Source organism: Gopherus evgoodei, chromosome 24 (assembly GCF_007399415.2).
Source record: "Gopherus evgoodei ecotype Sinaloan lineage chromosome 24, rGopEvg1_v1.p, whole genome shotgun sequence".
In the NCBI taxonomy this organism is placed as follows: Eukaryota; Metazoa; Chordata; order Testudines; family Testudinidae; genus Gopherus; species Gopherus evgoodei.
This window is the reverse complement of record NC_044345.1, coordinates 4,033,617-4,148,114: the sequence shown is the minus strand read 5'-3', so window position 1 is coordinate 4,148,114 and position 114,498 is coordinate 4,033,617. Positions and strand designations below refer to the sequence as shown.

General features: G+C 51.1%; 2 protein-coding genes across 5 annotated transcripts; one reads left to right on the top strand and one right to left on the bottom strand.

Moving 5' to 3' along the window:
* Nucleotides 1-5,705: 5,705 nt before the first annotated feature.
* BCAN (brevican) lies at nucleotides 5,706-65,133 on the bottom strand. 4 transcript variants are annotated; one of them, XM_030542463.1, is made up of 15 exons: nucleotides 65,045-65,133; nucleotides 64,470-64,597; nucleotides 43,656-43,742; nucleotides 37,738-38,133; nucleotides 35,376-35,550; nucleotides 34,300-34,427; nucleotides 33,200-33,493; nucleotides 27,157-27,579; nucleotides 24,445-25,755; nucleotides 18,046-18,153; nucleotides 15,165-15,323; nucleotides 10,814-10,896; nucleotides 9,247-9,391; nucleotides 7,406-7,588; nucleotides 5,706-5,948 (listed from the first exon to the last, which is right to left on the bottom strand). In XM_030542463.1, exons 3-15 carry the CDS (start codon nucleotides 43,732-43,734, stop codon nucleotides 5,932-5,934), a joined length of 3,501 nt encoding a protein of 1,166 aa, XP_030398323.1. In that variant the 5' UTR covers nucleotides 43,735-43,742; nucleotides 64,470-64,597; nucleotides 65,045-65,133; the 3' UTR covers nucleotides 5,706-5,931. The 4 variants fall into 4 exon arrangements, with proteins under 4 accessions (XP_030398323.1, XP_030398324.1, XP_030398326.1 ...); XM_030542464.1 differs by having other exon boundaries at nucleotides 65,080-65,097; XM_030542466.1 differs by lacking the exon at nucleotides 65,045-65,133 and having other exon boundaries at nucleotides 37,738-38,130; nucleotides 64,470-64,759.
* Nucleotides 65,134-84,007: 18,874 nt separating this feature from the next.
* Nucleotides 84,008-105,348, top strand: NES (nestin). Its single transcript, XM_030542402.1, has 4 exons — nucleotides 84,008-84,895; nucleotides 92,660-92,784; nucleotides 96,679-96,752; nucleotides 99,075-105,348. The coding sequence occupies exons 1-4, from the start codon at nucleotides 84,092-84,094 to the stop codon at nucleotides 103,337-103,339; spliced, it is 5,268 nt and encodes a 1,755-aa protein (XP_030398262.1). The 5' UTR covers nucleotides 84,008-84,091; the 3' UTR covers nucleotides 103,340-105,348.
* The last annotated feature ends 9,150 nt before the right edge of the window (nucleotides 105,349-114,498 follow it).

Sequence of the window (114,498 nt, the reverse complement as noted above, 5' to 3'; positions counted from 1 at the left end):
GAAGAAGCCATTCAGTGCCAATATGTGAAAGGCTGGAAAGTAATGAGTTTGACTAATTGAGTTTATCCATTTAAATTAATAAAATGATGGTAAACCCACCTGAAAAATAGCACCTTTGGGGAGGGTTTTTTCCCCTGCATATTAGCCATAGGGTGACACAATCCAGCCCTCGAGCCAAGGACTTTCAGAGCTAGAAGGCATAAGCTGCTAATGTGTCAACAGAAGCACTATGTGCCCTTAGCTGGAGCAGACTCACCGACTTTGTATGTGGACTAACCACTAGCAAGAGGACAGACTTTCCCATGCTGTGGATAGCAGATACCTTGTGATATCCAGCTTACGCACTCAATCTGAGGCCTTGTTACGTTTTTAGGAGAAATTACCCTGCAGCACGAGAGGTTGCCCGGACTAAGACTTGCTGAGAGGTCAGTCATGGAGGGTTTGATCCTTCGCCAGCAGCCTACAGCTGAAAGGTTCTGGCATAGCCCTTACCACCAGGCCCGTTAGCCAGCCACTCCCAGCCAGGAACTCCCCCAAGGGCTTGCCTTCATGTACAGAGCTGCCCCCAGGCAGCTGCACCACTGTAGCGCTTTAGTGAAGACCTGCTTCTGTCGGTGTAGTTACTCCACCCCCCCGAGAGGCGGCAGCGCCGTTTACAAGAGCGCTGTCTACGTCACGGGTTAGATCAATATAACTACGCCGCTCGGGGGCGTGGATTTTTCACACCCTAGAAAGACATGGTTACACTGGTTTATGTTTGCAGTGTAGACCCGGCCTCAGAATCTTTTCGTAAGTGTCAGACCGGAGCAGCAGGTGGTGCCAAGTGAGATCAGGGCCCCGTGGCGCTGGCACATGCTTCTGTGCTGAGTCGTTTCACATCCACGGATGAGGAGCACAGAGAATGGACGGTTAGCCCCATTTTGCAGGTGGTTAAACTGAGGCCCAGAGTGATTGTGATCACACAGGGTGAGGGGAAATGGAGGCCATGGCTCTGTCCTTTGTGTGCACCGGGGCTCACATTCCAGATATTCCGGGGCTCAAACACCCACTGAAAAAAAATAGGGGGTGTTCAGCATCCACAGGGCCAGATTAATCCTTTGTGGGTCCTGGCACCCGGGTGGCGGCCTCGCTCCACCTGTGCTCCGCCCCAAGGTCCCACCCCCTTGAATCTCTTCCGGTGAGGCTCCGCCCACTGCTGTGCCCTGAGGCCTTGCCCATAGTTGGCCTCTTTCCCCCCCTGACCCTGCCCCCGCTCTGCCCCAAGGCCCCACCCCTGCTCAGCCTCTTCCCCATGGGTGGGAGGGGGCGGAGAGGAACACCCACCAGCTAAAACAAAAGTCAGCGCCAGTGTGAGCCGCTACCGCGGTGCAAAGGAGGGCTAAGAATACGAAAAGGTATCGTGTGCTATAGCGGGGTGCTGGCATGGGGCCTGAAATGGAAAGTGCCGCAGTCTCCTCCGTTGGGTCATTTGGTTTCACATCAACCGCAATGTAAGAGGCGGCATTGGAAAAATAATCCCCGTTGAGCGGTGTGTGTTGCCCCAGCGGCATTTGCTCTCTCGAGCTCTATGAAAGGTTTTCTGCTGCTGCAGTTGGGGTACGGGCATTACCACCCCTTTCAGAGGCAGGGTCCTGCTCCTCTGTCCCCAGCAAAGAGGAAGTGAAGGTGAAACCCTTGGGAGCCAGGTCTCACTTAAGCTAAGGCTGCAGTGGAAAAGGTGCCCTTCCTGCACCTTGCACCTGTCCTGTTCCCATGTCGGGAGGCAGATTGGGATGTGGCTGGGCGGGTTAGCCACTGGGCCAACGGGGCCCATGTCCAGTGGCCCTGGCCAATGGGGGGGCCCCGGTGCCCTAACCTGCTGGGCCCCCTGCTCCCCGGCAGGAGCACCCAGTGGGTGGAGCGGGGAAAGACTCTCTGCTCTGACCCCATTTCCCTGGCAGGAGGATGGGGTGGGGGCCCCCACTTGCTCTGGCCCAGGGCCCCACAGAGCTGTAATCCACTTCTGGCTGCACTGCACTTCCCAGGGGACATAGGGAAGCAGAATGGAAGCCCTGAGGCTGGAGGCTGAAAAGAATATGGGAAGCACGGCCCCGTACTCCTCACACCCCCGCTCTGAGCCTGCCCCAGGCCTGGGAAGCATTGCCAAGCTCAGGCAATTTTATCAGGAGTCTCATGAGAATTGCTCTGATTTTTCTTAAAGCTCTAGCTCCTGGAGTCAAAGAACCACAGAAATGTTGGGCTGGAAGGGACCTCAACAGGAGTGGCGCCAGGGTGTTTGGCGCCCTAGCCACAGGGCCGGCTTTAGCCATTTTGCCACCCCAAGCACGGCGGCACGCCGCAGGGGGAGCGCTGCTGGTCACCGGTCCCGCGGCTCCGGTGGACCTGTCGCAGGCGTTCCTGCGAAGGGTCTGCTGGTCCTGTGGCTCTGGTGGACCTGCCACAGGCGTGCCTGCAGATGCTCCACCGGAGCCGCGGGACTAGCGGACCCTCCGCAGGCACGTATGTGGGAGTCCACCGAAGCTGCCTGCCACCCTCAAGCGCTCCCCTTCGGAACCGGCCATGCCTAGGCGGGGGTCCTTCCCATGCTCCTGGTCGGCGGCAATTCTGCGGCGGGGGGGGTCCTTCTGCGCTCCCGGTCTTCGGGGCACTTCAGCGGCGGGTCCCAGAGCGAGTGAAGGACCCACCGCAGAATTGCTGCCGAAGACCCAGAGCGCAGAAGGACCCCCCCGCCGCCAAATTGCCGCCGAGGGTGGCAAAACGCCGCCCTTCCAAATCCTGGCACCCTAGGCGACCACAGTCGCCTAAATGGAAGCGCTGGCCCTGGACCTCGAGAGGTCTCTAGTCTAGTCCCCTGTGCAGAGGCAAGGCTAAGTATTATCTAGACCATCCCTGACAGGCATTTGTCCAACCTGCTCTTAAAAATCCGAATGATGGAGATTCCACAACCTTCCTAGGCAATTTATCCCAGTGCTTAAACACCCTGACAAGAAGTTTTTCCTAATGTCCAGCCTAAACCTCCCGTGCTGCAATTGAAACCCATTGCTTCTTGTCCTGTGCTTGGTGGTTAAGAACAATTTATCACCCTCCTCTTTATAAAAACCTCTTATGTACTTGAAGATAGTTCTCATATCCCCCTTCAGTCTTCTCTTCTCCCAACTAACCAAACCAGAACCCAGTGTGGGCGAGACCGAGGACATAGCCGAGCCTAAGGAACAGTGGAGTAACTCTGCAGGGCCTGGGAGCACGGGTGGAGCGCAGGGAACCCCAGCCTAGCAGGGGAGGGGTAGAAGGATCTTTTCTTTGCATATGGGGGTGGATTCTGTACTGGGGCTTTTGTTACCCTGGAAGGGGATGGAGCTGGAAAGAGGGGACCTAACCAGAGGGCTGGGCCGCGGAAGACGCAGCCTTAGACAGGCCATTGAAAACCAAAGGAGTGGTCAAGAGGGATGCTGGAGAAGACGACCTCTGAAACACCCATGTTCCGACACCAAAGGGCATTGGAGAGGAAGATTCATGCAAGGCCCACACCCTACGGCGGTGAGCACAATGGCATATGAGGCTGAAACCCAAATTGCAAACCTGCTCAAACTCCAGGCATATCCCAGGTCATATCTGATTCTGGAGCCCAACATGGGGCCCATCCCTAGTTCAAACCCCCAGAGTTAGGTGAAACCAGGGAATGTCTTTTCCAAGGTGGGGAAAATACAAAGGGGTGCATTTTGGAGAGACGTCAGGTCATTCCTCCTAGATATAGATTTTTTTTCCCCCATGAAATGGGCTGTGGGGTTTTGCGGCAGGAACCTGAGAAGGTTTGGAATTTTGGAGCCACTTTCCATTTGGAAGCAGGCCCCTTCTTCTCTGGAAAAGGGAGCTGGGTTTCAGATGAATGTGGCAAAGTCAGGTCCTAAGCTGAAGGAGATTTGCCTCTTTGTGCAAATATTTCACACACACCCCTCTAAACTCCCTCACATCAGTTCACCCAGAACCTGCATGCAATGGAGATTGGGGCAGGGGTGTGGAGAGGGGTCGGGGCAGTCAAGGGACAGGGAGTGGGAGGGGGGTTGGATGGGTCGCGGGTTCGGGGGGGTCTGTCACGGGGCAGGGAGTGGTTGGATAAGCCTGGGAGTCCCAGGGGTCTGTCCGGGGGCAGGGATGTGGAGAGGGGTCGGGGCAGTCAAGGGACAGGGAGCGGGGGGGGGGGTGGATGGGTCGCAGGTTCGGGGAGGTCTGTCACGGGGCAGGGAGCGGTTGGATAAGCCTGGGAGTCCCAGGGGTCTGTCCAGGGGCAGGGGTGTGGAGAGGGGTCGGGGCAGTCAAGGGACAGGGAGTGGGGGGGTTGGATGGGTCGCGGGTTCGGGGGGGGTCTGTCACGGGACAGGGAGCAGTTGGATAAGCCTGGGAGTCCCAGGGGTCTGTCCAGGGGCAGGGGTGTGGAGAGGGGTCGGGGCAGTCAAGGGACAGGGAGTGGGGGGGTTGGATGGGTCGTGGGTTTTGGGGGGCGGTCTGTCACGAGGCAGGGAGCAGTTGGATAGGCCTGGGAGTCCCAGAGGTCTGTCCGGGGGCAGGGGTGTGGAGAGGGGTCGGGGCAGTCAAGGGACAGGGAGTGGGGGGGTTGGACGGGTCGCGGGTTCGGGGGGGTCTGTCACGGGGCAGGGAGTGGTTGGATAAGCCTGGGAGTCCCAGGGATCTGTCCGGGGGCAGGGGTGTGGAGAGGGGTTGGGGCAGTCAAGGGACAGGGAGTGGGGGGGTTGGACGGGTCGTTGGTTCGGGGGGGTCTGTCACGGGGCAGGGAGCAGTTGGATAAGCCTGGGAGTCCCAGGGGTCTGTCCGGGGACAGGGGTGTGGAGAGGGGTCGGGGCAGTCAAGGGACAGGGAGTGGGGGGGGTTGGATGGGTCGCGGGTTCGGGGGGGTCTGTCACGGGGCAGGGAGCGGTTGGATAAGCCTGGGAGTCCCAGGGGTCTGTCCGGGGGCAGGGGTGTGGATAAGGGCCAGAGCAGTCAGGGGACAGGGAGTGGGGGGGGGTTGGATGGGTTGCGGGTTCGGGGAGGTCTGTCACGGGGCAGGGAGCGGTTGGATAAGCCTGGGAGTCCCAGGGGTCTGTCCGGGGGCAGGGGTGTGGATAAGGGCCGGAGCAGTCAGGGGACAGGTAGGGGGTAGGGTCCTGGGGGGGCAGTTAGGGTCAGGGGGGGTCTCAGGAGGGGGCAGTCAGGGGACAAGGAGCAGGAAGGGACTGGGGATTCTGAGGGGGGCAGTCAGGGGGCGGGAAGTGGGAGGGAGTGGATGGGGCGGGGCTAAGGCAGGGCTCCTCCCATCCTCTTTTTTGATTGTTGAAATATGGTAACCCTAGAAATGAGGTCACTGTTTCATGATGTCACTGTTTCATGATGTCATTTCCTTTTCCAGGCACCTCCCCCTACTTTTCTTCCCACAGTGGCCCCCATTTATTTAAGCATTTTGATTTAGCAGAGCAAAGCAAAAGATTACAAACACAGAGAACAGTTAAGGAACAACTTCCTCCTACAAAGGTGTGGGTGGAGGGCACGAATCCACTGGCCAATGGTAGGAGAGAGGTTCACCACACCCACAGTGACATCATCATGTGGCGCTGCCCATAGGTCAAAGGTCACATGGTCTCTGGCTCTCACGTTGATTTCAATTCGGTTTCGATTTCAATAACAAAATACTCCTTTGCACAAAGTGAAAAGTTACATTTTATGTTGCTCTCAATTTTTTTTTTTAAAGGGAATATTTAGTCATTAGAATTCCTTTATACATACATAGAAAAATGTGATGGAGAGGAAGGCATTGTTGCTTTTCCTGCTGGTTTTCAGACTGTTTTACAAAAAAATATTCCCAGCTCCATTTCCATTCAGAACTAGTCTCAGTGCCCTGGGAAGGGATGTCTTCCATCTTGGGTCCATCCTCAGTCATCAAGGGTTTGGTCCAACTTTTCAGAGAGAAATATACAAGGAGCAAAAACATCAGTCAGATGCCAGCACGGTTGGATTCATAGATTTTAAAGCCAAAAGGAACCGTTAAATCATCCAGTCTGCCCTCCTGTATAGCACAACCCAGAGAATTTCACCCAGTTACCCCGATACTGAACCCAATAACTTGGGTTTGACTCAAGCATCTTCCAGAAAGGCAGCCAGTCTGGATGCGAAGACATCAGGAGCTAGAGAAGTGGTTCTCAATCTGTGACCCACGGGCCGCTTGCAGCCCAATCAGCACACAGCCGCAGCCCATGTGACATCCTCCATGCCATACAGTAGTATTGGACGCGGCCCACTTCCCTTGGTAGTTTATGCCAGTGGTCAGCCACCCTCACTGTTAAAAATATGCACTTTATTTCTAATTTGAACTTTTTTGTCTTCAACTTCCAGCCATTGGTTCTTGTCCTGCCTTTCCCCACCAGATTAAAGACCCCTTCTGTATCTGGTGTTTTTACATGGTATAAGTTATTTAGACATTGGAATCAAATCACCCTTTGGTCATCTTTTTGCCAGCTAAGCAGATTGAGCTCTTTAAAGCTCCCTCCATAAGACGTCTTTTCCAGCCCTCAGATGAATGTTGTGGCTATCCTCTGCATCCTTTCCAATTTTTCAACTTTTTTTAAAATCGTGGATACAGAATTGGGCACAGTATTCCAGGACTGGTCTCACCAATGCTGTATACACCCTCCTGCTCCTACTCACGCGTCTCCTTTACACATCCAAGGATGGCGTTGCCCTTTTGGCCACCCATCGCACTGGGAGTTCATGAGTTTCTTGTCCAGCAGCTCATTAAGGCTCAGCATTATCCCACATCAAGCTCAAGTGCATTTCCTCGGGCTATCTGTCATGAGCTAGGATTTTCGACGACACACGGATGGGATCAATTATTTGCTGTACACCCAGTTCTGTGTCCGGGCTCCAGCCCAGGACAATAGCTGCTGTTTCATCAGGCGGTGGAAAGCTCCCACAATGCATCTAATTGACTTTGAATGACACATGGGAGGCAAATCCCTTCCCGATCCTGAAGGCAATGACATCCCGCTGTAGAACATGGCATCTAATGACCTTTCTTAGAGTCTCACCATGCCCATCTGGAAACAGCTGTCCTGATTCTGCATTGCTTGCGCACCCGTTGAAATCACCTGACCTTTGGGGGCATGAGCAATGCAAAAACCCACCCTCCACCAGCACTGGCGAAAGGAGCCCATGTTTTAGCCTCTGCAGAACTGTCACCTGGCTGCTCTTTAGCCAGCTGAGAGACTAGGGACCACATCCTGAACTTGTGTAAACGGGCATAAATCCATTGGCGTCAAGGGGCCAGATTTCCTGCTGGTGTGACTCAGCATCATTTCATTGAAATCAAAGGCGCGACACAGCTAGGGATTCAGCCCTGCGTTTGCCAAGCACTCACTCGGAATGCAGCTGAGCTGCGGCCGCTCCCACCGGCCATCGTCCTGGCACCGAACCACGGGTGAGTGGCGCTGGGTGAAGCCATCCAGACATCGGTACAGGACAGTGGAGTTGATCTCATAGCGCTGCTTTGGTTTGCCAAACCGGTGAGCGTTTGTTATCTCAGGCGGGGAGGCGCAAGACACTGGGGGACGAGGGAAAGGGAGACAAAGGGTTAAAGGTCATGCAGGAACTGACACTGTCTTGGCTATGGTAGACATGATGTCACCTCCACAAGTACAGCCTAGCAAGATGACCTCCACCCCTTCCTGATAAGTAGCCCCTCTGCAAGACGATTCCCCCCTCCATTGCCTCAGGGAACCCAGAGACATTAGAGGTGGGAGGAGGAACCTTTCAAAATTCAAATTTTCACTGAAACTTTTCACCAACATTTCTCATTTCTATCAAAAAAAAAGGTGGAGGGGCAGGATTTTAGTCTAAATTTTTGGCAATTTTTTCTTATCCCCTTCTATCTTTCAATCTAATTTAGGGTTTGCATCATTTCCACCCAGTTCTCTTGGTGATCTACTTGGGAAAATGCGTCTCGTGCTTTCTTCTCATGGTCAGTCCATAGAGAGGGTAACGGCCAGCAGTCACTCAAGGGGCATAAAGGGATGTGGAAGGTCCATGTTTCAGACCTGTGCGTGGGAGTGTCATTGTACCTTCAAAGGGGCAAAAAAAACGGAAAGGGAAACCCTATGGCCAACTTGCTTTGTACGCAACCTGAGCAGATAGAAAGGGACCCCGTGCAGGTTCAGCAAGTCAAGTCCCTGCTATCACAGGCAACCCCATCATATCATCCCATTCATAAACTGATGGAGCTCCATCTTCCAACTAGTTAGCTTGTCTGCCCCCACTACTGCTCTCTTGGGACGGTGAATCTGTCACCTCAGATGGTTAGGAAGCTTCTGGTTTCCAGCCTAAATTCATTCATGGTCAGTTTATACATCTATTATTTATTAGTATTTATTTAGATGACCAGCTTATGTTTATTATTATTAATGACTTATGTTGCGGTAGAGCCTAGCAGCTTCAGTCATGGCCTAGGACCTCCTGGCTGCACAAACAGAACGAAAAGCCGGTCCCCACCCCAAAGAGACTGGCTTGATTCTCTGCTCCCCTGCACCTTGTGTCATTATCAACCCCAGTACAAAATGGGTGTAAAAAGCTCCCAGGCTGACTCGTAACACGTTGTATGGGTGGAAATACCTACAGAAGAAGGTGCAGCGCAACGGAGAATCAGGCACCTGAATTAGAAGCTGGGTAGTGTTGCTTTTGTAAAGTGCTGCAGGCATGTCTAGGAGAGGTAGTTGAGGATGTATTGTGTAAAAGTTACATGAAAACTTTTTTTGTTTTGTTTTTGTCAAAATGTTTTTACACCATTTGGGGTCTCCCCTCCACCGCCATGCTGAAAAACCCAAATCTGAAAATGTTTGTTTTCAGCAACAAACGTTTTTTGAAAAATGCTGAGTTTTTGGCAACCGAAAATCAAAACCCTCCTGCCATTTGGGCAAAAATGATTGGCAAAATCAAATCGATTGCCCGACTGGCCAAAATGCTTGGTGGTTTTGGTTTTAATTTACCAAAAACCAACGAAACATCTATTTAGGGTTTTTTGATGAAAACTTCAAAAGTTTTTTCCAAAGTGGACAATTCCAATGTCTATTTTGGACACGAGGCCCATTTTCCATTGGGAAAAAAACCTTTCCAATGGCAACTGTCTTTTCCCTGCTCCCATGCTGATGTCTAGGTCTCAGAGCAGAAGCTGGTGCCGGTGGAAGACGTGGTACAACTGAGGCTTACCTAGGCCCATTTTACAGGTGTAGGACAGGTGGTAGTTGCAAGGCACGTCGCTCCACTGCCCCCCGTTATGCCACGCTATGACCACACAATCTTCTCCAGACAGGAAGTAGCTTTCGGGCTGCCCGTGGTACCAGTTCTCATAGAGCTGCCAAGAAAAGGAGCATGAGTGAACTCTACAACAAGGAATACACTGCATACAGGGCTCCAACACAAAAGAGTCACCTGGCTGCCATTAGATGTTGGAGACTGGACCAGGCCTGGGGAGATTCAGAGATTTATTTATTTTTAAGGCCAGAAGTGTCCATTGTGATCAAGACTCACCTCTTATGTTGCACAGGCCAGAGAATTTCATCTTGTGTTGGATGCATAACTTGTCACAGAGCTAAATGGTGTCGTTTAGCAAGAGGCAGCGAGTCTTTTAACTCAAGACCCCAAGGGATGGAGAAGCCACTGTGCCAAAGTCCATCACGCTCGCTGGTTTGGATTTAGCTAGTTGTAGCATCAGTAGCAATTCTAACGGTTGATAACCTCCAGGCCTGCTCTGGAAGGGATAATAGGGCCAACCCAAGATTACCATGGAAAACTTTCAGGATGTCAGACAGTAACCCTGAAAGTCTCGACACCCTCCCCTTAGATGCCATCACCTCTGGGGTGGTGGGTTTAACTGCCCACAGCAACAGAAAGGGAAGAATACTACATCCTCCCCTGAAACTGCACAGCGAACTGAAAAAGGTGCAGCAAAAGGGAATTTAACCTGAATTAGCTCCCCCCTCCCTCTGCTTTGGAAAATATACCATGAGGGCTTAAGACCAAGAATTCTTGCAAGGTTTCAGCACCTGTAATTGAGAGCAGGCTTTCAACTGGTCTTAGCTCCCACACTCTCTCCTTCCCCCTTCCCCCCAACCATAGGTTGAATCTGATCCCAAGTGTGGGTGCTGAGCGCTTGACCGTCCAGGCCCAGATACTTTGACAGTCAGTGGGATTAAGGCTCATAAGGTGTCGGTTCCTAAATCAGTGAAGTGCTCCACTTCTGAATGCAGCGATGCCTAAGTGCCTATTCATATCCTGGGCCTGGCCCTTAACAATAAGGAGTGGGGGGGGCCTTCCTGCAAAGATCCCTGAAGTAGCCCAATGCCTCGGCAGTAGCCCAGCACTGACTCAGAGTAGAAAAATGCCTATGGCTGAATCACTGAAACCAGTGCTTAGGTTTTCATCAGCGGCATCCCAGCCAAATCAGGCTTAGCTTGTTCAAGCTCAAAGTGGTTTGGCACGAGTTTACAGCCTGCCTTCCAGGGTAGCGATACCACGTACCCAGGAGACTATCAATGCAAAGTATGATTTAGTGCCTCATTCATTCTCACAGCTGCAGAATATTTTCCGAGTGATTGTGAAGAACAAAGGGCCACTGACAGAGTTTTTCCCCCCTCTTTACTGTGTCTGATTTGAAATGGCCATGCCAAGCCAGTGTCTGTTTGCTGGTAACGCTGTGCCTAGTTAACTGAGCTCTCACGCTGACTTAAAGGGGCCTTTGCACTGAAGAGTAGCACACGGACCCCTTGTGACTTACCACGGGGCTCCCATCAGACCACTGAAAATCTCCTTCGATGGTTCGATCATTCAGGCCAATCCACTGATATTCCTTGTACTGATCTGGAATTCAAAGGGGGTTTGTGGTTAGTGCAGAGCAAATTAAACCAACAGGAATCCCCAGACTGGATCAGAACCATGGCCCATCTGGGTCAGTATCCTGGCTCACGTCAGCGGAAGGGGCAACAATCCCCCCGTGGTAAAGAGGGAACTACCTGGACACAGGGCCCCTGACTCTCATCCTTCAGGGGCTGGTCCCTGATGCAGGAGACCTGACTTCCCTGCCAAGACGGCTGGTTATATATTTAGCCTGGGACACGTGTGGGAGGCTGACTGACTTCCCGTGGGATTTAGACGAAACAGGAAAACTCCCAAGCAACTGCGACCAGCTCTACGGTCCGAGGCGGTCGTTGTGATTTGGCAGCGTCGGGTGACCACTGTGCATTGAGGTAAATGCACAAAGTGAAGGGCGGCCCAGAGTCGAGCTCAAGGTATTTCGTTTAAACGGGGCTCGTTCTTGGGTCTTTCCAGGAGAGGGCAGCAGAGTCCATCCATTTCCCCATCCTCTCACCCCGCACTCCAAGCTGCAGCCACTCTCCAGCTTCTCTGTGCAAGCAACAGCCCTGCCAGGTAGGGCGGCAGCCTTTGGCACATAACCCCCTTTCTCCTCCCCTGTCTCACTCCTTCCCTTCCTCCGGCCCTGGACTGCTTCTTTGCCCCATTACAGCATCTCTCTGATCCTCTGTCCCTTTCTCATCATGTCCCACTGTATGTCTTTCTTTCCCTCTTGGGTTTTCATGATTGCTCATTGCTTTTCTTTAAACCTTAGTTTCTACCTATCCGTCTATCCCCATACATCCTATCTAGCTAGCCTTGAGTTTTCCATGATCATTTACCTCTGTGTCTTTCACTGAGACAAGCCTCTTTCACACATGTGCATACACACATGTGCATGTTCGTACACATCTCAGACACGTGTGCACACGTGCTGCACATCCACACACAGCAGCACGCTCTAATCTGCAGGTTGTTGCTGCCGTCACCATGGCTTAGCTAATGCATCAGGGGAGGAAGGCAAGGGAACTGCACTCCCAGCTGCAACAAAAAGCAGGGAATGCTGCCCTGGGGAGGGAAGAAGAGCTCACAGGCTGCAGAGGGAGTTCCCAGCTTTGAAACAGGAGTAGATTAAAGTGTGCTAGAGAATTTTCAGTGCACAGCAGCAGGATCCAGATAGACATGGTGTGCGGCAGACAAGTGCGATGCAGATTTATACCCCATTTTATCATGAACTAACTTGTTCATCTAGACAAGCCCTCAGCTTTCACTGAAAAACAGAAGTAAGTTTCTAACCATCGTGGTTGCAGAGAAAAGCTCAAAAATGTGTAGGGCCTGTCTACACTGCACGCCAAGGCTGGGCTCTGACTCAGGTTTGAACCCAGCCCCTTCTGTCCACACACAAATCAGTTGACTCAGGTCAGTGAACCCTCGGGGCCCGAGTCCTAGGATCCTGCTAGGGGGTGGGTCAGAGCCTGAGTCTCACTGTGACTTAGGGCCAAGGCCTATCAGTGTGGATGCAGCTCAAGCAACAGATCTGAGTCAGAAGGTCGGTGTAGTGCAGTGTGGACGCATTAGCCCAGCTGTGAGACCCAGGGCCAGCAATTGTACACCCAGATTTACAATGCAGTGAGGACGCCCAAGCATGGTCTTGGAAACACCGAGTATACAAACCCAGGTCCCACAGACGTCGGTTTATTTTGTACGTGAGCCCCTGGGAGGAAGACTTGGAAAGCTAGAGAACAGCAAAGGTAAGTTTTATTCCCTCACTCCTTCACAGCGCTCAAATGCTTGACCAGAGTTGGTCGACCAGAAGCTGGTGTGGTGAATAGAATCGAAAGAGGCTTGTGGTCCGATCTCAAGATAAATCTCCTACTCACAGGTAGGTTCTGAAGTGTCTTAGAAACATGCCAGACCTTTCTCAAGGACATAATCAGTTTTTTCTGGAGCACTCAGAGCTCTGAAGGCACGTGCAATAGTGACTTCTTGTCCATTTTTTAGCTGAGTCAAGACAGCACCAAGACCATACTCGCAAGCATCTGTGGTGACAATCATTTGCATCGCAGACGCAGAAGAGCTAAGAGTCGGGCTGATAGAAATTGCATGTTTTATGTTGTTAAAGCTGTTCTTGCATCCCATTCAAGCCGCACGTTCCTTTTTTAGGAGATGGCACAAAGGAACTACTTTCAGAGCAAACCGCTATACAAACGTTGAATAGTATTCTCACAGTCCCAAGCGCAGTGTTTCTCAAACTTTCGTGCTGACGACCCCTTTAACATAGCAAGCCTCTGAGTGTGACCCCCTTCTTATCAATTAAAAACACTTTTTTGTGTATTTCACACCATTACTAATGCTGGAGGAACAGCGGGGTTTGGGAAGGAGGCTAACAGCTCATGATTCCCCATGTAACAACCTTGTGATCCCCTGCCCAAGAAGGATCAAAGTTTGACTTTATTGTCCAGCGCTGGTGCTTCGCAAATGGCTTTCACTAGGTCTGGTTTTGGTTGTATGCCATTCCAAGAGCTAATATGACCTATATGTCACTGAGTCAGTACAGAATAGCCTTTTTTTTTTCCTCTGAGAGTAAGTCTATGTTGCTGGAGTTTTTCTAGAACCCTTTTTAGGATGACATCATGTTCAGAATCATCTTTGCCATACACCAGACTGGCCTCTTGAAAGGAAGCCATTATCTCTCTAAAGATCACATGCATCATTCTCTGGAATACAGATGCTGCAGAGGCTAACCCAAATGGCATCTGTTTGAATAGGAACAAGCATCCTGGAGTGATGAAAGTTGTGTACATGTGGGATACTTCCATTACGAGTATCTGGTGGTACACTGAGGATAAATCAAGGGTGATAAGAATTTTTGCTTCCTAAAAGATGAGCAACTTTTCACTGGTGTTGGTTAGAGAATGACAATCCACCACTATGTTGGAATTTAGAGTTCTCAAGTCCACACGTGCAGAGGGCACCATTAGGCTTCCCTGCGAGAATGACAGGAGAAACCCGTTCAGATGAGTCAACTGGTTCAATGAGGTCTACTTAGCATAGTTTCAGACAGTCTTGGAACTGTCTGTCTTCATGACAATTTGATCCCTCATCATTTCATCTGTGAAAATAGCAAATACACAGGTTGCACTCCACTCACGTAAGGCAGCCATGTAGTGGTCAATGGGCTCAGGAGGCATCTATACATGGGAACAGAACTTGAAGCATCCAGCAATAACATTGAGTAAAGGATTAAAATGATCTTCCAGGGCTGAGAGAGTCACATTTTGCAGTATGTCAGGACAAGGAGGAAGATGTTTGAAGATTCGTTGTCCTTCGGGACCAAGGCAATGAAGCAATAAGTCTTTCTGCTTTTCTGGAGTATATGGAGAAGTATCTATAGCAAGCACATAGTTGCTGAAGAAAGACCTCCACTGTTCCCATGGGAGTGGCCGATCTCCTGGGGGAGGCATGAAGAACAGTGGAAGCAGGACATGCATCATGGTAATAAGTGTGGAAACAAGTTGGAGGCATCAGCAAGAAAGGTAGAGAACAATCAGCCGGGAAGATTTTCTGGTCACAGAATTGCTGACTGGCCCTGTAAAACTCTGTTCGCACTGCAGCTGGGTACTCAGAACTGCAGGGGAACATGCCAGCTGGGGAAAAGGAACACTTTGAAAAATAGATACTGCTCCTTCAAATTTCTCTTCTCGGCAAGCTGCAGTTGCCGGCAGCAGCAGGCTTTTAGGCTGCAGTTTCCCTGGGAGCAGGTAACAGCAGGAGGATTATGAGGTACTTGGTTAACCCTAAAACAGATTTCGGTTTCACTGGGGTTTTTTAGTGCTCGTCACCAATTACCTCAACCGCTGTGAGGAAGACTCGGGAAGCTGGATAACCGCAAGGGTAAGGTTTATTCCCCTCGCTCCTTCACGCAGCTCGTATTCTCATTTCTCCTGCTCTTCCTCTCTCTCTCTCTCCCTTTCCCTAATGCCCTCACACTCTCTGCAGTGCATCCTGGGAATTCTAGTTCCTGGACCCAAAGCTACAGAAACTACCTAGGAACAAACTTACAAACACAAACATGTGCTGCTATCTGCACACAGCTGGAGACAACCATTTGCAATACAGTGTAGGCATATTCCTCAGCCTCTGGAACCTGAAGGCAAATAAAAAGGAAGCTCAAATGTTTTTGGGTTTGTTTTTTTTTAACTCTCATGATTTTGAAGCCCCCAGCTCATGATTCCAGAGAGGCCTTGCTCCCGATATTTGAAGGCAATGCTGCTTACTGTTGATGAAGTTCTGCTCTTCGGGGGTCATGATGTTGGCCAAGTGACCACCATAACGCCGGCACTGAGTTTCTGCATCCTCCCAGCTCCTTCTGATGGCGAAATGTTTATAGCAGGACCCCTGGAAGCTGTTCCAGCCTGGCCTGCACTTCTCCAGATCTGGAGGGAGGAAAGAGGACAAACAAGAGAGCCAATGAGGGGAGAAAGACAAGATGCCTGGAGAAGCAAGAGAAACAAGCGTGTCTGCACAGAGATGGATCAGCTACTCCCAGCAACTGTTCAAAAGAAACATTAAGAGAGAACCGTGTTCCGCACAAATCCTCGTCCCGTAACATGCTTTGGTAGAGACTGGCTTTGCATAGGGTGACCAGATGTCCCAATTTTATAGAGACAGTCCTGATATTTGGGGCTTTCTTATATAGGTCCCAATTTTCCCCACCCCCATCCTGATTTTTCACCCTTGCTATCTGGTTACCATATTATAAATCCTGGGCCAAATGCTCAGCTGATGTAAACTGGATGAAGTCAATGGAGCCAGTTTATACAGCTGAGAATCTGGCCCAATATTTTGGTTAGAGTCAGATTCGTGACTCTGGATCCTCCAGACATACACCCAGGAGGGTATGGTGGATCATCCATCTCCATCAATGGCTATTTTACAGCTCCCCTCGAGTCCAAAGACCTGGATCTCTCAGTTGCACTATGCATCCTTTACCCTGCTGGGGCAGTGTAAAGAGGATTTAAAGTGAGCACAACTGTACTTCTCTGCCAGAACAGGGCAAAGGGATGTTAATGTAAATGCGCGTGAATTCCAGAGTCGTCTCTGAACAGAACAATTCTCCTAGCAGCCCAATTTTCTATTGCATTTTATAGGTCTGATTCTCCATTGCTTTGTGCCTAGCTCAGTCATTTACACCAGGTCAGAATGTTTTGCACTCACATTGCACTGGTTTAAATGACCGCCCAAGGTAGAAAGCAATGGCGATGCGGGCATTATAGCGCTTACTCGTTCATTGTCTTTCCGTCTTGCTTCCCTCCAACCATGGGTCTTTCATGATTTATTTATTGGATTTTTCTTTAACCTTTTAACTGGTCTGGCGAGCCTTAATTATTCGACTAGCCTATTCCATCCTGTCATTTCTGGGTAAGTTTTGCCCTGGGGCATAGACACCTTAACATTCTTTTAACAGGCCTGCTCCACTTTGTTTGTCACTAGGATTGTGGTTATGAAATGCGGGTCCGATGTAGAGTTCACTGGAGAAACTCTGATGGGTCCATAGTCCATTGGACGATGTCAGTGATACTCAGATTAACGCTCGTGAGCCTCAAGTGGTCTCCTGTGGCTCATTGCAGCATGTGATAATAAAACATTGTGTGATTTAATTTATTAACCAATCAGGATGCTTTTACCATTATTAACCAATTGTAGTTGGTAAAATAATACTTGATCAGTCATTTTGCTGTGAGAATATTTTATAGGTGTATAAAATCTGTACATGAAACAATGAATTCACACGACTGGGGCTCTTTTGGCTAATGTTGAGCACTAACTTGGGTCCTGAAGCGCTAAGATTTCAGTATCACTGAACTGTGCAGTTCTGTCACAAGGCCAGCACTTTGCAAGACTGGGTCTGTTTCACTGGAATTTCGTTTAGGAAGAAAACTGGAGGGAAAAGGTTCTGATATTGTCAGAACATCCCATTTAGACATTTGTGGAACAAAATGTTTCAGTTTTTTCCTTTTAAATTTTTTAAACTTTGTATTATATATATTGTAATAGTATTATAATACGTGTGTGTGTGTGTGTGTGTGTGTGTGTGTGTGTGTGTGTGTGTGTGTGTGTGTGTGTGTACCCCTCTACCCCGATAGAACGCTATCCTCAGGAACCAAAAAATCTTACTGTGTTATAGGTGAAACTGCGCTATATTGAACTTGCTTTGATCAGCTGGAGTGCGCAGCCTCGCCCCCCTGGAGCGCAACTTTACTGCGTTATATCCGAATTCGGTGGACCCAAAAGAAAATTTATGCTGGACTTTTTTTGTTGTGGAGACTTCTGAAATGTTCAGGTTTTGCTCCAATTCAGAACAAAGCCGCATTTCAAAATCTTGGAATCCTTGGCAAAACGGAACTTCTGTCCGTCCCACAGCGCTAATCATTTGTCCCAGGGGGTGAGCTCAGAACACTTTTTATCCTGATTATTCTCTAGCTGTGTTATTCAGCAGTGAAGCCCTGTAGTCGGCAGGAGGGCTTAGGGGGCTGTATGCAGCCAGGCATCTTTAGATCTTTGAGTTGAAGCCCCACAAGACGGGTGGAGGCTCATGTGAATTGAATTGTTGGGTCATGATCCAATTGAAGAGGTGTCCACATAACAAAAGCACCTTCTTGGTTGGCATTAAATTTGCCCCCTTCTTGGCTATCTTAGTAGAGAGGCCATGGAGAGATGGGGTCAGGGAGACCGGAGGTCCTCTCTCACTGCTAGCATGGGGTTCCTGCAGCTCTGGGGCTATACAAGGGCTATGTTTTATGCACTGCAGAGTTAGTGTCCACCAGTTTGCCACTGAACTCCCTTGAAATTAAAAACCAGCATGGTCGGTTTGAAGACCAGGTTGGTTTGAAGACCAGGGATGACTTTTTATTGAACTGGTATGTGCGTGCCACTGCCTTCTCCTGGACAGAATCAGAACTGCATCGTGGACCCCTCTACCACTTGCGCTCAGATGGCTGTTGGAGCTGAAGGATCTGGGTTCTATCCCGGCTGCTGCCCTGAAATTGCCCGTGACACGCAGCACAACTAGCAGCCCAAGCGGGCTGTGGGTTTGTTTTATTTGCTCAAAACACAGCAGCATTTCAGCCCATGTCTGTAGTGCACCCCCAGACTCACCTGTTTCACAGGTATCTCCTCCATAGCCTGGCAGACATATACAGCTGATGCGGTCTCCTCCTTCGCTGCAGGTCCCTCCGTTCATACAAGGGTTTGGGATGCAGTCATCTGAAAGCACATGCAAAGAGTGAAGCAGGCAGCTGAGCCCTGGGATCCCAAGTGACATTAATACTGGGAGCAAATCTGAGCTGAGCAGCACCCCGAGAGATCGGGCTTGGCTGCAACTGTTCCAGACTTCTCCAGGAGCCAGCGATGGGGTCTCAGGCCTCTCTCCTGCTGATGCCGAATCTTTGGAGACGGGATGCTCAGAATGCATTGTAAAACGAGGTGGACTCCAAGCCTCCGATCTGCCACCCCCCAGTTCCCTCTCAAGTGTTGGGAGAGGACAGGATTCAACCCCCCCCCACACACACACTCTCCCGCAAGACCCGAGCATGCCCCCTAAAGTTCTGGCTCTGTGTCAGATCTTAAACCAGAAGGAGGCCTATTTTGTCTAGGCCTAAGGCTCGCAAGAGATGCAGAGCAATGAGCCAGCCTCGTGGCATCGTGAAGAACCGAATGCTCCAATCCTCTTGGAGAGCCGGGTGTGACCGGACACCCCCATGTCAGGGGCTCCGCTGCGGGTAAAGAGGCAGCACTGGTGTTTAAGTTTCCATCTGCTGGGAACCTCAGTCATGTTGGGAGATCCGCGTAGAGCAGCCCGTCCCCAGACATGGCGAGCGCTCTTGGACACTGTTACAAACATGGTTCCATCCTGCAGAATCAATGGGACAGACCTGAGTGGTGGGGGCCATTTGACCTTTCAAATGATCCGTAGAGAAGGTAAGTGCTGGGCAGGGGGTGAGGAGGGACATTCAATAACTCTATAACCAAACATAAAACATTGTCTTTGTGTGAGCTCAGTGGCGGCCGTTGGATTGGCGGGCACCGGGGATGGAGTGGACTCCAGGGAGAAGGTGGATTCTTTCAGAGCAAGAGGATCTACCGCCCATTCTGTTTGCACCCGGAGGATTGTCTGAGAAGCTATGAGGGGGCGTGGGTGGAGCCGTGCATCTCAAGAAGGGATTGCTGTCACCCCAGGAATAGGAATGAATTCTGGTGGTGGGTCCCCTCCTGCTAGATTGGACTGAGCTAAAAGTCAGACTCAACCGGGGATAGAGAATCATGTTGGCTGGGAAATACTCTCAGGGGATGACGGCCTGGGCTAACGATCCAAGCACTCGGCCCCCGTCAATCCGAGTCCCATTCTTGGCTCTGCCATTCCCAGGCTCTGTTGCCTTGTATTAATTAAAGTATTATGTGCGTCAGTTTCCCCATTTATAAAACGGAAGAATTACAGTGATTTCACTAAGGGACTTGGAAGGATGCGATTTTTATTGGCAAATGTCGATAAGCGTCAGTTGTGCCAAATGCACACACAAACCCATGAAAAAATACTTCCATCAATTACAATTGAAATGTACAGGTAGACAAAGGAAGCAAACTGCGGCTTGAGAACTTCTTAGAGCTGGTTTATGGATATGCCCATTGTATACTGTGGCATGTGATGGTGACAATTGGTGTTCTAATGGTTATAAAGCATTAACTTTCTGAATCTGAACTTCTGTGGCCTGATCTCTCCCATCCCCCACATTGCCTGACCTTCCCATAATTTCCTGCAACTGTGAAAATGTAAATTGATAAAAATTGGGGGGGGGGAAATGCACAAAATTATGGGGCTTAAGCCACCGTGAAAATTTAAATCGATTAAAAATTGAAAAAAATGCTTAAAAATAAACATCAATATTATAAAAAAATTATCACGTTTCTCCAAGGCTACTGACCGGGGTGTCTTCTGAGGGTTACTTAGAGTGTGGCATCTGAAGAAGTGGGTGTTTTACCCATGAAAGCTTATGCCCAAAGAAATCTGTTAGTCTTTAAGGTGTCACCAGACTCCTCGTTGTTTTTGTGGATACAGACTAACATGGCGACCCTGTGATATTAGTGGTCACAGCATTCTGAACATGCAGGCTAAGATTTTAATTTGAGTGGCAAATGGGCGTCCAAATCTTTTATTTGGCTTTGAAAATTTCACACCCTAATGAACATCAGCAGGCGGCAGTGTCCCAGAGTCACATTCCTGAGCTCCAGTACTGAGCTTTTCATTTGCAGATCTGTCCTCATCCCTGCTTCATGGATGATGAAACTGTCATAGAAGGAAAGAGAGAGACAGGAGCTTGAGCAATGTCCCCACTATCCACTAGGCAAAACTGCCTCCCATTGCTGCTACCTACAGGAAATTCTTTAGCTTGAATATATTTGAACCTCAACGCTCAGCTGTCCTGATGCCTAAAGTTTTGTTCTACCCACTAGACCCCACTTCCTGCCAGATGCAAGCGTTGAACCAAATAGTTCCTGCCCCTCAGCCCATCCTTAGTTCACTAATTTAACTTCTTTATTTGTAGCTGTGCTCACTTTGTTTTTACTGCGGGTCACTCCCAGCGTTGGGAATGGATCTACTGGTGCTCACTGGGTCTTAGAGGGCAAACGCCTCCTTTAGACAATGCATCCGAAGAGCGTTCCAGCCATTAAGGCTTTGCAAACCGGTTGGATGCTTCCACCCTCTTCTGACCCATTCAGCAGAGCAAGAATCTGGACACTAGGTAAGCGAATGGCCTCTGTTAACTGCCTTCGCAAGGCAAGGCCAGATGCTTGCAATTAGATCGACTGGATGAGCTGCCCTGCAGGTGACTTAGCTTCAGCATATTGTCCTGTAGCTTTTCTCCAGCCGGGACTCTGACGCCCCTGTGATCTCCAAGTTATTGCTATCTGCTTAAATTACGAGACACGATTCTCTCTCTTGGTTAGGCTGAAAGTAACCTGAGACCTGTCGTGCTGACAACTCTTGGCAGCTTCCTATACGCTCCCCCACGTCCCCATCTGTTGTCTCAGGACTGTATTTTTGGTCTGTGTTTGCACAACACCCAGCACCACAGGGTGCTGGTCCATGATACAAATAAGTACCTATCTGTCTCCCATCCCCATAGCATCCAAGCATCTCGCTAATCTTTAATGTACTTATCCTCACTGCTGTTTTCTCCCTGAGACAGCCTCTCTAGGGTCCAGTCCCCCCTCTAAGCGAGATGCCCAAGCTCCCAGTGGAAGTCCGTGGCAGAGCAGGGACTTGAAGACAGGTCTACCGAGTGATAGGCGAGGGCCCTTACCACGGCACCACAGGAAGGCATTGAGGCTGAGAACTGAGCAGGAATCAAAGAGCTTTGGGAGGTTGATGTGGGTAACAAGAAGAGCCAGACGTAGAATAGTAAATGCTAAATGCCCAGAGGCTAGCAACAGATGTAACTAAAAACCTCCTCTAGGCTTAAGAGCGTCTCTGCTAGGCAGGGCCGGCCGCCTATCCCGAATCTAGCTACTGCACGGAGTTCTTTTGTGTCTTCCTCTGAAGCACCTCTAGGGCCACGATGCTGCATGAAGTATTGAACGACGGCCCCGTGGTTATAGGCTGCTAGGTGGGGACCCAGGAGTCCTGAGTTTCATCCTCTGCTGCAGACTTGATGTGTGATTTTAGGCTCAGATCCTCCAAGGGATTTTGGTGCCTAGCTCCCACTAAAATCAGTGTGCTCTGCTTTTGACCTTGGGTTAGGGATTAAAAGGGGGAATGCGCAGTGCATACAGTATTTAGAATCACAGCAGTGTTTGCTTTAATCAGACCAAGAACGGACGCAGGGCTTGTGGAGACCAGACTGGTTCACGTCGGAGTCAGCCCATGCTTTCTGCTGGGAGCATTGCAAGGTTTTGGATTAGTGGGAGTTTCTGAGTGAGGAGATCAGGACCCCTGTGAGCTTCTTAAAGAGGGAAAGGACCCAGGAGGTCATCCGGTCCCATCCTACCACAGACCATGTCTCAAGATCATTTCCCCATTCTAATCTCAAAGTACTTTGTCTGGTCCCACCCAAGGTGACCAGACAGCAAGTGTGACAAATTGGGACAGGGGTGGGGGTCAATAGGAGCCTCTGTAAGAAAAAGACCCAAAAATTGGGACTGTCCCTATAAAATCGGGACACCTGGTCCCGCCTAAAATGCCCCCATGTGATGGATACGTCCCTTAGAGAGACTGTTCTGCTCTGAGCAACAGGAAACATGTCTTGAGCTGCAGCCCAAATTTTTCTTTGTGCCTGGTGAGGCTTCCTTAAAGTCACCCTAAACAATCCCTCTCTCCAGCTGGTCCTGAGCTAACGTCGTCCGGGGAGATGGTATTCCTACGTCGGCAGAAGATCCCCTTCTCTCGGGGTACACAGCATCTGCACCTGGGGCCTATGCACAATTGACCGGACCCTGGAAACCCAGGTCAGCTACCCCAATACAGAGTGCGTTGCACGGCTTACATTGTGCGTAAAACTCTACCGCAGCTCCACCAGCAGCTACAATCCTAAAATCGGCACGCCTAAGGGATAAGGACAAATCCTTCTCCTTAGAAGCACAGCGCTGACTCCTTATTTCCCTCACTCCACCTGCGATCTGAATGAACTGGGCTGTATGAGCTGGGCTGGGTCAGGCTAGGTCGGTGAGTAGATGGGAGACGTCTGACGTGGCTGCAGGAGGTTGTGTTTCTGTGACAGCAAAGGGCGCTCTTCCCTGTGATTCAGCACTAACCCAGAATGCCATGAGGCCAGAGGCATTCTCTTTCCTATGAAATGTGACATGGTGATTGGTGATCATAATTACATTTAGTTCTTAATTCACTACTACGATGGTTTGGGCCGTTATTTTCAATATACTCGACTTTTGTTGGTTTAATTAACAGTTGCCCTCTGTGTTGGATTGGAAGCTCTCTGGTAAGGGACTGTGTCTTTTCTGTGAGTTTGTACAGCTCCTAGCACCAGAGGCCCGATCAGAGTTGGGCGAATGATATTTTTTGGTTCTCTGGCAATTCAGAAAAATCGAGGAAAAAGTTGTTTCGAATTCAACTGAACGTGAAATTTTTCAAAATGTTGGGCAAATTGAAAAGTTTGAAAAAACTTAGTTTTGGGTCACATGAAACACTTGGTTCAACCTGGAGCAAAATGACTCGCTTGAATTTTGAGCATTTTTTTTAAAAAAAATTTTAATTGAAATATATTTACAAATTTAAATAATTTAAACAAAAAGTCATTTTTAACCAAAATATCAAAACGTTTCATTTTGAAACTCTCCAAACAGAACACTGGGATTTTTGCAATTTTGGTTTTGGTTTTCTTTTTTACATGAAGTCGCCAGGGTTTTGGTGTTGCTGAACCTGCACTCTTCAGCGAAAAAAAGTTTTGGATGAAAATTTTCACTCTGTTTGTTCCTGATCCCTGACTGGGGCCTCCCAGACACAACAGAAACCCTCTGGTAAGCATAGGCTCCAGGTCCCCCTCTTTGCCAGTTCATAGAGGAGATGAATCTGTTACAGCCCCAGCTAGACAACCTTAGCCCAAGCAATAGCAGCTAGAACTAGTCAGGAATTTTTTGACTAAACTTTTTTTCACCAAAACATGCTGATTTCATCAAAACTGAAACTGTTCATGAGAAAGGGTCACTTTCAGTGAATTTCCTGGCCCAAACAAAAGTGGAAAAAGAAAGGTTCTGTTTCAGCATTTTCTAAATGAAAAGTGTTTTGGGTTGTTTTTTTTTCAGTTCAAACAAATTTTTGTTTCAAAATGTAATTTAATTTATACTTAAAAAAAAAAGGTTGAAAAGGGGGTGGTATATGGTCAAAATCCAAATGGAATATTTCAAAATGCTCAAAAAGTTTCCATTTACCCAAGCTGATTTGGTTTGTCCGTTTGCAGAAATTTTCAAGACACGATCACAATGCAAACAATAACACGTTACACCGGCAGAGCTGTGCAAAGGGGCCTCAGGATAAATGAGAATCAGGCCCACTATACAAAAGGGGTTTATAATCTGGCCCATAGTTCTTAGGCCAGATGTAAAGAGAATTAGTTCATCAGTGGGAGAGACACACACACACATATGAGGAAAATTGCAATAAGACACAAGGCAGTGGACCAATAAGTACAAAGGGAAGCACAGATCTAGCCAAGGTGGTTTTGTTCTAGAAAGCTTTTAATTCCCTTTATTAGTACCGTGTTTAGTCATAGTACTTTTTTTTCATTGAAACAGTCGTTAAAAACACTTCATAGAAGTAGCAAGAGATTTAAAGTGCATGCGCGGTTGAGACCAATTTGTTTGACAAATATGTGCTTCTCCGGAACGTTAAACTTCCCTGATCCAGCTGAATGAGGGGGAAGAGAAAGACAGACAGACAGACAGATGGACAGACAGAGGAAAGCATAGTGTGAAAGGGAGGTTTTTAGTGCGAGAGGCCAGTGTATATGGCTGCCCAGAGGGCCAAGGCAGCACAGCCGTATGGGTTACCTGAAATGTTCACCCCTGCTCCCAGGCTGGCGCTGTCTGTTGGCAGGACGGGGAGAGGGTGGGTGGCGGTCAAAGGGGCGTCTGTGAAAGGGATCCCCTCCAACGCTGGGCCTGATGCTTCTTTGGAGATGTCTGCAGTGGTGGAGGTGAGGCCGTGCTTGGTGGTGGATAAGCATCTGTCCACTTCTGGTTCTCCAGGAGTACCCGTGGGGGAGATGGCCGCTGGTGCCAGGGTAGCAGAGAGAACAGTTTGCTCTTCAATGACCTTCTCCTCCTCAGATGATTCACCTATCAATGGGCCGCTCGTGTCGGAGTCAGGCGGTCCCACCCGTTTGCGTCCCACCATCTGGCTGTCACTCTCTGCTGGAGATTTTCTAATGGGCGGCAGCACGGTATGGACCTGGCCTACTTCCATGTTCGAAACAGTGAGGGCAACCATCGTCACCTCCGGTCGGGAGGCAGAGTGGACGTCCTCCACCTGGGAGCGGGTGGCAGCAGGCAGCAGAAGCCAGGTAGAACTTGAGTGCTCCTCATTCTCCTGGAGGCTGGACTTTCCCATACCAGGGGATACGGACAGCAGGATATCCTGAATCGCTGGGGTGCCTTCTGGCCACACTGTGCCAAGTGCCCCGTCTCCAGATAGCTCTGCCTCTTCAGAAGCACCTGGGTGTCTGCCCGGGTCAGGGAAGCGTGTGCTGCTCAACCCGGAAACAAGACCACTTGGCGGGGTGGCATAGGTCTGGGCACGTTCCATAGAGAGCACCCGACCTGGATCTTTGAGATCTTCTGCCTTCCACCCCGCAGTTGGGGCAGCAGAAGCAGCGATGGAAGGAGAGTGCTCTTGCACCCCAGAGTCCTTCTCGATGCCCCTGGAGCTGGTGTTCTGAGCATCTGCCTTCTTCGTGGCAATGACCTCTAGGTGATTGGAACCATTGATGAAATCTGCCTCTAAGACATCAGCAGAGCTGCCTTCTGCTGTGGGGTCCTCTCCATGTTCTTGGTGGGAACTGATGGGAACGTGAGACATGTTTGGTTTGATTGCATCACCGGGTCCGGCTAGTTTCGGTGAGATTTCTGCTGTCACATTTGTAGGGCTGGTGGTCATGTCTCCATCAGTCATTTCTACCTCTGCATGGGGGACCATGGTTTGGGGCTCTCCTGGAGCCATCTCAGTGGGATGAATTGGGTTCTGCACCCCATCTGATCCCTGGTGGCTGCTGCCCGGTGGCTGCGTCTCTTTAGTAATCCTCACGTTCTCTCCCTCCAACGAAGACCTCAAGGTTTGTTCCGGGTCAGTTCCGTGTTCTTCCTCTGCAAAATTCAAATGAAAAAGACAGCAATAAAACTACAGGACGAACAACCAGAGTTGCTCAGAAAAGGGGGTTTTCATTCCCTGGGGAAAACGCTGACCTTTCAAATTAAGTTCTTGTTCCGCAAAAGTTGAAATATCGAAACTTCTCGTGAAACGAAAAGTTTCTAAGCGGAAATGTCAGAGCTAAATATTTCAGCATTTTCAATCAAAATGAAATGATTCCACATGATGAAACTACATTTTTCATTTCAAACCAACATTTCAGAACAAAAATATTGTCATTGATCCTCACAACATCTCTCTAACATTTGCCCTTAAGTTGATCATCCATATTATATCTATCTTAGGTATTTATATGGCCCTATTACCATTATATCCTAAGCACCTCACAATCTTCAATGTATTTATCCTTACAACAATCCTGTGAGATAGGGCAATGCTATTATCCCCAGTTTACAGATGGGAAACTGAGGCACAAGAGGCTAACTGACTTGGCCAAGTTTACACAGGAAGTCTGTGCAGAAAAGAGAATTGAATGCAGGTCTCCTGTATCCCAGGCTAGTGCCCTAACCACTAGACTATCCATCCTCCTTGTTTTGCAAACTTAACATCAACCTTAACTCCATTTTAACAGTGTTTTGTCTGGGAACTATAAACCAGATTGCTCAGCTGGTGTGAACTCCCATTTAAACGAAACTGAGTGAGATCATTTACTCCAGGCAAAGAGCTGGTTCCAAGTCCTTCGTTGCCAGAACTACAAAATGAACTGGTTCTGTGCATGTTTTACTTTCCATAAATACGTGTATTCCCCTTTCTTTTCACCCCTTTTATTAAAAGTGGAAGGAAGGAGCCAGCAGCCAAACTGGGTTCTGGATCCAGGTTCTGAAGTTGCCATGAATTCCAGGGGATTTCAGCACCAAGCCCAACACTAGTTTGAGCTAATGGGACTTTTGCAAATTTTGATTTTCAGCTGGGGCAAAAAGAAGCTGAATGTTTCTGACAAATGTTTTTCAGTTTTTTGATCCCTTGGATAGAAAATTTTTGAAAATTTTTGTCAAGGTTTCAAAGAAACAGTTAAAATAATTCACTATGTTTTGTTTTACTGGTTCTTCAACCAGCTCTCCCCATAAATATTGCCAGTGAAAGTATTTGGAGAGATCCTGACAATGGGGCCAACTGACATGAGCCACTTGTAGGAGAGACTGGATTAGCTTGCAATTGTCAAAGTGCCCAACTCCCATTGTAACATGGGCATCTAAATCCCTTTGGCTTCTTTGAAAATACCAGTCCTATGGACTCTGGAGCTTTGGAGACATGCCTTCAAAGCTGCGTTCGTGACCCCATTCTAGCCATCGCCTTAAAAACGTTCCCTGATGACACTAAGAGGATTCTCTACCTACCATTCCTGGGTGTGTCTGTGCAATTTCCAATTCTCCCCATTTCCCCTTCCTCAGCTGGAAGTGCAGGGCTCCCTGGTTTTACATCACTGCTAGTCAGACCTGCCTCGGGACTGGCTGGGCTCTCAGGGGAACGTGATGGCGGGTGAAGTCCTAGATCTGAGGATACGGAGTTATCTAGAGGGGGTTCCCAGGAGACAGGAATTTTGTCCTCTTCGGGGGCACTGCTTGGCTTTTGCTGCTCAGCGTCTCTCATGTCCTGAAAAAGAGGGACGGTGTATATAGCCCCTCTCGACTCATTCTCCACTTCCGCTTTGGACAGCTGAAGCTCCTCCAGCTTTTCTGTCACTGTAACAATCTCCTTGGTCCCCTCGGGCTCAGTGGCTCGGTATTTTTCTGGAGACTCCGTGAAAGCATCTGTCTCTTCTGTGGGCAAAAAGAAAGCGGGAGATTACTGCCTCGGCCTGTCCCCGGGGCGTCAGGCAGTGACACCTTCCAATCAATAGCCTTCCAAAGCAGGACCACCCTCGCTCTTCGTCTGAGGTTCAGGCGGGTCAGAGAAGATGAGCTGGATTCATCCTGGTGAACTCCAGTGACTCCCGTGGAGTTTCCTCAGGGATAAATCCAGCCCATGTCAAGCTTTGGGGCTTGATTCTCATTGACACCGAGGTTCCTTGCAGGGCAAAAGGACTTCAAAATGGGTGTCATGGCATCCAGATTAAGGGTCCCTTCACACCATCGGAGCAGGGTGTAGATGGGACCTAGTGTAACTGAGAATCAGGCCCTTTGAGTTTATATCTGAGCAAGGCCTGAACCCAGCTCAGAGAACGCCCTGGCAATTGCCATCTAGTCCCAGCTCCAGAGCTGAACAGTGAAGCTAAATCTTGGCCCTGACGCTCAGCTGGGCCTCGCTCCATTAAAGCTCCCCGGATTCACGCCCACTGGGGAGCTGGGCCTCCGAGCTTTACAATAAACCAAAGCAAAACTCCCTACCTCTGACCCATCCCCCACCCCCATAACTTCGAGTGAGTTTGGTTCCACTTCTCAGTCCAAACCTTGCAGCTGAGACGGGTCTCCAGTTGGCATCGATTTTTACACTTGCATCATGTTAGCTCTTCTTTTCTCTGCCCTGAGCCTATTTTATCACCTTTTTATTTGTGAGATCCTAAACCAAACATAAAAGCACGGGGAATCTGTAACCCACCAGGGAAATGTTATGGAATCAGCTCTGCAGAAATCCAGAGGATATGAGTCTGCTACAGCCCCATCTACACCAGCTTAGTGCTGTAGCAGCATATGCTTTTAGCTCCACCAGGCACCGGTTTGATCCCCGATGGGTCAGCCAAGATGGCAGCCATCACAAGGGGCTTTATGGGTAGCTTCAGAAACTGAAGCCCTGGAATTAGCCACAGCAGAGTGTGTAGGTGGTAAAAGCTTCTTCCATCTCCCCCCCCAAAGGGGAACTGAGGCCTCTCTGAACACTGCCAACGAGGGGGCTGAATGGGCCAAGATTCTCAGATTTGGGAGGGGGCCACCTTGAGACCCCTTAAGGCCTATGAAAACCAGGTCCTTTTTGAAGGCCTCTCCTGTTGGGCACCCAAAGGAAGTAATTTCTTTTGAAACTTGTGGCCTCTTTCATGATGTGGGGAGCTCCTCCTCCAGTGGGACATGGACTGAGATGGGAGCTGGTCAACACGCTTTCTTCAAAGCGTTTTTCCTACTCAAAATGGGCTTTTTAGTCAAAAAGAGAGAGAGAGAGAGACAGAGAAATTCTCATGGGACCTTAGTTTTTCACTAAACATTTTGAGTTTTCATGAAAAACAACTTCTTAACCCCCAAAAAACTTTGGAAGAAAAATATTAACGGAAATGACAACATTAATTTTGGTCAAAATTTGTCACCAGAATGAAAAAAATCCAGATCTGGACTGAGCACTTCGGAGTTATCACAGCAAGAGGCTCAGAGCCATCGGTGTGTTACAAGGAGCTTTGGCCATCGCTAATCAATTGCTGAACCAGCAGCCAAGAGGGGAAAGGATCCATACTACCCATTCCCAATTCCCTGAGAAATCCATTCCCAATCCTGCCTATTTTGTCTCAGAATATTGTCACTCTGGCCCCATGGCCAGTACAAGGAAAGACCCTGCAGCATTTTGCAGTGTTGTTATTTTGAATAATAATTAATAAAATGCAAACAGGCCAGATCCCTATCTGGGGGTTTCAGTTTAGCTCCGATGAGGCCAATAGATCTATGTCAAATGATGCCAGTTGGGGGTCTGGCCCATTGACTTCAGTGGAGTGATACCCATTTACACCAGTTGTGATTCCAAAGGAGTGACACTGATTTATATATAGATCAAAAGCCAGGATTAGTATCACTGCCTTGAAGGATGCCTGCCAGAATCCAGAGGCTCGCCCACTCCCCGAGACCTCGGCACCATGCCCAACAACCAACATAAAATAGCCAGCAAGATACGTTTTGGGCAACCTCCTTGGCTAAGTCTCAGCGGTCGCACAAAGCCGTGTTGTGTCCTATGCTGTCATGCAGAGGAAAGTCACGCAGCCCTTGTTACGCAGCACAAGGAAGGACATGAGATAGGAAAAGGAGACCAACGGCAGTTCTGTGGCTCTGAGGAAGGTTAGGTTTGCAGAAAAGGCACTAACCTGGACCCTAAGAAGTCAGAGTCTGATTCCCAACTCTCCCACAGGCTTGCATTAAAAAAAACCAATTTCTGTGCCTCAGTTTCTTTCCTGTAAAGTGAGGGCAATAGCCCTTTGTTTCTCCCACCCATGTTCAGCTAGACTGAGAGTGCTTTGGGGCAGAGACCGTCTCTGACTACGTGTATGTACAGCACCCAGCACAGTGGCACTCTGAGCTCAGCGAGGGGTACAAATAAGTATCATACAGTATCCTTGCAGGAAAGCTGGCATTTTAAGACTGTGGGAGTAGATGTAAAAATGGCAACAATTACTCCATCGGGCTGCACCCCGTGGGTCAGTTACACTAGTGCAAAGTGTCTGATTAGCCCAGGAAGCAGATCTGAGCTCAAATCAATCTTTCCACCACCCTCACCTTTTTTTTCTTTAGACGTGGGCTGGGGTTTCGTTAAGGGGAAGGCTGCAAGCTCGGCAAGGGTTAAAATGAGACCGTCTCAGTGCAGTGACCGAAATGGCTTTTCCCTGCGCTTTCCGGCCTTTCTCGCTTGATTTATGAAGCTCTTTGATGCCGCCCCAGGACCATCCATCCATTCAGCCCTCTCAGAGCACTTGAATGAATGACCCCTCCCAAAGGCCCTGCAAGGCTGGTATCATCTTCCCTGTCTTAAACATGGAGAAACTGAGGCCCAGAGAGGGGGAGCAACTTCCCCATAGCCACTCAGCGAGGGAACCAAAACTAGAACCCAGGTCAACTGGCTATTCAGGTTCTGTTTTAATGCCTAGCTCACCCTCCTGTCCAGGCAGCGCTACCAGAATAATTCGTGGCGACACACAAAGGTGTTTGTGCTGCTAATGTCCATTGAATTAGTGCACTGACCAGTAGATCTCAGTTGTTATTACTATACAAAGTTCATTGCTGCTGTTCACAGGTCTTTATCCCTACACCCAGAAGAACGGCGAACAGTAGTGCCGACTATCGGTCGTTATTGCCTATATAGAGGTTTTCATTGCTAAAAATGGATCTGGAAAGCTGGTTATCGCACTGACAGACCACACCCCCGTCAATGCAGGCTGTGGTCAGCTTTGGAGTATCAGTTCTGAAACTGGACTAGAAGTGTCCCCTTTTTAGCAAGGCAGGAACTAAATCAGCTCGACTCCAGCTGGAAGTGGGGGTCCATGAGGAGCTCCGGGGCCCATGAGAGGCCACGCACAGGATGGGCGATGCGAGACCAGAGTTCATCAGTGGCCCTGAGCAGGAGAGGGAGATGAAGGCCTTGGTGGCCATGAGAGGCCTGCAGGAGGGAGCCAGGAACGGCGTTGGTTAGAGATGACCCGGAGGGAGCCAGTAAAACTGGAGAGCTCGCAGTGGGGACTGAGCCCCTTTGCAGGGCGCCTGGGTCAGCTGCTGCAAAGAAGGGGCGATCCTGGGAAAACCGGGACAGGTGGCACGTCTAGAGCCAGGGACGTGTCTCTTCTATCAGACCTAGCGACCACACAGATGAGCAATCGGGATTCCTTTGCAGGGCAGCAAGCTCCCCTGAAGAACAGGGCAGGGACGGGCCAGAGCCAGAACCATATACGACCCAGGCCCCATTGCACTCTGGGGCTTCTCAGAAAAGGGAGCCAGCCACAAAACCATTCCCAGGTTTGCAAGCCTAAACAAAAAGCTCCCCCCTGCTCCCCCCAGCATGGCAGGGAGGTCACCCAAAACACTGCCTAACTCAGGGGACCCAATCCTGATGTCTGGTGAGCTCACGTCAATGCCAGCACCCTCCACAGCGGCTGATCAGGGTCAGGCCACATGGCCTATATTTTTAATCTGGCCGGCTGACACGAGGTGCTCGATTTGAGATGGTTTTCAGGGGCACGGCACTTCTGTAACTTCAGTGCAGGTGCCCAGGGCTGATCACCAGGCTGCAGCTGTCTCTGGTCAGGTCAGAACAGGAGACACCCAGAACAAAGGGGTATTTGAGAAAACTGAGGCCTATTTGGGGAAAAGCCCACTGTGCACTCCTCTTTCAAGGGTGACGGGAACCAGGATTACACCCCAAGGGTTTGCTATCTGGCTACAAGCCCACAAAAGTAACTGTAAGGTCCAACAACGGCTCTTAGCCAAGTCGGTCAGGGATGTAACCCCATGCTCCAGGTGTCCCTAAACCTCGACCAGAAGCTGGAACTGGACAATAGGGGATGGATCACTCACTAATTTGCCCTGTTCTGTTCATTCCCTCGGAAGCAGCTGGCGCCGGAAGACAGGATTCTGAGCGAAACGGACCATTGGTCTGACCTAGTCTGCCCGTTCTTACATCAGGTTGTAATCTGCAGAAGTGCTCAGCGCCCAAAACTTCAGCTGGAGGCAGAGGCAGCTGTGAGAGCTCAATACCTCTGAAAAATCAGGCCCTCGGCGGTGTGACGAAGTGGGACTGTTCTTAATGTTTCCTCTGAATACTGTGTGGGTGCCTCAGTTTCTGGCTGACACTGTCTCCTGGCAACTAATGGCCCAGGCCCTTCCTCCCTGCAAAGGGATGCTAAAGGTGTGGGAGAACAAAGAGTTCAGGTGACCTCCTGGCCCGGGAAAGGAACTCAGCAGAGAAGGAGGGGCTGGAGAGGGTTTTCAGTTTGGAGATGGCTGGGGACAGGAGGTGAGGGCAGACGGGGTTGTCTTTCTTGCTGGGCCCCAGAATGGACCTGGCTGAGGGGTCCTGTTCTCTATACCTATAAGCTCTGTTTTAGACCATGTTCCTGTCATCGAATAAACCTCTGTGTTACTGGCTGGCTAAGACTGCGAAGTGGGGGTGCAGAACCCTGTGGCTTCCCCAGGACCCCGCCTGGGTGGGCTCGCTGTGGGAAGTGCACGGAGGGGCAGAGGATGCTGAATGCTCCAAGGTCAGACCCAGGAAGCTGGTAGCCGTGCGAGCTTCTTGCCCTGCAGACAGTCTGCTCACAGAGAGGAGGGTCCCCCAGAGTCCTGACTGGCTTCGTAGGGAGCAGTTCCAGAGCATCGCCCGGGGACTCCGTGACAGGTGGCTAAGGAAATGTCTGCCCAGATACTTTTAGCAACGTACACAGGATCTGTACCTTCGTGAGCCATCTTCCAAGCAGACTGCTTAAAAAAAAAAAAAGCAATAGATATGGGCATGTGTACCAGGCAGGGCATCCCTACTTTAGCCTGGTGCATTGGCATCTAGCATTGGCAGCCTACAGGCTGCCTGCACGATGGGATTAAATTCTCCTCTTCTCCAAGGAACAGCACAAGGCCCCTCTTGCACCAAGGCCTAACGCTGGCTCCTCGGCATGGGGAAGCATTTCACCCTATGGTGCATCAACATGGGCTCCTGGCGGCAGCCTGCAGGCAATTCTGTCTGCGACCCCTGAGCCGGGTCCTTTACCTCGAAAGCAGTACACATCGTATCTGCTCTGGGCATCAGGGAATCCAGTCTGGTTGCGGAACTGGAAGATGGTTTTGACTCCCGGCTGGCTCCCGCCGCACCGTTCCCGCGGGATGACAATGGGGTAGCGGACGCTGCCGTCAGCCAGCCAGCCCGAGCTGCACTGGTCCAGCCCTTCGTTCCATGCCGCGTACAGCTGGCCTGGTGTCGCTATCTCCTCTCCCAGCACCTCACAATAAGCCTTGGCCTCCTCCAGGGTGAATTTGTCTGGGGCAGTCCTCAAAAAGAGTTCTCCTGCAAACGCAGATGGAGGGGGGAGGAATCAGATCCACAAGGGTCTCGGCCAGTCCAAGAGAGAGGGCTCTTTTAGCCTCCCCCCACCCTTTCTTACTGCTTCCTACTGCTGCGTGACCCACCCCACCCTTCTAATTACAATACTGAACAAATTCCCAGTGGATCCACTAGCTGCCATCGATCTCCAAGCACTATCCAAGACAGGGGTGGGAAAACTATGTCCCGCGGGCCGCACCACGCGGTACGGCCCTGCTCCGGTCCCCCTCTGGCCAGGGCATTGGGTCAGGGCCGCACCCCATGGCTCCCAGAAGCCACGGCATGGCCCCCTCAGGTGCTCCAATGGGAGCTGCAGGGGCGGTGCCTGCAGATGGGGCAGCGTGCAGAGCCGACTGGCTGTGCCTCCGTGTAGGAGCCGGAGAAGGGACATACCACTGCTTCCAGGAGCCACTTGAGGTAAGCGCCACTTGGAGCCTGCACCCCTGAGCCTCTCCCCACGCCCCAACCCTCTGCCCCAGCCCCGATCCCCCTCCCACTCTCCAAACTCCTCAATCCCAGCCCGGAGCATCCTCCTGCACCCTAAACCTCTCATCCTCACCCCCACCCCAGAGCCCGCACCCCCAGCCGGAACCTGAACTCCTTCCTGCACTGGGGCCAAAGCCAAGCCATGTGGGTAGTTTGTTCCTCTGTTGCCCTTTATGGGGTTTACTGGACCTGTACTGGCAGCTGTCAATGACAGGAAACTGGACTGATCCAGCATGGGTCATGAAGGCAGCTAAGGACACAATGCACTTGGGCGTCATAATTACCATGCAGATCTTCAACGTAACAGTAGACATCGTACATGTCTTCTGGGTCCACGACTCCATAGTTACGGACCCCTGGCAACCCATCCATGTCTCCATAACAGCCCTCACGAGGGGTATGGATTGGGTACCTGGAACGAGGAAACACAAGTATTGATTTTCCACAGAGAGAAAAGGACTGCTGGAACCAGCTGGTCAGATGCTGCTGCTAAACCCTTGGGGTAAGGCTACTTTGCCAGGGTCACCTAAGTCCTCAGCTGGGAGCCACCCAAGTGGCCACTGATTTTTGGATGCCACTGTTTTTTGGGACACCTCCTTCAAGACCACCCTGGGGGCCTGATTTCCAGAAGCACTTGCAGCTCCAGCTGACGTTGTGAGGAGCCAGCACTTTGTAAAAATCCAAGGTGAGGCAACCCAAATCCCTGCATCCAAGGTCAGTGGCCACATCTGGAAATCTTAGCCCATTTAGGGCCCATTGATTAGGTGATCAGCAACTCTGCTCTGAAGTTCACTGAAATCAATGGGAGCCTTTCTTTTGACAACCATGGGGTTTCAATCAGGCTCCTAGAGCAATGGTTTTCAACGTTTCCCTTTCCAGGAGTCTTCTCCAAGCCAACCAGATGTCCCATTTAGCTACTTGGGAAGGGCAAGGTGGTCATGACCTCCTGGTGCTTGCTTGCAGTCTCCACGTTAAGGAGATTGCAAACTGTGCCCAAAAGCTACAGTTTGCAATCTCCTTCAGAATTGTTGCAGGTGGAAAATTTCTCTAATTAGTGTTTAATCTGGAGCAAAGTTCACCAAAGCCATGTACAATGTCTTAGACGACAAGTTCTTTGGCGTGTGGGCCATCTTTTCGTTATGGGCGTGTGGAGTGCCTAGCACTGTTGTAATACATATCATCATCACTATCCAATGGCATAGGAAGAATTTCTTTTGGTCCTGGGGAATTGGACTGCCCTATATTGGAACTCATCATTATTCATCTCCTTAACATCCAGTGGTGATGAGTTCCACAGATAAACAATGTGTCATGCGAGTTCCACAACCACCTGAATCTAGCCTCTGCACGAGTTGCCCACCTGACCGTCTGGTCCGCGATCCAGCCCGCGTCACATTGCTCGTAGCCACTGAAGTAGGCGGCGTACAGCTGTTCGGGGGTGGCGATCTGTGCCCCTATCCTGGTGCAGGCCTCCCGAGCCTTGGCAAAGCTGAAGGCGTAGCGTGTGGAGCCCTCCCGATAAAGGAACACCACCCCTAGAGAACAGAGTGTGAAACAGCATCTAAATCTCCTTGCAAACGCAGGTCTGGCAGGCCATTAAGCAGTGGTATTGGGGAGGTGCAGTATGGTACACTCGCCATCAGCCAGCTATGACGCTGTCTCAATACATAATGGGGTCACAAGGGATGGCGTTAGACTTGCTGGGGCACAGGGCCGAAGCTCGAGCCCCATCACCCAGGGCGGAAGCCAAAGCCTGAGACCCAGCGCCCAGGAATGAAGCCTGAGCCCAAGGGCGTCAGCCCTGGATGACCGGGCTCAGGCTTTTGGTTTCGGCCCCCCTTCCCGCAGTGGTGGAGCTCGGGTGGGGTCAGGCTTCATGTAGTAGTTTTTGTTGTCAGAAGGGAGGTCGTGGTGCAATGAAGTTTGAGAACCCCGGCCTCAGCCCTGTACACCCTGAGTTCGGGCCCCGGTGGTCCATTCGCTTGCTGCATGTATCAGTAGCCTGCTATGACCCATCATAGGATCCTATGCAAAATCTTAAGGCCAGAAAGGACCTTTTTGATCATCTGGTCTGGTCTTCTGCATAACACAGGCCTGAGAACTTTGTCCTGGGATGCTGTCACCACGCGCAAACCTTCTTGTTGAACGAGAGTGCGGCTTTTAGCCAGTCTTGATTTAAAGACTTCAAGTGACGGACAGCCCACCTCCCCGGAGGTCAGTTGTTCCAATGGCTGATTGCCCCTCGCTGATAAACCTGTGCACCTTATTTCTAGCCTGAATCCCTTCATTTTCCGGCGGTTGGGTCCTGACTATTCTGAAAACACGACCATCCATTCAGTGTGGGATGGGGGTTAGAGTAAAGAAATCGGAGAGGCAGGTTCTACGTCCAGTTCTGCCCACCGACTTCCTTTGTGGCCTCGGCCATGTTATTTCCTGTCTTTACGTGCCTCAGTTTCCCTGTCTGTCAAATGGAGATGAAAATAGCCATCTTTAGGAAGTCCGAGATATATACATGCTATATAAGTGCTAACTCCTAGTCAGAGTTTTGCACTTTTGTGCAATGATCGTGACGTAACCTGGCACTCTGTTTCTCTCTGAGCTGGACAAGAATCATTAGTGTCCCGTCCCCCCTTACAGATAGGGAAACTGAGGCACGACGAAGGGACATGGTTTGCTCTGAGTCTCACAGCAAGTTAGTAACAGAACACAAGAGTCCTGATGCCTGCTTCTAAGCTTTAACCACAAGACCATGCTTTCCCGCCACTAAAGAGCCACAGCTAAACTGCAGAGGAAATCATCCTTTAAACCAGGCGACCCATCATGCCGGTATAAATTGCGTGCCTGGCAATGTCGAGCGAGGAATCAGAGCAGCCGGAAATTTTTCTTACATGAATGGGCGAACTTGGGCTTCTTGCCGGGTTTGAAGAAAGGCAGAAAACAAAGAGCAGGGTAGGAAGGCAGGAGAGGAGAGGGTGCGCTGCCAGCTGGACTTTTGCAGGGCGGGGGGGAGAAATGGGGAATCTTATGAGATTAACACTTAAATATTAGAAGAGTGCAAAGTTAATTGAAACTGGGAGAAATAGCATCCAGCGTGCATTAAGGAAATTGTTTGGTATTGCCAGGGAAATCAATCACAGTGAAATAAATAGCAACTTCTCCGCAGTCCTGGCAATAAATAAAAGCATTCATTTAATGCCACACCACGGTAGGAGCAGTGTGAGCCATCAGCCAGTATTGAACGCTGGACCTTCTGCAAGCACTAGCTGTCAGTGCTGTGTTGAACAAAAAGAGCAACTCCAAAAAGTGATAGCTGTAGTAGGCTGTTATCCTTTAGGAGATCAGCCGCTAGAGGACGACAGGGTACACGCTGTGTTACTGGTGGGGAATAACAAAATGTAGTAATACAATGATAATACAATATATTAACGCTATTATAGCATTAGCCAATACAGAGAGGCCTTTTAGCTCAGGCATTAGAGGCTCGTGCACTTAGAGCCAGATGTCCCCAGTTCAGTCACCGCTATTGACCGTTCACCCAGGGGTGTGGCATGACACATCCAGCCCTGAGTTAAAAGATCCAAGGCTGTCAGCTTCTGTATGGCCCAGCCACTGATAGAGGGAGTCAACCCCACGCAGTGGATGTGGCTTATACATGCGTCAGACAATTATGATCCCTCCCATCCCCATCCCCGCCACAGATGCTAGGGTTACGGGGTTGTTACCTTTGACCTTCACCTCCAGCTGGTCATGCCCATCCTCAATGCCATGTTGCACATTGCAGCGGTAGATCCCAGAGTCGTTGGACCGGAGCTCGGTCAGCACCAAAGTGGCGTCGGTGGGCAAGGCCGGGTAGAAGGGCAAGGAGACGCGGTCGCAGTAGCCTTTGCTCACCTTCACCTTCTGTCCCCGGGCCACCAGGATCTCGGCCTCCTTCCCCTCGGAGATGAAGGTCCATTTGATCCGGGGTGCCCCCAGCACCGCCCGGCGCCCCCCTGCGGTAGTGGTGGCCAGGGAACGCAGGTAGGTGACGTGGCAGGGAATGGTGAGGGTGCCCGACAGCACTGCCCGGACAGGCGTGTGTTTGGCAATAGAGACTCTCAGAGCCTTGAGGTCATCTGCTAGGGAGAGAGAGGAAACAAAAAGTCAGCAGTCGCCCAGGAGAAGCCCCATTAGCTTTGTGCGGTATAGGGCCCATGACACACAATTGAGCAGTAATGATTCCATCCATCAGAAGTCATGAGTAACATACACGCACGCGGACACAAACACACTTACACCACCCAGTGCATGGCACTTTCAGTCCGTTTGTCCTTCAATTGCTGCTTTGCTGTCTTTTCTCCCCTCTGATCCCTCAGTCATTTTAACTGCCTGTGATTCCCTCTCCAGACCTGGATTTCAGTGTGACTCTGTCTGCTTGGACCTTGCTCCATTTAAAGTCACACTGACAAGAGGGCTGAGCCCACAGCCTTGATCGGAACGCCCTGTGTGTATGCGGGGCGCTGGGTTAGCTCCCAGGTAGGGTTAAACTAGCAATGAAAACATGGACAGTCGGGTTAGCAGCTCCAAGTTCAACCTGAGGTTCCCTTATATTATTATTTGTGTTACCTTAGCACATAGTCATTGACCAGAACGCCATGTGCTCGGAGCTGTACAAACCCACGTTGGGAGCTGAGTAGTTGTGTCTCCGCTGCTGTTTTAACCCGAGTTAACTAACCCACGTTAAGACCAGAGGCTGCAGTAGAGGTATCCGTAGAGACCTCACTAAAACATGCCCAGGGACTGCTCAGGAAACCTCCCTCTGGGGCAAATTCACCCTGGGGGTAACCCTACAGACTTCAGGCGTGGGTCTAGCACCCCTCCCACCAGGACCCCTGCTTTATTCAATGCCAGGGCTCACTCAGCCAGCCGCTAGGCAATGCATTGCTTTCTGCTTCTTGTTCACTGCATGGCCCCAGGCCTTAATTTAGTGAATGCTGCTCAGGCCCTGCTCTGAAGACAGAAGGACTAATTGCCCTGTGCTGGGAGTACAGAGCTCAGGCTGTGGCAGCCAGGAAGGGGTTAATAGATGGGCCAGTTACCTCCCCAGCTGGTACTCACTGGCCTGTTAACCACAGCTGCTGGTGGGGGAAGGCTGCAGCTCTGGCAGAGGAGCCTGGGTGCCAGAGACACTAGTGTTGTTCTGAGAAAGCTCCTCAGCAACAGAGGAAATTGCACAAACCTGAAGCACCAAGGAAAGAAAGATTTGGAGAATGCAGCGCTGGGGGAGTGATGCTGCAGACAGGCCAAGGTAGGATGCAGTCCAGGTGAGGGATTGTAAGAAATAACAGACCCTAGCTGCTTACTGCAGGGGCTGTGGGCTGGCACCCTGAGGGAGGGGGATTCCCTTTTTACCCTTCCCCATGCATACACCCCCTTGTAGGATGGGCCATTTAAAGCTTTGGCACTAAAGGGGAAGGGGGGAAGAGAGAGAGAGAGAGAGAGAGCTCAGTGGTTTGAGCATTGGCCTGCTAAACCCAGGGTTGTGAGTTCAATCCCTGAGGGGGCCACTTCAGGATCTGGAGCAAAATCAGTACTTGGTCCTGCTGGTGAAGGCAGGGGGCTGGACTCAATGACCTCTCAGGGTCCCTTCCAGTTCTATGAGGTAGGTATAGGATCAGTATCCAGACTGAAGACCCAGTATCCAGCTCTATGAGGTAGGTATAGGATCGGTATCCAGACTGAAGACCCAGTATCCAGCTCTATGAGGTAGGTATAGGATCGGTATCCAGACTGAAGACCCAGTATCCAGCTCTATGAGGTAGGTATAGGATCGGTATCCAGACTGAAGACCCAGTATCCAGCTCTATGAGGTAGGTATAGGATCGGTATCCAGACTGAAGACCCAGTATCCAGCTCTATGAGGTAGGTATAGGATCGGTATCTAGACTGAAGACCCAGTATCCAGCTCTATGAGGTAGGTATAGGGTCGGTATCCAGACTGAAGACCCAGTATCCAGCTCTATGAGGTAGGTATAGGATCGGTATCCAGACTGAAGACCCAGTATCCAGCTCTATGAGGTAGGTATAGGGTCGGTATCCAGACTGAAGACCCAGTATCCAGCTCTATGAGGTAGGTATAGGATCGGTATCCAGACTGAAGACCCAGTATCCTGTTCTATGAGGTAGGTATAGGATCGGTATCCAGACTGAAGACCCAGTATCCAGCTCTATGAGGTAGGTATAGGATCGGTATCCAGACTGAAGACCCAGTATCCAGCTCTATGAGGTAGGTATAGGATCGGTATCCAGACTGAAGACCCAGTATCCAGTTCTATGAGGTAGGTATAGGATCGGTATCCAGACTGAAGACCCAGTTCTATGAGGTAGGTATAGGATCGGTATCCAGACTGAAGACCCAGTTCTATGAGGTAGGTATAGGATCGGTATCCAGACTGAAGACCCAGCTCTATGAGGTAGGTATAGGATCGGTATCCAGACTGAAGACCCAGCTCTATGAGGTTGGTATAGGATCAGTATCCAGACTGAAGACCCAGTATCCAGCTCTATGAGGTAGGTATAGGGTCGGTATCCAGACTGAAGACCCAGTATCCAGCTCTATGAGGTTGGTATAGGATCAGTATCCAGACTGAAGACCCAGTATCCAGCTCTATGAGGTAGGTATAGGGTCGGTATCCAGACTGAAGACCCAGTATCCAGCTCTATGAGGTTGGTATAGGATCGGTATCCAGACTGAAGACCCAGTATCCAGCTCTATGAGGTAGGTATAGGGTCGGTATCCAGACTGAAGACCCAGTATCCAGCTCTATGAGGTAGGTATAGTATCGGTATCCAGACTGAAGACCCAGTATCCTGTTCTATGAGGTAGGTATAGGATCGGTATCCAGACTGAAGTCCCAGTATCCAGCTCTATGAGGTAGGTATAGGATCGGTATCCAGACTGAAGACCCAGCTCTATGAGGTAGGTATAGGATCGGTATCCAGACTGAAGACCCAGCTCTATGAGGTAGGTATAGGATCAGTATCCAGACTGAAGACCCAGCTCTATGAGGTAGGTATAGGATCAGTATCCAGACTGAAGACCCGGTATAAGACATTGAACCACAGGGTTTGTATCTGGACTCTTCTGTTCACCTGGATTGGGGTTTGGCCGGTTGGAGGACTGGGCGGCAAGCTGGAACAGACCCCACCCACTCCAAGTGACTGGGAGGTGATGGAGACAGAGGAGCTGTGCCCAGCCCAGAGGTGGCCTGCCAAGCCCTGAAGGAACCTGTGACATTCCTTAGGGTCTTTTCCCTGGTGCTCCATCACTGTGGTATCAGACACTTGGCTCAATTACTTTATTTTCACAAGACCCCCATGTGGGGGCAGAGTGTGATTACCCCTGTTTTACAGAGGGGGAACTGAGGCACACAGAGATGAAGCTCAGCAGCAGCTGCTAATGTTGGGTGCCCGATTTGCAGCACCTGGTGGTTTGTTTTTCATGTGACCTAGCATTGTGTAGCACTTCATAGGCTCAAGACTAGCTCCCACTGACGCCCGCTGTGGCTGTGAGCACCCGGCACTTCTGCCTGTCACGCCCTAGGGCCTTGAGTCAGGCATCCAGAAAATGAGCAACACCAACTAGCGACCTTTGGTTGAAGCCAGCTTTGCACCAACAGGGGTCCTACAGACCCCCTGGTACATCCCCAGAGCACCCTCTATCGAGGCAGGGGCCCTGGGATGGGGGGAATCATAGACTATCAGGGTTGGAAGGGACCTCAGGAGGTATCTAGTCCCATTCCCTGCTCAAAGCAGGACCAACGCCAACTAAATCATCCCAGCCAGGGCTTTGTCAAGCCTGACCTTAAAAACCTCTAAGGAAGGAGATTCCACCACCTCCCTCGGTAACCCATTCCAGTGCTTCACCCCCGCTCCTAGTGAAAAAGTCTTTCCTAATATCCAGCCTAGACCTCCCTCGCTGCAACTTGAGACCATTACTCCTTGTTCTGTCATATATCTAATGATATATGATAATGGAGTATATGATCATGTAATTAAAGATTTGTCCCCTAATGAAGATGACCAAGGGGGACATTTCTGGCACTTCCTAACTCTTGAGGGCTTGACTTTGCAAGCTTTGCGTGGGCCCAGCAGGGAGGTCTTGGAGAGCACAACCTTGCCTGCTCTCAGTTCAGCGGTCTGCCCCGCTGTGGCAGCCCAGCGCTGTAATGGCAGGAAAATTCCTGCTCAGCTCCAAGGTCTCGTCGGTACAGCAGAATCTTCAGGGAATTTAATGCTAAAATCGAAGACCACCTACGAAAGGGACTACGGGGCATGCCGCTGGAAAGAAGCAGAGGATTCTAGCGGATCGCTAACTGAATGAGCGGAGAATGAGACAGAGTCCTGGAAAAGGCAAATATCATTTTGGGGGCTGTACGAATGGGTGTCGTACATAAGGCAGCGGCGGTACCTGTCCTGCTCTATTCAGCACGGGCATGCTGTGTGTACTTAGGAAAGATGTGGACAGAGTCCAGAGGAGAGCAGCCCAAGTGATGAAAGGTTTAGAAAACCTAAGAGGAAAGACTGAAGAAAGCTCTGGGCGTGTTTAGTCTTGAGAAAAGCAGACTGGGAAGGGGGGCGGATAAGTCTTCAGATAAATGAAGGGCTGTTAGAAAGAGGACAGGGATCAATTGTTCTCTGGGACCATGGAAGGCCAGGCAAGAAGTAAGGGGCTTAATCTGTAGCAAGGGAGATTTAGGTGAGATCTTAGGAAGAGCTTTCAAACTCTAGGGGAGGTAAGCGCAGGAGCAGGCTTGTGGAATCTCCCCTCACTGGAGGTTTTTAACAACAGGTTGGGCAAACCCCTGTCAGAGCTGGTCTGGGCTTATTTGGTCCTGCCTCAGTGCAGGGGCTGGGCTTGGTGACCTCTTGAGGTCACTTCCAGACCATCTTTTCCAAATCTCTGTGGCATGTGCAAACTTCCCCTCCTCTCCCACCAAAGACTTGGTCAAATTTGAGTGGATTTTCACAGGGGCTGCAAAAGGCAGTTCCCGGATACAGAGGCCACCCCACTACCAAATTTCAAGTCCCTGCTCCAAAGCGGGGGTGGGAACAAGGGGGGTGTTAAAGCTTGTCAAAGAAAGGTCACCTGACTTCTGTAAGATGGGCCAAAGAACGTCTCTATTCCTAGCCTTGCTTTCAGAACTGGTTGATCTATTTAATCAAAAATCCCTCCCTGCCACCACCCCACCCTACCCCCCAAAAATTCAGCCTAAGACAAACACCTGGCATGGAAAATTTGCAGCCCAAGTGGTTTAAGTTTGGCAAACTTAAAAGCAACTGAAAACAGGGCCTTATAATGGAAAGTGTTGGGCAACCTTAATAAGAGGCAGTACTATAGCATTACAATAAGACCTAGAGGCCCAAGCCAGGATCAAGGCTTCATTCTGCATGTGCTCATAGCAGGAAACAGTCCCTGCCTTGGACCCAGCTAGATAAGACAGACCCAGGAGAAGTTACTGGCCCAAAGTCAGAGGCAGAACCAGGACTAGACCTCGGGTCTCTGGAGGGGCAGCCCAGTGCCCTAATGCACTCGACTCAGCTTTGAATGGATCTTGGCTGAAGCCATCGCAAAGCTGCCTGTTGACCGGCTCGGACTTACCTGCACCGTCCCCAAAGATAAATGCGTTTGTAAAAGCAAGGTGGGCAACTATCCAGAGCAGCAGCAGCATGTTCATCATTGGTACACCTGGGCGGGAGGAAATATACAGGATGAGCAACCCCCTTTGTTTTCAGTTTAAACCAATTTGTACCGAAAAATTCCCAGGTTTTGCAAAAAGTAGTAGCCCGTTTTTTTCAGATTTTTCACCCTAGTTTTGTATAATTCAAATATGTAAAAAATAACTTGTTTTATTAGGAAAATACAATACATTGCATGAGATATCTGTATTCTGGTCATACATTAGTCCGTGTGGATATACAGAGCTCCCTGTTTATGAAGTAGGGGTGTACGTATTTAATCTAGAAGCTACACACAGTAAACACAGACACACACACGAGCTCTGAGGTGCGGGCGCATCTGAACGAACTGATGAATCTCATGCTCACCACGTGCACATTTCAAGCTGTTAGCAGAGAACAGTTTAAAGAGCTGACGTGCTAAAATTGGAAGAAAACAAAACTCTGTATCAGGATACATTTCAGAACACAAGGAGGTATCCGAAAGTTGAAAAAACAAAAAATAAAGAGATGAAACTGAATGTATGTAAATGGTGTGGCCTGATTATTACATGTCAATATTTATAGGCTAATAGTTCTGAGTCTACAACAGTAAACTCTTTATTCAGATGAAAAGTTTTACTTGGGGATTAGAGAGAGAGTGTTTTCTTAAACTCAGCAGTGGCCTTGTGTTCTGTGTTAGTTCTGCAACAATCCACATCGATGAACGGAATTCAAACCATTAATCTGCTGAATACTTTTTTCCACTGTCTTTCCACCCAACAAAATAAACTCTGATATTTACCCAGAAAAATTATTAATCGTTTTTTGCACTGATTTCCCCCTGTTTTTATTGTGGTGGTAATAAACACTAATAAATTCCCAGGGGGAAATTGAGTAAACTGAAGCTGAAGGGCCATAAAGATGAGTTAAAGCTGTGCAGTAGGGTTAAAGAAAACCCACTCCCTTCCACTCCCCCCATTCGAAAAACCCCAAAGGGGCCTGAAAAGACTTCCATTTACCCATGACGGGGGTTTAGTGCTAGCGGCGCAGGACAAAGAGGAGTGAGAGAGATTGTGGATGCAATGAGTGCGAGAGACAATACCAGCCGCAAGGACAGAGAAAGACGGATAGATTGAGGAGGTTAAATAGATAAGGGTCTGTCTATGGACAGAGACCAGTGTAGGCAGGAAAATCAAGCCGGCTAGAGACAGAGGAAGGAGAGGAGAGAGAGAAAGATAGCTAGTTAGATCCCATCTGACACTTCCCCTGCCCTCTCTGATAGCTCTTATGGCTGGAAAGAGATGCAGAGAGAGATTTCTGCCCCTCATTCGCATATCCAAACGCCCCTCCCTCCTTGCTTGTGGCAGTAACATGCATCCCATCACACCAACTAACAGCGCCCAGCGCTCCTGGAGAGGAGTCGCAATCAGTTTCTGTATTTTTTTCATAGCATGCGCTAGCTGCCAAGGGGTAACCGCAGCGTCCCTGCAAATCACCCGCGGTGGGGAGAAATGTCGCCCCTGAAAGAAACCCAGGGTTGGTCGGGTTTTTCTTTCTCTCTGCTTGTGTGATATTGTTCTGCAGAACTGAGGCTGTTCAGTTCGGTTACCTTCCTTCCATATCTGTCTAAAGAGTCTCAGAGCGGCTAAGAAACTCACTGCTCAGGGTCGTAGTTACAAAGAGCCTCCTTTGCTACTCAGCCCCAATTCATTCCCAGAGAACCGGCCTTCCTGGAGGCTGAATGAAGCGAGGTTCTTGTAGGGAAATAAATGGGTTCTAATTTGCACCAAGAACCTCTTTACCCAACTCTGGAAAAGTAGAGGGGCCTAAAGGGGACATCAGTTGGAGTTTAAGGGTCCATGGGGCAAATGAGAATCCGGGTCTATTGGCATGAACCAAATCTTAAGGGAGAAATTCTTATCCCCGCATAAAACTGACGATGCTTTCGTAGAACTGGCACTGGCGCTTGCCAAGTTCTGAAACTGTCCCGAAGCTGGTGGGCATGGCGGGGGGGGGAATTTGGATCCAGGGATTTGGTTCTGGCCCAAGCCTCGTGCACCCCTGCCCCAGGATGCCTGGCCTTTGGCGACAATCGGAAAGCTCCCGGCTCCGTGGGACGCTGAAGAAAAGCCCTAATGTAGTGAGACCGGGGCAGCCGGGCGTTAATTTGGGCAGCAGTGTAGTTATGAACCCAAGATGCGTGTTAATAATGTGTGTTTTGCAAGGTCCTGTTTGCCCCAGACGGTCTACTGGAACCACCGGGGTGGGTGCTGGGGCAGGAGAGGTCATTGATTAGTTAGAGGAGCCGCAAACGGATTTCTTGGTGATGTGGGAGGCCCAAGATGGCCTTTCTTTGAAATTCTGCTCACGCTGGAGGTTCACTGCTGACAGGCTGTGAATGCCGAGCGCAGACCAAAGAGCTTATTATATCCCCAGCCTTTTCTCAATGCTGCTTGGCACAAAGAGACTTCCCCATCTCCCCCACTGCTCCCAATGAATAAATCTCCAAGAAGTTTTCCGAGGGCTGACGCTGGCTGTGCCGGGTGATTTTTTCCCCTCTCTGCTGACCGCCAGTGTGAGTCTAGCTGCATCTCTCTCTGCAGCCAGCAGGGAGAGGGAGCCTGGTGCAGTGGTTAGAGCGCTAGCCTTGGATTCCATTCCCTGCTTGGCCATGGACTCTCTTTGTGACCTTGGGTAGGTTACTTAGTCTCCCCTAGGAAACTGAGGCACGCTGTGCCACAGGAATAACAGCCTTGCCCTACCTCACAGCACTGTTGTAAGGATAAATACACTGCAGATTGGGAGGTGCTCAGAGAAGTTTCTTAGAGGTGGGGCACATGTTGAAAGGCTAACGCAGGGCTGCCTCTTCCCCGCTGAACAATGTTCAGGGCAGTTTAAAGCTGCAGTATCTTAGATCAGTGGAGAGTTCACATGGCTTCATGTCGAGGGTAGGAGTCACCTATTCTATGGCTGTACAGCACCTAGCACTGTGACTGGATCTCCTAGGAGTTACTGCAATACCAATTATTATTAACAACCCTAGCCATGCCCTGATATTGGTATGTGAGCTAGCTAGGGCCACCTGGGGGGGGGTAAGTGGGGCAGTTTGCCCAAGGCCCCGAGCCCCGCAGGGGCCTCGCGAGCCCTGGCCCAGTGGCAGTGCAGGTCTTCAGTGGCATTTCGGCAGCAGGGGGCCCTTCACTACGCCAAAGACGTGCAACGACTGAAGGGCCCCTCGCCACCAAAATGCCGCCGAAGACCCGGACCGCCACCAGGTGAGTACAAGCCTCGCAGCTCCCCTGCTTTGCCCCAGGCCCCCTGAATCCTCTGGGCGGCCCTGGCACTAGCTAGCTTAAAGCTACCTCAGGTACATCTACACATGCTGCAGCTGCATTTCCAATTGCAGTGTAGACGTACCCTAAGAGCTGAAGGGAAGAGCCCCCCATGAAATCACCAACACTTCTACTTTTAGCATCCAATCGGATACAAAGGAAGAAGTCCACCTTTGCCTGTGAAGTATATAGGGTAACCAGATGTCCCAATTTTATGGGGACAGTCCTGATTGTTGGGTCTTTTTCTTATATAAGTTCCTATCACCCCCCAACCCTTGTCCTGGTTTTTCACACTGGCTGTCTGGTCACCCTAGAACAGGGGTTGCAGCCTTTCAGAAGTGCTGTGCTGAGTCTTCATTTATTCACTCCGATTTAAGGTTTCCCGTGCCAGTCATACATTTCAACATTTTTAGAAGGTCTCTTTCTATTAGTCTATAATATAGAACTAAACTATTGTTGTATGTAAAGTAAATGAGGTTTTTAAAATGTTTAAGAAGCTTCATTTAAAATTAAATTAAAATGCAGAGCCCCCCAGACCCAGTGGCCAGGACCCAGGCAGTGTGGGTGCCACTGAACATCAGCTCGCGTGTCGCCTTCGGCACCCGCGCCATAGGTTGCCTACCCCTGCCCTAGAAGTACATTGGCTTGTTATCCAGGGTATTATCTGTCACGCTTGCCTTGATGGGAGTTTAGCATCTGGGGATGCTTGCACGATTTAAACACTTTAGGTCTTTAGACTTGGAAGTGACTCTGTTTCCCTTGTTAAAGCCAGTCTGTTGGGTGGAACAAGGGCAGATGGCTGTAATTCAGTGAGGTTTTATCATTTGAGTTAGGTTGGAAGGGTTAGATTTTTATAGGCAAATGCCGGTAGATGATTTCATTGGTCGCACCCACGAAAGCTCATGCTCCAATATGTCTGTTAGTCTATAAGGTGCCACAGGACTCTGCGGCACACACCAACAGATGATACTGGAGGCCGCCTTTAAAGGTTGGGTTCCCCGGACAGGGACCAGGCCGCACACTGTGCAGCTCTCGTTAGGCAGAGGCGGTTGGGCCCACACAGAACAAACCAGATTTCTTGTGAGCCTGGAGAGATCACTGAGCACCACGCGCCCCTCCTCAGCTTTCCTGCTTCTTTCTAAACTTAACAGGGCTGGAGCCAAGTGGGGGCTTTTATTGTTCTCTCCGGATCACTTGGAATTCAAGATCACAACTTGGGAGAGAGATGGCATAAAAATACAAAGCCCATGACTCTGCAGCCATGGCTGGGATTCAACCCCAGCCGCCGGCCGCTCGTGGGATCAGTCCAATCCCACCAGGGCTGGTTTGCCTTTAGCCTGTGAAACTAGAAAGCCTTTGTTGATTTTTATTTTTTTCCGTTCCCAAGGCTCCATGGCAGCTTGAGTGATTTGCTCTCAAGACTGCTTCAGCCCCAGAAAGGGAGTGACACAAAGCACTGGTGCTGAGTTGAGGGTTTGCTTTTTTTCTTTTTTCCCCTCTTCCCGCCACCCATCCTCACGTCAGGACCACAAGGGGCTTGGCCCCTTTCCCATCTCAAGTAGGTGGCAACACCCTGGGCCACGTTAGTGTTGTGTCTTTTGCTTCTTATTGGCGTTGCCAATTCTCAGTCTTCCTAGAATCAGTGTTTTCCTTAAAGCCCCAGCTCCTGGCAGAACATGACTATGGGAGAATCTCAGCTGGGTGTTTTGGAATAAGATTCTGGGGGTCAGATTTGCAAAGAGAACCTTGCAACGTGTGACCCCCGTGCGTTCACCAGCCCAGCAAACGCAAGACGTCCCCAAATCAGCTTAAAAATCATGAGGATTTTTTTTTAGATGCCTAAATCCGGAGGGTAGGTTCATATCTCTTGAACACTTAGCGCTGGCCAGGTGGCTCTCCACGCAGGCGCGTTATCTAGGGTTGCCAGCATTGTATTTCGAAAACAAGAGACTGTTTTCTTAACACCCTCGCCCTACCCCAATTCCTGATATTATCGTTATGATTAAGAATAATACAAAGCAGCGCTCTCCGACACTCACCAGGGGCACTTCTTGCCGCATTTGGCAGCACTCAGCAATTCCTGATCTTGTTTAACAGAGACAGAGAAAAGATAAGGGACGTCTCTTGTAATAAGGGGCCGTTGGCAACCCTAAGCCATCCTTCCCAGGGCAAAGCCCAGAGTGGCGTGGCTGCCTGGCAAACCGTGCACCACCGGGGGCACCACTAGAGGGCTTGGGAACTATTTCAAGCAGCGGTTCTCAGCTTGCAGCCCAGCTGTGTGCTTAAAACAAATTTCAAAATTTGCTCCTCTGGTCTGGCAGGGGGTGGGGCAGGGGGAGACGGCATCTTGCAGCCTGCACCAGTGCTCCTGCTCAGGGGGTCCCCAGTTGAGAATCACTGGCCTAGGCGACCCTTGTGGTCCCTTCTAACACTGTGAGTCTATGACTCTAAAGATAAGCTTTTGAGGTACTGGTAGGTTGCAGGAATGGGGGACCCGATAAATGTCCTAGAAGGATGCTTGTGCACCCCCTTGGCACTGGAGGATTGGACCCAGAGTTTCAGCCTTGGGGGCCCACCTATCCCATCCCCAGGCAGTGATGATGGGGTTCATGGGAACCCCCCGAGTCAGGAGCAATGCGCTGGGCTGGCTGTATTAGCAACCGCGTGGGGAAGTTTGAGGGAGCCCTGTTCCCAAGACCCCCTTCCCAGGCACTTCTAGCCAAGGCCATGATAAGATGCCACGGCCCCTGGCCAGAAGCAGAGAAATCTGGCAGCTGCTTGGCCTGTCCTCAGCTTTGCCATCTCCTCTGAGACCCACATTTGCTTGGCCCCTCCCCTGCCCCCCAAGCCTGCTCCCCTTTCCCAGCAGCTTGTCTCCTTGTTGGAGGGTCACCTGCTGTGATCCCCATTCAAGGCCTTCTCATCCGCTCCCCTAGCCCATCACTCCATGTGATGATTAGTCATCTCCGATCACAAGGTGCATTGTCAGCCGGCAGGAGGCAAAGGAGATACACAGAGAAGTGCTTTTTTGGCTGCAGGATGAGTCAGCAGCAGCACATCCTCGGCCCTGGCACGTTTCCCAGGAGCAAGAGAAGAGAAGAAATCCTTCCTGTGAAGCCCTGCATCTCCAGGCACGCCCGTGTTTGCCCACATCTGCACCTGTGTGCACACGTGCCCTACATGCATGTGCAAAACCGTGCATGCGTGCACACTCCCCACACTTGCACACAGGCATGCGCCCTCATATAAACTCATGCAACGGCATGCATCTGCTTTCCTGCACACCAGCAATGCTTACATGCTCGCCACATGCACCCACACGCATGCAATCCCATGTGCATACGCTTGCCAGAACATGCTTTCCCAGGACAGCTGTTCAGAACGCTCTTGCAAAGGAAAAGCACTGCTCTGCTTTGCAACGACCAGCCCGTAATTTCCACACAGCCAGCGGACAGCTCCCATGGTATTTTCCAAGCACGTCTCCCACCTTCTCTCTACCCGCCGCCTTCAAATTCAAACCACCCTATGGGCTTTTTATTATTTTTTTTTATACAAAGCCACCCTCCAGGGCTGGCAAGAGACAACTCCCTGGCCTCACGCCTCTCCCCAGAATAGGCAGTAAAATACCGTTTTAAAAACCAAGTCCTAGGGACCGAGTGGCTAGGCAGCAGTTCTGCAGAAAAGGACGTAGGGGTTACAGTGGATGAGAAGCTGGATATGATTCAGCCGTGTGCCCTTGTTGCCAAGAAGGCTAACAGCATTTTGGGCTGTATAAGTAGGGGCATTGCCAGCAGATTGAGGGATGGGATCATTCCGCTCTATTCGGCATTGGTGAGGCCTCATCTGGATACTGTGTCCAATTTTGGGTCCCACACTACAGGAAGGATGCGGAAAAATTGGAAAGAGTCCAGCGGAGGGCAACAAAAATGATTAGGGGGCTGGAGCACATGACTTATGAGGAGAGGCTGAGGGAATTGGGACTGTTTAGCAGAAGAGAAGAATGATGAGTGATTTGATAGCTGCTTTCAACTACCTGAAAGGGGGTTCCAAAGAAGATGGATCTAGACTGTTCTCAGTGGTACCAGATGACAGAACAAGGAGCAATGGTCTCAAGTTGCAGTGGGGGAGGTTAGGAAACACTATTTCACTAGGAGGGTGGTGAAGCACTGGAATGGGTTCCCTAGGGAGGTGGTGGAATCTCCTTCCTTAGAGGTTTTTAAAGCCTGGCTTGACAAAGCCCTGGCTGGGATGATTTAGTGGGGATTGGTCCTGCCTTGAGCAGGGGGTTGGACTAGATACCTCCTGAGGTCCCTTCCAACCCGATATTCTATGATTCTCTCGACAGGAAAAATCAAAAGGTTTCATTCCGGCCTCAGCAAGACACTTTTGTATTTAAATTTTGTTTTTGCGGCAATTCCAGATCTGCACAGGCAGCACATGGCTTGGCCTTGGCAAGATGTCGTGTTCATAAAGGCACATGGCCTCCAAAAGCCTGCGTGCCCTGCCCCCTCCTCCAGCCCCCGTTCGTCCCCTGGTCGTTCCTGTGGAGTCGGGCTCCTCGCTCGAGGAACGGGCTGCTCCGGCCAGGGTCTGCGAGAGCAATGGAGCGCAGCCGCCACTCCAAAGGTTGCAGAGTAGGGCTGATAGTTCGGGTGCAATGAGCTGGAGCCAGGGGGTGGAGTTTGGGGAAGAGGAATAAATCTGAGGAAGGTGTGGGGAGCGGGCCCTTGGATGAGTTTTCCATTCCGAAATGGAGTCAGGCAAGTAGCGGTGGTCCAGTGGTTAGCACCTAGGCGATGTTGGGCAAGTCCCATTCCTTCTCTGCCTCAGTTTCCCCTCCCATCCTCTGTCTGTCTTCTTTAGCTTGAAAGCCCTTCAAGGCAGCAGCTGTCTTGTGCTCATGTACAGCTCCTGGTACAACGGAGTCCCGATCTCAGTTGGGAGCCCCTAGGTGCTATCGTATTGCAGATCCTAACAGAGTTCAGATTTCCTGGGGATTTGTGAGATCTCCAACCTGGAAAGGGTCCATTTGCTAGGGAGGACAGGCTACTGGCAGCGTCCTGGGCTCACCTTCCCCCTCACTGGCTCTCACCGGGGCTGAGTCAGCGCGGCTGGGAGCGCTGGGTGAAGGGCAGAGCGTCAGCGTGGCAGAGGGCTGTGTGGAGAGCCAGGGAAGGGGGGGAAGGTCAGAACGCAATCTGCGGGAAGGTGGCGTCTCACAGCAGTGTGGGAAGATCCCTCCCTCACATGTATGTACACACTGATACACACAGTCCTGTACAAACATGAGCATGGCCCCCCACACACCCCGTACAGCTATATGCATGCACCCACACACTTAAGTATGCACACTCACACGTACAAATGCTTACATATGCATATAAACACACAACCAAGCACATACACATACATGTATATATCTACGGACATACAGGGGCACACATAGATACATATGAACACAGAGATGCACACATATACAGACATATGTATAGATGTACACACAGGGTAAGATCCAGGAGACCTGGGTTCAAATCCTGGCTCTGCCACTGGCCTGCTGGATGACCTCAGGCACGTCCTGTCGTCGCCTTGTGCCTCGGTTTCCCCATCTGTACAGTGGAGGTAATGATACTAACCTCCTTTGTAAAGCGCTTTGAAATCTACAAGTGAGAAATGCTCTAGAAGAGCTAGGGATGATGATTATTATTGTACAGGTATTCTGCTATGCCAGGCTTTTGCCCACCCCCCAGCCAGTAAGTTAGACCTCATTCAGAAATCTTTGAGCGATTTTTCTTTTTCTTTTTTCATTGATCCTTTAGGTCAGGGGTCCCTTCTCCCCAGCTCCTCCGCCTACCTCCCGGCACTTAGGACTTTCCAGGAGGAGGAGCGGATAGGAGGCACGCTCAGGGATGGAGGTGGGAAGAGGTAGGGCTGGGACAGGGATTTGGGGAAGGGGTTGGAATGGGGCAGGGTGGAGGCAGAGTTGGGGCGGGGACTTTGGGGAAGGGGTGGGAAGAGGCAGGGCCTCATGGAAGGGGTGGAGTGTGGGGGCGCAGGGGGTGGTTTTTGCATCTTTGTATGAAAAGGTGTCAGTGATGTGGCCCTTGGGCCAAAGTCCTAGTTCACATGTGGCCCTCGTGGTGATTTGAGTTTGAGATCCCTGCTTTAGTTCAAGAGCTGGGAGCATTTTGAAAAACTCACTAGCCCTGGCTTCCCCTTCCCAGAACCTTGGAGCACTACCCACTCACGGCAGAAATGGGCCTTCTTCCTGCCAGGGGAAAATGCCTATTAAAACCATCTCCCACATCAGTCCATGAATATGCATTTAGCATCTTCCAAGGACTTGTGAGGACCTCCCCACAGTACCCTGGAGAGCTGAAGGAGTATTAGCTCCATTTTGCAGATGAGGCAACTGGGGCACGGGAAGGGAATGTGACTTACCAGTGGTCACAGAGTGACCAAACCAGGAATAGAACCCAGGAGCCCTGTGCTAACTTCAGGCAAAGAGCAACAGGAGTTTGTTGTATTAACTCAATAAGATGAGGGAGCATTTGGTGCAGGGCATAGCTCTTCTCACACATGTTTTCAGGAGAAGGGAGGTTGGGGCATGCTGGGATAAAAGCAGCAAATGCATCAGACCAGCAGCAACATAGGAAGCTTGAGATCCCAACAGTCATCACTGTTGGGTCTCACAAGCGTCTGGGTGCTGGGCAGAGTGATCTGGAAACAGAGATTGCTGAAATGCAGCCACCTCTGGGATGGGTCACTGTGGCCTCATATAACAGCACCAACTAAACTGTTTAAGGTAGGAAGTGAAGAAGGAAACCACATCCCATTAAAGCCCCTGGCGACATTTAAGCAGGAAGAACATAATTACCCAGATTGGAACTTGGCCAGATATTCGGACTCTTGTTTAAAAACATATTAAAGTGCTTCCCCTGCCTGTCTCCCTTGGGAATGAAGAAGTGCAGCTTACCCCCTACAGTGTGTGGTACTTGGTATCAGCCAAGCAGCTCAGGAGAGCCCTCAAACTAGACTCCTATCTTCTTGCTTTTACTCATCTGAAAGCATTTTACAAATTCTCATTTGACAGTGGGGGAAACTGAGGCACGAGTGGTATTGCTGGGGACATGAGTTGCCCATGCTCACACAGTAGCAGAGGTAGGATAGAGTCCTGACTACCAGTCTGCTCTAACCACTAGACAACATTCTCCTCCCACAGCTGGGAAGAGAACCTAGGAGTCCTGCACATTAAATACATCTTTTACTATAGGAATTCCAGCCCCCGTGTCCAATAGAAAATCTGCAAGCCCATCCCCGACTCGGATGCTTAAATGGGGGTGCCCCCAGATAGCTATTGTCATGGGGTGCTGAAAAATGCATTCCGAGTTGCAGGGAGGCCTGGCCTACGCTACTGAATTACTAACAATCGGATCATTCAATCCAGACGCCGAAACAGGCGCCTTGGCCACCTTCATCACTGCCTCTTATTCCTACTTTTGAGACGCCTTGCCAATCAGATATGCCTGTAGCTGCGCCCGCAGCTTCTCATTCTCTCCTTTGAAATCTCCTGTTTCAGCATTTCAGACAACACCCATTCGCTCTCTCTATTCACTCCTCTACCTCTGTTCATTCCACGACCCCTCCAACCACAGCCACGGGGAGGGGATCCAGGACCCTCTGTTTTCCACTGTCCTAACTGTGTTCGCAGCTCGCTGACAGAAGTTCCTTCCTGCCGTTTAACTGCAGTCTCCACTTTTTCAATTCATTCGTTCCCAGATACATCTCTGCCTCCATTCTCCACCAAGCATCTATCCATTCTATCACCTCCAAAACAAGTTGCTTCAAATCCTCGAGACCGGTATCCCGTGCTGTTAGCCCAACATACATTTATATTCTGTCAGCCAGCTTGGCCGGAGCCTCTCCTGGCATGCCTGTAATTCCTTTAAGTGTGGCTAATCCACGAGATAACTTAAAATGCTTTTGAGCCACACGTTTAAGCGTTTGCGTAGCATCATCATCAAAACCAAGGATATGACGAGTCAGTGGTCCCCACAGGGTTTGTACTGGAACTGGTTCCTGTAACATGTCAATTCCCACTGCTTCTCACAACTGTGGCTTGAGAGAGGATGGTCCAGATGGGTCATTCCACATGTCCCCAGCGCAGCATTAGGGTGACCAGATGTCCTGATTTTGTAGGGACAGTCCCAATTATTGGGTCTTTTTCTTATATAGGCTCCTATTACCGCCCACCCCCGTCCCAATTTTTCACATTTGCTATCTGGTCACCCTACGCAGCATCCATTGCAGTTGTCCCATGCTCCATCTTTTAATTTAGCTAAGGATGCCCCCATCGAAGTCTGTTGAGCAACAGGGGACGGTACCCTTTTCTTCTGCAAGCTTTCCACAACTGTCTCCAATTTTTTGTTTTCCTGCTTTATCTGTTGGAGCATACCATGGATCTGGACCGCCTGTTGCCCTGTTAGAAGAGCTCAAGTTTTCCAGAGCTTTAGTTATCTCTCTGCTTCCCTGGTTTTCTCCATTACTTGCCTGGCCAGTATGGTGGCATGTGTTGAAGCCATCTTATTGTGATGGACATTAATTGCAAAATCCTAGCTTTTTACTTTGATTATTATTTTTAAAGCTTCTGTTTCTACCATTGCTTTACATATGCCAGTCCATGTTTCTCCACTTTCTTATTTAAATTGATATGGACCTCCCTTTACTGGCAATCCAGCCCGTCCGTGAGTTATTAAACTCTGTGGGGATTTGAAGGGAGGGGATAAGGAGGTTCCCTAGCTTGCGGCCTTCTGTCCTCGCGATTCCTACAGCGGACAGCTCGCTTACTCACCAGATCAGCAGTGAGGGTCAGCAATATCATCAGATGTCATCAGTGTGGTGCTCTGCTCTGCTCAAAGTTGATAACGGTCAGCAGCATGCGTGTGTTCCCGCTGCGTGCTGCCCCGGCTCTGTGCGGATCGCTGGCACAGCAAACCCAAGAGAAACCCCAATGACCACAGATTCCGATAAGGTATGAAGGTACCCTGCCAGGTTTATTGCCAAACGAAACAGTCTTTAGCTTCCCAGATCAGATGTCTACAGTTCTGCTAGTACATATGTGCCCCCTGACAATGGACCAGCTCAGTCAGTGGCAGGACTTACCACTGCCCCTTAGGCCAAAGACAACCCCTCAGGGGTGCATTCTTATATACAGGTACAAGCAAGTTACACATCACTCTTGACGTGTTGAGGTACAACCCCTCTATGTAGTAAGGTGCCGCCTCTCACCTTGTACCCCATCCATCATATTACCCTTTTGCCTCTGTCTTTAGGATGAGTCAGCCTGTCCTTGTTATCTGTGCGGAATGTGCAAGTGTCGGAGTTTCCGGTACCATCCTGGCACATGTTTGTATCTCTAGTGTCCAGTATCTTTTAGCTACATGTGTGTTTGCACCATCAGCCCTGCCCTGGCCAGACTCTGAGCAGGGCCTGTCTCTGGCTCACAGCTTAACTTTGCTTTATGTTAACCAAGTCTTGACCATTACTTGAGCTCAGGCCTCAGGCCTTCTACCAGGCCTCTGATACAATGGTTTATGTTTCAGGGCCTCCTCTTACTACACCTCACAGGCCCATTGTGAGGATAAATACACTGCAGGTGCTCAGAGGGGGATATGATAGAGAAGGGCAACTAAAATGATTAGGGGTTTGGAGAGGGTCCCATATATGGAGAGATTAAAGAAGCTAGGACTTTTCAGCTTGGAAAAGAGGAGACTGGGGGGAGATATGATAGAGGTCTATAAAATCGTGAGTGATGTGGAGAAAGTAGATAAGGAAAAGTTATTTGCTTATTCCCATAATACAAGAACTAGGGGTCACCAAATGAAATTAATGGGCAGCAGGTTTAAAACAAATAAAAGGAAGTTCTTCTTCACACAGCGCACAGTCAACCTGTGGAACTCCTTGCCTGAGGAGATTCTGAAGGCTAGGACTATAACAGCGTTCAAAAGAGAACTGGATATTTTCATGGTGGTTAAGTCCATAAATGGCTATTAGCCAGGATGGGTGAGGAATGGTGTCCCTAGTCTCTGTCTGTCAGAGGATGGAGATGGATAGCAGGAGAGAGATCACTTGATCATTTCCTGTTAGGCTCACTCCCTCTGGGGCACCTGGTATTGGCCAATGTCGGAAGACAGGTACTGGGCTGGATGGATCTTTGGTCTGACCCAGTCTGGCCATTCTTATGTTCTTCTTTGACAAGCTTCTTAGGGGTGGAGCACGTGTGGAAAGGCTAACCCGGGGCTGCCTCTTCCCCTGCTGAACAATGTTGGGGGGGGGCATTAAAGCCAGGCTTCAGTGTCTTAGATCAGTGGAGAGTTCACATGGCTTCATCTTGGGGGTAGGAGTCACCTATTCTGTGGCTGTACGGCAGCCAGCTCCGGGACTGCAGCTCCTAGGGGTTACTGCAATGCCAATTAACAACCTTCCACTCCCCGTATCCCTAAACAGAAGGGACTAGAGGCAGGGAGCATCCTCACCCAGATGGAAGGTGGGACGTGGCATGGCAAAGACTGAGAACAACTGAGCTAAGGTGGAACGTTGGCTTATGAGCTCTGAGTTCTGTGTTGCCCAGCAAGAATCTCCCGCATTGCAACCACCTGTGATTACTAACGACCCTGTGGTTGTTTTTCATAAGAGTTAGGGTATTGGCAGCAGAGTCCCGAGTGTTATTGTAATGTATATTGCTGTACATGCAGCCACTTCTGGAGTGAGTCACTTAGATCACCTCAAAATCCCCACCACCACCACCATTTCGGCAGGGTACAATATTCTTCATCACTTCCTGCTCCAAATCGTGATGGACCATGTGCGGTTAAACAGCTGCCTCTTCTCAGCCCAGAGGTGGCTGCATTCATTGCTGCTTACATTATAGTAACACTCACTGCTAGGCACTGTTCCTCCCCCTTATAAAAGACAGTCCCTGTCCCCACAGATTTTACAACCTAAGTGGACAAAAGAAGCATTACCATTGCCCCTACATACGGGGGGAGCTGAAGTGCAGAGGGAAAATGTCTCTTACTCTACATCACATAGTAAGACTATAGCAGCAGTGAGAATTAAACCCAGCTCTCTAGAGTGCTAACAGACTCAACACAGCCAGTCTTCTGCGTAACATCAGCATTGGCTGAAGTCAGTTTTCCAGGTCAATTTTTTTTATTTATTATTTTTTTTGGTACAGAGATGTCTAGGTGTAAGGCCTTGTGACCACAATGCTATTCTAGAATAGCTCTTATTCCAGAATTGCTAAATTCTTCCAGAACTCCTTTGTGTCGATGCTCTACTCTGGTTAATGAGGTGGTATGAATTCAGGACATGGTCTGTGATATGGGTTATCATAATTTTCCCATAGCTGGCAACATTTGGCCTAACGTTCCCAGGCCCAGTATAAGGGACTGAAAACAACTGGAAAATAAAGTGTGTGTACCCGTCATACGAGGGAATGTACAGACTAAGTGACAGATGAGGCATGAGTGTATGGATGGTAAAATAAGGTAACCACATAAGTGTTTAGCCTGCTGGGTGTCTTCAGTCCATGCATTCTGCTTTTCTGGGATGAGGGGTAAACATCCTCCCCATAAAAAGACAAAAAGTCGGGGAATGTGGCAGGATCAGGCCCTGAAACATAAACCCTTATATCAGAGGCCTGGTATGAGGTTTAAGGCCTAAACTAAAGTAATGGTTAAGACTTTGCTAACATAAGGCAAAGTTAAGCTCACAGCAGCTGACAAGAGGGCTGATGTTGCAATTATACATACAGCTAAAAGGTACCAAGCACCAGTAAGATAAAGATGTGCCAGGATGGCACCAGAACACTCTGACACTAGCACATTCCACAGATAACAAGGAATATGCACCGCTGAAGGCTGGGGACCGACTGACTAAGCAGCAGTTCTGCAGAAAATGACCTGGGGATTACAGTGGACCAGAAGCTGGATATGAGTCAGCAGTGGGCCCTCGTTGCCAAGAAGGCCAACGGCATATTGGGCTGTATTAGTAGGAGCATTGCCAGCAGATCGTGGGAAGTGATTATTCCCCTCTATTCGGCACTGGTGAGGCCACACCTGGAGTATTGTCCCCACTACAGAAGGGATGTGGACAAATTGGAGAAAGTCCAGCGGAAGGAAACGAAAATGATTAGGGGGCTGGGGCATGTGACTAACGAGGAGAGGCTGAGGGAACTGGGGTTATTTAGTCTGCAGAGGAGAAGGGGGGGGGGGGGATTTGATAGCAGCCTTCAACTACCTGAAGGGGAGTTCCAAAGAGGATGGAGCTTGGCTGTTCTCAGTGGTGGCAGATGACAGAACAAGGAGCAATGGTCTCAAGTTGCAGTGGAGGAGATCTAGGTTGGCTATTAGGAAACACTATTTCACTAGGATGGTGGTGAAGCACTGGAATGGGTTACCTAGGGAGGTGGTGGAATCTCCATCCTTAGAGATTTTTAAGGTCAGGCTTGACAAAGCCCTGGCTGGGATGATTTCATTGGTGTTGGTCCTGCTTTGAGCAGGGGGTTGGACTAGATACCTCCTGAGGTCCCTTCCAACCCTGATATTCTATGAACGTGTTGACCTGTCCTAAAGACAGGGTCAAAAGGGTAATAAGATGGATGGAGTTGTTTTGCTCAAACCAACATATATAAGGTCAGAGGTGGCTCCTTACTATGTAGGGGGATTGAACCTGAATACGTCAAGAGTGAGGTGTAACTTGGTTGTACCTGTGTATAAGAACACACCCCTGAGGGGTTGTCTTTGACTGGCCTAGGGGGCAGTGGTAAATCCCACCACTGACTGAGCCGGTCCATTGTCTGGGGACACCTTTTGGTAGTATGCCCTGTAAGTAGGGTGACCAGATGTCCCGATTTTATAGAGACAGTCCTGATTTTTGGGTCTTTTTCTTATATAGGCTCCTATTACCCCTCACCTCGCTCCCAATTTTTCACATTTGCTTTCTGGTCACCCTACCTGTAGGGTCTGCAGGAAACTATTACTGTGCTTCGTTTGACAAAAAACCTGGCCAGGTGCCTTCGTACCTTACCGGAGTCTGTGGTCATTGGGGATTTTCTCAGGCCTGCTGTGTCGGGGTCTGCAGAGCCGGGGCAGCACACACACAGCCGAGTGTTATCATCATTAAATCGTGCAGAGGACCATACTGGTGACATCTGACAACACAGGCATCCTGCCGCCCAGTCCCGGATGGCAACGTCTAGCCCATGCCACCTGCCTTTATGATTTCGCTAAGAAGCGGCCAGCAAGGCGACGTCACTTATAAGCCTCCAGGGTGCTTCTGAAGAACCAAACAGCCATAAATAAACATCTGGTTTGGGCAGCACGGCAAGCAAGACAAGCGTTTCCCGCCCTGCCTGCTGCTTGGTGTAAAGATTCAGGGAGCCCTCTGGCAGCAATAAGGAAAAGCGAGAGGTCTGGATTTTTTTGCGTGGGGTTTCTTGGCAGGTTTCAAAGCGCTGGAGAATTGAGATGTCGGGGGAGGAGGAATCTGTGGCTAAAACCAGCCTCTGGGCAGTGAGCTCTCAAGAGCAGTCCCTTTGTCTAGCTTCCCTTAACAGCACCAGTGTATTCCCCTCCTATTGCCTAGCCCTGGCCTCCTCCTCCCCTTGCACGTTGAAGATGCAAGAGCTTTCTCCACTGCATCCCAGTGTGTGTCTGTTCCTCAGCCTTGCCACCTCCATTCAGATCTTGGCTAGAAAACTGCTTTTCTCCCTTGTCCTTACTGTGGGAAGTGTTGCAGAGGGTCAAAGATCTAGGGTTGTGCTGACTCTGCAAGCTTCTCAACCTCTTAGGCAGGTGGCTGGGAGACGAATCCAACCCCCTGGGCTAGCTAAAAGAACAGGAGTACTTGTAGCGCCTTAGAGACTAACACATTTATTTGAGCATAAGCTTTTGTGGGCTACACTTAATGCTATTAATTCTGGAAGGAGCTCTGATACTGCCGTGACAGGCGCAGTACAAGAACCCAAAACCCAGATCCCAGGACCACCCACACTGGGGGTAAGTTCTGATCCAAATGGGCTCTCCCTTGTGGGCCTCCCCTGAAGGGCAAATTGTCCTTGCAGCAGGCCAGGCAGTGGTGGTTAGTGGCTAGGTCATCGGGATTGGAGCTGGGACACGTGGGTCCTAGTCCCAGCTTTGCAGCTGACCTGGGGCAAGTCATGTCGCAGTGTGCCTCAGTTTCCCCTCACCTATTTAGACTGTCAGCACTGCACGACAGGAGCTGTTTCTTACTGTGGGGCTGCTGTGCTTAAAGTGGTCTGAACAAAATGAGGAATTCGATCCTAAACTGGGAGCGGCAGCTTTAGAACGAGGGCTTAAATTGCATGACTCAACTCGGTGTTTAGATTTTGACCGGGGAAGGTGGGGGGGTTGACCTCCTCCCTCTACTTTAAATTACTGCCCTCACTTTAAGCACCGTAGCCAAGATCTTCATGTATTTAGGCCTTTCACTCCAGTGGGAGTTAGGTGCCTAAATCCCCTTGAGGATTTGGGCTGGTGTGTCTAGCACACTTGCCCGCTGATTTAGGTTGGGCCCTCTAGCCCTTACCATAATAATGATAAATTAATTCCCTCTTAATTCCCTCGCCAGTCTGGAAACTGAGGGCTGGTCTCCACTGGGAACTTCCAGCAGCAAACACCCCTGCTGTAGATAGTGTTAGGTGGGCAGAAGAATTCTTCTATCCCCTCTGGCTGCCACCTCTCGAGGAGGTGGATTTCCTACTCTGACGGGAGAACCGCTCCCATCGGCGGAGGTAGCATGAGCGTCTACACTGAAACAGGGCAGCTGTTTAAGTGGAGACATGTCACCCTAATACTGAGGTGCTGGAGCAGAGAGCCTGATTCTGCCGTGCTCCCCGGAAAAGCTGCCATTGATTTCCACGGGCTGAGGGTTGGGCCAGGGTGGATAAAAATCAATGGTGGCTTAAAAAAAAATTTTTTTTTAATCGTTTTTCATTTAAATCGGATTTTTGAGGAAAATCTAAAGATAGATACATTATAGCCCAAAGATACCTCCTCATGGAATAGGGATTATAAATTCTAATTCTACAGTATGAGACAATATATTCATGTCATGTTTTAAGACAAGTTTTGTAAATGAGTTCCAACAGTTCATGAACAAGGGACCCAATCTTATGGAGTTCCAGGGGCTTCTGTATCGATTATTTAGGTTAATCTTTCTATCTACCCAATGGGACTCAGTGCTCAGTCTAGAAGATACCATCAGAGATGCTTAGTTTTGCAGTTCGCAAACTGTGGATTTGTATCTCCAGAGATAACACACTTGTTAACAGCAAAAATGTTTTAAATAAATATATAGAGGTGAGAAATAACAGACCTCGACCCTATTGTCCCTCTGCAAATTTGTGCTCACAAAGTCAATCCCTTACCTCTCTCTCTAAAAGGACAAAGTTGCAGAAAGTTCATTGAATAGAAGATTGCTGGGGGTGGAATAGATCTGGACAAGGAGTTTGAGTCTGGAGATAAATGTGAGAGGGGAGGGACAGGCAGCAGAAACAAAAGTGAAACTTGTTTGAGCAGCGTACTGCAGAATGTACATTTATGTAGAAATCCACGATTAAATCAAGTCTTCCTGACTAGTGATTTAAATCATAATTTAAATCAACTTGATTTAAATCACACCCACCCTGGGGCTGGGTGCGTTAGCTCCACACGGGCTGTGCGATGTGGCCCGCAGGGCATAGGGTGTATTTGCGGACTGGTTCTGGCTTGTCGTATCACAGACAATAAACGTGCAGTTGCCTTGCATGGGGCAGGTTAGTTGTGACCTAGCAGGTGGAGTTTCTGGGGGGTCATTGCAGTTGACCAGATACATGGGGTTGGCTGCAGCTGGCCTTCAGTGCTTCTCCGTGGAACCCACTAGGGAATCTGCAGTGCTGGATCATTGCAAACTCATGAAACTGAGTAACCCCCACCCCACCCCCCGCATTTCCCTGCAAAACCTTCCTCCAGGAAACATACTAGGCTTCTACCACAGAGGGACTGCAAAGGATGTCTTGTAGATTTCCAGGCCGCTATGCTCCTTCCTGCTGCATAATTCAGGGAGAAGAACCTCTGCATCAAACCCAACACCTGAGAGCTGATTCCAAGCAAGCTCTCCAGCTGCTTAGCTGGCCTCTTCACCGCAGTAGACGATCACCTCTCCAGCATGGATGCACTTAGCCTCACCACACCCCTGGGGAAGAGAGCAGCCCCATCCCCCATTTTATAGGGGGGAAACTGAGGCACAAGGTGGCTGGAGTGGATTGTCCAAGGTCACACACAGCAAGAACCCAGGTCTCCTGGATCCCAAGTCAGTGCCGGAGCCACTTGCCCATCCTTCTTAGGAAAGCCACCTGCCCTTAGCACATCTCCCCCCTCCCCCCTCAATTATTGTCAATCTCAGCAGAAAGCTCATGGAGTGAGTTGCGTTGAACCTGCTCCATTATAGACAGTCTGGCCAGGGCAGAGCTCAGAGGAGCATTTGCAGAAATTTAGCACAGGCTTGCCCTGCCAATGCCTTGTGCTTGTCCTCTAGGTACAAACAGCAAGCGCCAGGCTCCAGGCCTGTTAATGCAGGACAGAGCACGAGCCAGTGGTAAATTCTCTCTTACATGCCACTTTGAAAAAAAAAAAGAAAATAAAAAGAATTCAAACTCCCCCACTCGTTTCCAGGGCTGGAGCCGGCAAGGAGTGAGAGGACAAGAGAGTTTGCACACGTAACGCGAAAGAGGAGGCAGGCTATTGAAAGGCTTGCTCGCCCACAAATAAAATTGTTCAGTGCGGAGAGAGAAATCCTGGAACATCGCAGATCCAAGGACAAATCCCTGAAGTAGCCACATGAGGGACCAAGGCTGAAGTGATGAGAGTCCCTCCTTGATTCCCTGCCTGCTGCGCACAGCTGAATGTTGCAAGGGGCATATTTACAGCATGTCCTCTCACGCATCAATTGCAACACACTCACCCCCCCTTAACAAAAAATTGTTTGCACTGGGAAATGGCTCTGCATGTCAAACTCTGCAATAGACTGAGATCTCATTCCCTGTCTGAGCTTTCCTCTGACTTTCTGTCATTCAAAAAAAGAGAGAGACTGAACAATAAATCTATTTGCACTTGGAAAAACAAACCCGAGGACCAAATCGTGAGTCCTTTATTAACATGGGTGAGCCCCGTCGCCCCATTACATCAAGGGGAACACTCATGAGAGTAGCTGCCTGCGGCTCGGTGATGCTAGGAAAGGATTCCCAACCCAGCCCCAAAAGAATCCAGAAGAAACCAAACAGCCCAACCTTGATCCAAGTGCAGAAATTTTCTGTCTCCTCTGTTCCCAAGGAGGAAGCAGCTAAATCAAAGTCCTTCACTCACCTCTTCTGAGAAGGCAGCCGGCTGGCGGGGTGGACGTGCAGGTGCTGATCTTGTGAAGGGAGATGGAGAGTGAGAAGTTCTCCTCCGGAGCTGGGTTGGATCTTGCAGTGGGCCAATGCAGAGGTGAACTGCAGTTATTCCAAAAGAGCACAGCTCATATCTACAGCCAGGAGCTCAGACAGCAGGCGAGGCAGGACCCAGTTTGAAACAAGCTCCCTGATGCACAGATACACACACAAAACCTTCCCCCCTCCTCCTTTTATTCCCCCCCCCCCTTTAAAAAAAGAGTGCCAAGAAATTACACAGCTTGACAAACGTATTTCTAATTCAATGCTGTGCTGGCAAACTCCCACCCTCCCCCTTTGCAACTGGCAAAGCCCAGCAGAATATCCCAAGAAGAGAGGGGGAAACTGAAGCAGGGCAGATTTTTAATCCAATGCACCAAAACTGCCCCTGAGTTGCATCTGCTTCTGCTCTGGAGAAATGCAGGTTTTCTTTTTCCCTGTCTAGTCCTCTTATCCTGATCATCTCCTCATTGCACACACAGTGGTTTGAATAGACACGCGCTTGGCTACCTGCCGTAGCTAGCAGCATGGATGTTAGTCGATACCTTTATGCATCATTTCAGATTGCAAGCAGAAATGCACAAACCAGCCCTGCCCTAGCCCTATTTTTAGGGGGTGGGGACGCAGTTTGGACCCCGGACTGAGTTATTTTCAGCCTTTGGCAGAAGGCACAAAGGGGCAGGATGGAGGGCTGCTGCTTTGTAATGTAAATTACCCGGAGTCTTTGTGAGCGTCGGGGGAGCCCGGATGGATCCGAGTGGCTCGAAAATTCATCTCTCTCTCTCCCCAACAGAAGTTGGTCCAATAAAAGTTATGACCTCACCCGCCCCGTCTCTCCAATATCCTGGGCCCCACACAGCTCCAGCCACACTGCGGAGCGTTTGGCTGAAGTTCGCACCAGCAAAGTTAGTGACAATCGAGAACCTGGGATGTTGTTTTTTCCTGAACGCCGCTGCTTTAATAGCAGGTGGCAGCTTCGATGGGCACCTGGCATCAGCCACGCAGGGTGGGGAAGGAAATCCTGTTCACTTTATTCTCCTTGTTACCATACTGCCTGGGAGTCCCAGTCATGGCCGAGGACCCCAGGGTGCTCGGTGCTGTACAGACACAGAACAGAAAGACAGTCCCTCCCCCAAAGAGGTTCCAATCTAAGTGCACATCTGTAATTCCCAGCGCCGATAAATGTGTCTGTTCATATGTCTCTATAGTGGCTCAGGCCAGTGGACCACTGGGTCAGGCAGGATTGGATTTGGGGCAGCTAGTCTGAGCAACTGCCTGAGGATGACCAGACAGCAAATGTGAAAAACTGAGATGGGAGAGGAGGGGGGTAATAGGAACCTATATAAGAAAAAGACCCAAAGATCGGGACCGTCCCTATAAAACCTGGACATCTGGTCACCCTACACTGCCTATCCTGTTGTGGATACGCAAGCAGAGCTAGCGCAGGTACGTCCACACGAGCTGGGAATCACAGCTGCCAGCTCAAATGTAGATATGCCCAAAGCATAAGAGAAAACCGATGGGCACAGCGAGCCCGACAGGGAAGCACAATGAAACAACATCTGTCAGCCTGACCGTTCCCAAGTGCAGTACGTTCCATGGGGTCACCTGGATGTCTTCAGTTGCAGAGAAGACTAAGTAGTCTCTTCCCCCCATGAGAACCTGCTTCCTTCCAGGCCTTGAGTGGAACCCTCTGTACCTCAGTTTACCCATTTGGAAAAGGAGGAGAAGACTAAGGGCTTAATCAAATCACAAAGGGGTCCTGTTTAAGTGCTGGATAAGGCCATGCAGGGGCTAAGTATTGGTACTACATTGTCAGTTTATCTGCTCAGTTGAGTGGAGCCTGATTCTCAACTGACTCCAGGGTAAATCAGGAGTTGCTCCATTAGACTCTGTGTGGTTTAGTTGCACTGGTGAGCAAAGACTCTGTCCTCCCAGCAGCCACAGGTTCAAATCCTGGCAAGGCAGAGTAATCAATCTATTTCAGACAAATTGTTTGCTGGACACTGACGGAATGAACACTTTAAAAATCAAGGTCCTGTCTGTCTGCCCTACATGGGCATTAAGTATTTCAGGGCGTGTGGAGTTTTGCCTTCATTAGGCTTGGCGGGAATCTCTCCTAAGCCACAATGTTGGTGCTCTGTGCCAACTGGCTGCAGCCTTCCACCCCAGAGCTGGCTGTGTGTCAGCAATGGTAGAGCCAAATTCTGCCATTGCTTATACAAAGGCATCTTCTTCTATGATTACGGTAGCACCTACAGGCCCCAGCTGGGCTCAAGACCCATTTTGCTAGGGGCTGTACATGCACATGCAGGTCAATGGCAGAGCCAGGAACAGAACCGAGCTGTCCCAATTTAGTGTCCTGACATTTCTGCAGGAAACAATGAAAATCTCTTCCTTCCAGGACTCGCTGGGTTTTGACTTTGTTGTTTGCACTTTCTGGTTATATTATAGGTTGTTTTCTTCTTCCCCTTTTCCCGTCAACTGGGGTCGGGGCCTTGTGCAAGCATCCGGCACCTTTGTCTGTCCCAGGCAGTGCTACGGTCTGCCTGCTGACCACCTTTGATGCAGTCCAGCCACTGCTTCCTTGGTCTTCCTCGTGCTCTCTCCTCCCACCCTCTACTGCCAGGCCATCTTCGCCAGCTCCCCTGCATTCATCCTCCCCAGGCCCCCACACCGGCCCAGCTCTGCTTGCTGGATTTCGTCAGCCACATCACGGACTCTGATTTGCATCCTCATACTCCCATTTTGAAATCTGTTCCTGTGTGTATCTTGTCATATGCTGTGAAGACATCTCCTCTCAAACACGGGCTGGCGTTGAACTCGCTTTCTCTGTCGCCCGTGTTTCTGTGCCGTACAGCGTTGTGGGGGCCCACTGTCCTATATAGTTGGGCTTTTTAGTCTGAGGAGCGTGCACTTATCATACGCGACCCTTGAGATGTTATCCTGCACTCTTCTAGCGCTCCCCAATTTGGCTGGATCTCACATTTAAGATCACCATCTTCTGCCATATTTATATTATATGTTGGACTATATTATGAATTTACATTGATGTTATATGTAGCATATACATACATTTTTGGCATATTTCACTTTGCGAAAAATTCTGAGATTTCAACCCGATTTGGGGCTCAAACAGATTTTGAAATCTTGGAATTTCCCATGGGATGGAAATTCCATTTTTAACCAGCCCTAAAAAGAAGCCCAGGAGTGTGATTTGCATCCAGAGCTGCACAGAAGCCCAATTTCCAGCAAACATGTGTCTTGGACCAAAGTAAATAGCAGCATAAGGGCCAAGGATTCAATCTACTGGAACAGACTAATAGTCTGTCTTGTCTGGAGTCCTGTCTCCAATGGTAACCAGTGTGATCTTCTGAAAACCCGCCATACTGGACAATAGTTAGCCCATAGGGGATGTATCTTCCTGACCTCTGCCAGGGTTTTGCCTGGAAGCATGAGGGTTTGCATCTAGATCTGTGCAAATAATGGATTTTTTGCTTCTCTGGCAAATTCCAAAAAAAAAATTGTTTCAGGTCAAACAGAAAACAAATTTTTTCAAAAATTTTTATTAATCAAAAAGTAAAAAAAAATTAAAAATGACCCTGTTTCAGGTCAAATGAAATGTTTTGTTTTGATTTCAACTATTTTATTTGGGTTTTAAAAATAAGATGAAAGGAAATGTTGAAACAAGAAGTTGCTTTGAGCCAAAAAATCGAAACATTTCATTTAGAAAATGTCCAAACAAAACATTTAGATTTTTTCCAGTGGACGGGGGGGGGCTCTTTTTAACCGGAACAATTCAGCAAAACTGACACAAACTTGCAACATCATTTTTCTGTCGTCAAATCTGTACTTTAGGACAAAAACAATTTCAGCCCCCAAAACTTCACTGAGCCCGATTTGTATCACTTAGAAAAGTCCGGTGTGGCTGTACCTTTTCTCCTGTACCAAGCAGGGAAGGCCCTGGAAAATATTATATCCTAGAGTGGGTGGGGACTGGAAGATGCTGCCATCTTTCCTTGCCCGACACAAATGAGCCCCTTTCTCCTGCAGCCCCTCTCTTTTGGGGTGGGGTGCTCAGTGTGTGAGCCTAGCTAAACCGGCACATTTTAAACCTAATCCCATCCCCACCCTGAGTCACAGCAAAAGCGACTTAATTTTTTCCTAAACCATCTGAAATAGACGGATGTCTATTCCGGCCTGGAATATTTGCTAGGCCAGCAATTCTACAGGCTCCTTTGGCAGCTCTGCTTTTTCCCCCAGAGTTGGAAAGGTTTTCCTACCATATAACTTAATTGTTGGCCTTCATTTTCGTCTGATGATAATTGTACCCTGGATCCTGCAGAATCTGCTGATCTCAAAGCACTTGACAAGCATTAAACACCCCAGACAGGTAGGCAAGGGATATATCTATACAGGGGGTCACTTCTCTCCTCCCTGTGTAGGGATGTGGCAACTGTTTCACAGCACCGCACAGGGATCACTCCAAAAGCACTGATATGCAGCCACATCTGGAGTGGAGGGTGGTAGCTGTTTAACATCCCACAGCAACAGTGCACAAGATTTTAGGACAGGAAGTGAGGGAGGAAAACACTGTGTCCAATTGGAACCAGACAGGGTGTTTGCAGAATGTGATTCCTCTAATGCAATAGAGCCAGGACTCCACATCTCACAGTCCCATTATGCCACAAGTGCCATGACCACAAGTGGGCAGAGACTTGGGCTTGCATCTTTCCTGACATCCAGGGCCTTCCCGCCCCTCTCAAACTCCACAATGGCCCATTCATTCTGCACCAGTTCTCTGCCATCTCCTGAATCAGCAATGATCGGCAGGTCTCCCATCCAAGCCCTGACCCAGCCAGTTTCTGTTCAGTTCATGAGATCACATCCTGAGTCGGTACATTTGTGGCAAAACATTCAAAGAGGGGAAACCTGAACTGCATGTTCAGCAAGAGACATTAAACCATAATTGGTAGCAAATGTTCCCTGCCTGGCCTGTGCGCCGCTCTCTGCCTCCTGGCTTTTCTGTTCCTCCAGGGGTGAAATTCACCCCTGTGCCAAGAGCAGCTCAAAGGTCAAGCAAAGTGGGTGGCAACACCCCCTTGAGAATTCCCCTTTCTCCCTGGCTAGTGTGAAGCTGGAGTAAGGGCTCTGCTCCCAGGCCCTGGTGTAGGGGAGTGGATCAGGGGTGTGGCTCTAGAAGCACGTTGTGCTGTGACTATTTCTGGTTCCCCAGGGCCCATAAGGAGCAGAGTGTAAAGTCAGAGCAGCCCTGAGGCTGCTCTAACTGACACTAGTGGCCAGCCAGGCTCCTGCACGGCTCTGGAACCCAAGCAGTACAAAGGGGGCTTATAACGCTGGGCAGGAGAATGAAGTAACTGGGAACCAGGCCCTGCTGAGCCCCGTTGTCCCCCTTCCTTTCCACAGAACAAACCCTGATGCCCTTGCTCAGCCACAACCTGGGTAGGGAACTCAGGATTTGGCGCTGTATCCCGACTGTTTCTATCTTCCTCTGCCCTTTAATGTCTTTCCCATCCAATTCTCCATCCTTTCTATCCCGGCCTCCTGGCTGCGGCGCTCGTCCCTCTGTCTCACCACGGGATCATCTCATCCTGCTGTTTCCGATTAGCTTGTTCCATTAGATGTCTCTCCCCCTCCATGCCCGCTCTGCCTGCCTCCTTCTTTTGTTTCTCCTTTACAAGGCCCTCCAGCTCCCCCTTCCCTGGCACGATTGACAGGGCTCCCCCCTCTGGAACAAACCAGCCCCTCCACCAGGGCCAGACCTTCCAGCGGAGGGAGCCCCATCCGGCTGCCCAACGGGCCCGATTCTCTGCTGGCAGCGCATGGCTCCAAAGCATCGCTGCTGAAATCAACGCATCGACCTGGAGAGAGGCGGCAGTGGGGTGGGAGCAGAATGAGGGACCCGAGGCTGAGCTCCTGGGCCTCTGAAATCCAGGCCCATCTTATGCCACTCAGGCTCGGAAGCTCGTGACCCTGGTATTATTGATCCTTGCCCTGCAGCAGGGGGAGAAATCCCGGCCTCCTGCATTAGGATGGTCAGCTGTCTCTCCGATGAGAAGGCCCACAAGGTTCTGGGTCAACAGAATTCACCAGGCTTTTAACATAGGGTCGGTAGTGCCCTGGGCCCCTTTGACCTGATTCTCAGTTCCTCTTGATTCTGTGCTTAGGGCGAGAACTGCGCGGGGGAGGTGGGCTTAAGCCCCCTTTGCGGGACTGCCGTGAATCTGGACAGCACTGGACCTGGAGGGAAAACAATGATGGAAGGCTCCACCTTGCAGGCCATCAGTTACGTCTGTCTCTGTCCCTCTGCATCCTTTGTCTCTCTCACACCTTTGGACTTCTCGCTGCTCCAGCTCCCTCTCAGTCATGCCCTGCCTGTATCCGGCCGTCTCAGCCTGGCTCTGTGGGTGACAGACTCAGCGATTCCCAGTCCAGAAGGAACCCCTGTGATCATCTAGCATAGGAGCTGCCAATCAGCTGTTTGGTGCCTGGAGGGAGAGTGCAGATGGAGTTGGCAGGAGCCTCAGGGAGGAGGGGGAGCAGGGCTGGAAGAAGTGGGGTGAGGGTGTGGCCTTGGGAGAAGGGGTGGAGTGGGGTGGGGCCTCAGGGCGGGGTGGGGGCAGAGCACCCCTGGGGAAAAATAAATGTCTGTGCCTATCATAGAATCCTAGAATATCAGGGTTGGAAGGGACCTCAGGTGGTCACCTAGTCCAACCTCCTGCTCAAAGCAGGACCAACCCCACTAAACCATCCCAGCCAGGGCTTTGCCATCTAGTCCGACCGCCTGGATAGCACAGGGCAGGGAACTGCCCGGGAATGCTCCCTACAGCAGATCTTTTAGAACAACATTTGTCCAGTCTTGATTTAAACATTGCAAGTGATGGAGAATCCACCAGGCCCCCGGGTGAATGCAGGCCCCCATCAGGGAATCCAGCGCCAGGCTCCTGTTTGCAAGGCTGGAACGCCTCAGGGCTGGGTGTGATACACAGCTGAGGGGTGGGGAGTGTACCTGGGCTGCACGTATGATCCACTGAGGCCAGGTCTGCAGCGCAGGCCGATGTCGGTATAACTGTGTCGCTCGCAAGTTGTGAAAAATCCAACCCCCTGAGCAACAGAGTTACACCGATCTTAACCCGCTGTGCACACAGCGCTATGTCAGCGGGAGAAAAAACGGGGGGTTGTTTAGTCTGGAGAAGGGAAGATGGAGAGGGAACACGGTAACAGTTTTCAAGTAATAAAAGGTCGTAGGAGGAGGGAGGTAAATTCTTCTCCTTAATCTCTGAGGATAAGACAAGAAGCAATGGGCTTGAGTTGCAGCAAGGGAGGTTTAAGTTGAACATTAGGAAAAACTCCCTAACTGTCAGGGTGCTTAAACACTGGGATAAATTGCCCAGGGAGGCTGTGGAATCTCCATCATTGGAGATTTTTAAGGCCTAGTTAGACAAACCCCTGTCAGGGATGGTCCTGCCATACTTAGTCCTGCCATGAGTGCAGGGGACTGGACTTGATACCTCTCGAGGCCCCTTCCAGTTCTGTGATTCTGTGTTGGTGTGAATCCACTGCAGTGGGGGCTGTGGCTTTACACTGCTGACCCTGCGATCAGGAGGTTCAAATCCCAGTGGAGTTATAACACCGGCACTGAATTCAGTCCCTCTGTATACTCCTGCCCCTCCTCTACCCAGGGGACTCTCCTTCCTCAGTTGTAGCTTTCTCTCCCCTGGAGGAGAATTGTGTGAGCTCTGCAGTAACTTGGGTTTGGACTATTTTTAAAGTAATTCTAGGCGCACTGTGCCTCAGTTTCCCTCTCTCAGGGGCTGTGTGTTTGTCAGCAGAGGGCTTGGAGACCTGAGTTGGGAAGTGCCCGAGATGGACAAAGACATTTTGATATTGACAAGGCCTCACATCAGGGGAGTCCTGAAGCAGATGTTGCAGGGAAGCTGCCTCTGTTCCCACCCACTCCCTCCCCCATACCAAGCTGCCCTCTGGGCTTCCCACCATGTCTGTGCCCCCGGCGCCCTGCCCAGCTGACCCTGTGCAGTGAGGCTTCCTCTAAGAAGCAAACATCTCCTGCTGCATTGGCCTATGTGACTTCGGACCCTGCTGCAATCCTGGCCAGGACTCGGCTGTACAGAGCCCCTGGGGCGGGGAAAGGCACTGCAGAAACACGGTGCCACCAGAAGCCCCTTCTGGTAACCACATCCCCCTGCCCAGGGCTACCCCAGAGCTGTTCTCTTCCCAGCCAAGGCAGCAGATGGGCAGGGTCTGTCCCATGCCTCTTGGCTGAATTGGACCTTTCACAGAGCAGCTGAAAGCCCCCCTCCATTCCACTGCGCCAACATCCCTGGCTCAGGAGCCCTTCCTCATTGTTCATTTGGCCCTTGCTAAGCCCCACGTAGGCAGCACCCACTTCCAGCGCCCATGCCAAGCGCCACTGCTGGAAACTCTGGGTCAGATCCTCGGCTGGCATCACTCAGAGCAGCTACATTGGCTTCACAATGGAGCGGCACTCCCTCGCCCCGGCTGGGAATCTGTTACATGGGCGCCCATCCAGTAATGCTGATTTGTGCCAGCTGGGGATCTGGCCCATTGAATCCAAAGGAGCACTGTTGATTTGCACCAGCTGGGGATCTCATGCCATTGAATGTCTGGATTCAGATGCCTGGCTTGGCCACAGGCTCCTTAGGTGAGCTCAGGAAGCCTTTGTGCCTCAGTTTCCCCACATAGAAAAAGGGGAAGTAAGGATTCTGACCCACCTCACTGGCTCAGCTCAGCAATGACTGCGAGGTGCTTTGATCCAGGGGGCAGGTAAGAGCCTGAAGTGCTAGTTGAGAGAGAGGTGGACTAGCTTCTACCTGGGGCAGGTTCGGGCTGCTAGCCCAAGGCAGAGCTGTGCCCCGCCAGCCTCACCAAGGAGGATAAGCAGCCTGGATCAGTGCACAGCTGTGGTCAAAGGGGGCTGGAGGCAGCTCTGTGTCTGATGGGAACACGGGCAGGCTGATTAACTTTGCTGCCGGCTGAGGTGTCTGCTTGATTTAGGGGCAGGGCAGGAGGGGGAGGCAAATCAGACCTCCCAGCCCCAGAGCAGAACACGCTCCCAGTATGCTCTGGGGGGCTGGGATGAAATAGATCCCAGCCCCAGCCTGGATCAGCCCAGACTCCCGGTCTTTCATCAAATCCTTGGTAGGTGGAACTGGGGGCCTGAGTCACCCTCTCCCTGCATCTTGGGCCAGGTGTCATGCGTCTCTGTTCCTGTCCTTGGGATGGGAATGGGCAGGGGGGAGAGTGACTGGCGCTTTAAGCCATCTGAGCACTCCCTGGGCCTGAGCCCCAGGTATGCTAATGCCCTGTTTCTCCATTCTGGCCGTGTAAAGGGACTGACCCTTTTACCCTACCCGGGACATTAACCCCTGTAAAGGAGACTTGATGTAACTGAGAACCAGGCCTCCTGTATTCTGCAGCTCCACAGGGCCCTTCCTGGGTTGGTGGGGTAGGGTAGAGCAGCCTCAGGGCTGCTCTGATTTACGCTGTGCTTCTCTTTCTGGCCCTTGGGAAGCAGTGACTACCCATAGGGCTGTGTGTTCCAGTCATACCCCCAATCTGCCTCACGCCAGAGGCTGGGAGCAGGACCCTTCAGCAGCTCCTCATCCACCAGGGAAACCCTCTGCATGGAGGGGATTCTTGTGAGTGGAAATGGCCCCCTTTAAGGCCCCTTTACGCTGCAGAGCAGCATGTAAGAGAATCAAGCCAGCTCCCACAGTGGGTATAAAAAGCATTACTCCCACCTTGCACTGGTGTAAGCAAGGTGCAGGCTGATGGAGAACCAGTCCCAGGGGTAAGCTGGGGCATTGTCCACCGGTGCCAGGAGCTGGAGCTTGCCCTGGGTTTCTATGATAAGCACAGCATCTAAGTGCATGTCCTCTCCCCAGTGCATCTGTATCAGGCACCAGACAGGCTCCGGGCCTCCCATGAAGTATCCCTTGCTCTCAGCTTCCCCTGCCATACCCAGCCTGTGACCCCACGTACCCTCCAGGCGGGGAAAGCCCAGGGAACTTTTCAGCTGGTGGGACATTTGTTAGTCTTCCTTCACCGGCAGGATTTTGGAATCAGCTGGTCTCTCCTGCCCTCTGTCCCAAATGGGGACTGGAACCTCAGTTTCACTCTCCGGCCTCCAGGATCCTGGGTTGTTCTTCTGCAGGGGAATCGCAGAAAGTGAAGTAGAGAGAAACAAGAAGCAAGGACCTAGGAAAGCGGCAAAGGAGGAGGAGAATGGGAGAAGCTGGAAAGAGGTGATCCAGCCCCTAGGCAGAGATGAATACCAGGGCCAGCTCCAGGCACCGGCGAAGGAAGCAGGTGCCTGGGGCGGCCAATAGAAAAGGGCGGCACGTCTGGGTCTGCGGCGGCAATTCGGCGGCGGATCTTTCAGTCCCTCTGGTCCTGTTCGGCGGCAACTCAATCGCACGACTTCAGTCTTCAGCGACAATTCGGCAGCAAGTCCTTCAATCCCTCGCTTCCTCTTCGGCGGTTTGTCTTTTCTTTTCTTTTTCTTTTCTTTTCTTTTCTTTTCTTTTTCTTCGCCGCTCGGGATGGCAAAAAAGTTGGAGCCAGTCCTGCTGGAGCCAGCCCTACTGCGGCTCGGCTAACTCAGCTGTGAGAGTCTAGGGCCTCCTGGTGGCAGAGAGGAATATTTAAGGCCCGATTTCCCCATCACCTTCTGCCCTGCGCTGTCATTTACGCCAGCTCAATGTGAGGGTGTGAAGCTCCGCTGAATCAGGGGTGTGTGTGTGTGTGTGTGTGGGTACGTGCACAGTCATTCCCGAGCAATCTCAACACAACACACACAGGCCAATTGCTAGTGACTCTGGATCCTCAAAGGTATTTAGGCTCCTAAAAACCTTTGAAGCTCTGGGCCTTTCTGCCCAGATGTCCCTCTGGGCCAACCCTGTGACAGCCGCTGAGAAATGTGTTGCCAGTCTCCACTCAGTCCAGCAGTATCATTAGTCTCTGGTTTCTCCATACTAACCAAGATGCCCACCTGCAGGCTTCTGTACAGCCTCTGCCGAGGCGTGAGCTACCTGAAAGCACCACCTGGAGTGGCACTATCATTTCTAGAGAGGGAGAAGATGGGAGTTTGTTGGGTGGGGGGTTAATTGAAAAGTACTTGGCTAAAGACAGAGCTGGCCAGGGCTGGGAGAACTGATTATCCCAATTCATGTGAAAAAATACACCGCTACCTCAATATAACACCACCCGATATAACATGAATTTGGATATAACGCAGTAAAGCAGCGCTCCAGGGGGGCAGGGCTGCGCACTCCGGCGGATTAAAGCAAGTTCAATATAACATGGTTTCACTGATAATGCGGTAAGATATTTTGGCTCCCAAGGACAGTGTTATATTGAGGTAGAGGTGTATATAGAAATAATGCTGCCCCGATAAAAATTAACAACTGCCCCCAAAACTTCTGGAATGTGGAAAGTGTCTATATGGAACCCACTGAAAGCCAGGAAATGAAAAGTTAAGGTAACACCTGCTTCTCTGAAATCTCTGAAAACCAAGTTTTTAGTATCCCCATCCTCGCAATGCAACCTTAACTCTGCCCCTCACGCCACTGGAGCTGGCAGCGTGTCTCTGAGCCGCCAAGCCTGGTGCGTGTCAAAACCAAAATTGCCCCCATCCAAATCCCGGCTTTAAATATAAAGCGTTGCCCCTTCTGGGAACTGCTTGTGAACTGCCTGCATTTGGATCCACTGCAGGATTTGAACCCCGGGCCCTTCTGCAAGGAGAGCACAAGCTTGTACCAGTTGCACTGAAGAACTAAAATACGGTGAGATTCCTGAACCTCTTACGCGGCCCTGCTGCTAGAGAGAGGCAAAGAGTAGCACGGGGTTAATACTCACACGTGTAGCATGCTCACAAAGCCTGCTGGGTCCCCGTTGCTGGCCCATGGAGGATAACAACCTACTACTCTGGTAGCACATGGTCCAGAGTCCCTGCACGAGGCAGGGCCCCTGCACAGCCAAGAATATAGGGAGGGCAAAGATGGCTAAAGTCCTCGCCTACGGGAACAGAATCACGGAGCGCCAGTGCTTTGGAGTTTCTGCATGAGGTCTGGTAGACAGGGTGGCTCTGAGTCCACCATCCCCATCATATCTCTGGCAGCAACCCCAGGAGCACGTCAGCAGCATCTGTGAACTGGGGGTAATATCTGCCTCCTAGCAGGGCCCTGCCAGGCACCTTGGCTTCCGCGACCCGGGTCGGGAGTGGCTTAGCACAAGGGTAACTGACCGCATAAGCTGCAGGGCAGGGGGACTCCAAACCCCAGAGCTCCAACTGACAGCCGGAGTTTGCATCTGAGTCATTAATTGACTAGGAGGGACAAGTAGTGTGGTCTAGTGGATAGAGCACTTACTGGCCTGAGACCTGGGCTCCCATTGTGGCTCTGCCACTGCCCTGCTGGCCTTCCTTGACTCAGTTTCCCCTTCTTGTTGGCTTAGACTGTACGCTTTTTAGGGCTGAGCTGCTGTGTTTCAATGTGCGTGCTAGCAAAATGGGGCCCTGGTTTTGGTAAGGCCCTGTCTTACTAAGAGACACTGATCACCCTATTGACATCAGTCATATGAAACGAGGCGCTCAGGCCTGGATCCTCAAACGTGTTTGGGTGCCTAACTCCCCTGGGAGCTACGTGCCTAAATACCTTGGACAATCTGGCCCATAGTTTCCGCAGCGATCAGCTCCTCTCTTTCAGCTGTCTGCATAAATTGCTGCAGTTGCCTCAGAAGGCCTGGCTGTGTTTGCCCCTGTCTTCGGGATCAGCATCCAAAGCTCCGCTCGCCTTTCCAATAAACCCACATGATGTCGGCCCCAGACGGGGCAGAGGCCGCTGGCCTCTGGGTTACATTCCTTGCTGAATACTTCATAGAGCAAACAAGACTTTTTCTCTACACCCGCTCGCTGCCTGCTCCCAAACAAGGCAAGCTGGAGCCTCAGCTCATGTAAACGGGAGCCACTCCGTTCTGATCGACATTGGGCCCAGCACTGTTGTTACTTGCACGACACTAGCACCCGGAAGCCCTGACTAATGCCAGGGTCCCAGTGTCACTGACATCGCATGAGAGACCGTCCCTGCCCCGAGGAGGTTACAACCTGAATAGACAGGACAGATGAAGGAAGGATTATTCGCCCCCTTCTACCACTGGGACTCAGGAGAGCCAGGTTCAAATCTCGATTCCACAACAGACTCCTGGCATGACCTTGGACAAGACACTTCATCTGCCCTGTCCCTTAGCTGGGGATGACTCCTATGTGTCATTGAGATGCTGAATTTATCCACCTGTTGTCTCTTGTTTTCGGCACAGCGTGCACTCCCTGGGCCCTGGGGATAGCGCACTGGTGTGGGAGCTGGGAAATCTGGGTTCTCTTTCCAACTCTGCTGCTGGGTGACCTGGGGTGAGTCAGGCCCCCACTTGGTGCCTCAGTTTGCCCATCTGTAAAATGGGGATGATGATACTTGCCCTTCTTTGAAAAGTGCTTTGAAATCTGTGGAGGAGAAGAGCTGGGGACTGTGGTGATTGTTTCAGGCTGGACTCGAGCCAGCAGCAAAAGGTATAGTCCCTGGTTGCACGTCACCTGGACCAACTCATCTCTTAGTTCATGCTAGCTTCTTGCATTTTGCTTCCACAGTCCCATCCCCCACTTCTGCCTCTATCGACCCCAATTCCTCAGCCACGTCTTCCTCAGCGATAGCCTTCTCCTCCTCTGCACAGACCCATCTCTCGATGTCTGGAGCACCGGAGATGGATTACAAGCCCTTTGGGCCGTTCAGCACCATCCGTATCACTTAATGGCATTTCAGTACTGACTCACTGAAATAAACCAGAGACTGGGGGAGCCGGGCAGCCAGACAGGATGTCTGGCGGAGATTTGGTGGAAATTCAAGCAGCTGGAAGGAGCACGGTGAGGGAGGAGGGGGTGCCCAGAGAAGCCTCCTTATCGAGTGAAGAAAGAGGTGAAGGGAGGGTTGGGGGGAGCAGCCTTGGCTGCATTTAAAGCAGAGGATCTTTAGGCAGCACTGCCCAAGCAGGCCCAAAGCCAGGGAAGAGGGAGCCCAGTCCCCCACAGGCTGGCTCCGTACATTTCAGACATGGCTTCTAGGAAGAGCGTAGCCCCAATGCAGTGCATTCCAGCCCCACCCCCATCTCCCCTACGCTGGGGGCTGGGTGGGTGCAGGGCTCTGCACCAGCCAGTGAGGACCCCGGCATGGGGGGGGCAGGATTCTCGGGGGAGATTGTTTCAACCACTTTAAGGCCCCTTGATCGGCCTAAAGGGACGTCACCATCCGATAACCAGGACAAGGATGTGGATAAATGGGAGGGGGCTTAGAGAAGAGCCCCGCGAATGATTAAAAGCTTGGCCTGACCATGGCAGACTCAAGGAGCGCCGTCTGCTCAGTGTAACGCAGAGATGGTTAAGGGGCTACGGTGGATTCTCCCTCACCGGCAATTTTAAAATCAAGATTAGACGCCTTTTCTGGAAGGTCTGCACTGGCTCAAAAAGGAATGAATTCGGGGACACTCTCTGGCCTGTTATACAGGAGGTCAGACTAGAAAATAAATCAAGCCCAGTGGACGGACGGACATGAAAGGACAGTGTCCCCCATAGGACTGCTATTTCTCCCCCCACCCCAAGCCTTTTGGGAAATACCACTAAATGCCTCTACGTCATCCTCCTCTTCACGCCAGGAGGAAAAGTTAAACTTTTTTCTGGTTTCCTGAATTTCCGTTCTCTTCCCAGGCCGATGTCTTCGGAGAACTTGACGGAAGGCTGTTGTGAAGTTGCGGGGGGAACAGGACAGAGGAGCAGGACCAAAAAAAAAAAAAAAGAAAAGCTGGAGGAACCAGAGAGGGATGAGGCCAGCCCCCAGGCATCTGCGGGATGCAAAAACCAAGGAGGGAGCCAGGTTGGTAGATTGACACAGGATGGATAGAATGAGGAGCGTAGGGTGAAATTAACCAATGACTAAACGTTGTTAATAATCCCTTGCTCTTATATGGCATTGTTCATCAGTAGATCTCACAGTGCTTCATGAGCTTTGAATGAATTTTTCACATTAGGCACCCTTAGCTCTTAGTATCGGCTATCAACTCCCAAGGGAAGTGGCAAAGCTTCCTGGGTTTAGACCATTTAAAAATTGGACTAGACAATACACTGTAAGAAATCACTGATTCTGCTTGCTGCTTCCTCTCCCCATGCCTCGGTTCCCCCTCCCACCCTGTGTCTAAGCAGGCTGTTAGCTGTTTGGGTCAGGGACTGTCTCTCAGTATGTGTATGTGGCATAAGGGGGCCCTGATTGCGGCTGCAGCCTCTAGTTGAATTGTAATGCACATAAATAAATACTGGACTATAGATGTGACCTAATCGGACCCCATGGCGCAAATCCAGATGTTTGAACAGCCCAGGAGGCAAGGGGTGGGCTTGGGCTCGCGCTCCATCCCTTGATCAAACAAGAGTTGCTGTTTTTCCTCTTCTTTCTCTAATTTTGCTGGGGCAAACCCTCTACAACCTTGATGAGACACAATGTCCAGGGGGACAAAATGTAATTAAGGGAGGGGAACAGGGTTTTAATTGATGGGTGGGTACCTCCAGGTTTCCTGTACGGTGCTCTGCCTTATCATTCCCAGCAGAGGGCAGTGTTGATTACCTATGGGAAAGCAGCCATTCAATGCCCAGTTAGCTTCTGTTTCCATGGGCGAATTTCTGTGTTCTTGGATTGTCACTTTGAGGGATTAGCAGATTCAGGGTGCACCTGACTGTAGGAGATGCACCTCCCAAAGTGTTGTGATCACATGATCCCCCTCCTGAAAGCCATACACTGGTGTGAAATTTTCAATGGCCCCTGTTAGATCTGGGAGCGGATTTTGGTTGTTTGGTTCATGTGGAAATGTCTGTGAGAAACTGGAACGAAATCTTCCAGGTTTTGTTGTCAACACTAAACATTTTTCTGTTATCAGCAAACAAAAAATGAAATTTCCCTCCCAAAATGAACCGTTTGAAAAACCAAAAATGCTTTCGGTTTTTGGCAAATGAAATATTTTGAGAAAATTTGGAGTAAAACTAAATGTTTGAGGCTGACTTTTTTTCAGTTTGAGGCTGCCCAAAACCAAGATTTCTTCCAGGTTTTCAGTGGAAACCCGAAAAGATGTATAGACTTGTTTTAATTTCCTGACCAGCTCTAGTAGTCTCTGTCTTGGTGCTACCAGCATTGGAACATCTGGAAGGAGAGGACTTTGCAGCTGGATGTTGCTGGGATGCACAGTAGGGGGGACGGGCAGGCTTTTCCTAGGGATGCGCCCTCTCTCTTTTTTGCTGCAGGGGCACCCAACGTTTGCAACCTAGAGCCATGCTGGCCACTGGCTGGGAGGCCCCTGGTCATGCCTGGTTTGCATGATACAGTGTGGGGCTAAGATTCCCTCCTCTTTCCTGCCCAGAGACCTCCCCACAAGTCGCTTGCAGTGGTTGCAAGTCCCAAGACACAACGGACCATTTTGATCGCAGCTGCACAATGGACCAGAGCTGCGGATTGAAGGTGACCACATCGCTGCGAGTCTTGGCTTGCACTGACCCTTTCCGCTGCCCTGGGGCTCTCTTGGCTCTCCAGCTTGGCTCTTCACTATTTTTGAAGTGGGGGCCACTTTGGCAAAAAAACCTTCAATGTGAGAGCCACACGGGGTGGGGCCGTGGGGTTCAGAGAGTGGAAGGTGTCCCAAGGTAAGGTGGGGTGCAGGGGTGAGGGCTCCAGCTGGGGGTGAGGGTCTGGGGTGCAAGCTGGGGAGGAGGGGGTTGGAGTGAGGGGGGGTCAGGGGTGGGGTAGGGGGTTGGAGTGTGGGGGCGTGAGGGCTGTGGCTGGGGATGAGGAGTTTGGGGTGCATGAGGGGGCCTCAGGGCTGGGGCAGAGGGTTGGGATGCTGAGGGGGGGTGAGGGCTCTGGCTGGGGGTGAGGGCTCTGGGGTAGATCTGGGGATGAGGGGTTTGGGGTGCCGGGGGGTGAGGGCTCTGGGATGGAGCTGTGGATGAGGGGTTTGGAGTGCATGAGGGGGCTCAAGGCTGAGGCAGAGGGTTGGGATGCGGTGGGGGTGAGGGCTCTGGCTGGGGGTGTGGGCTCTGGGGTGGGGCCGGGGCTGAGAGATTTGGGGTGCACGCAGGACTCCCCCCGGGCTGGGGCCAGAGCACTCCCTGCTGGCAGCACCTAGCTCCAGGGAAAGAGGTGTCTTTCTCCCCCCTGCTGGCAGGCAGCCCGGAGGCTCCAGGGTTGAGGGAGAGGCCCACAGCAGCCCTGCAAACCCCAATTTGCTCCCCTTCCCAGGTCCCACCCACCCCCACCTCTCTCCTCTCCAGGTCCCCGCTCTGAGGCTCTTTATAGCTGCTGCACGGAAGGGAACTTGAGCTGCACTTGGGGCCGATGGGAGCCGCCACTGGCTTGTGGGCCTTGCAATGAAGAACACCGATCTATGCCTCCCACCCCCTGCAGCTTTCCCAGTGTCATCCACCTCCCTTCCCTAGGAAACGCCGTCCGGTCGGCCGCCCCAGTTCATGGGGCCGTTGGAGCATCCGCCTGGGCACTATTGGTGCCAACGTCCAGTGCTCCCAGGATCAGCCTGCCAGGCTTTATGGCACAGGCCCAGCCTCGGGGCTTTGACGACTCTCTGCTTCCCCGGGGGAACCAAGGAGAAAGGGTTCGAAGAAGCAGGCGGCAGCTGGGAGGGAGAGCGCGGCGTGAAGGCCCTGTAAGCCCAGGGTGTGATCTGGGAACGGCCTTAATCCTGCCTGGCCCCAAACAGCAGAGTGGGGATTCTGCAGCAATTGTTGGGGAAACTTTCTCTCTCTCTCTCCTTTCTTTCTTCCCCCCGGCCCCCCATAACTCTCCCTGCCACTCTCAGGGGCGGTTTCCAAGCAACTCTTTTTGATCTGCTTGTGCCCAGAGACAGGCAAATGCTCTAGGATCCTGACGGCTCAGAAATCTGCCCCCATTCCCTGTTGTAAGAGGCCCCTGTCACCTTGGAAAGTGGGGGGCTGACGAGGAGAGGGGCTGTCCACTCCAGAGGCCTCAGAGCGCGCAGGCAATGCTGCAAACGGGGTAGAGGTTGAAAGGCTCAGAGGAGCAGTTCCTAACTGGCGTGGCTCGAAGAGATGTGGAAGTGCAGAGCTGAGGATCCTCGGGCTGACTCAAAGTTCAAAGGGGAAGGGTGCTAAAGAACAGTATCAAGGGATCCAGCTTCACAGACTTAAGAGATAAATTCCCTGGGTGGTTTGCAAGCTGGGCACATTTTATTTTTTTTTTGGCTAGAAGGTTTTTTCTGAGTTTGGGGAGGAAAATATTGTGCAAAGTAATTAGGCTACTTAGGGATTTGTGTTCCCAAAGAGCTTTGCAAATGTGCTCGAACTTTTCTAGCATCACATACTGTCCTCCTTTTACAGAGGGGGAAACTGAGGCACAGAAAGGCCAGTAAACAAGTAGCAAAACCAGGAATTGAAACCAAAACAGTGCTCTATCCACTAAGCAGCACTGACTCCTTACGAGTATTGATTGGAACCAAATTAACAAGGATGATCCTGTGCTTAGATCCCTAGGATCTAGTGCACTCCCTGGATGAGCTTGGGCAAGGCACTTTGTCTTTCTGCGCCTCAGTTTCCCCATCTGTGCAATGGGGATAACAGCAGTGCCCTGCCTCAGAGCAGTGTTGTGCGGATAAACACCTTAAGTGTAATGGCAACAAGGGCCAGATAAGTAGCTGAACTGGAGAGATGAATGGATTAATGGGTGGGCTGTTGAAATATGAGACAGAAATTGGAAAAAAAAATCACGAAAATCATTAATGAAGTTTTCCCTTGGCAAATTATTTTTTTTTAATTTCAAAAATATGTCACCGTTTAGGAATTAATTGAAACATTATTTTTTTTTAAAAGAGGACAACTTGGAAAGCGTCTTAGAATTTCCTCCCACCTTGCTTTGCCCTGCTCTAATTAACAGGTGGGGAGGGGACTTGCACGTAGGTACACAGGAGGAAGGTAGCTGAGCCCAGGCGTCCTGATTCCCAGCCCGTTGCCTTGTGCACTGCCTCTTTTCCTATCGATTTCTTCCCCCCTCCCCGGCTTTCCCAAGCCGTGTCTCCTGCCTGGGACACCCTGGCAGTTTAAGCTGAGCCCCTGCTTGGGGCATGCTTCAGCCTCTCCATCAGCGGTTAAAGTGTCTCGCTCCAAAGCGGGATCATGCATCTGGGGCACTGAAGGGCTGTTGCGCCCTCCCCAGCCAGCACTGGCCGACTTGCTTCTCAGAAATGTGCCTGGGCTGAAGCCATCCCAGGCAGCAAAGTGTTAAAGCCCACTTCATGCTCTCACTGACTTTCAGGGGCCTCCCACTCGGCAGCCCGGGAGTATGAATAGCTCAGCTCTGTTCCTTTCCCAGCCACTTGCTCCCTTCTGTTTCCTCTCCGTCCAGCAGACCACATTCTTGGCAAGCAGCGCCGGGAGTGGACCAGAGCATGGAGGGCTTCCTGGCAGCCCGAGCCCTAGGGGAGGAATCCCTCCAGATGTGGGACCTCAACAAGCGTCTGGAAGCCTACTTGGCCCGGGTCAAGTTCCTGGAAGAGGAGAATGAGCTGCTGAGAGCCGAGATCCAGAATGCGAAGGACAGACCGGCGGAGAGCTCCTGGCGGTGCAAATACGAGGAGGAGCTGAGCGCCTTGAGGGCGACCTTGGATGATGCCTTCAGGGAGAAGCACGCGGCGGAGCTGACCAGAGACAACCTCTCCGAGGAGATCCAACATGTGAAATGCCGCTGCCAGAAGGAGCGGGCGGCCCAGGAAGAAGCCAAGAAGCAACTGGCCATGAGCAAGAAGGAGCTGGAGGAGGAGAGACGGGCGCAGATCTGGCTGAGGGAAAGAGCCACCCAGCTGGAGAAGGAAGTGGAGGTGCTGGTGGAAGTTCACGAGGAGGAGAAAGCCGGGCTGGAGCAGGAGATGGTGAGCTTCTCCCAGAGCCTGGAGAACTTCCGTGCCGTGCCGGTGGCTTTCCAGCCCGTGGAGGTGGAGGACTATTCCAAGAGGCTCTCCGAGATCTGGAGGGGAGCGGTGGAGACCTACAAAAGTGAGGTCTCCCAGCTGGAGAGCTCCTTCTGCCAGGCCAAGGAGAATCTCTGGAAGGCGGTGGAAGACAACCGGCAGAACCAGCTGCATCTGCAGCAACTGGAGAAGGAGCTGGCTGGGCTCAAGGCACGGAAGGGGATGCTGGAGGAGAGTCTTTCCAGGCAGTGGCAGGACCAGAGAGGGGAGGCTGAGAAGTTCCAGGTGGGTCAGGGTTCTCCTTGCAGGCGGGCGCGGGGGGTGGGAAAAGGGAGAGCAAATACCATGCGCTTACAGAGCCATTCGCTCCCTACAGACAGCTTGCTGTGCACAGGTCCCCTGGCGTGATCTGGAGTGGTTAGAATCAGGGAGCCTGTGGGTCAGGACTCCTGGGTCCCATCCCCATCTCTGGGTGGGAATGTTCTCCAATGGTTAGATCCAGGGACAGTGGGAGGCAGGACTCCTGGGTTCTATTCCTATCCCTGGTAGGGAAAGGGGATATGCTGTAGTGGTTACAGCCTGAGAGGGACTGGGAGCCAGGACTCCTGGGTTCTGTGCCAGGGAGTGTGATTTAATGGCTACATCAGGAGGAAGTGGGAGGCAGGACTCCTGGGTTCTAGCCCCACCTCTGGGAGCCTCAGCAGTAAAACTGGCCCCTGTGGATCAGAGCTTTGCACCAGCTTGTGTGTGGGTCAGTGGCTAAGGTACAGGCCTGGAGGCCCAGACTGCCAGGTTCTTCACCTGGCTCTACCTCTGGGTCACTGCCTCTCTGTGCTTCCGCTTCTCCCTCCCTAACAGTGGGACGACGACACTTACCTCCCTCGGTCCATGAGAGTCCAATTAACATTCACAGAGCGGCACTGTTGGGGCTGGGAATGGGACGCAGTCCGTGAACTGGACCTCGGTCGAGCTCTGCGATCAACAACAAGCAACTAATGCAGCCTGGAATTGGGGCTTTCTTAGTGTGTGAACGTGGGACTGTCTGGTGTGGGGGTGAGGGGAAACTCCCAGCAACTCCTGGAATCAGAAACAAAAGCGTGTGGCAAGCCCCCGGCCTAGCTCCTGGTTTTGCCAATCTCCAGGTATGGAGCACATGTGGGTGTTCACCTTAACTACTAAACTAGCAGGTGCATCCTGCTTTAAAATCTTGGATCACCTGCATTCACAGGGAGCTGGGCCATAAATGAGTCCCTTAGAACTCCTGTACAAATCAGCGTAACTGATGAATTTATGGACACAGCTTCTGCTTTGTTCACAGTCGCAGATGATCAGTTCATCCATCCTCATCACCACAGTATGCAAGTTAGGTTCTCACACTCTGGATCCACCATTGCCCCAGTTAGTGAGTTCACCCCTTTCAGAACGAGAGAGAGGATACAAACGGCAGGGACCTGGCATGCCAGCTCTGGGGGAAGAGTTTTTCCAAGCATTCTGAAATGAGAGATGCTTCAATTGCTGTCTAGAAAAAAAAAATCCTCCTACCACAAAATCTCTGTGGGACAAAGGCAGCTGCCGGCTGCAGTGAGCATCTTAGGTTTATGGGAATTTTGAGCGGAAACCCAGAATCTGGCTGCTTGGAAAGCAGGAGTAATGCCATTGCCTTTATACCAGTGTAACTAGGGTCAGAAGCAGGCCCAGCACATCAGGTTTGGGGTCCAAGAGGTTGGCTGAGCTCCTGGGGCTGTTTCCAAAATTCAGATCTTGGGGCCGATTCCTAACACCCTCAGCATTCAGAGGTGTGATTGGTCCACAAGGATTTCATGTGGATTCATTTCTGGTTTGGAAGTCCAAGGGCCAAATTCTGATCTCAAATACACTTGTCTAAATCTGCAGGAATTCTACTAACTTTAATGGCATTAGGGCCAGATTCTGATATTGGTCACATCCAAGTAAATCTGGAGTAACTAGTAACTAACGGGACTAGGGTCAGATTTTCATCTCAAATACACTGGTGTAAATCCAGGGTAACCCTACTGACTTTAATGGAGTTTCTCCAGATTCACGAGATCGGAATCTGGCTCACAAATTGCTGACTGGGCCAGTCTCACAGACCCGGCTCTTTGATTCTCTGATCTCTCCTGCAACGCCATGGAGAATGCTTCAAAATGAACCCGTCGAAAGAGACCAGGCCTCATTTGGAAAAGAGATCGAGTTGCCCGTGGCCTCCATATGCCCCCATCATCTTCTAGTCCCAGTTGTCATAGCAGCTGTTTGGTTCAGGTAACTGTGGTCAGAAAATGGGACGAAGGAGGGGAAGAAATCTTGCCTGGCTTTGTGCAGCGGAACAGCTGCAAAAATAATTCCGTGGAGAAGGGATGTCGCTGGGTTTTTATCAGCATGGAAGAGGGTCAAGGAATGCTGTGAAAGTTCAGGGCTAAATTTTACTAGGGGCCGCTGATATGAACAGCCAGGAATTCCCCGCACCTCGCAGCCCTCAGCCTGGTGTGTTAGAGGAATAAAAAAAGGCTCCGGGGTGGGAGGCTGTTTCATGACTGAGGAATGGGGTTAGAACAGTGCAGGGTTTTGGGTTTTTTAGCCTTCCTTCTGCTGGGTTTGTAGTAGCAGATTTCTACCCTACTCACTCTCCCCTCCCCTCTGGGATCGCTGGCTCCCTAAAAACACGCCTGAACCCCCATAGCCTGGCTTCATCAGCAACCTAGCACTCCAGTCCAGTTCTTTCTTTTCTCACTCTTCTCTTCTGCCTCTCTTTTTTTTTCCTGGTTTTTCACTCTCACTCATCTTCCTCTTCTATGTTCTTCCTTTTTCTTTTTTAGGAGCTTTCTTTTCTCTTTCGCCTTCATCCCCCTCTTCCTTTTTTTTCTTTCTCGTTCTTCTCTTCTGCTTTTTTCTCATTCATTCTTCTCTGCTCTTCCTTCTGACCCTAATCCATGCATGGAAGAATTTATTTTAGATGCTTCTAAATCTACTGCCTTAGTATTTTCTAATGCCTCTGAGCAGAAACCACAGGCCCTGTGTCCATGGGGAAAGCTATCACACTCAGCAAGATGTTGGTGTCACTGGATCAGGGGTTCCAGCAGCCTTGTCGGTTTCACATTTTGGGCAGAACGTGACTAGGCCAGGCAGCATGTCTCTTCTCCTCCCTCCCTCACCCCATTGGATTGGGGAGGAAGAGATCATTAGTGATGACTTACGATCCCCTCATTCTTATCCCTCCTCATTCTTATCCCTCGGGAAGGAAGAGTGAGTGATGATTTCCTGAATGGAGAAAGGGCGGTGAGAAATCTGATAGGAGAACTTGGCTGGGGACCAGCGGCGTGCATGCAAACCACATCCGAGATTGCACAGACGGGTCCTGAGCAAGCGAAGAGGCACATGGGAAAGTGTCATTCGAGACAGAGGAGCTATGATCCGAGCTGGGGAGAGGGCTCACTGGCAGCATTTCAGGGCGTGGAAGTAGGTGACCAGATAGCAAGTGTGAAAAATCGCGGGGGGATGGAAATAGGCACCCATGTAAGAAAAAGCCCCAAATATTGGGACTGTACCTATAAAATCGAGACATCTGCTCATTCTACATGGGAGCTATACAGCAGCTGGCTCGGGTAGCTACGGGCCCTGGGGCCTAGACAGCCAGCTACAGTTGGCACCAAGACACCTGGATTCTACACCCAGTACTGTCACTGGCCTGCTACATCATTGCACTGCTCTGTGCCTCAGTTTCCCCACCCCTTGTCTATGACCACTGAGAGCTCTTTGGGGCAGGGACTGTTTCTCACACCATGTGTATAACCCAGAGCCAGTCCAAACTTTCAAGTTGTTTCCATTTTGCAGGCTTCAAAATGGAAAAAAAATTATTCCTTCTCCCAACACATTTTTCCAGTAAGACCCTGTGACTTGTCAATGGACTAGGGGGAGGGGAGTGGTAGGATCATGTACTCCAAAGGACCCATCCCACCAGAGGACTGGGTGCGAGGACTCCTGGGCTGTATTCCCAGATCTACCACTAATCAACCTGACCTCAGTCAAGTCACTCCCTCCTTCTGTGCCTCAGTTTCCCCATCTGACAGATGGGGATAATGACACCAGCCTCCTTTGCAATCTGCCAGCACAGCCTCCCCCATGCTTGATACCAGCATATATTTCATTGCTGCAAACTCTGGCTTAGCAGCAGCTCCACCTTCCTAAGGTACAGGCTTGTTTTATAAGGACAGCTGCCTCAGTGGTTCTGACTGGGGGTCAGGCCTCGGGATAGCAGGGAAGAGAAAGGCCCTGAAAGCCCAAGTGTGAAAACCTCCAGATCGAAGGAAGAGAGCCCAGCACAGGGTGAAAGGATGGTGCAGTAGCTGGTGTCCTAACCTGCCATTGGGGAAAGCTGGTTTCAGCTCCCTGCTCTGCTACAGTTTTTGAATGTGACCTGGGGTAAGTCACTTTGCCTCAGTGGGTTGGGTGTTCTAAGGTATTTAGGTGCCTTGTGAGATTTGCAGATGTGTCTAAGCAGATTAGGTCCCACTGAAATGTGGGGTCTGGGGGATGGTGCATTGGACTGGGACCCAGGAGATCTGGTGGGACACAGAGGCCCAGTATATTGCTGTCACAGCGTTTATCCAGAAAGTATCTTGTAAGATATCCAGTGAAAGCCGGTGACACACTGGTCATGAATATCCTTGTGAAATGTAGGTATTAATGCTGTATGAGGACTTATGAATACTCACTGATATTATGCTTTGAAGTCTGTTGCCAAACACAGAGAAAAAGAGGGTTTTTTTTTTCCAGACAAGAGGGAAGATTGTTCTCTCATAAGAACGTCAGAATGGCCATGCTCTGTCAGACCAATGGTCCATCCAGCTCAGCATCCTGTCTTCTGACAGTAGTCAATGCCAGGTGCTTCAGAGGGAGTGAACAGAACAGGGTAATTTTGAGTGATCCATCCCCTGTCATCCAGACCCAGCTTCTGCTAGTTGGAGGTGTAGAGACACCTGGAGCATGGGCTTGACTCTACTCTAGATTAAGCATTGGGAAACCAACACAAATCAAACGCCATTTGCATGTAAGTCAACAGGAAAAGCCAGGCTCCATGGGGGGAAGGGATGTGAAATCAGCATGGGAAGATATTGGAGGCTAAACCGACATTGGGGTTGTCTTGTCTCTCGGTCAAAAAGATGAGTTTGGGGGAAAGCAAAGGAGAAGGAAAAAGATTTGCAGTTATCCGTTTCCCCGAGGAACATTCCAGGCAGAGGCAAGTGATTCATGAAAAATCTGCTGCTTTTCTGTCAAATCAAGATCCAACCTCTGGCTAGAGGAGTTTTCTCACCCTCAAAGTCCTTTTGCAAAAGACTGCAGCTTCCTAACGTTAAGTTTATCCTCTTAGAAGCTTGTTTTACTTTTGTTCTATTGTCACCAGTTCTGTTTCCACTGGCCTTTCTCGGTGTCCCTTAAAACTCTCTTTGTTAACAGGCTTCTTTGTTTTATCATAAGTAGATCTCAGCGCCGTAATACGAAGCCTAGTGTGAATTCTTAGTTGAATCAAACAAGCCGGTGTGGGCGCTGTATCTTTGGAGACAGCGAGGTTGGTAACTGCTGTGAGCATCCAGTGACGGGGGCTGGATGCTCGGGGGGGAATGCTCGTTTATGAGGTTCACGAATTGGGGTGCACTGAATGTTACCTGCAAGGCAAAGTAGGGTCTGGCACAGGGCTGAGAAGTTTGTCCGGGGTGGCTGACAGACTGGGATGACAGGGAGTTGTCACCCAGTTGAACATCAGCAAAGTTCTCTCCTGCAGAGGCGGTGGGCTTACGTGGTGCCCTTCGAGAAAGAATCACGCCTGGGTCCGATTCCTGTCACTGCTGGGGCAAGTCATGTCCCTGCTCTGTGCCTCAGTTTCCCCATCTGTAAAATGGGGATTGTGACACTGGTCTGCTTTGTAAAGTGCTTTGCGATCTAGGGACGGCGACGCTCTAATTAGGAGCCAGGGCTTATTGTTATCTTTCCGCACCGAAGTCACTTTGGAAATCTGACTCTCGGCACTTCAGCTTCCCATCTATGAAATGAGAGAATAGCACTTCCCCACTGCAGAGGGATGAATTCATTCATGATCATAGACAGAGACTGGGTAAATTACCTAAGAGGGGGATGACCCCCCCCCACAATGGAGATCGGAGCTGGGGGAGGCCCCTGGGATGGGGGCGCCTGGGGCACAGGCCTTTGTGTTTCTCTGTACTCCTCACTCCTGTTCCACTGCGGTCTCCCATCAGTGTCGCCACACGCCGGGCAGCCCACTGAGGCATGCGAGGAGCCGAAGTGACCTTTTGATCCTTTCACTCTCCGGCTTCTGATTTAGATGCTAATTAACACTTGGTGGCTACAAAAGACGGTGCCAGCACTGCCCGCCCACCCCCAGACATTGTTCTCTGAGGCCAGGCCGGCACCCCAAGACTGGGACAATAGACCCAGCCTTAACCCCTCACCCACCACGGCCCATGGCTTTTGAGCTAGGCACTCCCTGTGTAATAATAACCCTGAGCTCCTTGTGTCTGTAGCTCTCCAAGCTCTTTACACAATGGGTGGGGGTGTAGTATTCACCTCCCCCATTGAACAACTGGGGAAACTGAGGCACACAGGGGTGGAGGGGCTTAGATGAGGTCCCACTGCAAAGCCGCAGCAGAGCAATGGCTAGATCCCAGTTCTTTGCCATCCCAGGCAGATGCCTTATTTACTGCAGGACGCTGTTTCCTTGGTAGGGTTGGCAGCGGGTAGATCCCCATGTATGTCTGCCCTTCTCTGGCTTGGGGGTGATGGGGTGTATACGGCCCGATCCTGGGTGGTGCTAAGAGCTCTCCTGTCCGAGTGACGGGAGCAGGCCCTGAATGGTCTAGCGTGTCCTTTAATGTCCCTGGTCATGGTTGGGGGTGGAACCTTTGATATCTGGAGAGGGTGGAATGGGATGGGCTTGACGCAAGACTTCAGTCTCTGTAGGTAACAAAGAGAAGGGGGAGCGGTAACTTGATTGCGATCTGTAGGTACCTACATGGGGAATGAATGGGCTCTTCAATCTAGCAGAGGAAGGTCTGACACGAGCCAATGGCTGGAAGTTGAAGCGGGACAAATTCAGACTGGAAATAAAGCGTCAGTTTCTAGCCATGACAGTAATTAACCCTGGGAACCATTTATCCCGGGGTGGGGTGGGTTCTCCATCACTGGCGATGTTTAGCTCAAGGTGGGACGTTTTTCTAAAACACCCACCCTCGGGAATACTTTGGGGCAGGTCTCCGGCCCGAGCTATCCAGGGGGTCAGATGAACACAGTGGTCCCTTCTGGCCTGGGAATCTAGGACTGGGGGGTGGAGCTGGACAGGATCCCTGCAGTGGGGAGGAAGGTGCCCATGGGTCAGCCCTGAAATTGGAGAGACAAAGTGACTGCACCTAACCCCCAAGGAGCTGCCGTCTGATGGAGCAACCCTGCCCATTTTGCCTCCCCAAGCATGGCAGGCAGGTTGCCTTCGGCGGCATGCCTGCGGGAGGTCCTCCGTCCCGCAGATTCGGCAGCAGTCTGTGGGAGGTCCGCTGAAGTCGCGGGACCAGCGGATCCTCCTCAGGCATGCTGCTGAAGGCAACCTGCCTGCCACCCTCGCGGCGACCGGCAGAGCGCCCCCCATGGCTTGCCGCCCCAGGCACGTCCTTGGCGTGCTGGTGCCTGGAGTCGCCCCTGGTGTTAGCCTAGCACCCAGGAGAGCTGAGTGGAAGTCCCTGCTTTGCCACGGACTCCCAGTGTGACCTTGAGACTGTCCCTTCGCCTCTGTGCACATCCGTTCCCGTCGGCCCAATGGCAATAGCAGGGCGGCCCTGCCTCGCAGAGAGACGTACTTTACAGGTACTGGCGGAAGGGGAGCTGAGTTAGTTTCTTAGATTCCAGTCGAGCAGATCTTCATTAGTGGGAGGCTTTGGTCTTGGGGAGTTAGTGGGCACAGTCCCAGAGTGCTGCTGGGGTCACTCGCCAGCGCCCTGACCGTTGCTCCCTTCTGCTTGTCGTTTCTAGCTGGCCCTCGAGTCTCTGGAGCAGGAGAAAGAGGCCCTGGGAGTCCAGATTGCTCACGTCCTGGAGGACAGACAGCAGCTCATGCACCTGAAGATGTCCCTCGGTCTGGAGGTGGCAACATACAGGTGAGTTGTTCCCCCTTCTACCACCGGCAGCGCTCTCCCCTCTGAGTCAGTGGTGACCGCAATGCCTCAGCATGGCGCTGGGGGGCGCTGTGGTGCAGGGAGCAGGGTGGGTGGGTCAGTAGGGGGCGCTCTCCCCTCTGAGTCAGTGGTGACCGCAATGCCTCAGCATGGCGCTGGGGGGCGCCGTGGTGCAGGGAGCAGGATGGGTGGGTCAGTAGGGGGCGCTCTCCCCTCTGAGTCAGTGGTGACCGCAATACCTCAGCATGGTGCTGGGGGGCACTGTGGTGCAGGGAGCAGGGTGGGTGGGTCAGTAGGGGGCGCTCTCCCCTCTGAGTCAGTGCTGACTGCAATGCCTCAGCATGGCGCTGGGGGGCGCCGTGGTGCAGGGAGCAGGATGGGTGGGTCAGTAGGGGGCGCTTTCCCCTCTGAGTCAGTGGTGACCACAGTGCCTCAGCATGGCACTAGGGGGCGCTGTGCTGCAGGGAGTGGGGTGGGTGGGTCAGTAGGGGGCGCTCTCCCCTCTGAATTTCTACTGGCCCCAGCATGGGAGGTCATTTTGCTTCCGAAAGCTCCGGGTCTGATCCTCGTCACTGGCCCCAATGTCTCCCCCCACACACACTCTGCGCTTCAGAAACTAACTCTAGGAGCTGGAGGAGCATTTTCCCCCCAGCAGCCACTCAGTCCGTGTTGAGGCTGCCGATCTGCTTGCTGTAGGGACCCCCGCACACACTAGGAAATGGAGCAATGCCAGCTCCTTTCACCCAGGTGACAGCTAGCCCTGGCACATCAGTCATCCACACAGTCTCCCTGCCAATGCCGGGCAACCAGGACAGCGCGGGGCTTCAGAGTACCCAGCTTCTAGGGAAGTGGAGGCTTCTCCACCTCTTGAAATCTTCACATCTCTGGAAGCTGCTTTAGCCAAACACGAGGTTTGGGGCTCAGGTTGGGGGTAGCTGGGGGAGAGTCTCTGGGGCAGGCCAATGCTGCTTTGCTTCACGCCTGCTTCCCTCTTGCTTGTGTGTGGCCGAAAGGCAGGTGATGGGCTGTGCCACTTGCTAATGAGGAGACAGCTCGTTAACTGGGCCAGCGAGCTCACATGGCCAAGGCGGCTCAGCGAGGATGCAGATGGAGCAGCGAGTGTTTTCGGCTGCTCTCCACCCCTTCCTGCAGCAGGCCAGGCCAGTCAGCTGATACTGAGCAGGCCAGGTGGCTTCAGGGATCAGTTGGGTGAGGAAGGAGAGGATAGTGGAGCAGAGTATCATAGGCTCCAGTGTGCTGATGGTAGGACATGTCTAGGTTGGATATCAGGAAACACTATTTCACTAGGAGCGGGGTGAAGCACTGGGATGGGTTACCTAGGGAGGTGGTGGAATCTCCTTCCTTAGAGGTTATTAAGGTCAGGCTTGACAAAGCCCTGGGATGATTTAGTTGGGGATTGGACCTGCTTAGTTCGGCCACACTGGGTCAGACCAAAGGTCCATCTATCCCGGTATCCTGTCTTCTGACAGAGGCCAGTGCCAGGTGTCCCAGAGGGAATGAACAGAACAGGTGATCCTGAAGTGATCCATCCCCTGTCGCCCTTTCCCAGCTTCTGGGAAACAGGTTAGGGACACCATCCCTGCCCATCCTGGTTAATAGCCATTGATGGACCTATCCTCTGTGAATGTATCTAGTTCTTTTTTGAACCCTGTTAAAGTCCTGGCCTTCACAACATCCTCTGGCAAGGAGTTCCACAGGTTGACTGTGTGCTGGGTGAAAAAACACATCATTTTGTTTGTTTTAAACCTGCTGCCTATTAAGCCTTCCAAGGCTTGGCCGACACAGAAAAGTTAGGTCGGTATGGCTCCATCAGTGTGAAAAAACCACACTCCCGACAGTGTTCCTGTCCCCACAGAAAAACCCCTTATGTTGGCAGAGGCTGTATCTACACTACAGGGCTCTGCCAGGCCTTCTCTGTACCTAAAAGTACACATTGCGATGACGCTCAGGGGGGTGAAAAATTCATCCCCTTGGGGGACGTAGTTAAGCCGACCTGCTTCTCACTGTAGACAGGGCTGGATCGATGGAAGAATTCTTCTGTTGCCCTAGCTACTGCCTCTCGGAGGGCCAGATTAATCGCACTGATGGAAAACCCTTCCGTCGCTGTAGCAAGCATCTGACCCACTGTTGCACCCACAGTGTAGACGTGAAAAAAGCCAGGAATGGCAGCTCCTTGTGAGTCAGAATGAAGCATGTGCAGATATGGAGCCTCCGGACCTCACAAGAGTTTGGGTGGTTTGGTTTGGGTTTTTTTTTTGAAAAGCCGCTTTTGCAAAAGGATTAAGAAATAAATAAATACATGAAACGTGGCATTTATTGGCCAGTTGCAAAAGGTGCCTTTGGCTTTATTGTCCGTTTCTCTGCTCCCTCCCTCTGCAAAGGACATTCCCTGGGAACCTGCTGGCTAGCTGCATTCCTACCCCCACTTCCCCATCCAGATGGCTCCCAGACAAATGTATAGTTGGGAGGGGAGGGATTAGCATGAGAATAGTGTCTTCCACGGAGAGGGGGGAGCCCCTCCAGGACTAGCCATTATGTCATCGAGGGCCTGGGTCTCAAGAATAGGTGGCTCTGCCCTAGCACTGCAGAGCAGGGTAGTGTGGTGTGTGCATGGGTGGTATTGTTGGAGGGATAAAAGGGGGTGGGTGAGCAGGCAGGGGGGGTGGGCAGCAGGGGGACCAGACAGCAAGTGTGAAAAATCGGGACAGGAGTGGGTGGGGGGTAATAGGAGCCAATATAAGAAAAAGACCCCCAAATCAGGACTGTCCCTATAAAATCAGGACATCTGGTCGCCCTAGTGGGCGGTTGGAGGGGAGGGTTCTATTTTGCAAAGGAGAAAGGAAGCGCACGCAGCATTGCAAAGCGCGTCCCTCGGGCAAAGTTGCCAGGTTGAGGGTCCCATGATGACCCATGTTGCAGCACATAAGGGCCCCTAGGGTTACGCTGAACATGGGGGTTGTGATGGTGCCATAGCAGTCACAGTGCATCTGTCAGCGCTGAGCCTCTGGCTGGGATTGAAGATCTTGGGGGGGAGGGGCAGCAAGAGACACCCCCCCCTCCCGGGCACGTTCCAGCTAGCAGACAGCATGAGAGGCAGGATGGGCTAGTGGTCAGAACACTCGCTGGGTTCTATGTCTGGCTTTGCCACAAACTCCCCGTGTGAGCTTGGGCGAGTCATGTAGCTACTGTGTGCCTCAGTTTCCCCATGTGTCACACTGCCCTGCCTCGCTATGGGGCGGAGGAGGGAGGATGTGAGACTAGGAGTTGCTCTGAGTTTCAGACATGCCTACGGCCAGGTCCATGCTGGGAGGCTGTGTCCGTGCAGTCAATACGACAAGACAGAAGCAGGGCGAGGGCTGATAACCCCTTCCTCAGTTTACTCTGTTCTTTTTACAACCTCTCTGCAGGGAGGGGGTGACCGTCCCCCAGTTACTTTCCCTCTCTGGGCTTCAGTTTCCTCCTTGATGAAATGGAGCAAAACTGGATCCTTTCACCTTGCGTTCCTTTGAATTTCAGTGGCAGCTCTTTGTGTTTGCTTCGCCCCCCTGGGATGATTCTTCCACCTTAGGATGGGCTCCATACTTATTTAGATTTTTTTTTTGTTTTTTTCTCCTACTGCTATTTATCGCTTCAGCCCACCGCTAGGTCCTGTGGCAGACCCACAGCCCTGCAATGGCTGGAGAGGTGACAGCACCCGCCCCTCCCCACCCAACTGAAGCATGTCAGGGCACAATTTATACGGGCCTCTTACAGTGTCTATGTACAGCACATTGCATGGCAGGGTCTGGTCTCGGGTGGGGCTTCAGGGAGCTGCTGTACTCCATGAATAATATGGCATCTGATTGTTCATTTCAGGACGCTCCTGGAAGCTGAGAGCAGCAGGCTGCAAATGCCTTCAGCAGAGTACAAACTGGTCAATGGGTTCAGAGGTAAGATGATTTCCTCCTCCCCGCCAGCTCCCGTACGCCGTCTGGGCCGTGCCTGTTACGTAGGCCAGCCCTGCCAAACCAGGCCATGAACCGGAGGCCTCCGGAGCTAGCAGCATGAGCTGCTGCCACTTGATCTCGCCAGCCAAGGCTCTGTGGCTACCTCCACGCTGCAATCGAAAATCCCGCGGTGCCGAATCTCAGAGCCCTGGTCAATCGACTCAGGTTCGCGGGGCTCAGGCTAAAACTGGCATTGTCGACGTTCGGGCCAGGACTCTGAGCCCCACCCTCTCGCGGGGTCCCCAGAGCCCAGTTTTAGAGCCCTGCAGCTCAAGCCCCAGACAGACGGCCATGCCGCCGGTCTTTGCAGTGTTGACATAGCCCATAGGTGTCACCTATATATCCACTGTGGATCGGTCACAGATGGAACACACACAACACACACTCACCAGTGTGGACACGCCTGCTTTCCTGTTCTGGGGCAGTAGCATCTCGTCCCTCAGGAGTGTGAACAAAGCCTGTGGGATTCTCAGAGGATCCGATGGGAAGCATCCTTGTAACATCCCCCACGGTGGAGGATGAGGGTACTGAGAGTAGAATGGGGGTCTTTAGTTATTTCATCTAGTTTCTCTCCCCCATTTATAAAATTGCCAGCCCCAAGCCTTCCAAAACCAGGAGTCAGCCCTCTCCAAAAAAACCCCCAAAATCATGAGATTGGCTTAAAAATCATGATTATTTTTTGTAAATGCTATTTTTGAGGTTCTCTGTATTCTCCTTCTGTTTTTTGAGTCTTTAGGGCTTATGTTTCCAAGGTTTTCTCTGCAACTACAAAGGTTAGAAACCCTTTTTTCCCAAATGAAAGCTGAGATTCTCACATAATCACAGGACTCCTGGAGCTGGGGCTTTAAGAAAAACACCAGATATCACAAGATTTGCCATAATAGTGCAGGAGTTGGCCTCAACCACACCTAGGGTGTTGGGAGGTGTAATAGGTGTGGGTTGAATGCTGACATGCATCGAATGGAGGATACTTGACAAGGTATTATTATTGTTTGGATTCCTCTGGATGAAAAGGTTATTAACCCTTTGAAGCTAGCGTCTAGGGGAGATACTGCAATGTAAATCTAAGCACTCAGAGTAGGCATCATTCACATTTTTAAAAGATTCTTACGCATTTTTGTTTTCAATTACTGTTAAGTAACAAGCTGCCACTATGCCCATCTGAGGTGGAGTAGGACAGAGTCATCTTCCTTGTGTATAACAAAAATTGATTTTTAAGTTTTATCCATATATTCTGCTTTAGTTACAGCTGTACCACCTTGTTAAATGTCAATAGGATTGCAAGGGACGGTAGAGTCTGGCTCTTAATCCTCCCATCCCATACCTGATTGCTTGAGTAGCATTCTTGTGTGCTGTCACACAGCTGCTTCATTCCACCCCAGAGGTGGCTGCATTCCAAAGATGGGCAATCCTTCGATGCCTACGGGGCAAAACTCATCCCAGGGCCCAACATCCACAACAAATACTTTTCACCACTTAAGTCCCACTTAAGGCTTCAGAATAGTTGAGATTCAAGTGGTGCTGGCCCACGGCTGTGGGGTGAATTTTACCCACCGTTTGTAGGAAAGATGCCAGAGGTGCCAAATCTGTGGGTGCTGGAGCACCCAAGAAAAAAAATAGTGGGTGCTTCACACCCACCAGTGGGCCTTGCTGATCAGCTCCTCCCCCCCTCCTCCCGCCAGCGCCTCCTGTCCGCTGCAGATCGACTGTTCAGGAGAGGAGGGGGACAGGAAGAGGTGGAGAAAGGGCAGGGCATGCTCAGGGGGAGGGGGGAGAACGGGGCAGGAAGAAGTGGGGGAAGTAGAGAGGGGGCGGGAAGAGGTGGGGTGGGGGTGAGCCTTGGGGGAAGGAGTGGAGTTGGAGGCGGAGTCTGGGGCAGAGCGGAGGTCCAGCACCCCAGGGGAAATCAGAAAGTCGCCACCTCTGAAAGACGCTAAATAAAAATAATCCCTGTGGTATAAGCAGCTGCAGTTCTATTGGAGTCATGCATTTGACTGAAGCCTCTTTCCAAAAAGACAGCCAGTCTTCACCTGAAGGCATTCAGAGATGGAGGATACACCACTTCCTTTGGTAGTTTGTTTCAAGAGGTAATCGCCCTCGCTCTCATGCCTTCTAACTGGAATTTGTCTGGTTTCAGCCTCCGGACTTCAGCTCCCTGTCTGCTTCTCTTTGCTAACTCTTTACCCATTGAGTAGCTGGTGTTTTCTCCCTGGGGATACCCTTCGGGATATTGATTCTGCTTGTTTTCCTCTGTGCTCTTTGCAGATGCCAAGCTGGAAGTGAGTAACAGCAAACTCCAAGCCATGACGCCCGAGAGCAGGCGACTGGTTTCCTGGGACCACCGACTGAGCCCCACCACCTTCCAGAAGGGAGAGAGCAAGACACAGCTGCTGAGAAACCAAATTGACTCCCCCAAGCTGCAAGCTGCCGCCGTGCTCTCCAAAAGCGACGGCCCCGTTGCTAGAGAGTTCCAGAAAATCAACTCAGTCCTTCAGTCCCCACTCCTGAAAAGTGCCCAGGCTGTGACGGATACCGCCACTCCGGGCCATTCAATCCCTGTCAGGCTGGGCTCGTCCCACGCTGGAGAGACGATCGAAGCTGCCGAAGCAGAGATGGTGGCCCACTCTTTCTCCCAGGAGCCGTTTGAGAGGCTTGACTCCATGTGCTCCGCAGTGCCAGAGCCACGGCCGGTGGGACTGTCTGATCCAGATATGGAATGCAGGAGCCCAGGAGCAGAAGGTGGAGATCCACCTGCAAGCCAGGTGGAAGCAGATGACGTTGGCCAGGAGGATGAATGTCATGAGGAAGCCAGGAAAGAGGTCGAGAAAGATCCCAGCGAAGAACCCCCCGGGAAGCTGGGTCCCGAGGATTCGCTCTGTCCCAGGCAGCTGGTCAACGAAGCATTGGAAGATGCACCGAAGGAAGTAATAGATCGCACCGAACCAGCTGTGGACTCCAGCCCTCTGCAAGCAGATAAGGCCCCAAACGATGTGCAATCTTATGTCTGTTCTCCCCTGGAAAAGGCTTACGGGCTAGCTGCTTCTCCCAGCGCAGAGGCATTGGAAGAAGGGAAGGAGACTGAGTATGAAGGCCAGATGGAAGCCAGTCATCCAGCAGAGCAGCTCAAGGCCATCAAAGGCACCGAAGCCACCGATGAAATGGACAGTGGCCTAGAGCCCCATTTTGAAGAGGAGACCAGGGAAGCAGCCATCCAGGAGCTCCCGGATGTGAAAAGTTCTGCTCAGCAGGACGGAGAGGAGTCACAGTCAGGGCTGGGTCCTTCCACCAAGCAGAATGAAGAAAGCATCCCTGATATTCTAGCCACTGAGGGAAGGCCTGAAATAGAGACCCAGGAGGAATTGAGATCTTGGAAGCAGAATGAGAGTCAAGAAGAGACACCAAGATCACAGAGTGCAGATTTGTGCGGGGAGACTGATGCAGTTTGCAAGAGCACAGAGCGGGGAAGTCCATTAGATGAAGGTGGGCTGGTTTTAATGGGGGCAGAGGGAAAGAGTTGGGAGGCTGGGATAAGTGGCCACAGTCACCTAGCTGCCGCGGAAGAGTTTGACCGCGGAGAAGAAGACCTTGAGGTGGTGAGCACAGAAGCGTTGCATCTGTCAGAAGACGAGGAAAGGCGAGAGCTCTGGAGCCCTTCCAGGGAGAATGAAGAAGACAACTTCCAAGCAGAGATGCTGGAAAGTGAATTTCTGCAGGCGGAAAGACAAGCGACTCAAGCTTTTCCCGTGGAAAGTCACCCAGCTTTAGTCGTGGAAAGTCCCGAAGAAGAGCATCTTAATGGCACTGAGCAGGAAAAGTTTGAGCAGCAGGAAATGTCACTTCATGAGACTGATGCCGCAGTTGGAGAGGACGGGAGGAAAGAGATGTTCTCCGACCTTGAGCTCTTGGGAATCAAAGAGGCCATCTCTGGGGATGAGACTGTGTCAAAGGCTGAAGAAAACATCCTGGGGGATGAGACCCTGGACAAAACAAGAGGGGACAGTGAAGAACACAAGGCAAAGTTGGAAGAGGAAACTTTGGGATGCGAGGATCTCAGCGCAGATGAGAACGGCTTGAGACATGAAAACTTAAAGCAGGAGAAAGATACCTTGGAGGAGGAGATTGGGGACCTGCAAGAGAACGGCTTTGAGCAAGACATTATTCTGGCCAATGAGGGTCTGGAGAATTTTCAGAAACTGGAGTCCTTGGGTACAGAGGAAAACGTGGAAGAAGACTATCAAGGGCACTTGCCAAAGGAGCAGGAAGGGGAGGGTAAGGAAGATGCAGCGGGCTATCCGGAAACAGGGGAAGCTACTGACATTGCTTTGCAAGAATCAGCCTGGGCGGACACTTTAATGACCAGCACAGGAGTAACAGAAAATGAACATGAGCAGATAAAGAGCAGTTTGGGTGCAGAGATGGAAGAAATAATGGGAGATGATGATGATGCAGATCACTTTATGGGCAGTGAGCATCCAGTGTCACACAGCGAAGCGGAGCAGGAGGCCAGCCCCAGCATGGAGCTGATGGAAGAAGACCATTACAGCAGTGAAAGAGAGCGTGAGGACATCCAGAGCCAACCTGCCCCGCAGCTTGGAAACTCTCCAAGCCATGAAATCAGCGATGAACTGACCGAGGTGCTGGAGGAGCCTTGGGAGAAGGTAGATGTCTCGGGTGAAGCTGAGGGAGAACTCTGCGAAGAACCTAAAAGGCCAGAGAACATAGACATGGCCTCCCAGGCACCAGGTGACTCTTCAGAATCTGAGGACTCCCTGGGATCCCTGGAGGATGTCTCTCCCAATGCCTCCCCAAAAATGGAAGGTATGGAAGAGGAATTGGAAGGTGGCAAGAGGATTATGTTGGAGGAAACATTGCCAGATAGCACACCCCTGCGCTTCTATGAAAAGGAGGTTCTGGCTGAGGCCACGTCCAATCAACAGCCTCCAGTAAGTGATGACGGTGGAGATTCACCGCCAGCCGCCGAAAGCACTGCAGTTTCCCCAGATGACGTAGAACAGCTAGAGAGCAGGGCCGTACCAACAAGCTCTCAAGAGAAGGAAAGCAATGAGGAGGATGAATCTGGCCCGGTGTTGGCAAGAACATTAGAGCACGCAGAGGAAGAACGAGGTTATTTCATGGTTTCGGCACCCAGCCAAGAGACACCCAGTCTGGAGGAAGCTGAGGTTTTGGAAGACTTTGAAGAAATCAAGGTCGAAACATCAAATCTCACCGAAGAAGATCCAGAAATGCTCATGGCGCACTCTGAAGTGCCAAGGGATGAGAGACTCTTTGAGGCTGAATCAGAGAAGGAGGCGGAAGGAACCGTCGAACAGGAGAGTAACGCGGGCAAAGAAAGCGAGGGTGGAGAGTTTCCTCCAGAGAAGAGCAAGCCCCACTGCTCGGATTTCACCTGGGAGCCAGAAAAGGAGGATGGTTTCCCAACCAAAGCAAGTGACTGCAGCAGCATTGCAGGTGGTGCTCAAACAGAGAGTGAGGGAATGTTGGATGCTCCTGAGCCTGGTGAAGATGTTCAGAAGGTTTCTCCATTGACCAGCACAGATGACCTAGGAGAGATTCTGTTGGAAGGGCAACTGCCTCTTATCCAGAAAGGAAGCCCAGATTCTAGCAGCCCTCTCTCCTCTGAGGATGAGTCACCCAATGTCACCCAAGCCCATCCGGGTTCTGATCCAGAGGTCAGCGGAGGACTTCACCCCGGGCAGCCAAAGGATGCTACAGAGATTAATCAAAGTGGCATGGACCACTCCATGGAGACGGTAGCAAAGATTCCGGCAGATGTCATGAAAGACTCAGACATCCTGGAGATTGTAGAGCAAGCTCTGGAGTTTAACCAAGAGCTGATGCTGGAGTTTAACCAAGAGCTGCATGCTGGAGATGAACAGCATGCTGCAGGCAGGGTTGACGTGTCAGACCAGACCCAGGAGGTGGGGAGAGACGGTGGCATGAGTGAGACAGGGGATCTGCAGGAGACTCTCCTGGACTCCTCACCACAATCCAAGGAACTGACGACATCCAGCCACATGTGGACGGAGACCAATGCCAATGGAGAACTGAATGGGCTGCATGGAGAGCAGATATTGAATGGGATCTCAGACCTGCAGCCACTCAGCGATCAGAACGACTGTGCAAAATCCAGAGGGCACGAGGTGAGCTCTTCTGGGGATGAATTCTTTGGGAAGGTCACCATCACCCAGGAATTGCACGGAGAGGAACCAGAGGCCTTCCCCATCTTGGAAACGATGCTAAGTCAGAGCGCGTTGCAAACGCCAGACTACGAAGGAGGCCACGGAGCTGGAGAAGAACACCCCAAGAAGGGCCAGGTCTCCGAAGAAACCGACAACAGCAAATTAGCTGACATAATGCAGAGTGCTCACATGCAAAGACAGGACCTTGAGGCTCAGACCATCTCTGTCCCCTCCCCTTTCGGAGACGATGTCTTTCACCTGGGACCCAGCCAGCATCTGAAATTCCAGCTCAAAGATGATCAGGAATCATGGTCTTCAGAAGATGACTGAAAGGGTCTGGGGACACACTGACCATAGACACATCACAGCCGTTACTTCTGCTCAAGTGAAAGCATGTAATTGTAGGGCAGATGTGGTACCTTCAACCCGGTCTTCTCTAATAGATGGCCCTCTTCTAAACTTAAAATAGGCCATTTTCTATTGACAATCGGAAGCAGCATTTAGGAAATTTACCCTCGTAACACTTACCAATTTGGTAATGATTTTTTTTTAACACACGTGTTTGGATTTTCTTTTTAAACACTTGAGAATTAAATTCCAGTGTTCTGTAGAATGTAGCAAAGTAGAATCAGGGGCTTGGGGTTCAGTCCTGTCTCCGGGGGGTACGTAGTTCACAGAGAGTAACACACAAGCTCTACATTGCTGTATGCATTGGTGACATCCATTCCCAGACCTGGGAAAATTCACCACTTGGCTGCAGCATGGAGGCTTTTAGGACTGGGAGGAACGCACCCATGGGATTTTTTAATTACTTTTTTCATACAACAAATCACGCATTGGACCTGAATCTCAATTATACTAAGGCCACTTTACATCACTCTGGCAGTGCGGAACTAGAATTCACATCCCTAGTAAGGCCCCATTACATCAGCAGGCCTTAGAATAAATAAGAATCAGGCTCATTTTCCCTCCTCCATGGCGGCTCAAAATTGTTTAATTTCCATCTTCTGGTTTGTCTGTTTGCTTTGTTTACAAAGGTATTTAATTGATGGGCTGTGTCTTTACAAGACCTTCACTGCCTTTTTTTTTTGTAATCTAAATGATTACAGTCCATTGGCTTGTGAATGGGGAAAATGACCTCAATCCACCGCAAAATACATTCTGACAGCACTTGCAAAGGTTACTGAGCTGCAAAGGCTGCAGTTGCTTTCACACGCCAGGTCTAGAGAACCATCCGACATCCTTTTAGGACAATGCTACTCTTAGAGCAATGAAGGTATCCTCTGAGCTGGGGTTATCTTGTCCATTTCCAGCATCAGATGTGAAATACACCAGCCAAGAGAGAAATCATCACCCAGAGTAAACCAGGGCTCGATTCTACATGGTCCTTTTTGCCCCTTGAAACACACTACGTTTGAAAGAGTGTTTCCGGGAATCATGGTTGGGTATTGGCCAAGATAACAATACAGGATACAGCTGAGACAACCACCTGTATCTTTACCTCTAGTTTTAATGAGGATGCCAGGAACTCAGCTGAGCTTGAAGGTAAAAATTTTTCCAGGGCATCTTCCTCCCTTGTTGTGAACACCTTGCCAGATCTGTCCTGTGTACCTGCACCCCCGACCTGCAGTGATCAGACAGTTCTGCCTTGGGGGAATGGGAGACACACTGCATGCTGGTTAGATTCACACATTGACCTGCATATACGCATGGTTAGATCCTCAGCTGGTGTATATCCTATCTCCTTTGAAGTCAATGGACCAGATCCCCAGTGGGTATATATCGGCATTGCTCCCTCAGAGCCTGTGGAGAAACAGCCATTTACCCCAGCTGAAGATATGGCCCAACACATCCAAAATGGCTTGTTACTTCCCTTTCTGTCGATCTAACAAAGATCCTGGATGAAACAGCCTAATCACATTGATTTAGGGCTAGCTCTCTCTTCCGCGCCAATCATGAATGGGTGATGGTCACTCAGATGCTTCACCAAGGGAGGAAACGACTGTTTTGGAGTTTGTCCAACTCATTCATTACTAGTCCTGATCCGAGAAAGAATGAGATCTTTTTTCTTTTCTTCCCTGTGCTGAGCTATCACTGAGCATGCAGGGCTGCTGTCGGTTCCGGGAAGTATATGAAGATGATACAATGTAACCCAAAGACGAGTGGACTTCTCTGCAGGCTGGTTACTTTGGATGAAGCGGACGGCGCAGATCGGCCGCTCCCACCAAGCTTTCTGCTCTGCTGCCGTGTCCTCTACGCTCGTAAAACCAGCCGAGGCGTGCCCGACGAGCCGCGCAATGTATTCTGTACCTCGTCTATCCTTTAATAAAGCAACTGGCTTCCCACCTCAATGGTTCAGTGTCTTGCCCTTTAATTGCCCCATAACATTTCAAAGCAATATACCAACCTGCTTAGGGAGTCTGGACACTCCACAGACATTTGTTCCCGGTCACAGAGGCTGAACTCTAATTGCAAACATTTGTGGTGTGCCTACATTAGTGATCTCTCTGGGGCAGGGCATGGCTTTTTTGTTCTGTGTTTGTGCAGCACCTTGTGCCATGGCGGCCATGACCGGAGCCCCCAGGGTACTGGTGCAATACAAGTCATAAATCCCAATTGCTAAAATTGAGTTACTTGGCAATTAATTAGTTGAGTTAAAACACCAGCAAAAACTCTAACCTAGATAACCCCTCGTAAAACTGCTGCCAGCAAAGTGGAATGAAAGTCACCTATGATTCCGTAGCATCTTCCCCAGCCCAGCAAGACTTTCGCTTGGAGTGAAGCTCTTCTGTGTAGGCCCGGGGGGAGGATTCCGCTCTCTGTGCTAAGAGCCCTGGGAAAAGCTCCATCAAGTTTGAGTGGAAAGTGGGTAACATCTAGGGGTGACATCATCTCTCTCTTTTGATCTTCTGCAAGTGATGGCCTCCTTAAAGAGTCTTAGTAACCCTTCCCCCATGTTTCCTCTCACAGCGGCCACTGTTTAACTGCCCCCACCAGCCCCTAGACATCTGCTGTGTGTTTAGGAAGCAGAGACAAAGGGCTGGTTATTGACGTACCTAGACAATATTCCCACGCTCTCCCGTCAGGATGCTACCTGTGGATAATTCCAGGACTCAGCTGAATTTATTGGTGCCAGTGGGATTTTAAGGCAAGCCAAGAGCTGCTCTGGACATGGGGAGGCTGGAGCAATAGCAGGATCATAGAGGGTGCGGCCCGGGCTGCAGTGATCCAATGTGATGCCACCTGGTGCAATGCACCAGCATATGCTTTATTGCAGCAGGCTAATCTGAGCAGATTCACGCAGGGGCTGGAGAGAGAAGGATTAGATGGATTTCAGAGCTGAGCTTGTAGCTGCTTGAGCATATTGGGTTGTCCCAAAAATATCCCTGGTACCGAGCCAAGAGGCCTTCTCTACCCTGAGGGGTTACCCCAGTTCTGCCATCCTTGTAACTTCACCCAAAGCAGGGCAGGCTTCTGGATTGTACACCTCCATCCAGCTGATGCCTGTTACCCCAGCCTCTCCTGGAGTGAATTCCTTATTTATCTGCCCCCCCATCAGCATAGTATCTGACACCTCACAATTTAAATGCATTCGTTGGTATCATCTCTGTTTTATAGATGGAGAAATTAAGGCCTAGAGATCTTCACATGTATTTAGGCCCCTGATTCCCATGACTTGCCCTAGATCACACAGGAAACATGATCGAACAGGGACTGGTACCCAGGTCTCCCACCTCCTAGGCTGGGGCCCTAACCACTGGACCATCTTTCCTCCCACTTGGCCTCCCACCCACATATCGATGATGTTTAATTCCCAGCCGTTGCCCGGCTTAGGCATCAATCCTCAGACCAGTCGCTCAAGGGGTCAGAGGACAGAAGTGCTGCTAAAGCTGCGAACAGAGGAGTCATTGTGGGGCTGGTCCTCAGATCCGGATCCGGCCTGCCTGGCATTAACTTCCCCCTCACTTCCCAACGGAATGAAGCTAATTTGGAATAAGCACACCCACGCATGGAGTTAATCAGGAGTAACTGCCCTTGTACAAGCCCATCTTGTAAAAGCCAGGCCTCAGTTTCCCTACTGTAGAATGGTGATGGTACCTCTCAGAAGTGTGGTCAGGGCCACTCTATTGATTCCCTCTACGTACAGAAACTAGGACAGCTGGGACTTGCAGCTACCTCACTGATCCCCGGGCCAAACTGATTCCTGCAGAATCACCCTCAGTGTAATCGAATGCCAGGCCAGCGGAGACTGGCGGGCGGGAGATTCCAAACCCAGCTATTTGTGAGCGCCGCTTGGAAGCGCCATGACAGGGTGCATTTGATTTAGCCATGAGACAGCAGAATGCAGCTGCTTTTTCTACAGAGCCATGGGAAGGATGCCTGGCCGGCTGCCTGCAAGATGTGTCATCTGGGATGGGCTGATGCAACTCCCCCAGGAGTGAGGATGTATTTTAAGAGGCAGGAAGATCAGTGAGATTCTGCTTTTCCCCTCCCCTCTGCCATCCCCCAGCAGGATAGAAGATGATGCTGCAGCCTGCAGGAGGGGAGTAACTAGATGAGGGTCTCTGGCCTGTGATATACAGGTGGATAGACTAGATGATGCAGCCTATGCATCTCCTAATTGTCCGATCCCTGGGGTACAGCTCTCTCAGCTGGGCCGTGTGAGCCTAAGGACCAAACAGAGCCAGGCTTAATTGCAGGGTGGCGGGAAATTGACTCATGCCCTGGTCCTCAAATGTCTTTAGGTGCTGCCAAGGGGAGTTAGGCACCTAAATACTTTGGCAGCGTGAGCTGGTACTCAAAGGCTCAGCCCTTTTTTGTGCTGGGACAATGAGTCTTCCTCCAGATCCACCCGTGCCCACGGGGGCCAGGCCCATTCGCTCCTCAGCTCTATCCCTCTCCCACTGCTCCTCCCATGCTCCCTGCAGCATATTCCCAGAGACTTTGTCCCAGGAGGTGGCCTACATCGCTTGCCCCTGCAAGCCAGCTAGCAGAGGCTATGGCTGGGAGGTGCCACAGATTCGAGGTGAGTCTAAACATTTGCAGCCCCAGCCGCCATTATAGGCACTCACTTTCTCCTACAATGAACCCCACAGCGAGGCTCCTGGTCCCACAGTCACCTGGGCTAGCCAGAATCTCTGCTGTACCTGGGTGAGGCAGCTTGGGCAGCCTGCAGAACTCCTGGGTTCTATTCCTGGCTTGGCTACTGACTTGCTGGGGGACTCTGGGCCAGTCCCTTTCCCACACCGTGCCTCCGTTTCCCTCCGCTGTAAAATGGAGATTGCGCTGTTTCCTTCCCCACTGTGGAGGTGGTATAATGGATTTATTAACGTCTGAGAAAAGCTCACATAATGGGGGGGGGGGAGCTGTATAACCATCCAGGGAGAAAGTGAGCACTCGCTGGGAGGAAGGTTTTACCACTCTTTAATTCTCCCTGGCCCAGTTGACTCTAAGGTCACACGAGGAGTCTGTGGCAGAGCAGGGGAAAAATCAAACCCAGGAGTCCTGATATCCAGGCCTGTGGCTTGGCCAGCAAACCTTCCAACGCGTCCACAACAAGCACGAGTGGGGATGGTGACACGGCACGCAGCAGCTAGTCTCAGAGCCTGAGGCCAAAGCGGGGTAGTGGGTACAGAGCCCAAGCTGCAATATCTATCGACCCAGCATTTCAGGCTCACTGCCGTGGGCTGTGTCGACGCACCCAGTGCTGGAAAGGCATTGCCCAGGGGAGCAGGCGTTAATGGGGCATAAAGCAGGCTGAGGGGGAGAATGGGTGCTGTTGTGAGGAAAGAGGAAAGCCTGTGACCAAAGCGCTGCTTTATTGAATGAGGGACGGAGGCAGGACACGGCTCCGCGGGGGAGTCTAGCAACTGGAAATAAATGAGCACGCTGGAGACCAGCTGATGCCCTTTAATAGCTGTGAGCTAGCGCCTCACATGACATGATATAAATACTTTGGTAACTAGGGGCCTGCTGTGCCCAGTGGAGAGGGGCTGAGATGTGGCAGAGACCCCAGGAATTATGCAGGCTGCACTGGCCAGCCTGTCTTCTTCCCACTCTGCTGCTGCAGAGAGGTCAAGGAACGCTGAATGTGTGCACACACATGAAAAATCAAGGCAGCGTGGTGTGGAGTTGGATTTGTCTGGCCAGCTATTGGTGCCTGCATTGGAAAAATGCTGGCTTCCGCTGCCCTGTGCCTCAGTTTTCCCACCTGTGCCATGGATATGTGCACATGACTGGAAGCCAGAACTCCTGGGTTCTGGGTCCTGCTCTGCCACAGACTCCCTGTGTGACCTTTGGCCATGTCACTTTTAAAAAAAAAAAGTCATGCCTCAGTTTCCCCATCTGCAGAATGAGGAAAACAAACCTTAGACACCCTTTTACAGAAGGGTCTTTAAAACAGGCTAATTATTACCTGTGGATATCAAGCCGATCTTCAAGGGCTGCTGGAAAACTCCTGCCAGGATGCTTAGAGAGATCAGATTTAATCAAGCCACCTTTTGCAGGCGAGCAAATAGGCACATTCAAACCATCCCAGCTGTCCCTCGAGGGGCAGCGTCTGGCCTACTCCCATCCCGAGCTCTTTTCTTTGCGGCGCCAATGGCTTGCGCCCTCATTCCACTGGCACGTTGGGACTTGAAATGCCAAGACCAGGGTATGATCCAAGTCAATCAGGCCTTTGTACGTTATCTGCTGAGCCACCACACACAGGCTGTGGGTGTGGTAAAATTCTGTCCCTGCAAGGGAGGAGAATGGGGGCCTTTGTGCGAGGTGAAGAGAAGAGACAGAGGGCGAGAGGGCTGAGTCATTGGTAGGCCCAATAGTCACCACTGACGCTGTGGCTTTATGGGCACACGCTGTCCGTGCACGGATGGGCTGGGCTGGCGCCAGAATCCAGGTCAATGGAGAGGGGACAGTGTGGGCATAACCCAGGCTCCTCGCATTTGGCTGTGCGTTGAAAGCAGGTGCCACTGACTCCGTATGCTCGTGGCACTGTGCATCTTCCTGTCCGGTGTGAAACTGGCATAAATGCTCTGCAGTCTGTCTGTTCCCGGCCCATGGCATAGGGAGCGGATCGGGGCACGGCCAAAGTGTAGTGCGGTGGTGGGGCTAATCTCTGCTTCTCGGGAAGACAGATGGGGACGCGTAGCCAGAGCAAACTGCGTGGTGGCTGTTCTCTGCTTCCCAGAGCCTCTGGGGTGGGCCTGAGGAAATCTGGCCCTGCTGTAGCAGTCCTTTAAGTTAGTCAGGCAGCATTCTCATTTTTTGTAAGAAACCAGAGAAAGGCAGACCATGAGCCGGAGAGCTCCGTGTCATTACCATGTGTCCTTCATAACTATCTGACTAGCGTCAAATCGCTCTGACGTCAGGTTTATTATTGGTATTCAAATATCATCCCCAGTTTAGTTACAGGGAAACTGAGGCACTTGGCTCAGGAGAGACTTGCCCAGGGCCACCCAGCACTCCAGTGGCAGAGCAGGAGAAAGAACTCTGGAGTCCTGCTTGCCAGTGCCGTAACCCCTAGACTACATTGCCCACCCAGAGAACCCAGGAGTCCTGACTCCCAGCTCACTGCTCGAACTGCTGGCCCAATTTTTCAGACAAGCATCTCTCCCACCTCTGACCAGAGCTCTAAATCTGGCATTCTCCAGCCATTGCCCCTGCTCCAGCAGATCCTTCGGCTTAGGCCAGTGCTCCCCCAAGGGACGCAGCCTTGTCCTGGCATGCATGGCTGCTGTCAGCCTTGGCTGGCTGCCCGCTGCCCGGCTGTCTCTCCTCCTCCTTGCCCACACGCGTAATTTAGTTTGGAGGCAGAAAGAGGCCTAAACCAATATCGGCCCCCATCCAGCTGTTTTTGGGGAGGCTGGAGTCAAAGTCTGATAAGGGCTACTATTTAGCTGGCCTTTCCAGCCCGACTGTTTCCTTTTAAGGGCAAATTCACTCTTTGGGATGGGAACCAAATAATAATAATCCCAGTCAAAAACAACCCCTTGATCGTTGATTCAGGCACACGGCCTGCACTGAATCACACGCTGGCCCTATGCACGGGCCAGCTGCAAGCCACAGTCGCTTTTCCAGCTCCTGGCCGGTATACAGACGCCTGAGTGCAGGGGGGTCACGCTGATGCCTGTTTTAGGGGCCTTGTTTCATGGTGCTGCTCATGGAGATGGTGTAGGGTTGAGATTCAGAAAAAGAAGCCCCTGGCTATCCCCCCATGCCCACCATCTCCTGCTCCCAGGACCCCCCCTCCCCCGTTGGGGGCAATTGGCACTGAGTAAGTTTTCACCAGCACCAGGGTAGGGAGTACAAAAAACGGCCACCCTAGGGCAGTGAGATCTGGTCAGCGCCCCAGCAGGGCTGGCAGGCCAAGATTTGCCACAGTGGCTAGTGATTTGGGGCACCTATGATGCATTAAAGGGACCTGGCTTTTAGAGGATTGGTGGCTCAGAACTGCCCGAAAACCAGGCCACTTCAGGTTGTGCACCTGAAAATGGAAGGAAAAACCATCTCACCTCTAGTCACTTTCAAAAATCCTGGCTCTGGGTCCTACACCCAGCTCTGAGAGGGGAGGGGAGTCCAGTGATTTGAGCCGGGGGACTGGGAGTCTGTACACTGGGGTTCTAGGCCCTGTTCTGGGAGGGGAATAGGGGCTAGTGGTTTGAGCAGGGGGACTGTCTCGGCTCTGAACCCTCCCCGATTTATCAGCATCCTTCTTGAATTGTGGATGCTGGGACTAGACGCAGGATTCCAACAGCAGTTGTACCAGAGCCAAATACAGTGGTAACATAACCTCTCTGCTCCTACTTGAGATCTCCCTGTTTGGGAATCCCAGGCTCACACCTTTTTCGCCAGATGATGGCATGTTCAGCTGATTATCCACCATGACCCCGAATCGTTTTCAGCAGCGCCTCTGCTTCCCAGGATAGACTCCTCCATCCTGTAAGTATGGCCCACATGCTGTGCTCCTCGCTCTGTGATTGTACATTTGGCAGCTTTGGGACGCATATTGTTAGCTTGCAGCCCAGTTTACCAATCTATCTGGATCAGCGACCTGTCCACTTCTGTATTTCCCACTCCCCCAATCTTTCAGCCATCTGCATACTTTGTGGGTAATGATTTTATGCTTTTGGGCTGGGACTCAGCAGACCCAAGTCCTAGTCCCAGCTCTTCCCCTGGCCTGCTGGGCGACCTTGGGCAAGTCACTTCCCTCCTCTGTGCCTCAGTTTCCCCATGAGTAAAAAGGGGGTAATGCTACTGACCTGTTTGTAAAGCGCTTTGAGATCTGCTGACAAAACGCCTTAGATAAGAGCTAGGGGATGCATATTTTTGTTGTTCTAGCATGCTTGCTGTGTGTGGAAAAGGGAGAGCCAATCTGAGAACTACCCACACCCCACGTCTGCCAAACCACACCCCGTTTGGGGCCCTGGCAGCACCAGCTGCTGCTGCAGCAATGCACTCGCTGCCTCGCAGACCACGCTGAATCCCTAGGCTCCACCTGCTCCTGAGGCTGGGTCCATGGGGTTCTAACCCCCAGACACCTTATCTGGCCTTCACCCTGTGCCAGCCATCCCTGGTGCGGGAGGGGATCCCTCTGAGGGCCATTCCCCCTCTCCTGGGAGCTGGAGCTCTGGTGTCACCATCTGTCCCCACTTGGTCGCTTTTGTCATCACTTGGGCAGCGAGGAATGTGTTTCATTTCACCAGGAATTTCTGCCTCTCTTGTTGCTACAGCTCCCACTTCCAGCTCCTTCGCTTCACCTCCCTGGCAGGCTTCGGGGAGGGGATTCCGCCTTCTAATTTTCATTAAGCTTTTGTCCTCAGCCCTCCCTGATCCTTCCCTAGTCTAAGGTCTGTTGTTGACTTGGGGCTTGCATACTCCATTGCTTCTGTGGGCGGCACGGATTGCACACCCCAGAGCTCTGGGCGTCCTTCCATATCCCCCCCCCCCCAGACACCCCATGTGCCCCTCTCCCCATCCCCTTTACTCCAGGGACTCCCTGCAAGCCCATCTGTAAAATGGGGTTACCAATACTGACCTGCTTAGTAAAGTGCTTTGAGAGCTACTGACGGGAAGAGCTAGATAAGCCCCAACCTGGGTACAGCAGCTCTGTCCACACCTGACACCGGACTCCCAGGCTGTATCAAGGAGACCCTAAAACAACGTCAAAACAAACCCCAAACTTGTAACTGACAAGAAGTCACCGGCCCAAATCTCACTCCCGTCCTTTAGCCGTAATTATCCGGCCTTGTTAAATCTAGTCAGCGGAGCACACGTAATCTAATTTGGGGTACTGTGGGGTCTTTTACTGAGGGGATTGGTATGTGCAAAGCAGAGCATTGCTGTTGTTCACTGTCCACGCTCATATGCACCCACATTGCGAATATTCTCACACACACACACACACACACACACACACACACACACACACACACTCCTTTGCCCGCTAGGTACGTAGTCACACAGATCCAACACACGAGCACAATCACACTGTCTCACACAGGCAGACACACACACATACTCCTTGTTGCATGCATATCCACACACACAAAGCACAGTCACAAACGGGCGCTTACATACACAAATATCAGAGGGGTAGCCGTGTTAGTCTGGATCTGTAAACCTATAAGGTGCCACAGGATTCTTTGCTGCTTTTACATACACAAACGCTCCCCCACATTCACTCAGCCTCTCTCACACGCACCCACGAGCCCCGTCACAGAGGCAGTCTCTCTCGTGCGCACACGCATATGGTGAATATTTTCCAGCAATCTCCCCCTGCCTGAAATGAACGAAAACAACACTGGCCCATATCAGGACAGGAGAGAGACCCTTCCCGGGGCCCATCTACCTGAGCGAAGAGAATCGACATCGCTAAAGCAGCAACTCACACTCTAGTGCGTGACTTCGGTTCCACTTTTCGTGAGCACAAGCCCTTCCCTTAGGCCCGGTCCACACCTAAAAACTAGATCAGCCTCGCTACAGCGCTGTGAAAAACTTCACGCCCTGAGCGTAGATGCGGCTAGGTCAACGGAAGACCTCTTCCATCAAGCCAGTGCCTGCCCCTCGGGGCGGTGGGTTAACTACAGCAATGGGAAAACTCCTTCCAAAGACGTGGGGAAGCCTCTATGCTTTGGCTCGGCTGTGGCGTGGCTGCACCGCTGTAGTGTAGACGTACCCTTAGGAGGCAAGCTCGGGAGGGTAGCGTTGATGCTGCCCCTTTAAGAGCCCACAGACAGCTGCCTTTCTCTGCTCTGTGTCTCTGGGCAGCCCTTTGGCTCCCATCCAGACAATTAAGGGTTTTGTTTCCTTTAAGGCTGGGCTGAGATGACTGGTTCAATAGAGCCCAGACAAAGCCTCGCTGTGGGGCCAATAGGGAAGGGGAAGGATGACCTCAGTAGGGTGACCTCACTCTGCACAGCTCCCCGTATACATGAGCCTTATAAGGGAAGGACCAAAAAATATCTCTTATCTCCCACACAGGCCAACCG

Coding starts and splice junctions, on each gene's coding strand:
- NES (XM_030542402.1), top strand. CDS start 84,092: ATGGAGGGCTTCCTGGCAGCCCGAGCCCTAGGGGAGGAATCCCTCCAG. Junction 84,896..92,659: donor GGGAGGCTGAGAAGTTCCAG/GTGGGTCAGGGT, acceptor TGTCGTTTCTAG/CTGGCCCTCGAGTCTCTGGA. Junction 96,753..99,074: donor ACTGGTCAATGGGTTCAGAG/GTAAGATGATTT, acceptor TGCTCTTTGCAG/ATGCCAAGCTGGAAGTGAGT.
- BCAN (XM_030542463.1), bottom strand. CDS start 43,734: ATGATGAACATGCTGCTGCTGCTCTGGATAGTTGCCCACCTTGCTTTT. Junction 38,134..43,655: donor TATCTTTGGGGACGGTGCAG/GTAAGTCCGAGC, acceptor CTCTCTCCCTAG/CAGATGACCTCAAGGCTCTG. Junction 33,494..34,299: donor TTACGTTGAAGATCTGCATG/GTAATTATGACG, acceptor CTGCGTTTGCAG/GAGAACTCTTTTTGAGGACT.